Below are 144,179 nucleotides of genomic sequence, written 5' to 3' on the forward strand. Positions count from 1 at the left end.
GGTAAATCTTTGTGATGAAAGATTCATAAAGCTCAGCTCAGAGACACACAGGCGGACAGCAGGAATGCTCTGAGTTGTATGCTAAGTGAAAGCTGAGTCCAGGAGACTATAGAATGCAATTATTTTTGCATTATACAGTATAGGGTTCAAGTACTTGTTGACCGGAGTGGGCTAGATTTAATTGGTTTTGGCTACTGTCTTCTGTGTAACACTAGCTTTCGACATGTGAGTTTTTTCATGCTGGTTGAAAAGGAAATCTGGATATAACTTTACATTTACTACATGAAGATTGTCTTTACAGTAACAGGGGTATCATTCAGCCATATGCTTTGTATCATGGTTTAATTCACACAGAGCATTTTTCTTCCCCATCATATCCATGTAATGACTTGTGCTACCATGTACATTAGTTCCATTATTCATACACTTGACCAAATTTCAAGATTGCTCATTTTGCCATATACTGAATACTTAGATAGCAGTTAAACTAGAATATGTTTTATACATCACACAGAAATAATCAGTACCACATCATTGGGTTAAAGTCAGAGCTGTTCATTGTTACGTCAATTTGTAATTCCTTACTGATTGCCCTACTTTTATGGTGGTTATAAAGGCTGGATCATTCCCGCCAAGTCTCATCAATTTCTTATTTGTTCGATTCTCCTTGATCCCTCCTTGAGCAATTTCCTTCCCTAAGCAGAAAGAAGAATATAAAAAATAAGCTTAAATTACAGCGCTGTTGAATTCTCTATTCTGATTGGCCAGAAGGTGTTGGCTAATTTCCTATAACAGCAAATCTGACAGTAGTTCCAGCTAGTTCTATAATAACTTTCTATATTACACAGAGATGAGTATGCTGGATGCTCCATGTAAACTGATTAAAATGTGTGTAATTGCTGTAATAAAATGTCTTATGGTGAAGTGTCAGTATCTATCAGAGGTAAAATAACTGTAATAAATAAATGTTGTTTTTAAGTTTTCCTATATGAGAAAGGCTTCAGGACAGACGGTTTTGTGGTTTCTCAGCAACATGACAAGATGCTTTTTTTTTTTTTTTTGGTCTGATTAACTTAAAGAGAGAGAAAGTATAAAGTGAGGCTGGGGATAGAATGACTGATAATAGCTGCTCTAACATTAGTGATTACATGAATTAACTTGCATTGTGGATACTCCCAACATTAAATGTAACTATAAATGGATAAAGTGATTGATGTATGATCATTTAATTAATTAATGAAAGCATAAACATTGGCACATTGCTGTGGCATAAGAGGAATAAAACACAAATAAACTGCTGTGGACCCTAACCTGTTACTTTCTGAGTAACACTGTACATTTAACTCCTGTGCAACAGTCTGAGAAGGAGTTAAGTCCTTAGTTATGTCTGAGGTCTAAATATCGATATGTACAAGTTCAGTAATTCCTGACTACACTTGTGTAACGCAGCTTATTGAAAAGAAGGTGGGTGGTTTAAAAGTAATTTGTTCTCCATCTCATGCATTTACATAACACACTCTGATACTCCTGACAACTCAAAATGGATTCTGGAAAACTGCAGCAGTAGAGCCACTGAGGTAAACGCCGCAGGTTTCCAAGAGTGTAGCACGGACGTAAGGCAGATCCTGCCTCTGTTGTAATCTCTTTATTTACCCAACTCGCTTCTGTAACCATAAACACTGGACAGAAAGTACAGGGACACCTATTTGAGCAATCCATCAACCCATCTGACAGGTTCAAAGGAGAACACTCATATTCTATGTGACAAGATCAGATTATTCACCCTTTTAAAAAAAAAATAAAATAATAAAAGGGTAGCCTCATCTTCAGATTACACGTTAGCAAGGAAACTGTCCTAATCTCATCCTTTTAGTTCTTCAGACCCATATTTTCCTAGAAGGACTTAGGAAAGAAGTTTCCCTATGATAATTTTGGGAGTAATGGAAAAGCGGTCTCAGACTAACCTCTCCTTTAGCTTTTCATCAACCATTAAGGCTATACTTCACTAAAACTGTCTGAAAGTCTGTCTGAAGAAATGAAAGCCTGTGACCTGGATATTTTTTATGTGCAACAAAAAAAGATTACTGAGAGCTGAGCATCGCATTATAAGATTCAGGGAGGGATAACAGGCTGCTTACCAGCTGTATTCCTAGCCATAATACAGATATGAAATTGTATCATGTATGCTAGGATTTTGTTCAAATAGTCTAGATTTGTCAAATATAATTCTACATAGTCATATTTAACTATCAATATTTCTGAGAAATGTTAGTCTCCGAGGCCAGGAACAATTAAAGTATGTTTTGATGGACTACAATAAGACAACAGCATGATGGCAGAGGCTGTGTGTGTGGATGAAATCCAGCCTAAGCATGTCTGGCAGTGGAGACAACAGGAAAAACCACAATAGCCAAACCACTGAGCTTTTTCCATTACAACACTGTGCTAATATTGGTCAGCATTTTCTAGTCCTAGAGTACTCATGCACAACACATTTTAGCGTTTTCCCTGTTTCTACTCATAACACATCCATGAAGGGCTTGGTAATGAGCTGATGAGTCTCACACATGGAAATCATAATGAACAGTGAAGATCGGCTAAGAGTAAAATAAAGGATGGCTTGCTGTTTATAGCTTTTCTGGTTACACTTTACAATAACAGTATATGAATAAACATGAACTAATACCTGAATTAATACTTACTTAAATATGAATCAATGATGAGTTAAGGCATGTGCTAATCACGAACTAATGAAGAGCTAACCTTAACTATGGCGTGAATCTTATGAATTCATGCAAGAATAACAACCATCTTAACTACGTTTGTTTGCTAATTTATTAATTAATACTCAAGCATAAAGTAAATCAAATTTCACCCTTGTGGGCAAAGGAGCAGTTCCCCAGGCCCTAGCCACCCAGAGCATGAACTACTACTACAGTGGAATTTGAAGAGAAATGGATGGATAATGATGCAAAATGGGTTGAAATTAAATTATTGGTGTTTATTATTAGTGCGTCTTTATACGTTCGATAACGAGGCCCTGTGTATGAAAATTATGAAAGTAATCCAGCACCATCCAATGATGTTTGTGCACGCAGCTGCATATGGTAAATTATCTAAACAATTTAAAATGATGTACGTTTAATTCATATTCTTTCTTATAGAGCATGTTTGATTTAGTTTACGAATACGTGTTAATTAATACATTAACTAAAAAACATGCACTGACGTACTTAAGGTGGTCGTTATTCACGCATGAATTCATAAGACTCACGTCGTAGATAAGGTTAGCTCTTCATTAGTTCGTGATTAGTACATACCTTACCTCATCATTAGATCATATTTAAGTAAGTATTAATTCAGGTATTAGTGCATGATTAGTCATATACTGTTAGTGTAAAGTGTTACCGCTTTTCTCTTACAATTTCGTTCATGTGACGTCTAATAAAATTTCACTTATTTCACAACCTGACTTTTTCAGATTAGGTTGATTGAGATGAGGCAGGTGAGTTCAAGCAGGAAAACAGTTTATTGAATACAAATCTATAAGATTTTGTATTTCAGGCAAAAAAATTAAGTCAATGATTATATGAATAGTTTATATGAATTGACTTGGAAACACTTTATATTTAGGCTGGATGAACTATTTATTAGCAATAGTTCACTTCAAACAAATCAAATGAAGCAATGAACAAGACACAACAGCACATGCTGATATTTTTAAAGATAATTCAGAAGGGAGTGTTGTGATGCTGCCCTAAGGTGAAGTGGAGTCACTGTTACCACTGTGAAGCTCATTGTTTGCCAATAACAGCACTTCCTACAGTGTTTTATTCCTCTTGTACCACTGCAATATGCCAATAATTAATAATAATAAAAAAAATTAATGAACATCACAACACTCACAAGAAACTGGGAAGCATGAAGTCATTTATCCTGAAGACTCCTATTATGGAAAACTTAATGACTGTTACAAAGTACTGACACTGGAGACCCATTAAATAAATGTTAAATAAACATCTCCTTACAGAACAGAAAGCTTCACCATATCAAACTATGGGTTATATCTGTTTCTTTTCTTTTGAAAAAGTCTGTTTATTGTTTGCCTTAGATTGTGGATTGTCCACCATCTGGAAATGCTGGAAATGATCATGTTTTCATCTCTAGAAATGATAATGTTTTAAAACAAGTCTATTAATAGAAACATGTGATTTGTCTTGCAGATGTGCAGTTAGGGAAAATGAATCAACACCTTCTATGAATTCAACTGTGTAATGTATTGTAGTGTAATATTAAGTAATTGTATCAGCTCTTCTATTAACTGATTTGACAAAAAATAATCTAATAACACCTGTAATAATTAATGTTTAATCCATCCACAATAGTCAATATGAATGTATGCCTTAATTAATGTGTTTAGCTTAATTAATGACAAAATTAATACGTGTGAATAATTGATGGATTCCGACATTTACGAACGGTTGATTTCAGTTGATCTTTAGAAATATGCTGTTACTTAATTTATGCTCATTCATATTTAGTCATGAATAGAATAGTGAACTAGTGAACTAGTAATTCCATATATAAATAGTGAGCATTTTACATAAAAATTAATACATGACCTTTCTTCCTTACCTATTATTTATTAGTGAATAAAATTCCACATCAATAACATCCTTAAGTCGAGTCAGCATGGAAAAAAAAATCAACACTCTTCCTGGCCTTGGTTTTGAACTTGTGTCATGTTGAGTTGGTGTAATAGGACACAACCGCTGTGTTTTGACATGCATTTTCAGCACTTGTCTAACATTAGCCCTACTCCATCTTTTGATCTCGCAGCTGGATAACACACTGTAAGAACCAGTGAGCACAAAAGCCTGAGAAACTCCTAAACTTGAGTTCATTCCATGGGCCTTGGTGTAATAGCTCTAATGAAAGTTACAGCCTGGCATTGTTTTAGCATTTACTCATTGTACAGCATACAAATAGAGCCACACAGCTGAATCCTAAAGATCAAACACTGTAGTAATTTATCAATACGTGTAATTTTCTCTTGAATGGATGGGTTCAGCCTGAGATTGGCATAATTACATCTGGGATTATAGTGAAGTTTGTGATTAAAGCGTTTTTGTTATTAGTGAGTGATTAAGGAAAAGTTGACCTGGACTTCTTTTCCTGGACTAATCATTTATGGATTATTATACAAATAGTATTACATTTACTATCTAAGGACTAAAACATGGCAGAGTGTGCTGTTATAGCAAACTAATTAACAATGGGGTGGTGTGATGACATGAAGCAGAGGGCCATGTGAAGTTTTATTTTCTAAACTAGCATGTCCCAGAGTGTTTGAATCCTCTTACACCACAGCAGTTTGCCAATGCTAACAATTTTTATTTATTAAAAAATGACATGTAATGCTTTTCATTCATTTATAGTTATGTATAATGAGGTGCAACATCTGTGAAATGTAAACAGGTGTTCCTTCAGCAGCCACTCTTTTGTTCTCTCTCGATGATAATAAGACAAAAAACGCAGCTTGTCGTGTTACCGAGAAATCGCAAAACCCTCTGTCTCGAAGACATTCCTGTGTAAAGTAACAGCTTTAACAGCACTGACTTTTACAAAGCACTGACACTGGAGACTTCTTCCAAAAAAGAAACATCACCATTTCAAAAATGATACATTTTTAAGAACATGTGACTCTCTGCCATATAAGTCCCAATGAAAGTTACTGTTATAGAAAACATTAACATGTCATGTCAGCACCGGTTCTAGCTATGATTTGGTTGCCTTCAGTTTTGACTTCCCATCAGGCCCTTGAGATTTTAACCAGATCACACGACCCTGTCACATGCTATTCCCCTCCATTTGATTACAATCATCTGCTTTGTGTTTCCCCTTTTAATTAGCATTCCCCTTTGATTAAAGTCCAGATCTTCATTTGTCTATGTGCTAAGTTGCTGTTGTACGTTGTGTATTTTACACCTAGTTCACGGCTTGCTCAAATTAGGACTCTTGGTTTGACTTTGTATGTTTTGTTTGTCTGTTACTTAATAAAATGCTTACACTTGCACCCATGTCCTCCATTACATAACAAACATATAAGAACAGGTGCATTAATATAAACATTGCAGTTAGAACTACTGCCAGAGCTATCCTGTTACAGAAGAATAATCAACACCATCTGACTTGTCAGAATCGAGAACTGAACAGCGCTGTGGTATAAGAATATCTAACGTGGGTGCAGATGTTGAAATGTATAGTCCAAAGATACTCTGACTGCTTAGACCTGCTAAAAATATCATCCTGCCAGCCTTATTGTAAAGGGTCCAGAAATAATATAACAGAAAACAGCAACAGAAAAGCAATGCAGTGAGTTGGCTTATACAGAGTTCCCATGACCTCAAACCATGGATTTTTTTTTTTTTGGATGAAAGCTAATCACAGCACTTCTTCTTATTGTCGTTTCCTACTTATCTGAAAAAAGTATAATTCCAGGATAATATTCCATATGGTATTGTTTTAATCTACAAACAACAACCACCATTGTATGAATAAGTCTTAGGAATGATTGGACCCGAGTTCTTTAAAATCCTCTTTATGCTCCAAATGTTAAATGCTTAGATGCCGTAGATAACTATAAAAGAAGTGACTAGTGCGATAAGTCAGAGGATTTCAAGTCATCATCATATACTATGCATGTGTAATGTGCAGTCAAATGACTACTTTTTTACTGCATTATTTTTCCTGGAGAACTCTAAAAGAATGTTACATCATATTGTTATATTGGTTTGATTTATAGTAAGACATAGATTTCCACCCTGTCTTTTCAGACATCATGACTCATAGCAAGCCAATGTCAGAGTTAATCAGAACGCACAGTGAAATATTCATAAAGCCACAGGGCACAAGTTCAGACTATAATGTTTTAAATAGCTTGGAACAGTTGTAGAACATTTTCATTATTAATTATATTACACTGTTAGAATAAAAAATGCTGGGTTATAATCCAGTTGCTGGGATGAGGGGATGGGTCACTTTTCTGGGTTATTTCCTATTATGTTAATCCAACTTTTGTTAAAGTAGTTAACTTGGATTTGAGTGGTCAAAAGGAGCTGATTCATTTTCTATAACAGCAGCTCTGACAGTAGTTCTGCCTGCAAGACAAATTAATACTTGTTCTAAAATTTTATCGTTTCTAACTGCTCACGCAGGGACTTTGCAGTGATGTTATTTACCAGAGAACGGAGATATTTTATGTTTATGGACGGAGTCTCACTTTGTGTCAGCACTGTATCAAATTCTTCACCACAGGAGAGAATTCAGGGCATTCCAATTGTTGATGTTTTTTTGGTTTAAAATGGCTTATTTCAATTTATTTAACATTGGCCATTGTAATCTTTGCAATAGTGTCTTAGAAGAAATCCATGACAAATAACAAAATTTCCACTACTGTAATTATTTATTTTTATTTTAGTGTGCATATTACCTCCTTGACTTCACTTTAACATTACCCAGAACCCAGCATTCATGTTCAGAGATTGAACAAAACATCCTTATTTTGGTCTGCTATAATGGTCCTGAAGGGCAAGGTACCTAAAAAAAGAACTAAAAAAAAAAAACATGCATACAAACATAAAAAGAATAGAGGAGCAACTTTAAATAAAAGCTGGCAATAAAAAAGAAAAACATTTACCCAGAACTTCATTAATGCATTAATGTTCAGAGATCAAACATGTAGTACAGTATATACATCCCAACATTCCGTAGTAGACCTGCGTGAGAGAGAGAGAGAGAGAGAGAGAAAGAGAGAGAGAGAACGAGACAGACAGACAGACAGAAGATAGGAAGGGTAAAGGGCCTGAGATCTCTGTCCTCAGCCAGGTACTTTGCAATTTACAATCCATGTGGTGAACACATGTCTACCGTCCATAGACCAATTGATTCGTTCTCCCTCACACAATTTGACAGGCTCTTATCTCTTTTGACAGGGTTATTCATTTTCCAAAAGAAAACGTCTAAGAATGTATGAAGAAGCTGAAACTGGAAGATAGTCAATGTGACCTGGTGTGCCCCAGGGATATTGTGAAAATGTGCATAAGCTCAGATATAACCAACATAGAAGCTCGGGGCACAAGGCAGGGGACACCCTGGATGGGGTGCCAAACCATTACAGGGCACAATTGCACACACAATCACACACTATGGACAATTTGGAAATGCCAACCAGCCTATAGTGCTTGTCTTTGGACTGCAGGAGGAAACCAGAGTACACGGAGGAAACCCCCGAAGCACAGGGTGAAGGCAGGATTCGAACCCCCAACCCCGGCGGTGCGAAGCAAACATGCTAACCACTAAATTAAATTCACTTCGAGAGAGGTGCAAGAGAGGCTGGTGAGAGAACAACTGTGATAGCTGATACAAACAATTGATAACAGGAACTAACTTCCTTTGCACATGTTGCACAACACTAACTTTGTAACTATAAACTATTAAAAAGCACAATGACACATTTATTAATAAATTGCAGTTGTAATCATTACTGCTTTGCTGTGGTATATGAGGAATAAAACACTTCAGGATATGCTGTTATAGAAAATAATCCACTTTGGATCACACTTTGCTTCTGGTGGAGGAAATAAGACTTCATATCAGTGTCTTACACCGACCAGAGTCACCATTTTAATATATTTTAATACTTTAAATAGATGAAGAGCCTTCATCTCCACAAAAGACCTACAGAAAGTAGTTCCAAATGCAAGCATTTAGGTTGAGCTGATTGAACATGATGATGTTGCCCACAGGAGAGTCTGAGGTACGGGCCACACATCTGTTAGGCATATTGCCCTCCACAGTCATTATACAGGGATCATCAAAGGAAGTTGGAGTGGTGTGGTTTATTTCACACTTTCTTACTTTCTTGCTTTTGATACCAAACATTCTTGAACACTTTTATGCTCCAACCTCAGCATACTTGAAGAGCTTCACAAGAAAGCCTGTCAAACTGGACATTAAGAATGAAAACACATTCAGATGGTTTCAGTCAGTAACAACTCTCCATACAGATCATATAAAATAGGACTGTGGTCACTGATATCTTGCTATATCAACATTATTTTCACTACTGATAACTGTAATTGAGATGAGCTGGATATGCAGACATTCTTTCACCAAATCAATCAGAGTATCAGAGTGAAATAGTGTATTGTAGTATACTCTATGTAGTGTATCTATTCCTCCTACTTATGTGTCCACATGATGGTTACTATTGTTCCTGGAACCTCAAATGTGAGACATAAACGAGCAGGTGGTGCAGCTCTTGTCCAAGGTAAGTCCTCCAGCAATAATGGATCTCTGTAGGAGATTTATTTCCAAAAAGGAGTTTAGGCATCAGCAGCCACGGTATGTGTGTTTCCAAAATGTTCCACTCTTTCAGCTGGATTTGGCCGCAGAATATGTCAGGATCTCAGGCGAGTCTGTGCTGTTGCCTGACCTCATGACAAACACAAAGAATGAGTGAACACGGCTGGGTGTGAGTGCTGCTTTAAACCATATGAAACATCCCGGCTTAAGTCCAATAACATTCATGACCTTGAGCTTTGTCTTGAAAGTATTGTATATTAAAAGCATCTGACATGCTGTTATAATATTTCATTCATTTTAGTTCACAACTGACAATTGCAGGGTCAGGAGCTTGTTTTCTAAACCAAGACTGGACCATGGATATAAACCTGAAGTCGGCGTGGCCTAAACCGGAAGGTTTTTATTCTAGTCTCAAACCAATAGTCTGTGAACTCTTTCTGGTGTGTGTTCTAATAAATAAATACATAAATAAATAAATAAATAAATAAAATCAAGTTTCAGTCCCTCCAGTATTTTGCGATTTTGCGATCACAGAAATGAACGTGACATCAAGCAAACGCTGCAATACTCCAAGGAGCGTTTGCAATATCTCTAAATTACCGCAGATTTGTGTCAAGACACATCATCTGACATCATCACAACACGCATTCAGACAAAGCCCTTTTTGATTCATGTGTGTCGAACATGAGTACAGCTAAAAGGTCTCATTTACCAGCAAACATCACTATAAAAGACAGTGCAGAACAATTTTGTGCAACTGCAATTTCACCAATTCAAGTAGTTTTCTGAAGAAAAAAAAGCACAGAAATAAAGAAATAAATAAAAATGCAGCAAAATCAAGCATTTCTGGCTGCAACATTCACAGAAATAAAAAACTATGTGAAATCCTGTACGGAGTTAAGTACAAGTGCCGGAACAAATACTTGCAAAACAACAACTTGCAAAAGAAAAGCCCTTGCAAGCTCATAAGCTTCTGTGTTTCTAATTCTGTGAGTTTTATATGCAACAGAGGTGCTTTGTTTTGATACTTAATACCAAATGATGCAACCTTCTGCTGTAAGATTTTCTTCCAGACTTATGGGCTCATTGTGAAAGAGTATCCATGGGAGAGTGGGAAGCAAACCACATACTGCCAAAGCACAATTTTATTTTGTAATATTGTTATATTGTTTCATTCATTGATTAATATGCTCATTTACAGTAGTACATTTATGACTGTTGGGCACACTACCTCGGTTTTCAGAGGTCTATATCTTAAATTTCATATTGTGCAATATATTATCTTTTCCTGTCAGCACTTTGCCTTAAAAAGAAATTAATGTTTCATGTATGATGTAAATAATGGCTTGTTTCAAGCACGCATTTAGCTAAATATTAATACAGGCAGCATGGTGGCACAGCAAGAAGAGTTGCTCTCTCCCAGCTCCAGGGACCCCTCTTCAGTCTTGAGCTTGGGTTCCTGTATGAGCATGTTCTCCCTGTGTCCATGAGGGTTTCCTCTGGGTTCTCTGTTTTCCTTCTACTTCCCAAGAACGTACTTTTAGGTAGATTGTCTACCCTTTTAGGTAGATTGTAAAAGCAAATTATTTTGGATTTTTGTGGAAGCAAGTGCAACAGCACCACCATTGGTTATGAAAAAATAAACAGAAAGGAATGAAGACATGATACTGGGGCTGATTTCCAGGTAGGTGTATTAGACTGAAGCTCTAAATGTCTCTGGTTCAAGCCTGGGTTTTGGCAGCTGAGAATAATGCACTTCTTCAGAACTCTGTATTTTGGGCAGTGGTGGCTCAATGGTTAAGCCTTTGGGTTTCTGATCAGAAGGTCAGGTATTCAAACCCCAGCACTGCCAAGCTGCCACTGTTGGGCCCTTGAGCAAGGCCCTTAACCCTCTCTGCTAGATGGGTAGTGTATCTTGATTGACCCTGTGCTCAGACCCTAGTTTCCTAATGAGCTAGGATATGTGAAAAAAGAATTTCATTGTGCTGTAATGTATAAGTGACCAATAAAAGCTGATTTCTTTCTAGCTCAGACTATAAATTCATGTAGCCTATCAGTGTGTCAGGTGATTACCCACAATAAAATGCCCCATAGATGTGATCTCCAGTTGGGCTGATATTTTTCAGCCAGGTTGCTGACACACTAATAACTACTCCATCACTCATCAGCGGCAGTGATTGAGAAGATGCGTGGGAAATACAGTCAGGGGTGTAATGAATGCGAATGAAAATGAATATTTAGTCTATCATCCTTTTTTCCCCAAAAATGTTCTTTGGAGAAGAAACTAAAAGGACATAGACTAAGCACACATTAAGTTAAACAAGCACAAATTAAAACAAAGAAGAGACTATAGTGTATACTGTAGTTATTGTACTATAACCTATATACTGTAGTATAGCTCTCACATCATCACATGACCAGCCGTTACTACCTACAAATATAAACTGTGTCTCAGCTCTAGCACTACAGCACAATTCCTGAAAATTCGAATCATATTATAAATAATGTTTAAAACAAAGTAAAATAAAATGTAGTTTTGTACTATGTCACAATTGGATGCAATGAAACATAGAATAAAAGCAGATTTTATATTCTCCATTAAATCCAAGTTCAAGCTGCAGCTTAATCACAGGGGGTTTTTTTTAATCATAGTTTACAGCTCCTCTCTGTGCCCTTCTCTGACATTGTAGTAACAGCTGGATGCGATGACTAACACAACTCAGGAGACTAACTTTCATCGAGCAAAAGATGTGAAATCACAGGCAGTCTCACAGCAAGCCTACTGAAAGACACACAAAAGACACACAAAAAAAGATGAATAAGATTTAACAAAGGAATTCTTTTTACTTGCCTTGTTTGAAAAGATAGTTTTGTTTATAATGGCTTTGCTACAGATCTTATCTTAATGTATTTCATCTTTTTTCTGAAATGATGCTCTGTAAACTGCACCAAATTTACAAAAGAATATTAGATTCCAATTTCATCTAGCAATGAATGTTTGTGAAGAGCAATCTAATGTACAGCTTCTTTCAAGCATAACACACATGCTGACATTACGCTGATATTTAGTTCCTCAGACAACACTGGTAATTTTCTATAAATTGTCCGCCATGCTGGAAAGAATGAATAATTTCAGAGTGTGTATTAGGGTAAGGCATAATACTCTGGGCTGACATTCCCAAAAGCATCGCAAAGGAAAAATCATTTAACTGCGAGAGAGGGTGTTCAGTGTGATGCTCACTATGGGCAGTGGTGGCCCAGTGGTTAAGGCTCTGCGTTACTAATCAGAAGGTCGAGGGTTTCTGATGGGGACCTACAACTGATGGACCCTTTAGCAAGACCTGTAAACCTATCTGCCGTATCATGAGTGATTCTGTGCACTGACCCGATCTTCCTAACAAGCTCGGATATACGAAGAAAAGAATTTTACTGCACTGTAAATGTTTATGAGAAAAAATAAAGTCTTGTTTTCTTTGTCTAACATTTGACAATGATCTTGGTGCTGGGATGCTTTTGGGAAATATGACCCTGTCCTTCTCTGGTATTGAAAGCCTTAATAGTTTTATTATGCTCAGATATTGTACTCAGACATTCCAGAGAGCAGATTTTCATATGATGTAATACATAAGTAGATACTGGACCTTGGACATATGAGCCGCTATCTGACTATTTAGCAAAAAAGTTAATAAAAAATAATATAATAATAAAAAAAGTTAATATCTGCATTCCCACCCATACAGAAAAGTTTAGTGCATTTTTTCCATATGTGATTGTTTGACACGATTCATTTATTTTCAAGTTCATTTTTTTCATTGTAGGTATGTGGTTTTATTTATTTATTTATTTTCCAAGTAATAACATATTATTCACATGATGTCACATGGATTTACTTAAGTTCACATGTGTTTCGGGGCATACAATTATGGAATATATATATATATATATATATATATATATATATATATATATATATATATATATGTTAAATATAAATGTGCAACAATTACTGGCACCCTTTTAGTCAATACTTTGTGCTACCTCCCTTTGCCAAGATAACAGCTCTGAGTCTTCTCCTATAATGCCTGATGAGGTTGGAGAATACATGGCAAGGGATCTGAGACCATTCCTCCATACAGAATCTTTCCAGACCCTTCAAATTAAGAGGTCCACGCTGGTGGACTCTCCTCTTCAGTTCACCCTACAGGTTTTTTGTGGGTTTCAAGTCAGGGGACTGGGATGGTCATGACAGGACCTTGATTTTGTGGTCAGTAAACCATTTTTGTGTTGATTTTGATGTATGTTTTGGATCATTGTCCTGCTGGAAGATCCAACCAAGGCCCATTTTAAGCTTTCGGGCAGATGCAGTCAGGTTTTCATTTAATATCTGTTGATATTTGATAGAGTCCATGATGCCATGTATCCTAACAAAATGTCCAGGTCCTCTGGCAGAAAAACAGCCCCAAAACATTAAAGACCCACCACCATATTTAACCGTGGGCATGAGGTACTTTTCCATATGGCTATCTCTCTGTATGTGCCAAAACCACCTCTGGTGTTTATTGCCAAAAAGCTCGATTTTGGTTTAATCTGACCATAGAACCCAATCCCATTTGAACTTCCAGTAGTGTCTGGCAAACTGAAAACACTTGAGTTTGTTTTTGGATGAGAATAGAGTTTTTTTTTCTTGAAACCCTTTCAAACAACTTGTGGTGATATAGGTGACTTCGGATTGTAGTTTTGGAGACTTTCTGACCCCAAGACGCAACTAACTTCTGCAATTCTCCAGCTGTGATCCTTGGAGATTTTTTGGCCACTCAAATCCATCCTCCTCACAGTGCGTGAGACGATATAGATACGTCCAATTCCAGGTTGATTCATAACATTTCCAGTTGACTGGAACTTCTTAATTAATTCATTTTGCTTGTATTTTTCTCATTTGTAAGTCGCTGTGGATAAAAGCATCTGCTAAATGTATAAATATAAATGTAAATGTAATTATTGCCCTGATGGTGGAAATGGGCATTTTCAATGCTTATGCTATTTTCTTATAGACACTTCCCCTTTTGTGAAGCTCAACAACCTTTGGCCACACATAACCGCAATATTCCTTGGTCTTACCCATTGTTATGAATGACTAAATACATTTGGCATACGTGTTACCTCATATTTATACCTCTGTGAAACAGGAAGTCATGGTTGAACAATTTCCTGTTCATAGTCACCCAGGTGTACTAAAAAATGTGAAATATCAATTGGAATACTTCAAATATGTTTTTCTTACATGAATTCATAGGAGTGCCAATAATTTTTTTGGATAAACCTGTGTTGTATTTGCAACAAAATTACAAAACAAAATATGAATAAAAGTTCAAAGGTTAACCAATAAAGACAATTTTTCAAAGCCTTCTTTGTTCATATTTACCAAGAGTGCCAATATTATTGGAGGGCACTGTAGTTAATTCTTAATGACAGCATCACTGACGAAGGAACAACCAACACATTGTCCCAGATCAACTGATATGTAGAAAAGCCTTATTTGAATAGGTTTTGTCCTAGGCTCAGATATCATGCACAGTAGACCTGCTTGATAAACCTGATGTTGTTGCCATTAGCAAGTTTTTCTTTTCTTTTCTTTTCTTTTTTAAAGTAATGACTGCCACTTGTTTTCTAGACAGATTCCTAATGCTGCTCAACTTTTTTTGTTTTTTTTGTTATAATATCAGAACATAAGAGCCACACAGTTCTGGGACTGGGGAAAAATAATCACAACAGTCTCTTCTACAAACTTTATACGCTGTCTCTAATGCTGACCAGAAAGCTCAGTGAGTTACAGGCCATAAAATGACATTTACAGAGATCTTGCAGAGCCAAGAGTTAACAGATTCAGTTGTTTTAAATTCTCTTTAAAGCTCTTTTTTGGACAAGGGGGCCAAAAAGTAAATCAAGACTGACATGATTAGCAGAAAAGTGTTGGAGAAGTGAAAATTATATAGGAAAGGTGATGTCATGATGATCTGTAACTGATAGAGTTATTTAAATAGATTAATAGTCGCTATATACAATTTCCTGAAATGGTATTTTACATAGAGAAGTGCAACGTGTCAGGATTTTGCAGTCAAATGCCAAAAAAACAGTATAGGACACAAATAATTACATTTATTACATTACATTTATTCATTTAGCAGATGCTTTTATTCAAAGCGACTTACAAATGAGGAAATACAAGCAAAGCGATATATCAAGCGGAGAACAATACAAGTAGTGCAACCATACAAGATCTTTTAATGGAGTTCTAGAAAAGCAAAGTGTGCAGAGTAGAGGTGTAAGATCCAGAGTAAGTTTTTATTTATTTATTTATTTTACATTTTTTAAAGGATACTGGGGGGTTGGCGTTTTAGGGGTTAGAGGTGAACTAATTGCTAGGTTGTGCACTAGACTTATCATTTCCACCTGTAATATCATAGGGACTTCTCTCAGATTTAATGATGTGATGAAAGAAGCATGACTAAACTCATCTGACCCAACATTACAGAACCATGCCGCTCTTCCCAACCTTGAACAAGATCTCCTTGTTTGTTGGGTTCTTAATTACAAAGGGGCATTTTCCACTTCTCTATGCATGAGTGACAGCCTGGAACGCAGCAGCCCTGAACCCAACCAGGTCTTTTTGCTCAATCACAGAGTCTGCTCATCCACAAGTGCACAGGAATTAATCTGAGTGCCACCCAGCCTGCCAGCCATGCCCACTCAGTGCATATCTGGGTGGCCGAGTCTGAGTGATCGCAACATTGGGATGTCAGTGTTCATATACAGCCACTATATCAGAAGTAGGTGTTTGTGATGCACCAGCAAAACAGCAAGACACCATAATATATATAATATAAATATACAGTATACTGTATGTGGCCTCAAATGTGTGTGGCCTCATCGTTGAGTGGTTTAATGAGACTGTCTGGCTGTCTGTGCTAAATGTGAATTAGCGTCAGCCATTTTGGCGCCAATGTACATTTTGGCACAGATGTACACATAATTTCTGGATAGAAATCAGTGGACAGTGGAGAAAAAAAAGAGGCATAGTTCTTCAACAAAACTGTCTCTTCCCATCCTCTAAGGAGATATGGTTCTTAACTCACTGAGACTTCTGGAAGCTACTTAACTAAGTCCAATAGAACTAAATGCTTTTGATCTAAATTGAAGAACTGTTTGATATACCACTTCTTGGCCAAAAAAGGGCATAAAAGAACCACAAAATAAGCAAGCCAGTACTTAGTGCCTTCAGAAAAAAAGGCTGAGATGAACAAGCAGCGGAAAATACAATCCTGTAAGTGTAAATTGTCATTTCTTTCCCTCAATTAAATGAAGAAACAGTGTTCAGCATGAACAAATGACTATTAATATCTCTATCTGCTCATCATTTTTTGTCAGAACTTTCTTTTCAGACTTTTTACACTTTTACTGTGTGTGTAAGTGATGTGTATAAGAGTACTACGTTGGATTTGAATCTCTTCAACTACTCTTTTATTTAAAAAAGCATCAATCAAAGTTGGTGCTTAACCTTCAGGGGATGTTAATGATCCAATTCAGGTTTTCAAAGCATATGAAATGTTTTGTCAAACATGCAGTTACCCATTCATCCATGTTCCATACCACTTTTCCTACATACTGTAGGCTTACATGGGGAAGCCTGGAGCTTATCCCAGGGAACTTTTATTTAGCCTTTATTTAACCGGGATAGCGTCTCTGAGATTACAAATCTCTTTGACAGGAGTGTCCTGGCCAAGATGGACAGAGGTACACAATCAATTACAATCACAAGTTACAAAGAAGAATCAACAAATGAAAACACGTAAAAATAATTACACATCCTTGACCCATCTCCCAGTTGCTGAATAATAGATTTAAAATGTTCCATAGACAACAAGTTTTGTAATTTCAATTTCGATTGGAGAGAATTCCAGTCAGACAGAGCTGCATACATAAAAGCCTTTTCTCCCAGTTCAGTTCGGACAGAAAGAACAGAGAGAGTATGACAATGTAATACTTTGGTTTTTGTAAATTATTAAATACCAGTGCATTTTTCTTCTAGTGGACAAAGAAGGCCAAGCTACTCTGTTATACAAAGTACAATGATGTGTTGAAGGTTTACAATCTGATATGAATCTTAGAGCATCATGATACACAGCATAAAGAGAAGAAAGAAGATAAGATGGAGCAAACTGATAGACTACATCACCATAATCAAGTACAGGTAGAAAGGTAGCAGAAACTAATTTCTTTCTTATGTTAAATAAAAAACAAATCTTGTTTCTAAAATAAAACCCACACTTTATTGACATTTTTTTCTTTAGTTGAGTAATGTGAGAGCTAAAAGATAATGTGTCATCAACAAGGATGCCAAGGCATTTATAGTCTTTTACTGACTCCTTGTAAGGTCTGGAGAGAAGTGAGATTTTCTTTGAACTTGAAAATAACATATGCTTATGGAGGGCTTGGTGTTTTGAGGAAGCACTACAATACATGACAGTGTCATTAACATAAAAGTGAAAATTAGTATCTTGAATGTCATAATCAAGACTATTTATGTAAATAGTAAATAAACGGGGCCCTAACACAGATCCTTGGGGGACACCTTTGGCAATCTCCAATAGTTCAGATAGTTTACCTTCAGCCAATTTCCCTCAAGGAAGGAGGAAAAAGGGAGGGAATTTGGTGAGATCGATCAAAACTGGAACTGCTGGTCAAGGGGGCGCATGCACACACTCCGAGGAACACAGCGCGAAATCCACCACACACCCAAATAGACAACTGACTGGGCCCCGGCAGCTGAAGACAGCACCATCCACAGAAAACTCCCGTGTGATCCACCGAAGCACCACAACACCAACAGAACCCAGCACACACTCAGCCCTGGTCCAGAATCACAGCTGGGAAACAACAGTAAGACTTGGTTCACAAACAAATCCAGTTGTGAGTTCTGAACTCAGAGTCGAAGTATGATTCACAAACATGCCCAGGTTCAGAGTTGCTGATGTCACAAAGGGTGCAGTGTCTCCATCAGACCGCAAGCAAACTAGAGTTGGAAGGCCTGAGTTTAACACCGTGCTGGATATGGTGTTAAAATAAGTTCATATCATGAAATAAAATAAATATTAGTGTCTGCCAAACTTCTCTTTAAATTCACCACTGCAAAAGTGAAACAGAAAAGTGCACAAAATGCTAAAATCTGTTAAAAACCAGGAAAGATAAACACAGACTGATCCTTGAGAATGACAACTTGGGGCACAAGGTGGAGGACACCCTGGACAGGGTGCCAACCCATCGCAGGGCACAACTGCACACTCGTTCACAGACCCATTCACACACTAGGGACAATTTGGAAATGACAATCAGCCTACAATGCACATCTTGCAGAAAACCTTATAGGACTGGGGTAGAAAACCGGAGGAATCTCCTGAAGCACGGGGAGAACATGCCAGCACTGCGCACACAGGGCAAGAGGCGGGATCCGACTGCCAACCCCAGGGGTGCAAGGCAAACGTGCCCCTCCACATACAGTTACATATTTTTTTATTTTATTTTATTTTATTCGCCTCATACTCAATTTTCCCATGATATGCTCCAGATCCACAGAGAGTCTGACCAGGATAAAGTGATTAATGTAAATGAATGAATGCAATGTTAGTGAAATGTCCAAATAAGGGTTAAAAAGTGTTATAATTAAAATGATTTGACTAGAATTCCATTTAACCGTCATAAAAATAACAAATGTTTATTACATGTGACTTGACTACATTTAATAATTTGGTGTTTAACCATATTTCTTACATACTTACAGTACATATGAGGGGGAAAACACATGACCATTGTTGAGCAGTCATTTTAGTTTCAATGAACATTAAAGTAATAAAGTAATTGTAAACATTCTCTGAAATTTGGAGTTTGAATTGCTGTGCAGAATCGTTTATATTATGACAGACTAATGACTGAAAAATGTTTCCTAATCCAATATAGCTTTATTGGGGGGTATTATTTACAGCCTGCTGACCATCATCTGGCAGAGGTCAGATGCTTGGAGGGAATATTTTCCTTTGATAAATGTGTAGTGCTCTCAATGATCTGTGCAGAATAGGAAAGATCACACTGAAAACCTGATGGCTGAATTTGGACATATGAGACCATTTATTACGGACCACTATATCATTACAATTGCATTTCCGAGCAAACCCATTGAAAACAAGCTCAGCTGGATTCTTTCTTTCAGTTCCAAAGCAAAGCAAAAAAAATTTTGAGATGGTTTTCAGGTATTAATCACAATGAAAGGCAGTTGTGCGTTGTAATGAGCACATGGTAATGGCCATATCTGTGTCTTTACAGAACAAAGACCTGCAGCCGATGATTGATTTTGGTCATTTTCTATTGCCTGAGAAATCCAGGCTTATATACAACGTTCTGGATAGTTCCATGCTTTGAAAACTCATTGACTAGGTTAAAAGGTAGTAGTTCACATAATGTATTCATGTATGGTGACCTAGCTTGCTATTTAATTGCAGTGCCACAAACTAAGAGACAAAAACAACTCCTGATATTTTTTTTATTTGTGACGTAAACAAAAACTGACCAAGCCATTAGCAAACATTTTGGCAGTGAGCTGTGGTGTTCTCTCCATGCATTGCCAGTAGAAACTTGAAATTATTTGAGTCTGGCTTCTGTCTTTATTTTCCCTGGATATGTTTAACTGTGAGGTGCCTGTGTGTAGTAAACAGGAGAGTTTTTTTTATGAAGCAGTAAAGTGGTACAGTATGCAGTATAAAGGGTAGTAATGTAATGTAATGATAAAGAACTTCAATAGGATAGCCTCTGAGCCAAGAGCTCTATGATTGTCGGGTCCAAAACATTTGAGCAAATTGGCCTCTCTTCTCTGACCAGCAGTAATTATAAACAGAGTTCACTGGCCTTTCCGACGCCACTAGAGTTGCAGTATACCTAATAAAGAAATAAACAATTTGTGACACTTTTACTTTTCCTTTTCATGTGAAGCTAATTAAAATTGTGACATACTTGCAATTTTTATTTCGTCTTCTCTGTTTTGCACTTCTTATCTCTTTCCTTCTCTCATTCTGCCTGCTTAGTGACAGTTGGCTAAAATGGCAATGACAATCATCCAGCGATCACACAGTGCCATTTTACAAAGGTTTGTAAAATATCTGCTTTCTCTTATCACACAACCGAGTGATCCAGACTATATTCAAAACTAAAACACTGTATGATGTTGTGTAGTGACTGCACATCCAGATAATGTAAAGTAACTAAGTAAATTGCCCTTTAAATATACTGCATATAAATTTGAGATAAACCTGATAACATGTATGTTGAATTATATGAAGGGCAAGGTGGCTTAGTGGTTAGCATGTTTGCCTCACGCCTCCTGGGTTGGGGATTTGAATCCCACCTCTGACCTGATATTCTCTCCATGCTTCAGGGGTTTCTTCCTGGTACTCCAGTTTCCTCCCCCAGTCCAAAGACATGCATTGTAGACTGATTGTCATCTCTAAATTGTACATAGTGTGTGCAATTGTGTCCTTTTTGTGCAATTGTTACCCCATCTGTGGTGTCCCCTGCCTTGTGCCCCGACCCTGGGATAGGCTCCAGGCTCCTCTGTGACCATGTGTAGGATAAGCGGTATGCAGGATGGATGGATAGATGAATTATATGAAGATGGAAGAAAAGCACAATTTCATATTTCATATGAAATATGAAACACACACACAAACACTATGTATTTTTTCTTACTATCCTTGATAAATTGATAAATATTATTGCAGGTAATTAATGCCTAACCTTAACCTTACTAAACAAAAGGAAACTGTGTGAGTCATTTAGACTTTTTCCTTTTTAAATAAATACTGCAGTGTTTAAAAAAAAAGTTATTTTTTTCCACGTTCATGGGGGTTTGATCTGCATCAAGGCATAAAACTGTGAGTCTTCAACACATTTCTAGTTAAATATTGTATCCTAATATACATTGCTGCTTTTCACATGTAAATTTCTCACAGCTCATAACAGTAAAAGTGTGATCTAACACCCTGCTATATGTTATGTATCTGGCAGACATGAAGGCCCCTGGGTGGAGGGTGAGACAATGGAAAGAGTGAGGAAAAGGTACATGTGGTAAACATATCACTTTGTTTTATCACTTTGCTTAAGATCCCTTTAACTGCAATTAATCTGTCTAATTCAGTATAAATAACAGTGAAGCTACACAGTGTACTCTGGTATTGTGTTTGTGTGTACATGGATGACACATGTTGGATTCTGATCACTGATAAAATGTTAATCTTCCAATTATGAATATGTCTGGTGACTTAGGAATACATCTTCTACTATTCTACTATATAATTAAAAATATCTATTGTTTTTTCTAAATGGAAATAGTTTCTATTTTGAATGTATCTGAACCACATTTTAGGTGTTTGTATCTAAAAACATTTTAATGTCTGGTTACCTCTAACAGTGAAAAGGGAGGGAAAAATGCATTTAAAAATCCCTCTGAAAGACAACAAGACATTGATTAGCTGAAAGCAAGCACTATTTAAAAAAATAATTAATTAGCATTTCATTTAATAATAAACCAAACCCCACCCCCCTTCTACCTCACAACAAAAATCTAAGTACCATGTTTGCATATCATTAGATTTGCACACTTTCACACTAAATACTGTATATGATTGTATATGTATATGATTGATTTAATATATGTAAATTTCCGCAGTTAATATAGATTGGGTTTAATCATGTAATATTGTTTAAACTATTTCCGAAATTATATGGATTAAAGCAAAAATGACAAGTTTACAGTACACCTTCCTGATGTTTTTGAGAAAAAAATAATTCACATATTTAAAAAAAAAAAAAAAAAAGAAGAAGAAGAAGAAAAAAAGGCTGACATTTAGCTTGCGTAATAAATCCATATCAACACAGAGTACATATTTCAAAGTGAAATACGATTTTCCGCCTGGTTAATATTCATTTCCTCTGGTGGATCTTTTCCCACTTGTCACTTACTCAGTTGATGTAGAAAAATCGTATTAATTCTACAACACAACACACCTCAAAAGCACAGTAAATATACAAGACAGTTTCTCTACAGTTTCTAAAACTTTGTCAGTGTTTCTCATCAGATGGTTTGATGACTCTAACAGGAAATCCATGTATTGCATTATAGTATTTAATAGTATGATATAATATGTCTCCCCTGATGAAGTACAAACAGCATTAAGACATTACCTTCTAGCTCGAAATGCATAATTCATGGTTTAAATTGTTTAAACAGAACATGTGGCTCTTACTAGCTTCAAATGACAAATATCTGAATGGTGTTCAAAATAAATATTTACGTTTGCAAAATATCCATAAGTTCTCTGCAAACCCTATACTTTTGAACCGTGACTCTTCACCATTTCCTGAATCCATCAGCTGCTGATCTTTGCAGAATATTAAAGAGCTTTCAGCTTCTATTAGCCAGAATGATAAGTTGCTCATAAAATGAGAACTGAGAGCCATAAAACGTCAGTGACCCAGGTGGCTTTCCTACAGTTTAACAGGGATTACTATCCTGGAGACCAAAGTAATGAGCAGCTGAAAATACAATTGAAACAACACTTAGAGTCAATACTGATTTTAGAGGACACAGGACATATCTGAACCTGGCTTCCCATGAGGATTGTATATCAATCAATCACTTATGGCAGATCCTATAAAGAACACAGCATGACTGGTCTTTTACATTCATGTTCGGCCACAACTTGAAACAATTTTATGATCGAATGTGAATCCAACAGCTACATGTGTGATGTTGGGAAACTTAATGATCTTTTATAGAATATGATGCTAATAACTGCACTGCAAGGAACAATCTTACATCATCTTGTGGGCTTTGATATTTGAGGGATTTGAATGTATTTACTATGAGAGAAAGTCCACAGAACAGCTAAGATCATTCCAAGAAAAATTGTTTTACAAGCTTAGTCGTTACTAAAATGCAATAGCTAGTTCATGCAGTAGTAGTAATTGTTAATATTATTGACTATTATTACTGAGCATCTCACAGCTCCAGGGTCCCTAGTACAATCATCAACTCAGGTTACTACCTGTTTGGAGTTTGGGCACAAGCTCACAGAAACTGGACAGCTGAAAATCGGAAACAGACCTGGTGATGTTTTACCAATCTTTAACTGTCTAGTTTTGGTGAGTTTGCACCCACAGCAGCCTCAGATTCCTTTTCTTGGCTGACACAATGTGGTCTTGTTGTAGCCCATCCACTTCAAATTTCTGCATGTTGTGCATTCTGAGATGCTTTTCTGTTCACCAAGGTTGTAAAGAGTGGTTATGTTGATTTCCTGTCTTCCTATTGTCCTCTGACCTCTCTCATCAACAAGGTGTTTCCACCTACAGAACTGCTGCTTCCTTTGTTTTTCACACCATTTTGTGTCAAATTTAGATACTGTCATGTACATGCCACTGGATATATGAGAGGCATTTTACACCAAAATAAATAAATTTTATATATATATATATATATATATATATATATATATATATATATATATATATATATATATATATATATATATTTTTTTTTTTTTAAGTAACAGTTTTGACTCTACTGAGTCAGCAATCACAATGTTTTCAGTTAGAACCTTATAATTCCCTATTAAAATAAGAGTACAATGAAATTAACTTTAAAATAAATATTAATGCATTAAGATGAAAAATTCCTTAATACTAACTGCTCAGATACTGGCAGATACAGTTCTGGCCAAAGGTCTTTTCTTACAGTTCTGGCGTATATAAATGTTGTTTTGGATGTTTGTTTTATGTTTTCTCCACTATTATACTCGCAGAAATGGGCGGAAATAGATTTCCAAACTAAATTTTCAAAGACTGAATGTAAGTAATAAACCATATTTTGTGGAAAATACAAAAATAAAGGAAACATCACTGAGGCTGCATGAGATTTCCCCTGCCGAGACAGAAGCGAGTATTATGCATAGTATTTATTTATTTCTATCACAGTTTATCCGTTACATGCATGGAGTTTAGATAACATTAGCAACATGGTGAGACTGTCGATTTATCTGTCATTCCAGGGTGAAGAGGCTATGCTTTTCCAAAAATATCTATGTACATTTCACATTTATTAATTTCCAGCATTTTTGATAGCCGCATCTGTGCAGCACAATAAAACCTACTCTGTTTTGTTTTATTTTCTTATAACAGTTTTATCAGCTCATTTCTGAATGGCACTGACAGAGTGGAAGCTGAAAGTGTTGCAGGAGAGGATGTGGAAAAGAGCAGGATTTCACCTGTGCCTGGCTTTATATTGAGGAGCCGAAGCCCATAAACTGCTTTTATTCATTATAAAAAACCCTTTACAATATGTTTTAACCAGACCACTGAAATGATTGAAATAACACCTGTAATTCATATCTACACACAACACTTCTGCTGAAGCAATGGAAGCCAGAGCATTTTGCTTTCTCTTCTCTGTAGTGAGCAGATCTTTAATTCCTGCAGCGTTTTTAAGAGACCTATGAGAAAGCAAGCCAAATAAAAGACAAAAAGATAATGTTTTCACTTGCCTGGGTTACACAAGAGGCCGACTTAAAGGGTCTCTCGTGCAGATGTTGGTGCCTAAGTGGAACAATAGTATTGGAGCTTAAACAGTCACCTACATTAAGGCTTTAGGAAAATGAAAAATTTGCCGTATATTTTCCCAAGTAATGCTTCTCTGTAGGCCTAAGCAAAATACTAACGCTTTGTTGTACAAGAAACATACTTTAATGTATTGAATTTTTATTTTACAGCCTGTCAGTAAACATTGCTCCTGGTGTAAAGGGCCTGTGAAATATCTGGTGGCCTTATAACTGGTAGCTTGTGGCAAACCTGACAGTGCAATGAAAACCACATGTTCTGGAGAGAGACCAATAGTGAAAGTCGCTTACAAGTGTAATTATTATTTTCATGTTAAATTTGTACAAGAATATCTTATGTTCTTTCATGTAGGATAAAAACAGAATATATTTTAATGCCATTTAATGTAATGGTAATGATAAGTATATGATAATCTGAATTGGACCCGGCTGAGGGTTTTGTGCTTTTTCATTGCCAGCAGGGACAAATCTGCATTTTTATCATAGGAGGATCTGACAAGGCAATCTAAGTCAGAGTGTTTGGAAATCGGGCTGAAAATGAGGCGTGTAATTAGCATGCTCTGCATGTTTGGATAAAATCCGGTGAAAGCTTTCTTAACTATGGAACTTTTTTATGGACACTGGCAGAATAGCTATTTGAGCTTAAATCATGCATTCTAATAAGGAATTAATATATTCACAATTGCAAAGAGATCATTGTCTGACCAATTTCTCCAAATGAATTAAATCTTTTAATAAAAGAACTTTTATAAAGGTTTTTTTTTCTCCTGTCACCATGAATTTAGCTACAAAAATACTGAGCTGTTAAATAAAATGTGTGTTGCTAATCTCCCGAAAACCAGATTTAATACATAAAAAACATCATTTTCATATTTATGCTTACAAATGTGTTAAACTAGCAAGGTAAAACTGCATACATTCATAAAACTGCTGAACTGGAAACATTGTTTGCCCTGTAATACATTTTAAGCATGTAAACAAATGAATTAATTTCAGAACCAGGATACAGTGGTTATTTGTAGTATATGTGAAGATTATAGTCTTGTCAGTTACTACGCATTGTTTTATGAGAAAGGTCTGCCACCTAGTGGAACCATAGTGTTGATACAAGCTGGGCTTAATGTTTTTTCCCAGGTAAAATGAACCATTAAATTGACATGTGCTCAAAATATAACTCTGTAAAACTATCAGTGACAAGTAGAAGTGGAATGTTGGACTAGAATGCCAGAAAAAGGTTCCTCTAAGGGTTCTTTGTTAAAGAGGTTCTACTGGAAATCCTCAGCTAGAGACACACTGCTGTTGGAGGGATGTTCTACACATGCATGTGTATGGGAGGTGGGAGAAAACCAGAGAACCTAAAATGATACCTACACAGACGTGGGGAGAACATGGGAAACTCCACATAGACAGTAACCTTAGCGCAGAATCGAACCACAGACTCTGGGACTAGACAGTGTATCCACTACCAAGACAAATATACATGTACTTTGTCTGCTTCAAGTACCTAATTAGAGAGATCTACGAGGTCATAACCTGAACCCATTCCTTGATGATCAACAAAAAATGTTTATACATTGTGTTCAAAGTCTTTTCAGTTATATTTATATTTATATTTATTTCAGTGAATGAAGTATTTAGAAATATAATTGTGCTCCCTATTATGATCGCTATACAGTGAACAGGAAAACTGTAACTGAAATGTTAAAGAGAAGGGAATAATAGTATCATTAAAGAAAACTTAATCAATTCCACTGAAAAAAACAACAACCTGGAGTTAATTTTGCAGTACTAGTAACTCATATGTTGTTGCATATATTTTATAAAAATAAACATGAAATGTACAATATGTAAAAATGACAAAATAACCAACTACCTGTATGCTGTCACACGTGGTCTGTATGCATATATTGTTAATACCAGATAAAAAAAAAAGTGTTTTCATTGGCATTATTTTACACCTCAGATTTTTCACTTATTCAGATAGGCAGATGACATTTAATGGCAAGCCTCCAAGTGTTATTTCAGTCTTTCTTCACTTCTGTTCCTGTGAAGTCTGGCCCACTGATATGTTCTCACTCTTGCGCTATCTCTGCTTTTCCTCTTTACTTGCTGAAATGGCTCTCTTGAGCCCAGTTTAACAGTCTGCCCTTGCTGGGTGTTACAGCTGGAAGTCAGGGATATGATGCATACTGGTGAGGACTGAAGAGTTTATGCCCAAGCAAGCTGGATCATGGTTCTGACACAGACAGATAAAGTAGAAAATGCTGTCAAGCAATGCAATGGTATTTGTTAAAGAACTGCAGTACGGCTACTCAAATGATATAACTCTGTATTTACGTAACACCCTAAAAGAATGTATGGGTTAATGATTATACAAAAATTAACAAATGCGAACACATGAGATCACCATACCTAACTTTCTCTTCATTGACTTGATCTATGCATTAAGATGATATCCAATCAGATAACTAAAGCATAAGACACATCTATTGTTAAAACACTGCATGGGAACTTTTTAAGTGTCGGAATGTAAACATTTGTTTTTAAATGTAACATTTTTCTTGACTTTCTCAGTAGAGTTACCTGTAAGCTCAGATTGTGTCACAAAATATCTGTGGCTTTACATAACATAAAAGATTGCTGTAGTTACACCTCTTGGCTGCAGAACATAGAACTAAGCTAACTAGATAACTTGGCTAATATTGATGATGAACACAATAGTTTTGATTGTTAGGGTAGATTTTGACAGGACTGACTAATGCGAAATAAATCACTGAGAATATGATGATGTAAGTAGTATAATCAGATCTTGGCAACACAGGATGTATTTGAGCTGATCTACTAGCAGTTTGCTAGATGGTTTGTTAGTAAGTAATTAAATACACATGTACGCAGCTAAAAAAAACAAAAAACAAACAAACAAAAAAAGACCATTACAGATTTCTAGTTATTCGTAATGAGTTTTAATGTGTTTCCAGTGGTCTGTAATGGTAGTTCAATGGAATATGCTGTTTTACATGGTTCCTGCTGGTTTAAATAATTTTATACTGATGATAATTATTTGCCCACGAAAGGAGGGTGGGAGTATTTAATAGTAACCAGGTATTTTTCCAGCAGGGTATTTTAGGACCTGACATTTTAATGCCAGAGGTAAGTTTTAGAATTGCTTAATGCATATTAATCCATCCATCCATCCATCCATCCATCCATCCCTCTTCTATACCGCTTATCCTACAGGGTTGCGGGGAACCTGGAGCCTATCCCAGAGAGCATCGGGCACAAACGGGGTACACCCTGGATGGGGTGCCAATCCATCGCAGGGCACAATCACATACACACTCACACACCCATTCATACACTACGGACACTTTGGACATGCCAATCAGCCTACCATGCATGTCTTTGTACTGGGGGAGGACCTCAGTACCTGGAGGAAACCCCCGCAGCACAGGGAGAACACCCATACTTGTACTGATTTTAATAGAAACTGTGATGGTCCCTGTGGGTCTCTACTGGTAATTTATTGCCTTCTATTGGTGGCATGCTATGTCTAGTGGTTACCATTAAGTGGATAGCATTAATGGTAATGGTTTTAATGGTTAGGTGATGGTTTGTAATGATATTTGTTGTGGAAATTAGAATTTCTGTGATGATTTCTATTGTGTGTGTGTTTTTTTTCAGCAGAGGAATTCTTTAACAATATTCATTTTGCGCTCTATCAATATATCATAGCGGAATATAACGCTGGAAAACATACAATGGAGCATAAAAAACAAAACAAAATAAAAAAAACAATCACTGTATACAGTGTACTACTGTGTAATTCCCATCAATAGTACACATAGTGATATTGGGCAAAATTCCCTCACCTCCTCGCGCGTTTCACTACGTAGATGCCATAGCAACAGACAATGCACGCGCGATGTGAGCTCCTCCCTCCTCAGCCGGACAGCAGCTGGCAAAAGTCAAACAAAGCTTTTAGAGAGAGAAAAGTGAAACAAGGTCAAAGAAGGTGTAAATTAAACCAAACACCAAGAACAGCGAGTTGTGGGAGGTCATCCATCATTACTTTGACCTTAGAAAATTTTCCAGAAATTTCCCAGGCTTTAACTGGACAGGTGTTACCGGAGCGAAACTTTTTCCCAGGAAGATAAGTTAACGACGCTTAAACCCAGGAAGTAACACAAGGTAGGCGAATCATTTGTAATTATTTTAATGATTTAATTGGCTTTAAATAACTGATGTACATTTAGTCGCCATGTCCTTGGCTTGTTTTGGCTCAGCAGGAAGTGTGAACGTGTGCGTCCCTTGTAGATAAACTTGAACAGGGCTACGGCTGTATCCCAAATCACTCTATACGCCCTACATACGTGCACTACACACCGAGTAGGATATACAGGATTTTACACCCTATGTAGGGCACTGTGGGTCCGAGAAGGAGTAATTTGGTATTCAGCCTGTGTTTGTGATGGAATCCACCAAAGAGGAAAGAAGGAATGTGAGCTTTGCTTTATTTCTTCTGTTTTAACATGAATTGTAAGAACACGAGCTTTCCAAAAATTGTTTCTCTTTCCCTTTTCATTCTGACTTTAACGTTCTCAGTACACGTTTTCTTTCATCACCTGTGTTTGTGGGCGTTTGTTCAAAAGTGGTCAGGCACGTTTTGTCTGTTGGAAATTAAACGACATATGATACATAGAAAAAAAAAAAAACAGGACTCAGGTAGTAGGTACTTGTAGAAGATTGGAAGATAATAGTTTCTTCGTTTGCTGTTAAATTGGAGTATATTTTGTGTGTGTGTGTGTGTGTGTGTGTGTGTGTGTGTGTGTTGGTTGTGCAGTATTAGTCGCTTTCAAACACACACTGGTTTTGTAAGTACAAACCAACAACGCCAAGACATCTGGAATGAATGTACAGATAAGAGGTCATGAATGACTGAACAGATGAACTAACAAACTGCTCATGGTTTAACCCTCCATCCCTCCAGTAAACCAGGATGTAGACACAAAAACACAAACAGATGGACTTTGATATGGGTTCTTAACAAAAAGGTTGCGAAACTTCTGTTTTTTTTTCTTGGAGTAGTTTAAAATGTGTGTAAGACTGACGACTTCTTTGCAGTGAATCCACTTCTGCAGTAGAATTTACAAAAACAAAAACAACAAAAAAGAGTTGTTTATTCGCCAGTCAAGTTCAACCCCGCCCCCTCAAATTTTGGCCTAGTGATTATACGCGATGATATTACCACTGTTTCTGTTTGGCATTTGCCTCACTCCTCTGAGGTTGGGGGTTCGATTCCCGCCTCTGCCCTGTGTGCATGGAGTTTGCACGATCTCCATGTGTTTTAGGGCTTTCTTCCGGGCACTCCGGTTTCCTCCCTCAGTCCAAAGACATGATGATTGGCATCTCTAAATTGTCCATAGTGTGTGAATGTGTGTGCGATTGTGCCCTGTGATGGGTTGGCACAATGTCCAGGCTGTCCTCCGCCTAGTGCCCAGAGTCCACAGAAATTGCATGTAAACATTGACAAACTTGACAGTATATGATCCTGCAACTTGCAGTGCTGCTATTTCCATCCAGAGCCTTGATGTAATCTACATTTTTCTGAAGGTCAAACAGAGAGATAAAGGTTGCATGGAAAGCAGAACTTCTAGTTTCTTGGAATGACTATGGGCACTGAGACAACCACAGTTCTTACTAATAGCTTGTGTGACCAAGGAAGTTTTCTTATACATCAGGCTCAGTCGGGTGGTTTCAGCTTTAAGCTGTTCAAGGTGGTGCTGTTTAATTGTCTGCTACACACAACTGTGTTACTTCTGACCTTGTAGTGAATGAATGATCTAAGTAAAGCAAATACCATGGAAATAGGGTTGTGTTTGACAACATTAATGCCAAATATAAGTTTGTGTACATGCACGTAAGTCTGGGTGTGTGTATTGTACTGTGCTAAGTTCCTTTTGTTCTGTGGAGCATGCGAGAACAATATATAGCGTGAAAAGAATGACGGCTCACTGATAATGTTAGTCTCACAAATACAGCCTTGGTGTGGAAAAAGCAGAAACCATTAGTTTGCCAAGAGTTTATCACTTCCCAGTTTGATAAACTTTTCAGCTTGGAAAAATTGATGCCTTTGGGGCTTAGCCTAATAAAACTTCAAAATGTGTCCTCGACATTTGATACATTTTCATTTTGCATGTTAAAGATTTCTTTATGTGTTTGTTATTCGTAGTATACAAAATGCAACTTTCAGCACTTAGTGTTTAGCTTCTGTTAACCATTAACTGTGGGCCTCCACCTCTTAAATATATAAGTTTTTCACATTTAAAAGGGGGGAAAAAAAAGCTTTTGACACACGTGTATAAGGGGGAGTAAGGGTGTAAATCGTTAATTTATTCTTGATGTGTGAATTAAAAATTCCTCCTAATGCAATTGTATTGCAATTAAAATGAAAAAGGTCAAAAAGCCAATGAATTAAGATTTTATTAATCAAAGCAAAAATGTTTGAATGTGCCGTGTGATGGGTCATACTCTTCAGATTTTATTGTCTGTACAGCCAAGTGACTCAAGCAGCAGTCATAAGTTAACCATCAATAACCGAAATGTGCGCTTGAGAAATATTAATCTTTTGGAAATGCACTACATGGCCAAAAGTTTGGGGACACCTGATCATCACACCCATATGTGGTTCTTCCCAAAACTGTTACCGTAAAGTTGGACGCACAAAATTGTAGAAGATGTCTCTGTACGCTGTAGCTTCAATTTTCTGTAAATGGAACTACTGTAAGAAGCCCAAACCTGTTCCAGCATGACAGTACCCTTGTGCACATAGCAAGGTCCATATGGACATGGTTTGTCGAGGCTGGAGTGGAAGATCTCAAGTAGCCTGCACAGAGCCTTGACCTCAACCCCACTGAACACGGCCTCCCTGCCTGACATCAGTGCCTGACCCCCTCCAAAATCTAGTGGTATGCCTTCCCAGTAGAGTGGAGGTTATTATAACAGCAAAGCAGAGACTAGATCTGGAACAGGATGCTCAAAAAGCACATATGGGTTTGATGGTCAGGTTCCGCAAACGTTTGACCATGTAGTGTACCTTCAATGCTTTTAATACATTTTCTGCATTTAATTTAATTACGTTGTTCATTTACAGTAATCAGTTTTGAATCTAATTGAAAACTAATAAACCTTCAAACTAATGAGTTCATCATCAGGTCAGAGATTCAAACCCCTTGTAGCAGGTAAGTGCCATATATTGATATGGCATGTCACAGAAGTCCAAACAAGTTTCCGCTATATTTAACCAATCTAGAGGACACTCTGAAAGGATCCCACAATCACTACTTACTTAGAATTACTTAGATAAGCTACTACCTTTTATAATATTCTCTTCCAGTAGGGTTAGTATATATTTTAGCCTGGTATCTGGTCAGGGAAATAAAAGCAGAGATGTTATGTAATGTAACCTCCATTCTTTTGTACAACCAGTTATGCCGATTAGGCTTCAAGCCTGATAATGATTCCAGTCTACTCTCAAACCATTTTAACCATACTTATTCAAGATGTTTGTGTTTTTTTCAAACTCTAACAGCAGTGATACCTAACATGTTCTACTTGTACTACTTACTAGTTGTCTATGCTACTGTGTATCACATACCACTGTCATACCTGTTAACCTTGTGTTTATGCTTTAAAAGCACTCTCTCTCTTTTGCTCTGTCTCGCTACCTCCGCACATCTCTGCAGCTTCATTGACTAATTAAAGAGGCAGTTGCTAAGAGATGGCGGGCAGCAACCATTTCTGAAAGGCTATGCAATTCGGTCGAAACTTAAAGCTCTGTGTCCTTTTCATTTTCCCATCTAGAGCTGACCCATGTAAGGAAGGAGATTGGAGAGCTCTCTCTCTCTCACACACACACACCAATTACACACACAAGGACACTATAATGGCAGCTTTCAGTGACACCTGTGACTCTAAGGTGAGTCGGACCGCCAGGCTCCGTGGAATGTATATGAAAAGCAAGTCCAATGTGTGTGGAAGTCCTCAGGAGCAGAGTGACTGTAGCACTGTGCTGGAGAAGAGTCAGGAATTCTTTCAGATCTGTGACACTGAGGACAAGGGCTTCGTTACTCGACGGGACATGCAGGTAAGACTAAAGCATGCTCAGGAAAAAATGTCCTGCATTCTGAATAATTGCATTAGTAATAGTAAATATCGTATATTATATGCCACTACGCAATATTTAATTGGAATTGTTTAGCTGGACGATCAAAACACAAGTATAACTACAATTTGGATAGAAAGTTGTGAAATGTCAGTAAGTTGTGTAAGATTCAATTAGGGGTAGGCTATGTGACAAACATATCATGATACCTTTGTACAATATATGATCTATAGGTTTGCTAACAAGCTGCCCACAAACCAGTAGTGTTGCAAAATTTAACATTGAAAAGGCAAAATTTGTTTAAAAATATTTTACAATGGTAAAGATTCAGTGCAAATTTTTAACAAGGATTCAGTTGCTTCCGATTCAAGTTTATTAAACCAACATATTATTTAGTTTTATTAAAAAAAAGTTATAAGAAGATACCCACAATATTTCAGAAAATTATATTGTAACGTATTACAATAACAATATTCTATCTTTGTTTCCTTGCCTGAGTCCTAATAGTCTGGAATTCACTCATCACACTGGGGATATTAGTTGAGTCCTACAGTCGGTTGCACCAGCAGAATGTTCTCTCTATCATAGCCTAGATTAAATGTAATAGTGAGTAAGTTAACCAGGTTACCAAGTGAACTGGTTTCAGTGTGACCTTTAAATTATAACTTAAACTTACACCTACCCCCTAGTAGATGTAACATTTGACTTAAATGCAGCTCCTGGAAGTAAGAATTGCATGTTTACTGACTTTAAATGCACTTTTTTTAAATGTATTTTTTATTTTGTGAGAAGTGTTATGCTTTATTTATTTCTGTAGTCTGTGATCATCAGACATGGCTACCTCACTGAAATACACCATTTGTAACTTAAGAGATCTTAGGATAAACTACAAATAGGATATGCTTTTTTATAAACATACTGTAGCAAGCACTTTACTCTAGCACAAAATGTCACCAAAGGTCATTGCAAAATATTTAAAACATTTTACCATTAATGAAATGTTATTATGTTCTGCTTTAATGTTTTACAGGTCTTTATTTTTAGTTGCTATGGTTTCTTACTAAAATACCCAAGTATGACAAGCACATAAAATACAAATATAAGAGACTGGTAATTTTAGGTCACCACTTTATTGTAAGCAAAGTCTATTAGGATTTTATTAAAATCACTAACTCGAGTACAGACCTTGCTTGAAGTAAACATTGAGAAAGACAGGCCATGGATGTAGTATGTCCTGTTTGTCAGATTGTGTTACTGATTGTTTGGTGAAATACGTCCTTCTGTGCGATAAATTTTTGGATCTACAGTCACCTTACGCATTACTTGTTACGACGTAACTTAAATCTCTTTGATGTAACCAGGCTGGTTTTAAACTAACTATGTTCACCTTATGGTTTCAGACCAACTTTACACCTTGATTTTTTTCAAAAATCAAGCTTATCTTCAACAGCTGCAACTGGCAGCTGAAATTAGTTAGTGTGGACTCACTACAAGGGTGTTTTGAGAGTTGCATAATACATTCCAGCAGAAAAAAAGGAATGATTGTATCCCGCTATCTAAATAGCAGATTATCTAACACTAGAAGTGAATTTGAATGAGGACACAGCACATGCAGACCAGCCGAGATGTGTGGAGATGTAGTCTACACTTTGCCACTGCTAATTCAGTGGAGTCTGTGAAACAGCTTGGGCAGCCATGAGTAGAGAAAGGGTAGAGGACAGAGCTTTGAGATGCCACCTCTTCGGTTGTATTATTGTGCAGATTGGCCAGCCTCATCGATTCCAGTCTATTGTGAATGTTCTCTTTGATGACCCACTCATAGGCTCACACTCTGAAGCCATAACACCTTTGATCCTCTGTTTATGGAGATGCACTGATATCCATCAGCTCCACATCTTTATTCAGTTTCTGTATAAATAATCTCAACACATTTGAATGCACAAGTCCCTAAACGTTTCCGTTTCATTACTTTCTGTCTTACTTCATTATTTGTGTGAATGCAGTTTGAATGCTAACTAATATCGAAATATTTGCATATTCGCTGAACAACAAGGCTCAACATTTAGACATGAATACTGGATCTACTGATTTGGATTCTACTGTTTTGTTTATATCTCTTTATTTGCTCATATTTTATTATAAATGCATCAGTTTATTACCTTTCAGCTGAACAGGAAGCATAGCAGAAATGGCTAAGCTCATTGCATATTTATAATATAATTTTTTTAATCTGTATATTAGACTGCATGTATGGTTATTTAAAAAAAAAAAAAAGACAATGTGGCCAGGCTAGTTTTCCCCCCTGTATAACTCATACAGCGTTCCAGTCACACCGAGGAGTACTGGCTAGCATGTTGTGCTTACTACTTCACACCAGAACCCGAAGTGTTAACAACTTGCATTTTAAAGCCACACAGCAGAATAGTCTGCTGACAAACAAGTTACGCCTAAGCCTGATAACCACTGTTTGTTCAGAAGCTTTAGTCTAAAAGTTCTACCATCAAGCTCACAGAACTTTTTCAATTTTATGAGGCAGTTGATCAGTTGCCTGTCTTTGTAAATGTTTGCTTAATCATAGTACAGCGTGTGTTATTTGCTTTAAGGAATAGAGCTGTTTACACTGTATCTATGGGGTTGGGCACTGAGATGTAAGCACATGTAATTATCGGTCATTCAGGCTCTAATTTGAAATATAATAAGTCTGGAAGACATGATGAGCCTCTCAAAAAAGGCCATAATTAAATTATAATTAAGTGTAATTCCCTGTGTGACATGGGTTTCTTTGTATTCTAAGCACCACAAATCTATTCTAGTAACATAATTGCTTGTTTTCATTAAGATAAGTTTTTAGATTGATTCATAATATTAGCAACAAATTCACCAGTGCTTTAAAACATATTCACATTACCAAATATTATTTCACCCATTTGAAGATATCTCTATTTGCGTAATAGAACATAACTAAATCGTCCCACTTTTCTTCAGCTATAGGTCTTAAGTATCACCAGCATGCATGTATAATATGTAAGGAACGTAACAGATGTGAGACAGTTTGGTGTAATCTGAAGTTGATTATTTTCCTATAACAGAATGTGACAGTGTTTTATTTCTCTCATCACTGGTTTATCCATACTTTAATTTCATGGAGCAGCCACAAAACAAATCGTAAACAATCATTTCCCTACCACTGTCTCTTTTTTTCTCTCTCTTGAAGTTGATTAGATTAGATTAGATTAGATTAGATTAGATTTGGATTAGATTTAGATTTATTGCCATTTGCACAGGTATGAGGAGGTACAGGTGCATTGGAATTACCCTTTGAGTCAAGTTATATTAGAATGACACACTAAACACAATGTTACAAAACACACACACACATTTTTATATATATATATATATATATATATATATATATATATATATATATATATATATATATATATATATATATATATATGTATATATATGTATGTGTGTGTGTGTGTGTGTGTGTGTTTTGTAACATTGTGTTTAGTGTGTCATTCTAATATAACTTGACTCAAAGGGTAATTCCAATGCACCTGTAAAATTGAAAAAGTATATATATATATATATATATATATATATATATATATATATATATATATATATATATATATTACACACACACACAAATAATTTAAAAATAAATTATTATATAAAAATTCTATCTGGCATAGCCAGTAAGATGATTAAAACACAACCCATTCATAGACTGTTGAGTGTATGAATTAAGTGTCCTTGAATAAGTTGGGAGGGGTGAGACTACTAAGAATGTTCTGCGCTTTCCTCCTGCTACGTTGTGTGTATAATATTTCCATAGAGTGTAGCTCAGAGCCGTATTTCCAAAATGTACGGTAATGCCGCTGGTGGGAATACTTTCAACAACTCTGTAAGCCTGGGTGAGAGGCTGACGGCTGAGTCCGGACTTCATAAAATGCTTAAGATTTTAAATGCAGCTTGCCATGTTACTGAGAAATAGCAAAGCCCTCTATCCTCTGTTGTGGCAGAATCTGAAACTTTCTGAATCTGAAAACTTACTCCATAAATATTCAATAAATATTCCCTTATTAAAGCTTCACCACTTCAGTGTTTGTGAAATAGCAGCATGTTTAATCCATTTTTATTATTAGCCTCGGATTATGTGGAGTGTATGCCATGCAGGTCCTTGTGAATGAGCTGTTGCTATAAAAACAATAACACATCAATAAATTATGTTGTATTGTCAGAGCTGCTGTTATAGAAAATGAATACATCCAATCAAATTGAAGAATTCAACAGCACTGTGGTATAAATATATTTTTTTTTTTTTTTTTTTTATAAATGCATAGTACATTTATCCCCTATTGTGTTTCAGAGGCTTCTTGGAGAATTTCCTCTGAGTGCTGAGGAACTGGAGAATGTGTTTGATACGTTGGACACAGATGGAAACGGATACCTTACACCAGAGGAGTTCTCCTCTGGCTTTAGTGGGTCTTTATATTATCAATCGGACAAAGAAAAACTTTTCTGTTTTTAAATTTGAACAAGAAGTATAGCAAGTCTAGCTTTAGTGTATTTATGTCTTTTTGTGTTTACTGTTTTGTCTTGTTATTGTTATTACTATCCAGAGCAATCTGATTAATCTTCTTCTGTGCTTTTGCACATATGAGCCCAGTATACAACTTGTAAACGTGTTACCTTGTCCAGTGGGGTGGGCTGGATGATGTAGCGGGGGGGAGACCTAAAACCTTCTAATAATACTCTGCATGTTTCTGGTGCAGGTGAGTTCATATTTGGCCCTGCAGCTTCCGCAGCAACTCCACAGCCTGCTCCAAAGCACTTTGCAGAGCCGATTTCTCCTGATCTGCTCTACCAGAGTCAGTGGGAGGATAAACTCAATGTGAGCGAGGATGACGAGGAGAAACATTTCTGCATTCTGATGGAGAACCTGGGAGCCAGCAATGTCTTCGAGGAGTGGGTGTAACATGTTTACAAACTCACTCACTGAACAGTATGCTGACTGACAGCATTTCTCTTTGAGCTTTGTCAGATACTCTATGTATGTTATGGAGATGATTTCACACCAGAGGGAAAAGCAGTCATGGCTGTGGGAAGAGAAACCCAAAACAAAACAAAAAGCTTCAAAACAACACACAAACAGTATTGTATTTCATTTGTAACATGCGGAAACATTCCAGACTGAAAAGGAAAATCTTCACTGCATTGCATTTAAGTTTCTTCAGAGAAAAACAATCAGGGAATTTGCTTTTTTTTTCTTCCAAGGATTAAACTTCCAGAAATGAATATAATTCCCTGTCGCATTCTATTTTATTTGTTTATAAGTGCATGAATGTTGTCACACTGAAATGTACTCACTGTCCAATCTCAGCTCTAAGCCTTACTCAGCAACGTAGATGTAATTGGAGTATCGTTTTCCATGAGACATTACTGTACATATAAAGGAACGCCCTTTATTGTTTCTTACTGACTCATTTTTTCTTTATTCCTGCTGCACTGACTGTTGAACCCTTAGTCAACAAGCTTTACAGATTTACTACTAAAATATGATAAAAGTATTAATATGAATAAAAATACTTATAGCTCACAGCAGGACCTGTGAGTTGAGTTATATTGCATCATGCCATAATTAAAGAGATCAAGTTACTTAAGTGTAATGCACTGAAGGTTTTGTTTTGAGTGTTGCATGTTTCTGCATATCACAAATGAAAATCATTACAGTTTCTGTGTGGTATTTCATGTTTTTACTGCTGCGATTGCTTTTTAAACGTAATCTTCTCCTTATGCTATATTTGGATAACATACTGTAATTGGACTCCTGAATAGAATAGAAGTTGATCAGTGTTTGGTAACTTTCAGTTCCCCAAAAATGCAGAAAGGTCCTGAGTAACACAGGCTGAAATTTTCTATAGTGAGTCTACACTGTTCCCAAGGGAGCCCCGCCAGATTAAACAGAGATATTTTAATATTAGCCGTCATCTTCAGCCTTCATCTTTCATTTTGAGAAGCAAATATCAGTTGTGTTGCATGATTAGTTTTGCCGGTACCACATTGCAATTGTTCTATGACGCAGAACAGAATTGTAGTGGAAGACATCAAGTTGATGAAGTATATCCTATTGGCTCATGGTGACCATTTGGATTACATGGTTCTGTGGATGTATGTCGGTCTTTAACTGTCCCAGTATTTCATAGACAATATCATAAATGCTGAACGTCTGATGATATGAGTAAAAAATATTTTGCATTTCTGTTTATTTTACAAATTGACGGTTTGTATAGAAGATATGAATACGGATAATATTACAATTAAGAGTTGCTCTGATGTTTAGGAGGATAAGCTATAAAGAAGAATTAATATTAGAAAGGCATGAAACATATTTTCTCTGTCAGATTACAGTGTCTAGAAACCTGCATCGATGTTGTATTCTATTTTTTATTTAACAAATTTGAATTCAATAATTGTTTTTCAGTGTATAAAAAAACAATAGATGCTGTTTTGATAAGGATGCATGTTTCAAAGTATAATTAAAAACCCCAATCATCCAACGGTATTTTTTGAAGTGAGTTATTTGATCTTCTCTGATGTTTTAGTCCAGGAGCAGTTCGCAGTCTGTGGGCTCAGCTGCGCAGGGATGAGCCTCATCTCCTATCTAACTTTGAGGAGTTTCTTGCCAGGGTCACGTACCAAATTAAAGAAGCTACCCAGGAGAAGAGCGAGATGGAAACTGCTTTGAAAAGGTCAGTGGTTTACTATTTTATTTCTTATCTGATCAGTGCAGTATTTCTTAATTGCTTGATTATAAATATTATATTGAGATCGATAATAGTTTTGGGAGCTGAGAGTTGATAGTCAGGTGTCTGCGAACTTCATTTAATTAAATTTATATTGCCAATCTGGTTTATGGCTGAAGCTTTCATGAGCTCTACCCTTAAATGTCATGATCGTTGGTATCAGCTGTTCTTGCCAAAATTTCAAAAAAGCAAGAGGTGCTCACGAAGCTCATATTTTAAATCTACTCGATGTCCCAAATCTGGAAACCTCTAACAATTGTCCTATGTTCCACTTAACATCCTGTATAACATTAATGTACTTGTTATTCTCTAATTTCTCTGTTATTTTCCAATTTCTCTGCACCAGTGGATATTATTGAGACACGCATAATTACAGTACAATGCTGAAAATACATAAAAAGAGAAGTAGCTGTTAAAAACTAATTAATGGTTACGTAACCTACTTCAGGGACAATAACAGCTTTGATTTGAGCTTACAAAGCCAAATACCTTACCTCAGAAAAATTATTCTTTTAATGATTTGGATAATATTGTCTTTCTGATCCTCATGCTGCAATCAAATGAGCCAGCACATGTAGAAATAAGCTGTTTTTGTCCTGGCAAAAATGAGCGTGTTGTTTTGAAATCCGGTGTAATATCTCTTATGAAGGAAATGCATTCTGTGGTGGGAGTTCTCACTCTCTAAAATTCATCGAAAACCAAGTGCTAGTAATTCAGTGTCCTGTGGGTGCACAAAACACACTGAAAAATTATTGAACAAGTATCAGTTAATTTCAATAGAGCCGATATATCCTATACAGGAAAGCAGCATCCCATGATGATGAAATCCAGCGTCTCTATGAGGAAATGGAGCAACAGATCAAAAATGAGAAAGACAGGATTCTTTTACAGGTAAGATATGGTAATGCTTCATTTTAGTTTTCCTTAAGAATAAGAAATGCTCTTATCATGATAATTGTAATATTTTCCTATAACAGCACACTCCGCCATGTTTGGTTACTTGCATATTATATGCTTGGAGCCTTCTTTCTTTTTATAAGGTGTGATGTGTCCTGCAGGATTCTGAAAGGTTCTTATCTCGCAGTCAAAATCTCGAGTACCAGCTTTCTAGCAAAGAGAAGGAACTTGAACTGCTTTCAAACAAACAGAAACGGGTAAGTGAGTGTTTTGATTTCCCAGACATTTCTACGTACTTGCAGGTAATTGCACTCGCATATACAGTGCTGTGAAAAAGTATTTGCCCCCATAGTTTCTAATGCAGCTGCATTCATAATGGGGTTCAGGTGGACTACATGCAACCAGGCCTGATGTCTTCTCTTTTTGTGAATATCTCATACTAAATAGTTTTAGATCTTCAAACGAAATACACCATAAAACAAAGGCAACCTCTAAACACACAATATAGTTTTTTTTTTGTGTGTGTTTTTTTTTTTTTTCTTTTTCTTTTTACTACAGAAGCAGAAAAAAGTTACCCAACACCTATGCCCCTTTAAACTTAAAATCTGGTTGTGCCATCTTTAGCAGCAATAACTGCAACCGAATGCTTCTGATAGCTGGAGATCAGACTTTCACAGCTCTGTGGTGGAATTTTTGTCCACTTTGCTTTAGTTCAGCCACACTGGAGGGTTTTCGAGTGTGAACTGCCTGTTTTAAGGTCCTGCGACAGCATCTCAGTTGGTTCAAGTCACGACTTTGATTAGGCCACTCCAAAACTTTAATTTTGCTGTTTTGAGTTATTCTGAGGTGGACTTACTCCTATGCTTTGGATATGGTATATTTGTTCGTGGCCATAGTTGGCACATGAATGTATGAAGAGACGCATGTCTGTCGCATGTGTGTCTTATACGTGTGTGTGTGTGTGTGTGTGTGTGTATAATGTATGCAGTGTAGTTTGTCCAGTGGTACAGGTTAAGTATTCAGAAAGGATGAAAGAGGAAAAATTGTTTTAATCCCAAGAAACTTTTCAATCAGCATTGTATTCTTTTCAGAATGTTTTCACTTCGATATTTCTCCCTTTATTGAAGATATGCTTTAGTTAATTACATCTATTCGTTCAAAAACCTAATGCTGCTGACAACATAATGCCGCACATGAGGAAGAGACAAATAGCTCACTCTTCTTATCACCAATACATAAAAGGCAGCTGAATCTTTTTATGCTAATAAAAAAATTAGCACGTGTCTAAAACTAGCCCTTTCTCTTAAATGACCCATTTCTATTGTTCAAGTAATCAAAAACAACAATGGACCGCCATTGTTTTCTTTATCAGAGCATTAACACTGAATGCTGTCTAATCTGGGCGCAGTACATCTCTGCTTTTGAGATGGCTTGTGTAATGATCCAGTATTTCAAGGTCTATTTTCGGCATCATGCAGTGCTTGGCACCATTGTACCCACTTTCTTATCCAACAGGTCCTCTACTGCTGGACATCTCTCTTCTGACAGCACTCAAAATACTGTCTCTATAGTTAAGTGTTAAGTGCATTAAGTGTTTTGTTTACGATGGTTTGTTGGTTGTACTCCTGTTCTTTGTTTCACCTCATTACAGTTAAATTAAAAATGAAGTACATTATATAGATACAATGCCTTCTTTAACTATTAGCACCCTTAATAAATATGAGCATAAATGATTGTATAAAATAAACATTACACGCATAAATTCAAATTAAATGATTTAAAGATTTCCACTCAAACAATAAGCAATATGATTTATATTTGCTTTAACAAAAAATTATTCTCATTGGAACTACTTTAAAAAAAAATAAAATAGTATTTGTTCTCAAAAATATGTCCCACAATATGTTGGATAAATTTTTATTATTTTAAACAAACAGAATAAGGAAAAGAATAATAATTTTTCATTTGCTCTCTCTATACAGGAACTTGCCCAGTTCTCCTGCGGTATAAATATCATATTGCACATATGTTAAATCCCCTTGTTATTTACTACCATGGGAAAAACCGAAGAACTTTCAGCACAAAAGCTAAATACAAGGGAACACGCCTGATACCTGCCATGAAATATGGTGGTGAATCATAGATTCTGTGGGACTTTTTGGGGGGTTAGGGGGGTGCTTGTAGTTCACAGGCTCTGAAGAAAATTGATTACCTTGTGAATGCTGCCAAACTCAGCTAAAGAAAATTTACCAGTATACTTCAGTATACTTTCAAGAAGACAAATTTTCAAGAACATTTACCAGTATATTTCACTGTATTTTCAAGAAGTGAGCCAAACATTCTTCCAAATCCACACAGAAACCATTAAAGCCCAGAATCATTGTTTTGCAATAACCATCTCAATCTCTGGATTTGAAAACCCGTGGTCTGAATTGAAGAGGGAATTTCACATACATAAACCAAAGACTATAAACGAGCTTAAAATGTATTGCATTAAGGAGTGGACCAACCTTGTTAGAAATTACAGGTAGAGACTGCTGTGATTCTCTCCAGGACATGTGACACAAAATAGTAATTGTAATTGTATCCGTTTTTGCACGTTATTCTTTTTATAAATTCCTGAAAGATGCCAGTTTTTCTCAAGGCCACTGTATTTCTCTAATCTGCGTTGAGTTAATGCGTTCCTGTCGTGTGTGTGTGTGTGTGTGTGTGTGTGTGTGTGTGTGTGTCAGTTAGAGCAACAGTGTCGTGAGCTGCACAGCGAGCAAAGGGAGACTGCAGTAGAGAATGTGAAACTGAAGCAGTATAATGAGGAGTTGGCTCACGAGCTGGAGAACACCACTCAGGAACTGAGCTTAGCACAGGAGCAGCTCAGTCTGCTACAGGAACAAGCTTCTCGCCTACAAGAAGAGCGAGAGCTGTGAGAACCCACTCAGACTTTATACACACTGTACAGACTTTACTTTAACACATTTACAGGGTCATGTGCTGTACACTGGATTTGCTCATGGCAACAGGTTGCCCACCAGCATGAGAATGTAGTGTTGTCTTTTTGCTCCCAGTTACTTTATGCTGATTTCTGATTTTCAGGGAGATGTACAGAGTTACAGAAGGTTTGCAAAGAGAGAGAGCAAGTCTACTTAAGCAACTAGATTTACTAAGGCAAGAATACTACTACAAATCCAGTAAACAACAGTCTGTTTTGTTTATACCATGCTAAAGGTCAGAACAGATCAAATAGCTGTTTTTCAATGTTTCTATTTTAGGGAAATGAACAAACATTTACGAGATGAGCAGGATCTGTGCTATCAAGTGAGTTAATAGAATTTATAGTCATTATTTTGACTTGGCAGTTTTGTAAAGGGCTTAAAAGCAGGAAAGTTATATAATCATGTTGGTCCCATAGAAACCAAAGAACTCAGCTGTAAAAGCATCAAGGACACAGAGATCTGGATACACAGAAAGGAAACAATCATTTAAAAGGTATGTTTTTTTTTTTTTTTTAATATAAGTGCATTTCAGTTGAAGAACATATGTAATCAGATAATTGTGCAAAAACGTTTAATTAAAAAAAATGTTAAGTATTTTATAAGGGGTAAAACGGTGTTTTGTTGTTTCTTGCACTCTTCAGTGATGATGAAGAGGACATACTGCCACATACTAAGAGGAAGAGTGCAATAGGTATAAAGGGACACAGTTTGGCTCGAGGGCAGGAGGATCAAGCAGGGGGATGGTGTTCTCCTACACACCAGCTACAGAGGATCATCTCCATTGAGGAAGACCATCTCCCCCAGCTCCTGCAGAAAGAGTACCAGGCTGAGCTCAGGAACTGGAGTGAAGAAGAGGAAGACCTGGAACACGGCATTGACCTCCAGATGACCAGTATCTTCCCTTCTGCCAGTACACCAATCTCACAGTGTCCTCCACCAGAGAGCAGGCATACACACACCCCCACCTCACCCAGGGGGCAACCGGTGGGCAAGGAGACTGGCCAGTCGGTGAGAAGCCATTTCACCCGAGTGTCCAGTTATACTTGTAGTGTAGTAGTTATTAGTCACACCGACTTTCCAAAATCACAAAAACAGCTTGCATGCTGTTATAGGTCATGTATCACACCACCCCATCATTGATTACTTTCCCATAACAGCATGCCCTGTCATGTTTTATTATTTACGTATCTGATTTTGAAAAGACAGTGTGATCATTTTTGTTTTGTTTTTTACATCTGCAGAAATTGAGCTTGTTTCCATCTTCACAGGATGGAAACAGCATTAAGGACAGCATTATGTGCACTCAACTGTGTATTCATTCAACCAGCTGAAAAGAAATGAACGACATGATGAAATTAAAAACACTGTCTGTGTTGTGTACATCAAAACAATGCAGCAATGTAGCATTCATGTTACTCTGCTACTTTCATGATCAAATAGTTTTAACTATTTCCATGACACTCATTTTAAAAAGTAGCAATGCTTCCACCTCACTAGTACAGTATATCTCATAACTTATAGATGCATTTCATTGGTGACAGGTTGTTGTAGGCCTTAAACCAGCTCACTGTCAGATTACCTAAAAAATTTTCCTACAAACCTTGCTCTGTTTCGGACTAAACCGCCAGTGTGAAAGCCCCCTTAGATAAGACAGCCAACTGATCTACAGGTGTAGTGTTTCCCAGTGTTTCTCATGAACTCGGAATGAACATACTCACCAAGTCCTGCCATTCACTCATACTGTTTCCTCTATGCCTTTTGTAAAAAGCTGTTAGGGGATAAAAAGCTCTTCTAGGAAGCCTAGAATGTCCAAAATAAAAAAAATAAAAAAACTTCACCAGTTACACTTTTTCAAATTTGGTCATGTGGAGTGTCTATATACAAGTCCCTTTGTAAGTTGTTACTGTATAAATGCTAAACGCATATTAGAATGAGTGCATTTAAATATAAACTAAAGGTAATAAACACGTCCTGACCAATCAGATTTGAGAATTCCACAGTGCTGCGGTATAAACTATTTTAGCGGTAGCTGTTCTGCTCTCTCATTCAGGAGGAAGGAGCAAGTTCAGGACCAGACCGTCTGTTTAAGATCGTTCTTGTGGGAAACTCCAGTGTTGGCAAGACCTCTCTACTGCGCCGTTTCTGTGATGATTGTTTCCACCCAGGAACCTCAGCAACTGTCGGTCAGTTTCCCCATAGTGCATTTCTTCTCGACTGTATGTACGTGCATCAGTTTTTCAGCATGTGGCTGTTCTGTGGGTAAACTCTGAACAGGTTCTTTCTCACTTGTGTGTTTAGGAATTTCAAACCTGCTGACTGTGTTAACAGCATAGAGAGCTGAAGAAGCTTTTCTGTCCTAAACACCAATTGGGTTATGATACTTTGTTGTGTCTGTAAGTTCTGTAGTGCAAGATCTTTCCCAAGATAACATGTTTCTAACATATCGACGTGCAGAGAACTGGGTAGCACTATAGAACGTCATCATTTGACACTGAAATTGTTTCTGGTTTGAAAGTTGGATTTGAATGTCAGTGCGGAGGTGGATGCTTATTCCCTGTTACAGTACATCAATATCACTGTCTGTCCCAACTTCAGATCAATCATCTCTGCCCTTTACTCTCAAGCTACACTCTTCACGTGCTCATTGATTTGTTATGAAGCCACAGTGAGACAGAAAGCTTCAAAGAGTAGAGACGAAGCACATTAGAGCAGAGCTGTTGACAATTTGAAGCAACACATCACACGTTTGTATAGAAGTCATTTCTTTGCCATTCTCCATTTACATATAGGTATTGACTACAGTGTAAAGACGCTTATAGTGGACAACAGCCGGGTAGCACTGCAGATGTGGGATACAGCTGGGCAGGAAAGGTAAGAGCACTACTGATTTTAAGTAGCTGTTGTTTATTTTCCTTCAACAGCATTTTATTCTGCTTATACCGCAGCACACAGCCAACAATTAAAAAAATATATTAATGAATGACGCATCATACTTTTTACCATTTATAGTTACATTTTATGCAGCTCAACATCCACAAGACAAGTTTGTTCCTGTTGTCACTTGCGTTATGGTGGCTATACAGAGTCATTAATTCACCATTCTCTCTTTTTCTCTCTCCTGAAATTACTAAGACAAAAAATGCACTTTGTCACATTGCTGAGAAAGACTCCCATGTCGGAAAACATACCAAGACTCTGACCTTAAATGTTAAAAAATGCCTCCTTTCCAAAAGCTTTAACATATCAATGATTAGCCATTTTTTCTTTGTTGAATTACAAGGCCTTTTTTAATCCGTTCATTATTAGGCTTAGATGGTGTAATACTTTACATTTACATTAATTTCATTCTCAACGTTCTGGCAGGTACCGCAGCATCACTAAGCAGTTTTTCCGCAAGGCAGACGGCGTAGTGGTCATGTATGACATCACATGTGAGCAGACTTTTACAGCAGTGAGATCATGGCTAGCCAGTGTACAGGTAATCCATGATGGCCAAGGGGCACACCTTTCTTAAGCTCAAAGATATGTAAATATTTATGCATATTCATAGTCGGGCTGCGCAGATGCTTCATTTGACTTTCTGGGCAGCCCATACAAATGATTAAAATTACCTACAATGCAGTTCACATCTCTAAGGTTGCCTGATTTTTAATGAGTAATAGTGTCTTGACAGAAAGCTTGAAAGATGCTGTATCTGTTGTTGAATAATGCAGCAGGTCAGGACAGGAATATATTTAATTTTTAATATTTTGTACCAACAGTTAATTGTGCACTTACTTATAAAGAAAATGTACCTGTGGTTTGAAGGATAAGGTGACAAAAGTATTTTTCTGCTGTGCTTACAGTTCAATTTAAGTAAGTGTAGTTTCATGTTAATAATGTTATCTGTGTAAAATTCAGTCCTCGGCACGGTCTCTGATTAAGAGACATGTCTCCTCTCTGCAAAAACAAGCAAATAATACACAAGCAAATAATGTACAGGGATGATACTAATAATAAATCATTTTTTATGTATTTAATTTCAGCCCTGAATGACATTCCAAAGTTTTTATTTTTTTATTGTATTTATTGCCCAAAACAGAATTTCATTGTGACATATGTATTGTGGTTACATCAAACTGTCAGTCAGTGGACTTAATACTGCTCCGCTCTCAAGCTGTTTATCATGCACGGACTTGAGTCAGAATGACATGTAACCACCTCTGTTTTTATTTTTAATTTTTAAACTCCACACTGTATAGCATTTTCTTATTCACTTATTTTCTATCATTTATTTTCTTTTCCCTTTAGGAAGGAGCAGGAGATGACATTCCTGTTATGTTGCTGGGAAATAAGACAGATCTAGAGGGCCAGAGAGAGATCCAGTTCAGAGTGGGGGAGAAATTAGCTAAGGTGAGTGATTTCACATTTGGTTTTTCTCTTCTAAAATTTGACATGGCCATTGGGAAGCTGTAAGACCGTATGAATGCAGCCAATTATTTATTAAAACTTTTTTTTTTGATCAAGCCGTTTAATATAAAACTATGGACTTGGTTGTGAAAACAACCAAGATGGATAATAAAGTGCTAGTAGAAAAAGCTAAATGATGTGCAGAATCTGATATAACACTTCTCACCATAGTAAATCCAATATGTATTATTATTAATAATAAATCTAATCCAGATAGGAAGCTAAGCTGCCTACGATCATGTAAAATAAATAAATAAATAAATAAATAAATAAATAAATAAATAAAGTACATCCCATGGAAGTTGTTGGCTTTTTTGACATATTTGGACAAGCAAACATTTGATCCTCTTTGAAACAGTGCCTATTAATAAAGTTGATACACTATCAAATGACACCTAAAATAGACATTTTTAGATTAGAACTTGCATAGTAAGTGCAGGTGGAACTGGTCTTATTTATACCCCTCTCATATCTAGTGTCTGGTATTCCCTTTGTTATTAAGATGTGTGGTGTCCTCATGAAAAGATCTAAAGAGTTCTATAAGGCCTTCAGAAAAAAGATTGTGGAAGCCTATGAGTCTGGAAAGGGATTTAAAAAGATCTCCAAATTATTTGAAATAGATCATTCCACTGTAAGGAAAATCATCTACAAATGGTGCAGATTTAAAACGACCATCTGATGTCAGGCCTTTTGGAATAATGTCCCCTGAACAGACAAATCAGAGAGAGTTTTTTGGCCACAGTAACAGCAGACATGTTTAGCACAGACCAAAGACAGCTTTTCTGGAGAAGCACCTCATACCAACTGTGAAGCACGGTGGTGGAAATGTTATGGATTGGGGTTGCTTCGCTGCTTCAGGGACTGGACCTTCATTGACTGAGTTATGGAAGGGCCTAGTCAAAGCCCAGATTTGAATTGCACTGAAATGTTGTGGGGGGATTTGAACCGGCCACTACATGCAAGAAAACTCTCAAAAATCTGACAGCTGAAAGAATATTGCATGGAAGAGCGGTAAAAAATTCAAGCAAGCCTGGTGAACAATTATGCAAAACACCTACAAGAAGTTATTTCTGGGGCAATACTAGCTTCTGAGGCCAGGGGTGTACTTACTTTTTCCACAGAATAATATCACATCTATTGATATTTCTGTTGAATAAATGATTGAAAAAAGCTAATTTACCTTGTGGTTTTGTTCAAGTATATCAATTCTATTAATAGGCACTGTTTCAAAGATGATCAAATGCTTGCTTGTCCAAATATGTCAAAAAAGCCAACAATTTCCATGGCGTGTACTTATTTTTTCACATGATTTGTAATTAGCTCATACAGTCGCTTGTGCAGAAATACATAAATATTAACACATTTTCTATACAACAGCCACCTATTGTGAAAAGAACTTAAGTGCATAAGTGAACAGATGAAACAGGGTTTTCCAAGAAGTAGATCATAAATAATTGTATTTATTTAATTAGTGTTTCATCTGCTCTTATCCTTTCCCCTCTCCACTGTCCACACTGAGGTTCCTGTGATGTTTTGAGTGCTTTTGAGTCCATTTTAGCTAATAAAAGCACTTGAACATTATTTATTTTATTTCATGAGCCTAGCTGAAAGGAGGAGATAGATGGATTACATGCTATCGCTTGCATTAGTCATGTAATAATGCATGTACTTAAGCAGTTTGATTATCCTGCTGTGTTGCAGGAGTCTCAGCTGATTTTCTTTGAGTGCAGCGCTTTTTCTGGCCACAATGTGACCGAGTCCATGGTGCACTTGGCAAGGTATGTTAGCTTAAAGCTTCACTTAAATGCACGGAGGATTTTTATCCTCATAAAGCCTGTTGTGTACTTGAGTGATTGTCATCCATTCGACTCAAATATGCTGACATTGTTCTTCTTGTTTATGCGTTGCTGTGTTACAAAGCCTCTTTTCTTGTAGGATTCTGAAGGAACAAGAGGACAGAGAGAAAGAGAAAACTGTCTCCCTGGTTGATGCCTCTTCAAAGAAGAAGTCTTGCTGCTAGCAGAGAGATCCTCTCACACACACACACACGCACGCACGCACACACACGCACACACAGTGCTTAAAGGCAGCTTGTTCACCTCCATCTTTCTGGTTTCAAGGGTACAGTTTTACACACTTCTCACCCTCTACACCTGTGTTTTAACGTAATATAACACTTTTAGACATGTTTTGTAATTGTTTTTAACTTTGACAACAGAGTAAATGAGCAGTGTTGTTATGGGTGAAGATTTGCACTATAGGTTTTTGGTAGATCAACTGTACATATAAAATATAGGCTCATCATACCAAAAGCAAGCTTTATCATAGTATTTACACCAACATATATTAACTATTGAGAAAAGTAGATGAAGGAAATCTCATATTTAAACTTTTGTTGTTTACAGTACATACGTTTACATTTCTAAACTTAAAGCTCCAAATGTGTTTATTTGAAATTACTTGCCTTCTGTGTGTTTTATGAGGGGGAAACAAAATGTCAAGCTCATCTAGAAGAGGATTATTATAGTTTATTTTACTGTCTGAACAAACACATTTATTTTAGGAGTTTCTGAAGAGTTGTGAAGAACAATTGATAGGAAATCTGCCCATTGTGTGAATTCGAAATACTCATACTGGAAAGCAGGGTTTGTGCCTGTATGTTCATTTGTGTTAGTTGAAATGTTTCTTTGATACATGGCCTGAATCCACTAACTTTGCACAAGCAGTTTAGTGCAATCAGTGTTGACGACACTGCCAAATCTCAATGGATTTTTTTTTTATTAGTAGTATTTTTTACAGATTTAGTGTAAACAATGTTGGCTCTACAGCCAAATGAAAGCTTCGAGCTGTCCATGTTCTCCCTGTAGTGCAGCTATTATCCATTTTTCACTTCTTTTTTTTTTTTTTTGCCTCTGTATCAAGGATAAATATTGAAGACCCTAGCACTTTGAAAAGATCAAGAAGGGCTTGTTTTTTATAGCATTAAATAAGTCTGAGGCCATGAAACAATTTGTGATTGGGATCTCAAATTGTTCTGTCTGTAATGTGTGCTTGGTTTGACCATCTTCTGTCCTGTGTGACAAATATACATCATGCTAACAGATCATGCCACACACGTGTGCGTGTGTGTGCGTGCGTGCGTGTGTGTGTGCGTGTGTGTGCGTGCATGTGCGTGTGAGCTTTGCATATTCAAACACAGCACAGTTCCCACTTCAAGACCTGCACTTCCCCTATAATGTACTGTATATTTGAGTCTTTTCCCTGCTCTAAATACATGAAGGACTTGATTATTGTTTACTTGACAAGCTGTTGAGTGTGGGCAAAATGCTAAAACATTTGGAGATAGACACTTCCCATGAAGGGTAACACTTTTGTAATAGAACTTTATTGTATAATTGTTTTGAAGTAATTTACATGAATGTTTTCATTAATGGTTAAATGTTGAAACATTGGGTTCTGCACTTCCTGTAATTAAAGGTGAACAAAAATAGTATTAATCATGGTCAAATTAAACGTGTCTCCAAACATGCATCAGCTAGAATTTTGCTGGAAAAAAATAGTTGGAAAAACAAACAAAACATCTGATAACTGTGAATATTGATAGATTTCATTGACATGAATGTGTTGCCTTTTTTCATTTATCTTGCAGCATTATTAATGTGCATTACTCATTAAAATCATAAAGAAAATTCCCTTCAAAGTCAGCTGTCCTCTATAGAACATACGCAACTTTATTGTTAGGCCAGACACTGTGCTTTTCCTGCCCTCTAGTGGTCATTACGTGATTTACACAGTTTCTACAAGATTATTATTAGTAGCAGATGATTGGATGATTGTGGATGATTCAAGATGATTGGATTCCTTGAATGAAATATTCCTAAACTCCTGTGTTTCCTAATATATGCTTTCTTACTTCTGTAACTCTTTTTAAACATTATTCAAGAGGTACATATTTTGCTTTTTTGCTTGTTTCTTTTGCTTTAATCACAACAGAATGTTTTCTTCTTGAGACTCTATCACAGCAGGTTTTTTGGTGAAACTGAATATAATCAGTGTCTGTGAATTACCATGTCATTTAAACCAGAATAACTTTGGATTGAAGCAGGACAGAAGGTGAGGAGGTGATGATTTCAGTAAGAGCACAGGTGAATACACACACACACATCCTGCTGTACTGAAAGACTTCTGCATGATCCCAATCTGGTTTGTTCTCATTCACTGTCCATTTCTCATACCCTGATCTGTTGGTAGTTGTAGTTGGATATGTAACAATTTTTGCATTATAACAAATATTGACACTGCGGAACAAGACACCTTCACACTCACTACATATTGCACAGTAGAAAGAAAAGTTAATAAATGTGCTATCATTATTTCTAATTCACCTAAATACTGTATGTTTAATAGCTACTGTAATGAATTTTCTTGAACAAAACTTGTATATATAAATAACCCTTAAATTTGAGAGCTCTGCATTAGTGTGTTCCACTTGATTGCACATCTAATTCTGCTAAAATACTCTATTGTAGTGCAGTATATTAGTAGATTAGTGCTTAAAGTAAAATGGCCTAGCATCTTGATTTTACACCACAAATGAAAATACAGCTAAAATAAGCTAACATCTTTATCTTTAGACTCTCACTAGAACCACAATTTAATGTTCCACTGACTCTTTTCCAAAAGAAACTGTAAACTGACTCTTCACATTCATGAGGATAGTAACATTCTTGAGCTTGATTAGCAGTACATTCAAAGTTGCCTTATGAACAGTCAGAAATATTGGACTAGTGCACGCTGTTATTGGCCATGGCAAGGATGCTACTGCTCAGAGAGGCACTCAGCTCCAGAAATATTAGCACATCTCTCAAAGATGAGCGGAGTCGTGCCCCAGGTTATTAAGCACTCAGCCTCTGTGCTGGTCTCTGGCACTGCGGATGGGGAAGTGCCACTTCCTCGGTCCCCATGGTGGTACTCGGGCACTTTTTCGCCCCCTGCTGGACGCTTAACGCATCTTATAGTCATGAGAGATGTCTGCTTCACATAGCTGACCCTTAAAATCCAGCTCAAACGTGAAGTCCAAATCACGCTGTAGGAAGAGCGAAAGAGAGTATGAAGAAAGATTTTAGTATTAGGATTTTCGTTATTTCTTGGGATGGTGCTTTAAGTCTTAAGACTCTTAAGGCTGTTCTTCATACTCACTGCATTATTTTCATTGGGCCTCATGGTGACTGTGCCTACAATCTCTTCTCCCTTCTTCACAGTCAGATACTCTTCGAGGTAAAAAACTGTTTGCTTCCAATGCGTGTAGGGAGAATCCGGTGCTACAAAACAAAACCGTCAAAACCTGAATGACCAAAAATCCACCTAGATAAATATCAAATTTCTCTCATGATGTGCAACCATATCAAAGAGTCTGTGTGTGAATGTTTATTTGTTAGTAAGCGGTTATCTCTTGGTGCCCTTCGACAATTTTAAGCAACTCGACCCAGGCAATAGGACCAGAATACCGAAATTCTGATTGATAATGCTGCAAAGGTCAAGAGAAGTATAATATGCGCTCAGATCTAAGCTCTGGCCTGGACTTTCCCTTCTCTGCTTTAAAGCTCTTCACAGGGTCCAGTTTATCTCATACCAGGTCCTGAGAGAGGGTAAGTGCAACCTTTATAGTACATCAAGCTACTGAATGAGCTTTCAATCCGAAGATAAGAAATACTAGATGGAAACTGAAAACAAAGAATTTTATTCTAATGCAACAAACAGTATATGTGAATTGCTGTCAGCGGTCTGCTAAACATGCTGTAAATTTGTTGATTTGAGATACCCACTATTTGTTTTAGAGGTAAAGTCTTGATTTTGCTTCAAGTTAAAGATTGGTCAAGATTCCATTATATACTATGGGAAAATAGGTTTTATGTTTTTTTTTCCTTTAGTGTAAAGACATTACAGAAAATTGACTTTTCTATCTAAAGCAAGTACTGAGTTTAATTTACAATAAAAATTTAGGGATTTAAAGCTATTGAGTTCCTAGCACAGGTATAGCCTGCATACATGTTATAGTCATGTGACATACAGTTTGATTAAAATGAGCTGCATGGAATTTTTTGTGTGACAACCATGCATACATACTGAAGACACTCAAATATCTGTGATTTCTATCGTTCTTTTTTCTTTTTTCCACAAACGGAGATCGCTTATCCCATGTGAATCGATCATAAATACTACAGAAATCCTCCAGCAACATTATTTAACAGACACGTCCTGAAATCTTATCCCATTCAACTAGTACATAAGATACAGCCATTAGGTATTTCACTCTCCGCATCCTATGGTGGACCATTGCTGACCAGATCTCATTTGGTTAGCGGATCATTCTCAGTTTTGCAGTGACGCTCACATGGTGATGTTTGTGGCGATGGGACAAGTGTTTCCAGTGAAGCTTGGGTTTTAAAAAAAAATCTCAGTTCTATTTCACCCCTCCTAACCACCAGAGGTGCTGTTTTAACACCTGGATGTCATAACCTTTAACACAAAGTCACATAGTGACCATATGACACTATAAAATGCCATCATTAATGTCTGCCATTACCATTTGGAACCATTTTGTTGAATTTGGCTAATTTTCCAAGTGAGGGGGAACCCTGGTGGTTATCTGGTGTTCGTAAAACTAATATTTTATTGATTAGTTGAGAAACAGTCTACCATGCAAAACTACTGTGGCAACAGCAGTCCTATGGTCAGAAACTGACACTGATGAAAATGTAGAGGATGAGTAACATGCACTATATATGTTAGAAGATTCTCTAACTATATACTTAGATGGTGGGCCAACACGGTACAGTACTGTAAATGTGTCTAATAATGTGGCCAGCAAGAATAAATATTGTTAAACACCCAACAGCACCACTGTTCATGATCCATTCATAGCAGCACCTAGTGTTACTGCTGCAGTGTTATTATACCACAATGACTGTGTTACTGCTGTGCTGAGAATAGTTCACACCCAAGTAATATCTAGTCAATGGTGGTCCGACAGGGTCTCATTCCACTGATAGATACTGTTGTAGAAGAAGGCTGACAAATTGTTCATATCAGCATATGAGTTAGCATCTTTAATTGTGTATTTAAATGATAACTGTACCTGATAAAATGTCTAATTACTGTTTATATCACTACATGTGATTATAGTATACTGTATATTGCTATGTGTGTTGTTTAGAATAACAGTAATTCAATAACAGTGTTATTTAAGTGAAACAAACTCATGCTAGATATTAAGTAGATCAAAACTGTCAGAGGCCCTGAAACTTTAGGACATTTAATCAATACTGAAATGAGATCTCAAAAACGTGTAAAAGATGGTCATTGTTCTCTGACATGGTATAACCACAAGAGGGCAGTCACTATTCATTAAAAAAAAACAAAAAAACATTTAGTGTTAATATCAGTCATATTCGTATCAGTCCTCTTGTAAATGAATTAAAGGGAAGTTAAAGAGAAAGATTTTACTTTTAGATTTACTTCCTGGTGTAATCCTAAGTGCATGCATGTCTATAAATACACTGGTAATCCTATAGAATATTGAATGCGCACATTGTTCAGTGGGAACAAAGCCTTCTGCCATCTTACTAAAATAAAACATAACGTAGTCTATTCTCAACGTGCACTTACAGCTGAGCAATATCTTGAATATAACGTGCTATTTTTCATTAAAAAAAAAAAAGTGAAATCCATGTGAATGTGGATAATGTGGAATGTGCGAAGCAGTGCCTTCGGACAGGTTTACAGGGTACCCACCTGTGGAGAAGCTGATCTTCTTGTGACACTTGGTGAACTCGACGTTGAAGTAGGTGACGAGTGCGTGGACATAATCATTCCTCTGGATCTGCAGACAGATGGCTGAAGTGAAGGACAGGTCCTCTGGCTGCACCGTGTAGATGTCTACCTCCTGAAGAAGACAAAGCAGGTTTTGTTAAACACTCACTTTAATTACTAATTTAAACATGTTAACAATCAGCTATAGAAAAGTAATACATTATCAGTGTAAGAACATATCATATGGGCATTTGTAAAACCATTGATTAGGAAGTATCCTCATTTATACCACAATGTTATTGAATTTTTGATTCTGATTGGTCAGAAGGTGTTGATTAATCTTTTATAACTCCAGTTCGGACAACAGTGCCAGCTGCAAGACAAATCTCAAGTTTATATTAAGGCACTTATTCTAATACGTCATAGTTTCTATAGTAACTAACTCAAGTAGACGTGCATGTCAGTCACAATTTAACTGTACCAATAAACTGATGTATATATTTTTTTGCTATTTAACAAAGAGAAAGGTATAATCACCGCTATGGTGAAGCTGCAAGCAGAATGGGTGGTTATTGCTGCTCTAATGAAAGTAAGACCATGAACAAACTTGTTTCGTGGACAATTCAACAACAACGGGAGCAGCTACAGTATAATCAGACATTCGTCTTGCAGAAAGCTTGACCATACCAACGATATACGTTTTTCTGTGTTAAATAATGGCACTGTTTAAAAATCCTTTTATTAGATTTAAATGTGAGCATCTGCCACACATAATCCTGAATTGATGGTTATTATATACAAAAAAGAAAATGTATTAAAACAAGCATACTGTATAAACATAAACCTGTGATTTGCATTTCAGACGGTCAGAGCTGCTGACCAATCAGATTTGAGAATCAAAAAGCAATGTGGTATAAGTTAAATACACATTCAAAATGAATGAAAAACATGTGCCTTGCTAGAACATTGCAGATGCCTAGTGAGATAAAAGGGAGAATAAAAGCTTTAATTCCTCTCTTTTATTTTGTCCACTATAAAGCTACATAACATCACTAGCATTTAGTTTATTATGAAGCTGTATTAGTGGCAGATTGTAGGCATAGTAATCTTCTGGAAATCACATTAATGTGCTCTCATTGGGCTGTACACATTAGGCGCAATTGTTCGAGATAAATCAAATATCAAAACTCCCATCATGGGAGTGATGCACAACACTCATCTCTCTTCTGTATTCCTTTCAGATGAGCACAGCGTGTTTATCAGACAAACATCATCACTCATCATTTGAATTACCGCACCGCAGTACAAACATCTCTTACAGAAGAAGGAATTAATCCAGATCAGAAAGGAAGATGTAAGCAGGCATCCAGTCTACATTATTTACTTATCATACACTGAAAACGTATATTACTAAAGTCTACCACTGTGTAAACAAGAGTGTTTGTGTCTGTGTCTGAGGCAAAAAAAAGAAGAGAAAAGCAGGAAAAGGAGTGATATTGGGTTTGTTTCAGCTGTATATGAAACGGTTATAGCACAGCGCGGTTGAACGGTCAGATTTGATTGGTCAGAAGGTGTGTGTTATTTTCGTATAACAGCACATGTAGTTCTGGCTGTAACATGAACAATGGGTTAATATCAATTCACTCGTTCTTATACGTTATTGTTTCTATAATAATGGTATACATACACAGGGACTTGTATGGTGGATGCTCCACATAATATAAGAATAATAATAAGTATATTTAAAAATGGGTTGTTGCTTAAAGCAATTCCGATAATCGTTGATGAGGGGAAGGAAATATTTATTTAACATTTATGGAATGGGTCGGTCTCAATTGTAAGCCCACTCAGTCTCAGTTACTCTGTCCATTTTCTTAGTAAAATGACGGACTTCGGGGGTATAAATTAGTTGCTGTGCACACTCTCAAAACAAAACAGCACTCTCTGGCACAGTAGTGGCTCACTGCTTAAGGCTCTGGGTTAAGGGTCAGGAGTTTAAGCCCCAGCACCACCAAGCTCCCTCTGTTGGGGCTTTGAGCAGATCCTCTGATGCAATTTATCCAATCACATGCATTTATGTAAATCTTTCAGCTGCAGGCTGCTCATCAGGCCAGAAACTAGCGACAGAGCTGGAAACATTAGATACAAAGTTACAGTTACATTTATATAGCACTTTTCTAGACACTCAAAGCGCTTTACATAGTATGGGGGAGGGGAATCTCCTCAACCACCACTAGTGGGTAGCATTCACCTGCATGATGCGACGGCAGCCATAGTGCGCAAGAACGCCCACCACACACCAGCTACTAGTCGAGAGGAGAGTGTGATGTAGCCAATTCAGAGATGGGGATTATTAGGGGGCCATGATAGAGAAGGACCAATGGGGGATTTTAGCAGGACACCGGGGATTTGTCACAGATTTAATCGATTTTACTTATTTTATTTAACCTCTGAGTAGCGAACCGATGGCATGGGTTTTCAAAAAGTCAGTGATGGAAAAACAAAATGTGTAAAGAAGTATGTGATTATTCGCCTTGTGTCAGCAGTCTAATCTCTTCTGAGTCCATGGGGCTAGTCATAAGCGGTAACTTGAAGTGCCACTACAAAACAAAATCATCATAACATCACGAAAACACGTTGAATTGTCTTATTTACACCCATAAACGCATGATCAGTGGTTAGGCATTAAAAAGTAACTGTTGTTAATATTCAGTCATGTTAGTTGCTTATCTGAATATTTGTAAGTGAGGAATTTTATGTAATTGGACCTGAGTTGCATATCCCTGGTATAGGCTTATAAGCAAATATAAAAATATATATATATATATTTTGCAAAGTATTTTGTTGAATACCGTACATCTGGCAAAAATATCTGTGTTTGTACAGATTTGAGTTGCTGAAATATGTTACATGACTTTTCAAATCCTTGTGAGACTTCCTTGCATGCATCTAAATGAACCTGATCATCATCTCTCTCAGTCCATTATCCAGCACTTCACTGTGAAATGAGATTTCATTTCAATGAATCATTAAACAACAGCCATGCCTCATTAGTGAACTAACGATCAGGCAAAAGTCTATAAAGCAGATCTTTTTCACAGTCAGTTATCACAAACTAAATATTTTACTAACTCCAAACCTAAAACACACAATCACAAACAAACAGGAAGTGATGTCTTCATGAACTGACTAGAGAGGGGGCATCTGTACATGTATACCTGAATTCAAACACACACACACACACACACACACACACACACACATATATATATATATATATATATATATATATATATATATATATATATATATATATATATATATATATCATTATGTACTTTTGTACAACTTGTACAAAAGAGGAAGAGTGGAAACATTGCTTACTTTGATGAGGCACGCGTTGGTCACCACTTGCTTTTGGTCCACTATATCAACCAGTGGCTCTTTCATTGCTACATTTCTGATGCAGGTCATGTCAAAGCCATAGACATTCTCCCACCCTACACAAACAAAGATACAGATTTCATGGTCTTGGTCTTGGTTTAAGAGTTCAGTCAGTGACAGAGACAGAAAATTGTATAAAACTACTATGCTTCAATTCTGGTCTCATCACAAACACCATCAAGCCAAAACATCCATCCAAAGGATAGAATACTTAGAAGAGATAGAGCTGTATATAATCTTGGAGGTATTTCAGATTTAATGGGTTTTTTTAAGACCACCACAGAGTCTGAGGTACCTGCCCAGTCCACATTTAAAAATGTCCTACTGTAAACATGCACAATACAATGCAAATACAGTATTCACTCCATTCACTCCCCCTTATTTTCTTTCTTGCTCCTGTCTCATATGTGGGATGCTCTGACCTCTCATCAGCCAAAATTTCTTTTGAAGACCACAAAAAGAAATTTTTCTGTGTGGAATAAATAAATTGCTTGATGCGGTGACTACATAGAAAAATACAGCAGCCTTAGACATCATAAAAAAGTACAGACATGCCTACATTTTGGAGAAGATTGTAAATGATGGGCATTTTGTGGTACAGACATACCACAAATACAGTGCCCTTCACTAATACTGACACCCTAATGTTGATAAATATGAGCAAAGAAGGCTGTCAAAAATTGTCTAAATTGTTTAACCTTCTGATCGTTTGTTTTTGGATGAGAGTAGAGGCTTTTTTTTAAACCCTTCCAAACAACTTGTGGCGATGTCGGAGATTTCAGATTGTAGTTTTGAAGACTGTCTGACTACAAGATGCAACTAACTTCTGCAATTCTCCAGCTGTGATCCTTGAAGATTTTTTGGCCACTCGAACCATACTCTTGACAGTGCTTTGAGAATATAGACACACGTCCAATTCCAGGTTGAAATACCAGGGTTTCATAGCACTCCCAGTTGACTGGAACTTCTTAATTATTGCCCTGATGGTGGAAATGGACATTTTCAATGCTTTTGCTATTTTCTTATAGCCACTTCCCATTTTGTGAAGCTCAACAATCTATTGCCGCACATCACCGCTATATTCCTTGGTCTTACCCATTGTTATGAATGACTAAAGGAATTTGGCATACGTGTTACCTCATATTTATAGCCCTGTGAAACAGGGAGTCATGGTTCAACAATTTCCTGTTCCTAGTCACCCAGGTATTTAAAAAAAAAAATAATATCAATGGGAAAATATTTCAAATATATTTTTCTCAAATGAAGTCATAGGATTGCCAATAATTGTTGCACTTTTTATGCATTCATAAAATGCATATATGAATGCCAATGGTTCTTATTCCTAAATGAAGATGTCTCTGTATGGACTCAGACACACCAACATTCTCATCGACGGTTTTGGAACAGCAAGGCCAATTCATTTGTTTGTGCTATACATCAAAGACATTTGTGTTTGAGATCAAAAGATGGATATGAGACAAGAGTTTAGTATTTTAGCTTTTATTTTCTGGTATTTACAGCTAGATGTGTTAAACAACATAAAACATAGACCTTTTGTATCAAACCACCCAATTTCTAGTTGAGCAAAAGTATAGGAACACATAAGCCTTGAAGTAAATTAAAATAACACTTAATATTTGGTTGTATGCCCCTTGCTTGCAATAACTGCAATCAAATTGTTGGTTTCTTCTTTTCTGATGCTTTTCCAGGCTTTTACCACAGCCTCTTTCAGTTATTGTTCGCTTCACGGGGTTTCTCCCTTCAGTCTCCTCTTCAGGAGGTGAAATGCTGCTCAATTGGGTTAAGGTCTGGTGATTGACTTGGCCAGTCTAAAACCTTGTACTTTTCCCCCCTGATAAAGTCCTTTGTAGAGTTGGCAGTGTGTTTTGGATCACTGTCTTACTGCATGTTAAAGTTCCTCCCGATGTATTTGGATGCATTTCTGTGTAAATTGGCAGACAAAATGTTCCTGTAAACTTCTGAATTCATTCTGCTGCTGTCATCATGAGTTACATCATCAATAAAGATTAGTGAGCCTGTTCCAGGAGAAGCCATGTAAGCCCAAGCCATGACACTACCTCCACCATGTTTCACAGATGAGCTTGTATGTTTTGGATCCTGAGCAGATCCTTTCTTTCTCCACACTTCGGCCTTTCCATCACTTTGGTAGAGGTTAATCATGGTTCCAGAACTTTTGTGGCTCATCTCTATATTTCTTTGCGAATTCCAATCTGGAATTTTGATTCTTACTGCTCATGAGTGGTTTGCATCTTGTGGTGTGGCCTATACTTTTCTGCACTCAAAGTCTTCTTCAAACGGTGGATTGTGATACCTTCACCCCTGCCCTGTAGAGGTTGTTGGTGATGTCACTGACTGTCGTTTTTGGGTTTTTCTTCACAGCTCTCACAATGTTTGTCATTAGCTGTTGTTTTCCTTGGCCGACCCATTCAGTGTCTGTTGCTCAGTACACCGGTGGTTTCTTTCTTTTTCAGAGCATTCCAAATTTTTGTATTGGCTATGCCCAATGTTTGTGCAATGCCTCTGATTGATTTTCCCTCTTTTCTCAGCTTCAGAACGGCTTGCTTTTATCCCATAGACAGCTCTCTGATCTTCATGTTGGCTTATCCTTTTTTACACCAAATGTAGTGTTTACAGGTGAAACTGAAGGCTAAAACCAAGAGTAGATGTTCAGAGCTATTTATTGTTTAAACAATCAATCTAACAGGACACACCTGGGCAACAACACCTGTCAGTCACATGTTCCAATATTTTTTGCTTGCCTAAAATGATACAAAATGTGCTATGCTCTGTCATTTAACACATCTACATATAAATACCAGGGAATAAACGCTGAAATTCTACACTCTCTTCTCATATTCATCTTTCTCCTTTTATCAATAGTTTCAGAGGGGACTGTATATGGACTCAACGCTACGTCTATATTTCTATATACAATATGCACTCACAGACACCCCTGCTATTATCTTCAGTCTGCACACAAACCTTTTTTGATTATAAAAACATGATAGTCTCTTATATTTTATGAGAAAATACCACATGCCTGTCATATTCACTGCGAACTTGGTTTTTCCAGTGAGTTTTCAGACCCTAGTTTCTTAAAAGAAAGCAAAACAAACCATTGTGGTAATCATTTTCAAAGTCACACCAATCTGCTTATTAAAATAATATTCCTAAAAATGATTTACTCATTAAAAAACATGATTTATAAAGTTAAGCATAACTTTAAAATCCTGTGCAATTGATCACAGTATATGCCTGGTGTGTAATTCCCCAGTGATGAGGCAGCTCAAGCACAAGGCTCTGTTTTTTTTCCTCCTTGTCTCAAGGCTAATACAAATAGTATTAACTCAGATTCTGTTATGGGATGTGTATGAGTGTGAGTATGTGTGTTGAGGAGAAGTGAACAAGCTTGCCCAGGGTTTCAGCTTTATAGAGCAATGTCACTCAAATATAATGTGTGTTGACTTTACTGGACTACTTATCATCACATAGCCTGCAGCGGTGTGACTATGAAATAAAGTTGTGGCAAATGTATTGCACACACACACACAAGCCTGTACTCTCAGCCTTAGTGGATACAGTGCTGTCTCTATCTGTCTCTTCCTCAGTGTGTGGGTGTGTATGCACTCACAGTGAATCTTGAAGTCCTTGTACTGCCTGTCCTCGATGGCCACAACATAGAGAGAAGCTCGGTCTGGAAACATCAGGCCACCAGGTTTCTGTCAAGACAGCACAGAGACTCACTGTCAAAGCTCACACATACATCCAAGCACTCACACACATACTTACCAGCCACTTGTCTCTGGCATAGATGACAGTATTGAGCATGGACTCATAGAAAAGGCAGTAGCCCATCCATTCTGAAATAATTATGTCCACCTGGTCCACTGGCAGCTCTGTGTCCTCTACCTTTCCTTTAAAGATGGTGATAACTGCAATACAAAAACATGAGAAGTAGAAACCCACACAGAAACCCTGTACAAATATGAGTCTGCAGTCTGTGTCTCAACAAACAGATGATCTCATTTTTGCAGAACAGCTTGAGTGTGTGTGGGCATGCTTTTCTATCTTGGTCTGGTCCCCACTAGGAAAACTGGTTATCTATCTATCTATTTATTTATTTATTTAAAAAACCCAAAAAACAAAAACAACTAGAATTGCCAAAAGGTTTGTTTTTGTTTAATAAAGTTACGGTTCGGGTTAGATTTAGGTGGAGGTATAGCATTGATTCGCTGCATTAATAATTATGTCTGTGGAAGGTCCTGTTTGTTTGGCAGGTAAGCAGGGTCACTCTGTTCCAAAACTGGCGTTTTTACAGCCCAGATTTCAATCAGCTTCCTTGGGGAGCTATTGAATTTGTTTCGGTAAGAAAAGACTTTGTCAGCATGAAACCTGAAACATCCTATACCCTTCACCAGCTGCCCTGCCAGAATGCAGCTCTGCTCCATTCTGCTATTTGGTAAAAACCTAAACTCCTATAACCAGCATGCATTAGTGTCTCATTTTATGCATATTTGCAAAGATGAATGGTGAATGCCATGGTTGTTTAAAGTCTTACAGTAAGTTCAATGTAGCTTGAATTATGTTCTGGATTTCACATTTACATGAGAAAACACCTCTGAATGATAAATCTCTCATTCATATAATTGTCTATTTGTGTGCTGTCTGTTGTAATATTTTCATGCCTTCTGTGACATTCATTGTTAGCATCTGCATTTAACAGTTCACCACAATTTGTACAGCTTGCTTGTTAATGTTTTCTTTTCTTTTACTCACACCCAACCATTTATATGGATATATAATGTACATATACACAGTAAATATTCACAGAGCTCTTACCATTGTCCAGGTGATTGGCTTTGATGATTTTTTCAGAGTACTCTGATATACTGGAGCATTCAATCTAAAATGACAAGATCAGAACCAACAGAGCATCATTTGCATTTAGATTTATTTATCATGTGCTCTTATCATGTGCATCATGGGCATTTATCATGTGCTCTTATGCAGGTAAACGTACAGAAATACTTTGCAATCTATTTGTAAAACAACTACTGCTACTATAGATCAGCCTGGGTCTAAATATAACACCATGCTTCAGAAACTGTGCTGATACACTCTCAGAAATAAATCAAACTAAACTGTACTTTTCCTTGCTGCTGGGTGGCAGCATCAAGGGGACATATTTTGTACCTTTAGTGAGTATCTGTATACCATTAAAATAATTTAAGGTACATAACTGGGCCTGAAGGAGCACTGACATACCTTTTAAAGCTTTAATCTAAAAGGTGTATATAGCAATGCATTTCTGAATTGCATGATTAGTGCTTAGTGATTACTTATTAAATATATGGGTCTTCAGTCTGCTTCTGAAGATATTCAGGGACTTTGCTCTTCAGAAAGCCGATGGAAGTTGGTATCTAGGGACCAGCAGTACAGAAAAGAGTGCTGACAATTGCCTTGCTTGTGCCTTAAAGAGTGGTGGGTTGGATAGTTATGGCTTGATGAGCTTGAGGAAAGTTCCTGAATCTACCCATTACCATCAGGTGGAAGGGTGTTATCCATGTCTAGCTTTGTAGGAAACCATAAAGGTTTTTAATTGGTTTAATTAAGTCAATAATGTGAATGCAGTAGTTGAGAAACATAGGTGTATCAGAAAGATCAAAGACATTCTGTATCGGGTGTAAGGACCTATTAGCATGTAAAGGAAGACCAGCCAGGCGCAAGTTGCTCTGGTCAAGTCAAAGAGATGCCAAGGGACTAAACAAGTACCATGGGGAGAAATGCCTGACACCTGCACAACAGAGTAATGTTTGCAATATCTGCTAACAATGATAACTCATTCAACACTACAAATTTGTGCAGAATTACTTCTCAGAAGAGATGGCAATGCCAATATATTGTGGGATTCAATATTTCTGGGATTCAGCTTTAAATTATGATATACCATCTATAATAAAACGTCTGTCAGACCTGTCAAGATTCAAGTAGCAACCTGAGTATCTCATGATGGGAAAGAGCGGAGGATAAGCTGGTTGTGCACAGACTAGGGGAAACCATGTGAAGATGTCACATCACTAAGACAATGAGTAGAGAGGTGAAAAAAAGAAGACGACCAAGTACTGAGGCTCAAAGTATACCAGTGGAAAATCTGTATGGAGCGCCTGATACAAGCCTCTTCAGGACAAAAAGCTCTGCTATTCTGAACCAAAAATTCCAGGATTGTTGAAGCTCAAGAAATACATAATACTGTTGACTGTGTTGAAGTCTGCAGCAAGATTGAGTAGGATCAGGACCGGTGACATTTTTAAATTTTACTACATGGGGCTGCCTAAAGGGCAGATTCTGTATAGTTTGCCACTTTGCGGCCATTTGCTTAGGACCCGGGAGCTAGTTCTGGTGGGAACGATTGACAGCTGGGACAACTGGTTATAACTGTTTTTGAAGAAATGAGTGAATAGTAACCATGTCAGGGCTGTGGTGGATCCAGTGCCTCCCCTGGGGGCATGAGAGGGGACACCATCTATCTCAGGGCACCATGCACACACTGAGGGGCAAGTCAGAGTAGCCAGTCAATCTACTGGATTATTTTTGGGATGTTTCAGGAAATCAGCCAATCCAGAAGAAACCCACACAGACCCAGGAAAAACATACAAACCACACACAGATAGTAACCCAAACTCAGTTTCGAATCAGGGACTTAGCATTACTTGCTGCACCACCATACCACCCTCTTCCTTGTTTATTCCTTTATTTTTCACTCTCTTTCACAGTTAGGAAATGCCAGTGAGTCATAGACAACCAGCTAATGTAGATATACCAAGGTTGGTTTAAACACACAAGCACACAAGGTTTTGTGTCCTCTCCTTACCCTCTATTCACTATACTATCCACGCTCCCCTGTGCTCATTAGAGTAGGCCACGAGAACCCTCCTCAGGATTTAACAGCGACTGACTCTACACTCAAAGGACTGAGGTACATTGTGGGGGAAAGGGCATTAATGAGAACACTGCATCTTGGCTATTATCAGCACACTGTTCTCGGGGGAAAGAAGGCTGGATGGAGAGTAGGGAGAAATTTAGATTTAGGCTGTCAGAATTGTACCCTTCATTAGAGTCTGCAGCAGCCGTCCCCATCCACTTTGCATTTCCCATGCGTAGACAGATCACATGGGTGACTGTCTTACTTGCTCTCAGAGAGAAAAATACATAACACAGAAAAGAGCAAGCTCAACTATAGATGACAGCTGAACTGCAATCAGCAGTGCTTCGATCTCACCCAGCACATTGCCCACCACTATAAGTAGAGGGGAGGGGTGCGGTTTGACATATTATCAGAGCAGCAAGCATAGCCACTCTGGAACATAATCATGACAATGTGCCACTCCCTCTGATTTCTGTGTGATTGTGGGTGAAAACTTGTTGAAAGTTCTCCCCATCTCTCAACTCTTTCTCTCTGCACTGCCCCTTTTACAACCTAGATATAGACGTGTACACCCCAATTACAATGTCAGTTTCTGCATTTCACAACATGCTGATGCAGCTGTTTCTGAAGTAATGGGGGGGAGCTCCAGCAGTATGCTGTGTCCTCAGAATGTTTGATGCAGAATGGAAATGACAGATGCAGATTACTGCAGTGTACAGTACAAACTCATTTCTTCACTGTCTTGGACATTAATATCACAAGTCTGAGTGAGCCCACAGGTTCACCCTTCAATTTTTGCATTGTAGGCATTTGAATCAATGAACGCCTACACATGATCACCCTACACACTTAACTCTTTGGCATTTAGCTCTTATGACGCCCTTCAGAGATATTCTGCAACTTCAGAGCAGCAAGGTGCAAAACACATGTCATAGAGGAAAGCTGCCTCTGCTGACACTCGCATAAAAAGAGATGGAAGTGTCAGGTACATCCGAGCCTGCCAATGATGTGTGAGAGTGCTGGTACAGTAGCAGAGGTAATAATCTGCTCATTCTCCAGAGAAGAGCAGCCATCTATAATGCTATTTTAGTAATCAAACTCCAACATAGCAGCGCCCTGCAGATTTGTAGAGATCCAGGCTTCTTACCCCGTACACGTGCTTGGCACCGGCCTTGGCAGCAAACATGGACAGGATGCCAGTACCACTCCCTACATCGAGCACAATCTTGTCCTTGAATACATGTTTGTTGTGGTACATGGCGTTTCTGTAGGTCAGAGTCCTGACCTCGTCCTTCAGCATTTCCTACAATACAAGACAATGAAGACACTAATCAATCACATGCAAGTCTTAATTGATTGAATAAGAAATATCTAGTAATTATATAGCATTATAGCATGAAGTCTGTCAGTAACAATTTACTATAAGGTCCACAAATAAGTAATATATTATTATTGAATTAATGCTAATGATAAATTAATACTTAAATAATGAAGCATATACTGTACACTAACTGTATGCCTTTCTGCTCACCACAGTTGTACAAAGTGGCTATTTGAGTTACTGTAGCTTGTAGACTGTACAGTCAGCTTGAAGCAGTCTAGCCATTCTCTTTTGGACGCTCTCATCAACAAGACTTACTTCCCACAGAACTGCCATTCAAATGCATCTGCAGGTAAATCCATTCAAGCATGTGAAAAGAACTATTTCATAGGCTAATAAGAGTAATTCCTATTTATTCCTATTTCCTATTTATATTCCTATTTATAACATCCTATTCCTATAACTTAAAGTTGTGTGTAAAGGTGATTTTAGAAGACTTATATTATATTATGTGATCTTTCACACCATAGCATTTCATTTGCATTTATAATACCATCTGTTTGGATTTAATTTAGATTTGGGGGGTTGCACATTGCCTGAACTTATATTATAGCCTATAATTTGGGTTAACCTATATTGTCTGCAAACACAGAAATCGTAATATAAATATCCTTTTTTATTACTTCTGCAATGCATTATTATAAGGTAATTAGTTAACTGGATATTAATACCTAACTATTATTATTATTATTATTATCATTATTATTATTATTATTATTATTATTGGCTACTCATACTGCATGACTCAGAGGCTTCTAATGTATACACTTCATTATTTCCTAATTTGCTAAGGATTAGTGCATCTATTAATTCATCATTATGTAAGCATTAGTTAAGTATTAATATATCTTTGGACCTTATGATAAAGTGTCAGCGGTGTGTCGTGACTAGATTTTTACTAAGGGGACTGGGTGAAAGAACAAAAAATACAGGATGGTATTTTTTCTTAGAATGATTTCAGACCTCTATGAAACAACTATTTCTTTTATGACATTTGAGAACAATGTTTGTTGCATTTGTTTCACATTTAGAAAATCAAATACCGTACATTAGGGATATAAAAGAAATGGGGGAAAAACACCTGACCTATATACTAAAAATGACATATAATGCATCTCTAGGTCTCACTAGATTCTCCTTGGTCTACTCCCCCTTATTTTGGCCTAGTCTCCTCCCTCTGATCTCTCTGCATCTCCCAGTGCTATGTTTTACAAATTTCCAGTCTAAATCATTATACCTAAACAGGGATGATATCTTAATCTGAAAGCATCTACAGTACATCCTAGTGGAACACTCAGACTTGTTTGAAACTCTTCCTACCTCATGGATGCCGAAGTGAGCGTAGGAGTCAAAGTAGTAGTCTCTGGAAGTCATCTCTTCTGGATTAAGAAACTTGGCCATCTTTCCTCGGCCGGGGCAGGTGAGCAGAGATGCTGCGTGGGGAGTGTGTGCGTTGTGTGAGGGGTGTGTGGGCCGTGGGGCATGGTTGACCGAGGGCACTGGTTTAGGCAAAGGAGAAGGTTGTGCTGAATGAGATGGTGCTGAGCTGAGGGGCTGCTGCTGTTAGAGCCAACAGGAAAAAGAAAGGCACAGAAAAAGAGAAGAAAGATTACTGTGGTACTCATGAGATATATTTAGACAAGGCACTGTAGAATTATCTTTCATGACCCATTTGTAATGTCCTAGGGCACTATTTTTTTAACCTATCAACACAATCTATACCACCACTGCAATATCAAGCCTTCACTGCTTTTCAGACAGTTTCTACATTGAGTGCAGAGATACTCAAATAATATAATCCTCGTCCACATGCAGGTCGTCTAGCATCTCTGTGCAGGCTGTGTGAGACAGTGGGGGAGTGTTTCAATATACTAACAGACGTGTCAGGGCCAGAAAGAAAGCAGCCGGTGAAAGGAGTGGCACATACGGTGGGCCTCTCTCGCTCTGATTAACATATTCACTACCTACAGAGAGAAAGAGAGAGAGCACAAGGGATGACGGTGCTCTCGTTGACATAATGCAGCTGATTAAACAACACCCTGCATTCAAGTAGACAGAATGAAACCAAAGACTTGTGCTAGACCCATTAACAGTGATGTGGTGTATACTAATTAAAAATAAATTCAGTATATTGCACACATCTGCCAAAGCACTGTGTTCTGAAAGCACTACATTCATTAAAAGCTGTGTCATGTATTACTGTGATATACTGTTCGCAAGCGAGTTGGATCTTTAAGCAAACGTTTTTAGGTGAACACTGGGATTTGACTAGAATATCTCAAAAGCCTTTTTTTGGGAAATGAAGACAATACTATTCTATTTTATTTGTAAAGTACTTTTTTTTAAACAATAGACCTTGTGACAAAGCAGCTTTACAGAAATCCAGATGTAGATTTAGAGCCCTAATGAGGAAGCCAGATGAGAGTGACAAGGAAATAATGCTCTGAAATGACATGGGGAAGAAACACTTAGAGGATCCTGACTCGAATGGGAACCCATCCTCTTCTAGGTGATACCAAATAGTGTGATTATAAATCATTACAGTATACAACTGTACATATAAAGGCAAACAGTACTAAGTGTGTTGAAAATATGTTCAGTATAAGCAAATTGTGACTAAAGGTCCTGGGAGGAGCACCGGACAGTCTTTACGATTACAGACGGAGCCTTAGGTGCAATTCTACACTATACAGGTGAGACTATCTTCAGAAGAAAGAGTGAGACTTAGGCATAAACTGTTTTTTGGAAGTGCAACCTATAGATCATATCATATGATGTTCTTGCTGAACAAGATATAGGTCTCTCAGATGTGTGTAACCAAGGCACAAAAGACTCATATCAATTCTGCTCATTATGATGATCTATGTGGTGTACATGCTTGGGGAAAAAAACGGTTCTTCAGATATTTAGGGTTTCTTAGCTTCCTAAAGGTGTTCTACCGTGGAGCATCTCTTGGGGAAAACATGATAAAAATGTATAGAGGGACAAATCAAACTTCTGCGTTGTTCTTGAACAGGTATTGGCTTACTGGTTAGCACGTGTGCCTTGCACCTCTGGGGTTGTGGGTTCGATTCCCACCTCCACTCTGTGTTTGCTTGTTCTCCCCATGCTTTGGGGTGTTCCTCCCGGTACTCCAGTTTCCTAGCCCAGTCCAAAGAGATGCATGTCTAAATTGTCTGTAGTGTGTGAATGGGTGTGTGCAACTGTGCCCTGCGATGGGTTGGCACCCAATCCAGGGTGCCCCCCGCCTTGCGCCAAGAGTCCCCTGGGATAGGCTCCAGGCTCCCCACGACCCTGTGTAGGATAAGCGGTACAGAAAATGGATGGATGGGTGGATGAACAGGTATCAGGATGTTGGTTCAGTATGCAAAGACAGACAACTTTTTTCAAATTCTTCTTTAAAAAACATTCTTTCTGAACAGAAAAGTTAAGGCATGGCAGAGACAGCTGGCATGGTATTATTGCTGAATTAGTGAAATGAAAGCCAACTGTTATTAGTTACCTGAGTCAGTTAATCTGATTTACTGACAGGAGATGAAATTCCCATACAAATTTCTTAAGAGGTATGTTTACAATGGTATTTATTTTATTATTGTTAGTATTATTATATTTAGTATTTTCCTGATCGGTGCAGTATCCACTCTTTCACTGAGAGCGAGTCTGTCTCATTTCCCAGATGTGTCTTGAACATATGGCATGAGTGTACATTAGAAAAAACATTAGCTTGCGTGTTAGCTTGTGCTATCCTGCACAGCTTGAATAGTTTGCTTTATGCTGTCAGGTATTAGAAAAAGTTTGACAACCATCACTCAGACATCCTCTATTAGCAGTGGGGGCTTTCACTGTGTGTCTGTGTATGTTTGTGAGTATACAGTAGATGTGTGTGTGTGACCATGTTGTGTGAGTATGTATATGTCCATCCGTGTGTGGCCACCCAAACCCTTTGGGCTAAAATTCACATGTTTCTGGTGCTGCCCTTTTGGTAGGGGCGACTTGCTTGATTGTTCCCATTAAGTTGAAGTGAGGGAAAATGCCAGCACAACGGGCAGCATTGAATAGCTGACATTTCAAAGCAAGAGAACAAGGAATTACTTTAAACAGGAGAAAGCTTCGAGAAGCTTTGTTTTTATGCTTTTTGCAGGAGTTGAGGCAGACTAGTGAGGTGATTTTCCAGCAGTTAGACTCAATCAAATTATCATCATTCCCTGTAGAATACTCTTTATAGCACATGATATATGGAGAAAGCTATGGCGCCTGTAACAAAGCAAATTTTGTTCCAGCCAAGGGTAGAGCTGCATGTCTCTATAGACTTGCACTAGTTTACCAATGATTCTCACCTCTGCTAATGTGCCTGGGGCACTGATGTAGGAAAGTGGTTTAGCACCAGCGGCTAATGCGGCATCTAGATTTCCTATATCTCTGACCCACACTGTGAGAGGATTTAAACGTAAGCAGCAGGGAAAGTGGCTACTTCAAAAGGCATCCATCTGCCAAGATAGTATCTAACAACAGCAAGAGAGAGGCGCGAATGTCCTTCCTTCTGCAGCCAACTAAACAAATCTCATTACACAGTCTATTTTTAGTCCAAATAAATAAAAAAAAGCCAGAGGCTGAAACTGCACTTAAAAATTTAGTTTTGTTTGTGAGAGTGATACAAAAAATTAGAAAACAAACCCACACATCAAGTGTTTAGGTGCAACGGCAAGACACATGGTGAATTTTTTTTCAAAAGGCAAAGGCTTCTTGATTATTTAAAAAAAAAAAAGTGCAAGAATTGTGGCTCTCTAAATTATAGAGCTGTCACGAAAAAAGAGGTTTATTTCAAGTTTAAGTCAAATGCCAGCATTATTTTTCTATTATCCAAATGATATTTTTCTATTATCTATATTGATGACTTTAAGAACATCTTTAAGACCAGCTTAATGCTCTCACGTGGTGTGTTTAGCTGTGAAAAAGGCCAAGATATGGCAAATCGGATAAGTGTTGAACTTACTCTTGTTTGTATATATTACAGTTCTGTTTAGGAATACCTCTACAGTTGGGGGTTCGAATCCCACCCCTGCCCTGGGTGTGGGGAGTTTGCATGTTCTCCCCATACTTCGGGGTTTCCTCCAGGTGCTCCAGTTTCATCCCCCAGTCCAAAAGACATGCATTGTAGGCTGACTGGCATTTCCAAATTGTCCATAGTGTGTGAATGGGTGTGTGTGATTGTGCCATGCAATGAGTTGGCACCCTGCCTAGAGTGTCTCCCACCTTGTATTAATTGCCTATGCAACTAACAACCTCTGGCACTAGGTCATTTCTGAACCATATGGAACCACCATTCAATTAAGTCTTTTATACCATTGTATATTTAAGGTGTTGTGAAAGTCATGAGGGAAACAAGCAATGACTCCATGATACACATTGCTTAGGCAATTCACTTCTGAAAGCCCATATACTGATACTGATATTTATGACACTGACATTTCAAAAAAAAATCACTCTGTGGTGTTACCTCACCGAAATTGAGTCTTCACCACCACTTCATTAGCTATAACTGGGTACTAGTTAAAAATTTGTATTGGTTTGTTATACTGGTTTACAGTCCTCATCTTGGTCAATGGGTGGACAAGGAAAGGTCTAGATTCCTCATTTTAATGCTCTGAATCACTTGAGGACTGTATGAAGTAAGGAATAAAACACACGGGTGTGTTCCATTAAAGTAAAATAATATTGGGTGGTGTGTCTGATGTGTTCTAGTGCAAAGTGGACTTACTGTTACCACCATGAAATTTCAACAACAGCATGCCCTGAAGCATCTTATTCCATTCATACAACAGCAATTAGCTAATGCTTACATTATTTCAAATGTATTAATGAATAGCGCATTGTACTTTTTAATGATTTATTGTTACATTTAATATTGTGGAATGTGCATGCAACAAGTTACTTCCTTTCATCAATTACATTATTAAAACTAGTTGTTCCCTCACCAGGTTCTATTTTATTTTTTTCTTTCTTGAATTTTTTTTTTTTTTAAACACAGCTTGTTGTGTGACGGAGAAACCATAGCACACAAAGTCCTCTGTCTTGAAGACTTTCTTGTGGTGGAAAACATATTGAAAATGTGTTACAAAGCAAGACTTTTGTAAAGTCATAAATGTCAAATTAACATCTCCATGAAGAAAGCTTCACCATATCAACGAGCGCACGTTTTTCTTAACAACAATTTACAAGTCATCCGTTATTAGGCTTGCTTTTATAGCTGGGCGGGGACCAAATGTCCCCACAGGGATAAGACTGTCTGAAAAGTTTGACCTTGTGGTGACATTTGGCTGGACCCCATGAGTAAAACTGCTTAAAAATAAATCAATCAATAAAAACAATGCAGCAAATGTTTCCTTTTGCTTACTGAGGTTAGGTCAGGGTATTTAGTTGTAGCCTAGCGTTAATTAGCTACAAAAAATAATCATGTAAATTATGTCAGTTGTCCTCACTGACATAATTTAGCACGACAAACGCGCGCGTGCGTGCGTGCGTGCGTGCGCGTGTGTGTAGGACCAAGGACAGCGCTCGCGCTCTTGAAATCCATGAGGTAAATATGTTAAGCGCGGCTAAAGCACAACACTTGAAAACAACGAAACTTAGCTGGTGACAAACCAATTTTCCGAATAAATATTTAAAAAATAAATAAATAGATAAATAAACATAGGAATATGTCCCCTTGAACAGCACTATATCGATGTTGTGAGCTGCTATTCACACCTGCAGAACATTCCTGCAGTTTGTAATCAGTGTGTGGTAGTAAACTGACTTCTCATTGACAGCAAACCAACAGAAAAATAAATACACACAGTCGAAATATCTTTACCTTCGCCTGTGTTACAGATACGAATGAAACCCCGGTTAGAAATATCCGGATTTAAGGTCTTTCACAAGTGTAGTATTTGTGTTGTTTCAGTCTTTTCACCACTTACCTCAGGGCTGTCCGGTTCCGCCATTTTCCTCCGTAGGAGCAAACAGCGGGAGGAGTGTTTCATTCCCATAAGAGCCACCGGGATGTGTTCAACTAGACTGAACTGAATAAAGACGCTCTGATATCCTAAATGAATCTCAGCAGCTTAAAAAAAAACTCGTCTGAAATCGAATAAGAGTGCAATGTGGAGCTAAAAATGAGGTTAATTTTAAAACCTGGAGCAAGGTGAAGTCCCAGAGAACACGCACACCTGAAAACTCGAAGGCTTTCCTGAATCCATGGGGTAAAAAGTTATCAGGTGTCCACACTGTTGCTGGATGCTTTACGATGTGGATATGTCTCTGTTGTTAAAATGTAAGAAAGCAGCATTAAAATGACAGAAAGCACCACTAAGACTGTCATGTGTCTCCTCCTGTGTACCGGTTAGTTAGTGTGAAGGAAACTACACGGTGTTTAAGGTGACATTCATTCATACAGCCTATTAACCAGGACCTCCTGTGGAACTGAGCGTGAGGCTTCATTTCACACGAGGAAAGCAACCAGATTTAGATGAAAGCACAAGTTCGAGTCGGCGACACGGAATGCCCTTCATGTCTCCTCTTCTAACGGATGGCATTCCTGATCTCAGGTGCTCAGGATGTGAAATAATTGCTCTTCTTTTCCGAGTCGCATTATTTTGTTTTATTTTATTTTTCCCCCTCCCGCGTGGAACAACGGAAAGTTTCGCTCACGGAAAAAATCTAACACAAAATGTCCACACCGCGGTGTTACAGCCAGGCTTTCAGAGAGAAAAGGTCGTTTTAGCCCTGCATATCGGTGTGTGATCTACCTTCTTGTCTAATCCTGAAGGACAAATTAGTTGGATTCCTTTAGATGAAGAGCTCGGGGAGCCAGTGAGAGCCACTGAGAGCCGCTTTCATCTCGCCATATGAACAGCTGAGTGTGGAGCGCGCGCACGCGCACGCACACACACACACACACACCTCTCTCTCTCTCTCTCTCTCTCTCTATCTTTCTCTCTCTCTCTCTATCTTTCTCTCTCTCTCTCTCTCTCTATCTTTCTCTCTCTCTCTCTCTCTATCTATCTTTCTCTCTCTCTCTCTCTCTCTCTCTCTAGCTTTCTCTCTCTCTCTCTCTCTCTCTCTCTCTCTATCTTTCTCTCTCCCTCTAGCTTTCTCTCTCTCTCTCTAGCTTTCTCTCCCCCTCTCTCTCTAGCTTTCTCTCTCTCTCTCTCTCTCTCTCTCTCTCTCTCTCTCTCTAGCTTTCTCTCCCTCTCTCCCTCTCTCTCTCTAGCTTTCTCTCCCTCTCTCTAGCTTTCTCTCCCTCTCTCCCTCTCTCTCTCTTGCTCTCTCTCTCTCTCTCTCTCTAGCTTTCTCTCTCTCTCTCTAGCTTTCTCTCTCTCTAGCTTTCTCTCCCTCTCTCTCTCTAGCTTTCTCTCTCTCTCTCTCTCTCTCTCTCTCTAGCTTTCTCTCTCTCTCTCTCTCTCTCTCTAGCTTTCTCTCCCTCTCTCCCCCTCTCTCTCTAGCTTTCTCTCCCTCTCTCCCCCTCTCTCTCTAGCTTTCTCTCTCTCTCTCTAGCTTTCTCTCTCTCTAGCTTTCTCTCCCTCTCTCTCTCTAGCTTTCTCTCTCTCTCTCTCTCTCTCTCTCTCTAGCTTTCTCTCCCTCTCTCCCCCTCTCTCTCTAGCTTTCTCTCTCTCTCTCTCTCTCTCTCTCTCTCTCTCTCTCTCTCTCTCTCTCTCTCTCTCTAGCTCTCTCTCTTTTCACTGTTGCTCATACACAGACGGTATTGCGCTGTTACACTTCATTCATATTCATTCAGACCAGACACTGATTATCTCCTTACAGTGACACCTGTCAAATTGTGAGATATATTAGCCAGAAAGTGAAAAGTCAGTTCTCGAAGTTGATGTGTTGGAAGCAGGAAAAATAGGCAAGCGTAAGAATCTGAGTGACTTTGATAAGGGACAAATTGTGATTGCTAGACGACCAGGTCAGAGCATTTCCAAAACACCAGGTCTTGTGGGGTGTTCCCGGTATGCAGTGGTTAGTACCTACTAAAAGTGGTCCGAGGAAGGACAACCAGTGAACAGGCGACAGGGTCATGGACGCCCAAGGCTCATTGATGCGCATGGGGTGTGAAGGCTAGCTCATCTAGATCGATCTTACAGAAGAGCTACTGTAGCACAAATTGCTGAAAAAGTTCATGCTGGATATGATGTCAGAACACACAGTGCATCGCAGCTTGCTACGTATGGGGATGTGTAACAAGAGACTGGTCAGAGTGCCCATACTGACCCCTGTCCACCACTGAAAGTGAATAAAAAGGGCACATGGGCATCAGAACTGGAGCATGGAGCAATGGAAGAAGATGGCCTGGTCTGATGAATCACTTTTTCTTTTGTGGACAGCCGGGTGCGTGTGCGTCGCTTTCCTGGGTAAGAGATGGCACCAGGATGCAGTATGGGAAGAAGGCAAGCCGGCAGAGGCAGTGTGATGCTCTGGGCCATATTCTGCTGGGAAACCTCCAGAGGTGGGTAAAGTAGCCAAAGATTTTACTCAAGAACAAGTAAAACTACACATAAAAATAATTACTCAAGTAACAGTAAAAGTAATAATGTTAATAATTACTTGAGTAAGAATAATAAAGTGTCCAATGAGCGGTAGCAAGTTACTGGTTATTTCGGATCTGATTAAAATGAAGGGAAAATCCTGAGTCTCAGACTACATGGAGAACTGTAAGTCACACCTCTCCTTGAAAGTCTGTCTGTTCTGTTTATGTGATATAAAACCTGCGTTCAAGATCAAGCAGCATATCCCAGTCCTGTGACGGGTACAATAACACACAACCTGTTATTTTCAACACAAAATCTCACACAGACACACCCCAAAATACAAACATTTTCCCAACAGTTGACTGTCTTTATTTTCACAACATGTTAACATGTTAACAATAACCCTAACTCGTCAGCATCTGCATTTAAACAAGACAACTGTTAACAAAAGGACAGACTATAGACTAGAACAGAAGAGAAAGTGTGTGTAGAGTGAGAGAGTAAGTGTTTGTGTGTGTTAGAATGTTTGTGTGTGTGTCCTGCCTCCTTTGACTTGCTTCTTCCCACTCTTCGGCCATTATCTTACAGGAATGAGTGAGCGGCTGTTGCGTCTGCATTCAGGCCAATGCAGCATATCGCAAGACTTGCGACCTCATTATACATGCTATAAACTAATTATTAGAACCACATATATTCATTAACATTTAACAGTAACAGAGGAATGCCACAGAATGTAACAAAGTAAAAGTACATTTCTTTAATTAAAAATTAACTTGAGTAAGAGTAAAAGTATGGCTAGTTAAATCTATTCTTAAAAGTATTTTTTTCCCCAAAAAATGTTACTCGAGTAAATGCAATGAAGTAAATCTAGCATGTTACTACCCACCTCTGCAAACCTTGGCTCCTGGCATTCATGTGGATGTGGATGTTACTTTGACATGTACCATCTACCTAAACATTATTGCAGACCACACCATTTCATGGCAACGGTATTCCCTAATGGCAGTGGCCTCTTTCAGCAGAATAATGCACTCTGCCACACTGCAAAAACTGCATGACAAAGAGTTCAACGTGCTGACTTGGCCTCCAAATTCCCCAGATCTCAATTCTATTGAGCATCCAATCCATGGAAGCGCCAAAGAACTGCTGCTAATGTCTTGGTGCCAAATACCACACCAAACCTTCAGCGGTCTTGTGGAGTCCATGCCTCAACGGGTCAAAGCTATTTTGCTGGCCCATGAAGGACTTACATAATATTATGCAGGTTGTTTTAATCTTACAGTTGATTGGTGTACCTCATGTATATGACAACATTGTGTCAGGCTTCTCAAGATTACTCCATAGACATTTTACAAATGGAGGCTATCGCAGGGCTGTAACTGGGATGAGAATTTTTGTGAGTATACTCTATATCACAATGCCAAATGTATACTACACCAACTGCTTATTTCTCTGTTATGTTATACTTCCATTCTTCTTGCAATCCATGTATCATTGTAGTACATCTATGCATTATCTGCACAGGACACATACAGCAACTGAAACTACCTCGTCTATGGATAACTATCGCATCTGGGGATAATACTGTATACATAACTATTACACTGTATAGAACTACAACACAATATACTGTACTTCCTGCACCTTATCATAATTATAATATGTATATTATACATAATATATAGGCTTACTATTTATATTATATCTAGCTATGCATACAGTTTTATATTTTTTACTTTTATATATATATATATGTATTTTCAATAATTATTATACTTCATCTTATTTTAATCTTTATTTTATTTTTACTTCATTTCTTAGGCTATGTGAATTTGTGTCTTATCTTTTATCTACGCTGCTGGAACACTCTAATTTCCCCTTTGGATCAATAAAGTGTTCTCTACTAATATTTTATCTTATGTTATCTTATATTCTAGAAACTGCGCTGACTGAAGTTAGACTGTTTAATTTATTGAGATAAACATGGTGGTGCAGCAGGTACCCTTGCTGACTCACTGGTCAAGGGTCCCCGATTCAGTCCGGAGCTCAGTTTACTGTCTATGTGGTGTATCTCATGTTTTGCTTTGTCCTCTGGGTTCTCCAGTTTCTTCGCAGCTCCTAAAAACCACAACATTAACCAAGATAAAATGATTATTGTAGATGCATGAATGAATGATTGAAGGAATTATGCATTATTTCTCTCTTTCTCTGTGCATGTGCTCATCCTCCTTTTCTCTCTTGCATCTTTTTACTTATAAATGGCATGTAACCTGCAGCTAAAGTGGGGTACATCAGCAGACTTTATTGCAACTAGCTAGCTGATTTGGCTAGCAATGTTGCAAATATTTAGCATTTTACAAAGCACTGATTGCCCTTATAAACACTTATATTTATAAATATTCTCATAAACTCATATATAATGGCTATGTCAGATGTTAGCCTATAATAGCTCTCATACCTCGCAACAAGAAGTACATCTCTGGTAGTATAGCATTTGGTTTGAGCTAATCATAATGATTAGGACCATGGACAAACCTAAAGTCCTCCTCAGCTGCTCTGATGTCAGTTGAGAACCAGTCATCACTGCTTGTCTTGGAAAGGTTTTCCACATAATAGACTACATTCTACTACCACATTATCAGTATGCCACTGTTTCCATATTGAATTTGTCAACTGTAGATAGGCTCCATGGGAGAAAATACCTTCTGAAATTATAGAGGTCTGGAACTCATCATAGCTAATTACAGCCATTGGCTATCTGTCAACATTTGTACAATGGGGTGCAATTAATTTTTCTAGATTTTATATCAAGAAAGTAATGGATACATGGTTGTCTTAACATATCAGTTATTGCAGAATTGTTCTGTAATGACTCACATTCTTGTTATTTGTGTATTTGTTGTGGATTTTTACAGTTATTTGTGGATTTGGTAATATAGGGGGAAAGAAAAGAAGGGATGAAAATAGGCATGGAATAATAATGATAAGTAAATCAGAAGTACATTTATCTGAATTCCATCTAAAAATAAAGAAATAATAAATAAAAATAAACGGCTAAGTTGAAGCAAGTCAAACATTAATTTATCAAGTCCTAAATCCCAAATCCCTAATCTACTCCATTATCCAAAGGCACAATTTGTTAATCTAGAGGAGAAAGACTGAGACTGTGCTGTCTTATGCTATTTATAGCAGATCATTTCTGCCGTCTGTGATATTTAGTGAATGGCAAGACTGATTTCTCACTGTCTTTACCCTCACATGTGACATGCCTTTAAATAAGTACAAGACGATCATTAAACATGTTTTATGCATAGCATATCCTGTTAATACTGAAGTCAAAATACTAAAGCATGAAGGTTATTTTCAGACTAGCCTATAGCGGTCCTCTCCTCCACCCACCCGTCATATTCCTTTATAATTCAGCAGGTTAGTGACAAGTGATGCATAGTGTTCTGTGCAGAATACATAGCGTATGACTAAAACCCACGCTGCTCTGCTCTACTCAGTCCCTGCAGAGCAATTACCACATAACCAAAGAGTACTGCATAACCAACATAACCAAACATGCCAACATCAATTTTAACTCTGTATTTAGCTGCTGTTTGTGTGATTTTTTTAATTTATTTTATTTTTAGAAATCAAGCCTTTATTGTTTGTAAATAAAAAAATCAAGCTTATATAATGGCAAGTGACAGTAAAAGAGTTCCTTTTTTGAGTAACTGTACAAGAAAGCAAAATAGTTGAATAAAAAGTTGTTGGGGTTTATTTTTCAAAAAAGCAATGAGAAAGAATGATGGGCATTTTCTTGCTTTATTTGTTAAAGTAGTAGGCTATGTATTCCTGTGAAAATCCTTACAATAATATTTTAGTATATTGCATACTTGAACTGCAATATGCCTTTTATTACTGCTGCTGAGCCAATTGCTCCTGAGCAATTTAAAACGCTGCAGAAGTATCTTAGAAGTGGAACAGGAAATTATTTATTATGTCTAGCTCAGTTGCAAAGACACAACTGGACAATGCCTTGTAAACAAACAGCCTGGAGCATACAGGTTGTTACAAAAATATCTTGATCAAGGGCACCATGACAGTAGGAAGTGCAGTATGGGTCAATATAGCTTGACTTGTTTACACTGTCTTCATGCCTGACACAAGACTGGATTGCTTGAACCTGTCAACATCTGATGCCTTTTTCCCCTTCAGGATATGTGGAGCTGGTCATTCACACACTTGTTTGCATTCAGGGACAACTTAGAGTCCCCGGTCCACCTACTGGCGTTCTTTTATTCTGTGGAAGGAACCTGGAGAACCCAGAGGAAACCAAAAGGGATTTGGGGTTACTTGTACTAGAAAACTTACAACAGTGATCCTGGATCTATGAGGCGGCAAGTCTACCTGATGCTCCATCATGCAGTCCCAAGCACAGTAAATGTACAATAAAGTACACATTTTACAGTAAACTCTATTCAAATAGACTTTAGTCTGTTTATATTGCAGAAAAGTCAATTGTGGAATAAAACGTTTTAGTTATGCCCAGGATTAGATATTATGTTATTGCAGTGCCTATTTAGCATAGCTCAAATATTGAATGCATAATCTCAGCAGTCTTTTAATTAACATATTCTCACCATTTAACACGTCATGTAACGTGATGACTAATCTCACAGAGCTAAAATTATTACAATGATCATATTCGTCCTATTTTACATATTTCAAAGCAGCGCTTATAATCTTTTTCCCAGCTTTGAAAAACACAAGAAAAGGACAGGCTGTTTATAGCAAAGCTGACAGGTGGATAAAGAACCATTACTATACTTTATACTTTATATAACCACTGAAGGGGGGAACCAGTGCTGAATAGCATTTGTTATGTGTAGTATAAGAGTGTGTATGCAGCCATTACTGACTGAAGCCTTCAAATGACATTTAAAAATGGATTTGTTAATATCATGTCTAAATCGAGTATTGCAGTAGTTCTTTATGATAGGCTTCTTGAACAGAATACAGTGACAGCCATTACAGTTATTTTGCTGCAAATTAATCAATCAGATCACACCAGCCTATATTTACCAGTCATGTTAATTGAAAGGTAATTAAGCGTAGAGAGCTGTGGAGCATGAAGAATACAATTGAGCTGTCAGTGATGGTATCCTGATTAGATGATTGACAGGTAAATATGGTGTGATTAAACTGCTAAGCCTAACATGTACTCAATCTATGGAAGTTAGTTGGAAGTTCAGGGACAGGGATGGCTCAACAGTTTAGGCTCTAGGTTACTGATCAGAAATTTGTGGGTTCAAGCCCCAGTTCAAGCATCGTCAGCAAGGCCTGTAATCTTATCAGCTCCAGGGGTGCTGTATCATGGCTGAGCCTGTCCTCTGACCCCAACTTAACTGAATCCCTAACAAGTTGGAATATGCAGTGGGAAAAAAGAATTTCACTGTGATGTAATGTATACTTGACAAGTATAGGGTTCTTCTTCATAAATCTAAGCTTTTGTGCTAATCTAAGGTACACTGTAAAACCGGATAAGTTCATTTAACTGAAAAAATTTGAGGAAACTTATTACCTCAAAATTTTTAAGTTGATAAATCAATTTATTTAAGCCAAATACACTTAAATATAGCAAGTTTAAATTTTTAGTTCAATTTTTGTTATATTTAAGTGTATTTGGCTTAAAGAAATTGATTCATCAACTTGTAATTAGTTTCCTCAAATTTTTTGAGTTAAATGAACTATCCGGTTTTACAGTGTGTGTAAGCTTGATATGTACTCCCTCTAGAGTTGTATGCTCCAGGGTCCAGGGTTTAATTCTGAGCTTGGCTTACTGTCTGTGAGCTTTGCGTGTTCTTCCTGTGTTTGCATGGGTTTCCTCTCGCTGTGTTTTCCAGTTTTCCCCCACTGTCTCAAACCATGTGTGTAGGTGGATTATTTACACTAAATTGGACTGGGTATGAATGAGTATATGAATGTGTATGTAAATGTTGCCCTGTGATGGCTTGGTGTCCCATCGGAGGTAAATTCTTTCGCCTTGTGTCCAGTGTTGCAGGAACGTAGAACATTAAAATGAGTAATTATGTAGTTTATGTAGTGTGCTGAGAAGAGTCCTCAATGCAGCCATATTGGTGGATTATACAATAGCTGTTTAAAGTACATGATTGGTTCCTTGAGACAAGTAATTGAACCAGTAAGAAGTGATTTATAAACGTTTTGCTATTGTATATTAGACCTCAGTTGTGGGTCAGTGGATGCTTTTCCACATTTATTATTTAAACTATATTCCTGGTGGTTTACCTAGTTAATTGTTTCCCACAAATCCTAAGAATTATTTTTAATATATATTTGTGTTGCATTTTCTCATGGGCTCATTAGAGAAATAGTCAGCTATGGAACTTTTGTTCCTTGTACATTTGTGCCTTGACTATTTAATGAGCGTACAATGCGACAGTTTCAAAAGGAACACAAAATCTCCTTCTAGGCTCATTAGCAGTGTGTTCCTTACACTTTTAATAATATGACATTTAATGCACTTTGAGGAACTTCTTTGCCCAATGGGAGAAGTAACCTGCTCTTGTGTAATTGAGTCGAGTTAAATTGTGCCGTTCCCTGTTGAATACAGCTGGTACACTAGTGAAAGACTTTGAGCAGACATTATGCACATTATGCTTTCATCTCCTGTTTATGTTTGCAGAAATGGCTGTTGTGTATGCTGTGTGAAATGCAGTAAAAAGAAAGTTGTTTAAAGAATTATGCGTTAATTGACACATCCCTTGTTTAAAGCACAGCGAAGACAAATGCATTAAAGAGATCTGGTGCAATGAAAGACAAATGCCTTACAGAAAAGTCACACTAATGTTATATGTGAATAATCAGATGGCTCACATGAGAATTTGCACATTTAGATGCTTCATGTTGTCTTTTTAAAAAAAAAAAAAAAAAAAAAAAACATTTAGCTTCTTCTTAATGTTTCTGGTTAATGTTTTCACATTTAGAACACGTTTTTATATTTTTCATGTGTTTTTTTCACGCTTAATTTTTTTTCACATATTAAGTTTTCACATGTAAGACGTGCTCTAATTTTTCAGCATGTGATTGTTTCCCCCACATGATTCATTTATTTTCACATATCATGTTTTCAAGCGTAAGATGTGTTTGTATTTTTCCACATTATTCAATAATTGTCCTACAGGTACGGCATGTGGTGTTATTTTCACTTGTGATGACATATTATTAACATGATGCCATGTATTCATTTGATGAATTCAAATGTGCAATTTCAGGACACAGTAAGGTCAAATACACCGCCATGTGTTTCTCCATATGTGACCATAAAGTGTATTACTCACATAATCACATGCAAAAAAATATACAATAACATGAAATGTATGTGATTTTGTACATAAGGGCTGTCAGTTATCTTGAATTTTTACACTGGAAGAATTGTCTGTCCCTGTCTCCTAGTCAGTGAAGATGGAAAGCTATGGAGCACAATGGAGAGGTAGAGCAGTGCTCTTTGACAGAGGAGTCATTGACCTCTATTATGTGTCCAGCTGTGTGTGAGTGAAACAGCTTCTTCCCATTTACCCGGGACATGTTCAGTCTGGCTGCATTGAGCATCAGGGGTCCACTGTGTGTGACTAATCTGCATCTCTGCGGGAACAGAAGGATGAACCGGACCATCATATAAGGCATAAGAGCAGAGTAGTCATTAGGTCTCTTCTTCATATCCATCAGTCCTGCTGTGCAGAAATATATGGAGAGCAGGTGTTTCAAGGTGAGTTATGCTCTGTGCATGTGTGTATGTGTGCATGAGTGGGTCTGAGAGACTCCAGTTGGTAAATTATTTTAATTGCTTTGCTGTGTAGAGCTGATATGCTTGATGTTTCTTATGAGTGTGCATGCACATTATTTTAGGCTAAGCTGGATAAATTTTATGCTTTTGTGGTTACAGGAATCCAACGGTATGTATTTATGCACAGTTCACTGCAGCTATTTGAGCCTCACGGCAATCTCTGCAGACTTCAGGCTGGTCCATAACTTATACAAATACAGCGACGATGCTGCAAGATTGATGTTTAAAGCCTGCACTGAAATCAGGAAGGGCTTAGCCACTCCCTGACAATGAGATTTACCTATGCATGAGGACATATGTGTGGTAAGTTAAATGACATTTGTTCACACCATGAGAATCCAGAAGTGTATTTATACATTCAAACATGGGACAGCATTATAGCAACTCACTCTTTCTGCCACTTTTATTCTCTCACATCAGAAATATGAAGGATTGACATTTAATGCCTCAGCTATATGGAAATGAGGAATAAACTAGCATGCGAAGTCTGACTGTCAAACCCCAGACAGTATGAAGAGCCTTTTTTCAGATTGTTTAGTGTTTCTGTAAGACAGGAAATAGACTTTACATTTCCCAAATTCCAGAGACATATATGCTGTAACCAGGCTTGGGGAGTAATGGAATACATGTAATGGCGATACATAATCAGAATACAAAAAAACTGGTAAGTGTAATCTGTAAAAAAAAAAAAAAAAAAAAAAAAAAAACTACAGTAATCAGATTCAGGTACATTTAGTAAAAAAAAAATGGGAATACTATCAGGATTTTAAAAAATTCACTTAAAACTGGAGAAATTAAACTTTTGACATAACACAATATAGACAGGTGTTTGATTATAGCTCTAGTTCTCTCTTGCTAGTTGTGGCTCACATGAGCAACCTCCTGGTGCAAGTTAATTTGGTAGAAATCAACACAAATTGTTCTCTGAAATGCTTTTGTTATGGTGACCATATGTCCTCTTTTTCCCAGGCATGTCCTGTTTTTGGGACCTTAAAAAAGCATCTAAATTTGAGAAAATGTCCGGGATTCAGCTTTAGTTTCATTATGATGTGCTTATGGTCTAATACTGCATCATGTATGCGCATGTTTGCATTGTTTTAACCCTTCTCTGTAATTCCCGCCTTCTCGCACACCAACTGGTCGATTATAAAAGGCTTGCAGTAACTATTGGCCGAATTCCTGCCTCTCAACCATTAGCCTACTCTCAGCAAACGTGTGAAAGTGAAGCGCTGTTGTGTACGGCATCAAACAGTGACTTCACAATATATATATATATATATATATATATATATATATATATATATATATATATATATATATATATATATATATATATATATATATATATATATACATATATATATATATATGTATGTATGTTTTGAACACCTGAAAAAAAAAGAAAAAAAGGGGTCCACTTTCTGGAAAACCATATGGTACCCTAGCTCCACTTTTAAGCTCTTGAATAAGCTCTAAATATAAGTATTTTAGATCATATTGCTTTTCTCTTGACTTTATTTACATATGTGGCCTTGAACTAATCCAAAAGTAATCAGATTACATTACTTTCATATTGTGAAACTTGGATTACATTACTGATTACATTTATTATGAAGTAATTTGTAACTGTAATGGAATACATTTTTAAAGTAACCTTCCCAACTTTGGCTTCAACAGAACAGAAATTCAGTTTTTCATGATTGATAACACTCCTGTTGCACCTTGGCACATGCTTCCCAATATCCAAAACTCATCTGTTGTTTCTCACAGTGATTGGGACAAAACTGTCATTGTAGTTCACTCTCATTACCAACTGCGTGTGTGTGTGTGTGTGTGTGTGTGTGTGTGTGTGTGTGTGTGTGTGTGTGTGTGTGTGTGTGTGTGTGTGTGGAGGGGAGAATTAATACAATATAGATGTGGAAATGTCTAATTCTGTTTCTATACTAATTCTATATTCTGCCTTTGGTGTAACTGTGTAATTATGTGTAATTATAAATGCATTATTTAATCAAAATGTGACAGGTCTATACTGTTAGGATTAATCCTACAGAAAAAAATCAGCATTTCATTTTGCAGTGGAACTGCACAGTTGCTCACATTTAAAAGTGTGTGTTTGATGGCTTTTTTGAAAGCTTTGACATTAGTTTGGAGAAATATGCCATGTCAAGTGAGAAAAACTGTAATTTATTACAGTTCTGTGGATTTTTTCCCCAACACACACGCTGACGGCCGTGTTCACGTTATTCAGTGCAGTGTGGAAACCGTGGTTTGTCATACGAATTCATGTGAAAATTGGTGTGTGAGATTTTGTTAAGAATATTACAGTTTGAGGAGAGAGTTCATGGTTTGGAGCAGTTGTTTCATTTTTCTCAGGATATATGAGGATCTGCATGATGTGTGTATAATTAGATTTTTTTTAAAAAACTGTAATTGTGCAGTGGTTCAGCTTTGGCTTGTTTCTAGGTTGTTTGACCATATGATTTCAGATACCAGTTCACATTTATTATTTATCCAGGGTGATTTACACCTGAGGCAAAACCCAAACTAAGTAAATATCAGTTGCACAGTTGAGGTACAAGACATCTTGCCTGAGGGTCCACCTGAGGATGTTCTAGGATTTAAACTTTCTGGTCACTAGCACAGAAGCTTATCCACTGAGCTCCCACTGCCCAACAAATTCAACTTTAAGACATGACCATGCAATTTTACTTGCTCGCTGTGAAATTATCTTTTCAGAAGGATTTGAGGATTATTATTCTGAAGGAAAGGCAGCACTTTGGCACACTATTAGTCTCACATCTGTAGTGTCCCTGCTACGATTCTGAATTACTGTCTGTGTAGAGTTTCACATGTTCTCTTTGTTCCCTTTGTGTCCCACTTCCTAAAAAATCATGTAAGAAGGATTGGCTACTCTAAATTGTCCCTTGGTGTAAATGAGTGTGTGCATGGTGGAAGAGGCTGCTCAGTGATTTAGACATTGATCTATTGATCAGAAGGTTGTGAGTTCAAATCCCAGCACTTCCAAGCTTCCACTGTTGGGTTCCTGAGAAGGACCTTAATCTTTAATTGATCAGTTGTATCCTGCAACCATTGTAAGTTGCTTTGTTGCTTTGTTTTTTGTATAAAAAATATGAATGAATGAATAATTGAAGAGATAAAAATTTATGTAAGATTTTATAGCATATGCAGTATATACAATATGCATCGATCAGCCATAACATTAAAACCAGCTTCCTAATATTGTGTAGGTCCCCCTTGTGACTCAAAACAGCTCTGACCCATCAAGACATTAGCTCCACAAGAATGTGTGCTGTGGTATCTGGCACCAAGAAGTTAGCAGGAGATCCTTTAAGTCCTGTAAATTGTGATGTGGGGCCTCCATCAATCGGACTTGTTTGTCCAGCACATCCCACAGATGCTCGATCGGATTGAGATCTGGGGAATTTGGAGGCCACGTGAACACCTTAAACTCTTTGTCATTGTTCTTCAGACCATTCCTGAACAATTTTTGCAGTGTGGCAGGGTGCATTATCCTGCTGAAAGAGGCGACTGCCTTCAGGGAATATCACTGCCATGAAAGGGTGTACTTGATGTTTAGGTAGGTGGTACTAGCCATCACAATTTGGCCCTTGTCAAAGTCGCTCAGATTCCTACGCTTGCCCATTTTTCCTACTTCCAACACATCAACTTTGAGAACTGACTGTTCAGTTGCTACCTAATATATCCCACCCCTGGACAGGTGCCATGTTATTTATGTCACCTGTCAGTGGTTTTAATGTTATGGCTGATCGGTGTATACTGTGTATCTAACAACAGTCATTTTATTTCAGATATTCTGCATAGTTCCATATTTTTCAACTAATCTGGAATACCAAATCCACATGTGGGCTTTGATATTGTATGAATTGTGTGTGTATGAGAAGCTCTATCTCTGGTACAGAGTTCTCCTGTTATACTTAGGCCTGTGCAATAGTTATTGTCAATTTCCTCTGTCAAATAAAGTACTATTTTGAGTACAGTTGTCATACTGCTTTTTTTGTGGTTGTGTGTGTGTGTGTGGGTGTGTGTGGGTGTGTGTGGGTGTGTGTGTGTGTGTGTGTGTGTGTGTGTGTGTCTGTGTCTGTGTGTGTATGTAAACGTAATTAACAGGAAGGAAGCAGCATTTTTATTGCATTTTTGCAAACAGTATGCATATTAAACTGGGATTTGGATTGATTTTTCTTGCAAATGTTATTCCATCAGAATTAGTTTCACCACACATCTCTGAGCTATTCAAACCTGCAGGCTTCTCCTTTTCTAATTATGATTCCTTTTGGTTATCAGCTAAGGCTTCATTTCATGCATGGGATATATGCAAATTGATGTGACTGTATTGCAGATATGCTGCCAGCTGTTTGTGTAGTGAACCCTATCATTTTGGATCTTCATCTCATTAGGGAGAGAATAAGGCGTAGATAGATAAGTCCTGTACTCTTCATCTGCTGTCATTATTCTGACACAGAGCCACAGCCACAAAACACTCACCTTGTTCACTTAAGCCAATGCAGGTAGGATGCACTTCAGAAACAACAACAACTTTGATTTTATGCAATGTTAGGCTCTTCCATTAGTGAAGTGGGTTTGGTGTATTGCTCTCTAGAAATGAGACAATGTTTGAAATACTCAAGCTGTTAGAAGATAGTGATCCAAAATCAAAATTCTTGCGGGGAAAAAAATATAATTTTTCATACATTATGAAACATTATGGACTGTGCACATTTACACTCACTGGCCACTTTATATGGCACACTTGTATACCTGTTCATTTAACATAGGAATAAGGAAAACTGATCTCTGTGAACATGCTGGTTTGAGTATTTCAGAAACTGTTGATCTCCTGGGATTTTCATGAACAACAGTGTCTATTGTTTACACAAAATGGTGTGAAAAACAAAATTTCATTCAGTGAGTGGCAGCTCTGAAGGAAGAAATTCCTTGTTGATGAGAAAGGTCAGAAGAGAATGGCCAGACTGGTACAGGCTGACAGGAATGGTGAGAGGAACTCAAATAAAATCTCTTTAAAACCATGATAAGCATAAAAGCATCTCAGAGCATATAACACTTAAAACGTTGAGGCAGGTGGGATACAACAGCAGAAGAGGCAACTTTGGGCATAGGCCCACTATAAAACTGGACAGTTGAAGATTGGGAAAACATTGTTTGATCTTATACAACAGGTTATTGAAGATGAATTAATGAATTAAAAAATTCTCCTAGGTGTGAATGAGTGAGCTCTGGCTCTGGCCCACTACAACTCTGATCTTGAGTATAGGCTTGATTCATATTTTTGTAATACCTATTACCCAGACATTGTGTTCCACTTATTTAATACGTTACAAAGGCACTAATCCAAGAAAAAAAATGTTTCAGATTTATTCACTTATGCAGTCACGTAAAACTGGACAAATCTTGCCCTTGGGCTTGTAATATGCTTTCCAAACCCAATCATAATAGTCTGGCAGACAAAAACCATTAGTGTCAGTATGTTTCACTGTGATGGTCCCATTTACCCCAGCAATCCTGCTTGTATAACAAATAATACTTTTGTGCTGTGCCACCAAAGACATTAAGACATTGTTCAGGATAACAAATGTTGAAAAGTCACTGAAGGGCTATTTTCTTCTGTTGGCTTTGTTGTTCAGAAGCATTCTGTGGGTGGAAACATCTTGTTGAGGAAAATGGCCAGATTGGTTCAAGCTGCCAGGAACGATATGGTAACTCATATAACCACCCTTTACAGATGTGGTGAGCAGAAAAGCATCTCAATACGCATAAAACATCGAACCTTGCAATGGATGGGCTACAACAGCAGAAAACAAGATTCATCAAGTTCCATCCCTGTCAGCCAAGAACAAGAATCTGAGGCATGGACACAGACTCACCCAAACTGGTCAATTGAAGATTAGAAGAAGAAAAAAATCACCAGGTCTTTTTCCAGTCTTCAACTGTCCAGTTTTGGTAAGTCTGTGCCCATGATAGCCTCAACTTCTTGTTCTTGGTTGACAGGAGTGGAACTGATATGGTCTTCTGCAGTTGTTGCTCATTTACTGCAAGGTTTGATGTGTTGTGCATTCTGAGATGCTTTTCTGTTTGCCACAGTTGTAAAGAGTGCTTACTTGAGTCACTGTAGACTTCCTGTCAGCTCAGACTAGTCTGGTCATTTTTCTCTGATCTCTATCATCAGCAAGCTGTTCTTGTTTTTTTTTTTGTTTTTGTTTTTTTTTGCACCATTTTGTGTAAACTCTAGAGACTGTTGTGTGTAAAGAAAAAAAAAAAAAAAAAACAATCCCAGGAGATCATCAGCTTCTGAAATACTCAAACCAGTCCATCTGGCACCAACAACTATACCATGGTTAAAGTCACAGTGATCACATTTTTCTCACTCTGATGTTTGATGTGAATATAATCCAAAGTTCTTGACGTGTTTCTGCATGATTATGTGCACTGCGCTGCTGCCACATGATAGTCATTCTGATATAGATATTGCCATTGTGTTAAAGCCCTTGCATGGAGGTAGACAGTGCAGATCTTTCTGAAGAGGTGACTTGAAAGACAACCTGGATTTTCTTGAAGAACTATGGAATTTGATTATTGCCTGTGCTCAGTGGGAGGATACTTATTTTGATGGATGAGCAGGATGGAGGGGAAAAAAGATCCATAGAAGTGTCAGAAGCCTCATATGAGGCCAATATTTTCAATCTGAATTCTATATTTTATTATCTCTGACATCCAGATCATTTTCCTGGGGTGGGTGTAGTTTAAAATGTTGCGAGTATGTGGCAAGGTGCAGAAAGAGTGAGATCTGGAGAGGAAAGATAACAGAGAAGTTCCGTGCTCAACAAGCATGACAGCCTTTCGGGTAATGATCCGTTTGATTTAGAGTCTAGAGATGCAGACCTGATAACGCAGACAGCTTAAGTAGAGTTGCTTTAAAGCAGGGCTGTTTTTCATATAAAGTTTGTCATTATTTTATATAGTGTCTGGCTTGCCCAATATTTTTAAAGCTACTACTGTTGATGTTTCCTTTCTAAATCATTTTTCTACCTGCTAATTATTTTTAGTCATACTGTAGTTTTCTTGGTTTCTGTTGATTGTGTTGTTTCATGAGAACATCTTTTGGATTCAGCTTTGTCTGCTGTTGTTACAGGAAGCAGGTGGTGTTGGATTTGGGCCTGCGCCTGTGCACAAACACAACACATATTCCTGCACATCTTTGTTTATTCCAGCACTGGCAGGGAAAATTGTGTTAGTCAGTGCCCTGGGCAGAGTATGTTCAGAATTCATTTACTGATCTCGTCCACCTATGTTCCAGTGTGGTTTCAATCTCCATACAATACATATCTCATTTTCTTACCTTACAATCCAAGCCAGCACTACTGGTCAGAACCGCATCTGTACCTCACTTCATTATTAAATGGAGTATTTAAAATATTATACGTGTTCCAGTTATCATTAACACCAAGAAATAATGGGCCAATTATGTACAGTATGTTCGAGATAAAGTATAAGACCTCAACATTATCCTCTCAGCGATGTAATTTTAAAAAGCACGAAGTTAGAAAGAAAACATTATCAAGAGATATAGCAAGCTACAATCAGATTTCACATCTAGGTTTCAATAATATTTTCATGGTACAAAAATAAAATGGCTGACTCACACAACTTACAGTTGCAATCAAAATTATTCAACCCCCATTGCAAATCAGGTTTATTGTCAAAATGTACAAACTTTCTGCTGTTTGCAATGAACAAATCAAACAAAAGCAATTGAAATAGTTCAACACAACGAATGCTTCAAGTGGCTTCCCCAAATTCAACTGAACAACTTAGTTGAAAAACTGCAACTTATGTTGATTTCTCCAGTTTCAAAATGATTCAACCCCTTCATGGCAAGCATCTTTAGTACTTAGTAGAGCACCCTTTTGCTGTAAAGTCTGTAAATTTTGACAATAAACCTGATTTGCAATTGGGGTTGAATAATTTTGATTACAACTGTATATCAAATATGATATATAAGCCTCCAGCACATGGTATTTACATATAGGTCCTTATCTCTGTGATATCAATATATTTATCAATTGTGGCATTTATGTAGCTTAATTAGATGTTTTATTTAATTTAAAACCTGCATGTTATTCCATGCCTAATGATGCCTCAACTCTGATTCAAGTCTGTAGCCACAACTGAGTGTTTTTTTATTACTTGTTACAAATAAAAATCAAGTCAGTTATGTTTAGTTAGTAAGTGAAAATCAGGTTATAGGAATTGAGACGACTTTTAAGGCTTTAATTCGTTTCAGGAAAACAGTACTTTTTTCTTACATCTGCAATAAGAATGGATTTGGCAGGTAAAATCACAAAATCAATTTTGGACTGAAGTTGGATTGAATATATTCCAACATTTCACCCACGTCAGCACAGATGCTTTGATTTCTGACCACAAAAATATCAACTTAACTAGCTCAAACAGGAACAAATGCTTACAGGTAACCAAATTATCAACACGCTTGGCAGCACAGTGGCAAATTGCACTTTTATCTGCATAAATAGAGTCCTGTATGGTCAGGCTGGGAAAACCCTTCACATGGTTAAATTTAGATTTTATTTTATTTTTCAGTGTATGAAGTACAGAAAATGTACAACCCTTCCTGAATTGAAATATGTACCTCTTTAGCATGTATCTCAACCAACAATTAAGTTAAATCAAATACTTTCCCCCAGAAGAGAAAGAGAATTCCACTGAATATTTATATGGTGAATTAGTAGTAATTTTCCAGTATTATTAGGTTATTAAAACATTACAAAATTTCACTCCAGCTAGAAGCCATCCAACAACTTGATCAAAGCATGGCATTCACAGTGTGAGGATATTACTGGCTCCTTACCCATCTTTGCAGTAAAGATATACAACATTAGAAAGAAAATAAAAACATTCTCCTTTGTTTAATTGTTATGCTGTTACAATTTATTTATGGTTTTGTAATATTGAAGTGTCGAATAATGTTATAGGGTCAAAACCCAATTTTTTTCGTCATCTTTGGATGTTTGCCAGAATTCAGTCGCAACAACATCTGACATGTTTTCATAGGCCATCACATATGATTGTAATTCTGAGCATTATCCCTTGTCTTTGTTAGTAATAAGACAAATAAGTCAAAGGCTACTGGCCTTGTGATGTAATTTTGAAGCGTTTCCTGTTCACAATAAAGATGAAATTCATTAATTCAGTTTCCTGAATAAGTGAAAAGCATAGAAATCATATTCCTAAGTGATTTATTTCAGGTTAACTGGTTATATTGCCTTATTTGTGACTGCATTCAGAATACATATTGACCATTTGCATTTGCAAAATGCATTTGCATCCCCAAGTCCTCACATATTACACCACTTTTGGAAACTTACCATTCCAATAGCTTTCTGAGATAATGTAGGTTCAGATGGACGTAATGGCTGCCTATGACTTGCCATTAGCCTTAGAGAGGTTTATGGATTTCTTTCTCTGGGTTCTAAAGGTGCTTTATACATTAATGGAGGTCAGGAGGCAAACAGTCTGGCTCAGAGTGACAAAAACACTTATCATAGTAGATTCTGCAGCACTATAGAGACACAGCTGGAGGAACTACACCTGCATCTAGTGAAGAACACTGCAACAGATAGCAGAACTGCTAAAAAAAAAAAAAAAAAAACAAGTGCAGGTGGTGATTATAATATTTCTTTTCTTGCGACATTTTGAGGACTTAAAAGTTCCAGCTAAAGAACTGAGTTATCTTCTCTTCCTGGTGTGTGTAAACTGAGGAGAACACTGGCCACTGTGTTGTGTTATGTTATGGTGACTTCTCAGGGTAATCTTATCAGTGAAGTCAATTTGTTGTTGAGAAATACTTTATGTTTATTATGCCCAAGTAATTATTGATCTACACTTCTAGCATTGAATAATTTAGTGTTGATAGGAGATTTGGTTTGATTCAGAGCCTTGTATGTGAAGAACATTGGATGTACAGGTTGCATTGTCATTCCAATAGTAGTGACTCATTCATTTAGACTTTTAACACAGATGCTCTACAGTCTTATAATCCAATCTAAGTAATAAGTGGATTTTTAGAATTTTTTTATTTTATTTTATTTTAAGCAATGAAAAAGGTATAATCATTATGGTGAAATTTTATGTTAGAAGATGTTTATTTAACATATATGGACTTAGTCTCCATTGTCTTTCTGAGGTTTTCCACCACAGGATACACAGGACAGAGAATTCTCAGTAACATGACAAGCTGCATTTGTGTTTTATTAACTTTAAGAGAGACAGAAAACAGAGGCTTTTGAGGGAGCGACTGTTTATAGCTTCTATAATGAAAGAGATAACAGGAACTAACTTGTCTCATGGACACTCCACAGCATAAAATATAACAATAAATAGTTAATTGTATGAGGTGTCATTGATTGAGAAATTAAATATTGTAATAGTTGGCAAATTGCTGTTGTATAAGAGGAATAAAAAAGCTTGGGAAATAATGTAAACTGCATTTCAGACTACATCACACCACCTCATTTTGTTATATCAGCAAACAGGCAAGAACACAGTCATCTTAAAGACAATGGCCTGTTTACTGTCTGTGTGTGACAGAAAGAGAGAAAATTGAGAGTGTGAATATCTTTCAGGTCTCGAAATGTAAGTGGATTTGCATTAAATACATTTCCAGGCTGTGGAATGTCTATGAGAATAGTGTGATCTTTACAGCACTACACCCTGGTAAAAGATCAGGCTCATTTAAGGTGTGCGGGTAAATAGCTGAAATGTTCTTTCAAATATCTGGCAACATAATTGTTTAATTTTACACCTGCTCAAAGAAGGTTTTTCTTCAACTGTGCTGTTTTCTACTATTTAGGATATTAACACAGGCATTAATAGTATGAAATAAAAACTTGTGTTAAAGAACTTAAAAAAAAAACAACTTTCTTATTATAAATTCTTAACAGGGTTACACACAATCATGCACTAATACCTGAAATAATACTTACTTAAATATGAACTAATGATGGGTTAAGGCGTGACTAATGATAGGCTAACCTTAAATACGACATGAATCTTATGAATTCATGTGTGAATAACGACCACCTTTAAAGTACATGTTAGTGCATGTTTGTCAGTTAATGTATTAATTAACACACAGGGGTAAACTAAATCAAACCTGCTCTATAATATAGAATATTAATTAAACATGCATAATTTCAAATTGTTTATATAATTTGCTATATGCAGCTGTGTTCACAAACATCATTGTATGGCACTGGATTACTTTCATAATTCACATTGATCATCCTTATCAAATGTTGAAAGACACACTAATAATAAACTCCAATAATTTAATCTCTAATAATCTAATGATGTCTGTTTAAGCAGCTGCATTTGAAAAATTATATAAAAAATTTAAATTATGCACATTTCATTTATATGCTTTCTTAATGAGCATGCTTGACATGTAATTTACCCCTATGTGTTAATTAATATATTAACTAACAAACATAAACTTAAAGTGGTTGTTATTCAAGCATGAATTCATAAGACTCACGTTGTAGTTAAGGTTAGCTCGTGATTTGTTCATGATTATTACATGTCTTAACCATCATTAGTTCATATTTAACTAAGTATTTATTCAGGTATTAGTACATAATTATTCATGTACTGTTATTGTTAAGTGTTACCCTGAACTGTATTCCTAATTAATCTTTGCACACTCCTGGCATCTTCTTAACCGGCTTCATGAGGGAGTTCATGTCAAGTTGTTTTGCTGTATTTTTCTGTCGCAGCTAGAGAAAGGGTTTGTATGCTGTCTCGCATATGTAAAAAAGAAAGGTGTCGAATGCAAACTTTGTAGTCTAATCAAAATATATTTGTGCAATCCCCATTTTGGAACCATAGAATATCTGGTCACCTTAATTACAGTTTAATCTGTGAGCTCTGACCTGGAGACATGGTGAGTTAATTTCCTTCTCAGTAAATTGCAGCCTCATAAGATTTGGCAGGCTTTATAATGGGTCTACTGGTAGAAGGAGCTTCGAATCAGGTTGGCTTCATTAACGTCTTGTCACGCAGGAGGAACTGGAGGCTTCAGTCGTGCTCTTTGTCTTCTAGACATCTGCTACCGAGAGGCTCCAGGGCAGGACAGGTGGCATCCCAGAACCCAGTGCCATTTTTTTTTAGACTATTGTGTCATTTTGATGATGACACATCATTTCACTGGATCCTGCAGACCCTCTACTGAGAATATTTTCCCCACTATTCACTTTCCTCACTCTGTTTTTTCCACTCCACAAAGCACAATACCCATCACAACAATGACAGGAATGTCTGTGTGTGTGTGTGTGTGTGTGTGTGTGTGTGTGTGTGTGTGTGTGTGTGTGTGTGTGTGTGTGTGTGTGTGTGTGGGCTGAGTCTCCTGCATATCTCAAAAAGCAGCTTAATGTGCACCGAGTAGAGGACTAGAGCAAGAGAGTAGGGTCATATGCATTTTCTAAACATTAATGATTTAGTTATCTTTCACCAAATTGGCAAATGTAATTGCAAGAGTTGTTCACCTTCTTAAAGTCATTTACTCCACAGATATTTAATGCAATTTTGTTGTATTGAAATCACCTGGAGAGGGCACAATACAAGCTAGTGTGATAAGTCATGTGAGATTATATCAAATACATTCATTTTGAACAGGAATTATAGCTTTAAACTGATCTCAAAATGTCTTGAGATTTCCAAATCTGTTAAAATTTTGAATATACTAATTAATTGGAATTTATACCAGATAACAATAAAGCTATGAATGTACTGATGTTAGGAAATATTATTAGGACTCTGTAACCATAGTTTCAGACATTACATTAGACATTACAACTGCCCCTTTTAGTTATTTAGTTTTAACATAAACATCTCTTTATGCTAGTTTCAGAAATAGAGCTGATACCTGCCTCAGAAGGTTTAATCTTAGGTCTTATATTCCTTAATGCATGAAGATGTTTTCAAAGTTTTTAAATACTGGTTTGATTTTCCAGACCTTTGTCTGTACTTCATGGGTTATACTGATTGAATAATATTGAGTGCTTGATTAAAATGTGAGTAAAAATTAATATTTTGTTAGTTCTTTTCGCTAATTTACTACAAAAGCCACCATCAGTGCCTGTTCTTTACAGCATATACAGCACCCCCTGGAGGCCAGGCATATGCAGGACTTTCGCCAACCCTGATGTTGAGATCCTGAAAAATCGTCCTAGATAATCAGCATCACGCTGCCTCTTCCCTGACAAATGAGCTGACAACCCTGTTCTCGTCCTCATTTTCTTCTCCAGGGACTCAAAAGAAACAGAAACACCAAAAGATGTGATACAGGAGGACAAAAAACACAGCAACAAGAACGGCCACTGCAGGTGAACTATATTTAGTAAGACCTTAATGTGATACATCATGCCCGGACGCTGGAAGGAGATGAAGTTGGGGCGAGGGCCAGCTGCTGCTTCTGCAAAATGTAGAATCTGGAGTTTAGATGGAGAGAAAGAAAGAAAATTAAGACCATGATTCCCATGAGCATAGAACATGATGTAAACACTACATTAGACATGTTTGCTTATCACTCTGAGGCAGTCTTCACCTTCTGTCACAGTTTTTATCAAGCTTAAGGACAGTAAGTCTGAGCTGACTATAATTCCGAGCTGACTATAAACCAAACTGGTATAAATGGGCAAACCTGGCTACACCTCTCCCTGGCTTTTAAAGATAAAAGACATCAATATAAGGTTTATTTTTTTGTGTTCATCCACATCAGTTTATTTACTGTTAACAAATGTCTTAAAGTGGATTATTTAAGACTTTTCTGGAACCAAGTACAACAGCACTACAAATGTTTGTAAAAAATATATATATATATATATATATATATATATATATATATATATATATATATATATATATATATATATATATATATATATATATATATATATATATATATATAGAATGGTACATGATTTTTGGGGGGCTGACATTTTTCAGACACATTCACAACACATCATCAGCAGTCAGCATGGGAAATACAGAAACGTGAACAAGGCAGATTAGCAAAAATGGCTTTGGAGGCAAATCTCAGACAAATCTCTGTAGACTAAGCATACATTGTCAATTGAAAGTACAAAATGCACAAAAGTACTGGTGACAGAACCGGAAATTTTCTGTTTACAATATTTGGTATTCAGAGGAAACATGGCATGAACCCATTCGATCATTACAGACTATCCATTCATCCATTTTCCATACCGCTTATCTTCCAAAGGGTCATTGGACCCCTTTTGCCTATCCAAGGGAATTCAGGGCACAAGGCGTGGGACACCCTGGATGGGATGCCAACCCATCGCAGGGCACAATCGCATACCCCCTCACAATCTACGGTCAATTTGGTAATGCCAATTGGCCTACAATGCATGTCTTTGGACTGGGGGAGAAAACCAGAGTACAGGGAGATAACACCCAAAGCACATGCACAGTACAGTGGTGGCTTAGCGGTTAAGGCTCTGGGTTACTGATCAGAAGGTCGGGGATTCCCAGAAATGCCAAGCTGCCACTGTTGGGCCCTTGAACAAGGCCCCTAACCCTCTCTGCTCCCCCCCATCCCCTGAATTTACAGATATAATGAATCGTTCAACTGTAATAGTTTCATTGTTGAGCTATTAATAGATATTGGATTTTAACAGTCACATCTAATATCATGATTGGCTGTTACTGTTGACTATAGAAATTACTTAATTTTACAGTTAGTCCACTGCTTACATTTGTCAGGTGTAACACTTCCATCCTAGCTGTATTCCTCAGTGAACATTGCATTCTGGGTATTGTGGCTGTTAGAGTACATAATTTTACCCTACCTATTATGATGCATTGTGGAATTACAAGTGTGTATTAGATTCCAAAAAATAATGCACTATACTGTGCATGAAGCAAAATGACTTTGTTCCTAAGATTATAAGGACACATTCGGCACTTAGTGGTGTGAGGGCTTTCTTTCATATTGTTCCAGACCAGAATATGACTCCTAATGCATGCTTCCCTGAAAGCACCTCTAAAGATAGCAGTGGAAAACCCAAATATCTAGAAGAAGAGAGTAGGATGGGATAAAAAGTGCAGTAGACCATGATGATTACAGGGTCAGCCTTCACAAAAGAGGTCCATTATTCTTTCTGGTTTTCATGTACCTGCTTCAGTCCCATCCAAACCTGTGTGGTCTGTGTTCAGGGCAAGGTTTCCCATGTCTATGCTACTTTTTCCCTGCCAAACTATTAGGTTCTGCTGTCTCAAACGCTGGTGAATAATGCAGTGTTCTCTTCTTCCTGGCATTTAAATGGGCGCTCTCATGGCGAGCTCATTCACTGCTTGACAACTCACTGATGCTACTCTTTAAAAGCCTTGTTTTAGAGCTACAAGACACCCTCTGGCACACAAAGCCAGATCAAGCTCTTGAGGTATTGACAATGATATTATGTGCTGTCAAGCATCACCTCATCTATCACAGGGTTTTAATAGCTCTGACAATGCTTTGTTTCCTGTGCATGTCTACAAGGAAGCATACTCCCTCTGCCCTGAATTGGTTCTTTGGCGGTGTCTTCTAAGCTTCTCTTTCAGCATCCATAATTGTCAATTGACATGCTATATCTCTAACTGTCTATTCTAGAAGAACACATTTTTCCACACACAAACAATGAAGAAAAGAAAAAGTATGTAAGAGTAGAGAAGAAACACCTTCTGCTTCAATTAAGCAGAGGATTGGTATTTAACCACATCTCAGGTGTCTGTCAGCAGGTAATCAGTTAGTTAGGGATGGTAGTATCTAAATCATTATTTAGTGCAATTTATTGTGTCAAAAATGTGGTTGTCAACTTTTAATTCAAATTCACTTACTTTCTTTAAAACTCTCAGTACTGGTGGAAAAATATATACAGTGAGGTCCAAAAATCTGAGACCACATTGACCACATCTGTTTGCTTGTTTTTTGTTTGTTTGTTTGTTTGTTTGTTTGTTTGTTTTTTCATTTAAAATTGGAAATAAACTGAAAGTTTTCAAATTTTGAAATATTTAAAACAAAGAAAGTAAATGTTTAATATCTTGAATATTTAATACACTATTTCTAGATCCCTATTTAAATGTAAGCAAAATCAGTGTGACATTGACCATGTTAAGTCCTTTTTACAAACGGTCAGATTTTCCTCATGCCTAATCTCTTCTATTGAAGTATGTGCTCAGACAAAACCCAATGGATTTGATCTAAAATGGATCATAAGGTTTTGCACAAACTTGTGGAAAAGCAAACAGGAGATATACCAAATACTAAGAAACTCTGAAATTCATGTAAATATTTATATTGAAATTATTGAAAATATTTATAATGAAAATTGTTGTATTAAATTAGAAAAGAGTGCAAAATAGAAGCATTTTCACTAGTGCCCTCAGACCTTTGGACCCCACTGTATGCAAATGTATTTTGAGAACATGGTCATCACCAGGGATTTTGAATTCTTAACTCTGATTGGTCAGAAATTTGTGATTAAATTCCTATAACCTATTCCTGTCATTCAAACTTCTTTCGAGGATGTTCCACAACATTAAATGTAACAGCAAAAACAGTTACAAAGTAAAGTGTGTCATTCTTTAATTAATACAAAAAATGTCCTCAAACTGTCTTGATTATTTTCACAAAACAGCATGCATTGTTGTGCTTTATTGCTTATATTATCTTCATTTTATATTTGCTATTAAAATATCAGAGTATCTGGTATTAACTGATAATTGGTCAAATGAAATAACAAAAAAATGAATAAATTTGTTTTAATAATCAAATTTATTTATGCAGCAGATAATTGTATTGTCTAGATTACTACATTTTAGAGTTTTGAAATGAATATGTTTCTCCATAAAGAAGTGTAAAGCAATGGATTACATCTCCGTTATTATTACTATCACCATTATTCCATGCCATGACTTACATTTCAAATTTTAGTCCAGCTTTGCTTGCAAAAGCCTCTTACCACTATTACATGAAACCCAGTTAAAACTCACTTATAAACTCCTACAGCTGGACTACTCTTTCCCTCTCATTATCTCTCTCTTTAGCAAGGTATTGATTGACAGGTGATAAAGGTCTTCTTGTTGGATTCAAGGTGAGAGTTCAATGAGGTGTACTTTATAAACGGTTCTTTTGGTTTAAACATTTTCTCCAGGATACATCTGGAATATTGATTAAGAAACATTTTAAACACAATATAGATTGCCACAATCTGCTTTCTACACAAGTTCTTCTTTAAAAAAAAAAAAAAAAAAAAAAAGACAAAAACATTTATTTGAAGCACTGTTTAGCCAGACCATCATCCGATATTGCTTTCAGTTCTTCTCAATGGACCATTCTCCATTCATGCTGTCTTCAAGAGTTTACATTATCCAATGTTTCTAAGAACAATATCTGGACTGCTAGTTGAAAACTAACAAGTGAGTCCACAATAGGCTAAAAGAGTTAATTAGCCATAGAAACTGTGGATCTGCTTTGAGTTATCCTGTGGTAAACATCCCTAGAAGTTCAGGATGACTAGAAACAGGCACTCTGTAATAGTAAAACCAGACCTATAGCCTACCGATGACTTGTATGTTGATTTATTCTACAGTCAAATGAGATTAAGTTTGATTTTCTAATGATTAAGCAACGTGTAAGAACTTGTGTCTGGATAATTTATGTCTGGTCGAGCATATCTTGTTTTTGACACTGAAATGATGATAGTTCCAGTGCCTGATTAAAAAAATTAAGCAATACCATCTACCCAATTGGCAGTGAAAAAAAAAGATCTGTCAGTTGTCATTCTCAACTTTTATTAGCTCTATGAAGAACACTGGCTGCGTTTACATTGTGTGCCTTGAAGCAGATTTCCAATATTAAGTCACACATCAAATTTTTGTCCTTTCACTTTACACACACATACATAAGACCCAACAATTCAGGCCTTATGTATCAGACTGACCTGACAATTCAACTGCTAAAATTCACTAGGCTGAAAACAGCAACTGTTTACCAGTAACATCATTATGGCTAAACATGACCCCCACCATATGAGGTCATTTTCGTAGAGTTTCTCTGAGCATAACCAGTCTGTGTAATAGGCTGGCAATGTAAATGCAGCCACTGTAAAGTTCCACAGAAATAGTCACGGGCATGTGACATATAGGAGTAAGCATTGCATCAACCTACAACCCCAGAGAGAAAGAACACATATGGAGCTACTCAATGAAACCTAGTTAAGTCTGCTTTAAAAGCCTGACTCTTCGTGTTTCCCTATCCTCCAAAATCCCTTTTCATCAACCCCCTTCTAACCCCAGTGCCACCCAATAGTGAAGTAAAAACACATTGCAATTAAATCCACCCTCTCCTCCTTATATTTCTCCTTCTACTCCTTCAATCATCCTCCCTCCCTTTGGCTTTTTCCCCCCACAAAACTCCAAGTTGCCTCTGGAGAATTGCCCAACTTTCTGCATTTCTTATTATTTGTTGTTATTTCAAGTTTCTGGATTGTGAAATTAGTTTAGACTGACAATCCATGACCATCTCAGCTTGCCTTTCTCAGTGATTTCTGTTTATAATATTTCTACATGTCACACCCCTGTTCACAGCTCATGTCTAGAATGCGCTGGAACCAGCACTGGGGTCTGTAAATGCTTCCTGTACACTGAGAATTGGAAGTTTTATAATAGAAGTGTTCCCACTACAAAACTTATGCACTGTCTCTAGTGGGATATTAACTGTATGCTCACACAATCACAACATATTGACTGTCTAAAATCATTAACGGCTATGCATTAATAACACTTTAATCAACTTAAAATGTGATATTTTTGCATGAAAGAAAGCTAGTACTCCCCTTGACAAGGATGGAAGAGGTCCTTATGACCTGCAAAAATATGGTTAAGGCACTACCACCTACTTTTTGGTATCTCTTACCATATTTGTTTTAGGGTAGCACAGTGGTAGCGCTGCTGCCTCCTCATAGCTCCTGTGTCTTCAGTTCAATCCTGAGCTCAGGTTACTGTCTGTGTGGAATTTTGCATGATCTCCCTCTATTCTTATGCTTTTTCTCTGTCTTCACTGTTTTCCTTCCACTGTCCAAACACATACAGGTAAGCAGATTAGCAAAGTGTGCAAAGTGGTCCTTATTTTTGGTCCAGATCCTCCGGATAAAGCAGTTACTGAAAAAGAATTAAAGAATTATTAAAAAGTAATCAAATATTATATAAAAAAAAAATAATACCTGTATAAAGTGTATCCTGTATGCATTTCTGTAGCCTCCTTTTTTGAACTGTTTCCTGTCTAAACTTTGCTGAAAGATTAAATAGCAAATATTATTTTCCACATTGTTTTGGTGAAATCTATTTACATTTCCTATGTATGTCATAGACAGAAAATCCATACTTTTTTTTGGCTAGAATTTTGCCAGTTATTGGCAGAATTCAGCCACAATGACATCTGAAATGTTGCCACACAAATCAGTTGCACTCCCTTGCTCAAATCAGCTTAAGCATACTGTAAAGCAACTGCTTATACAGTTCCCCCTGGAGCAACTCTGAACTAAGAGCCTTGCTTAAGTGCACCACTTATCTACTTCTGTAGATACTGAAATAATGTTCAGAAATGAAACTCAGATCATATCCTCTTATATTTATTTAGATGACACACATTAAAGTACTGCAGATACAGTTGTAATGTAATGGAATATTTGTTATTCAATAGCCTGCAGCCAGGGACACCTCAGACTCAGATTAATCCAGAGGACAATAACCAGTGTGTCATAAGCCCAAAGTCTCGATGTCTGTCTGCGCAAGAATCTATTCATGGTTTAAAATAATGAAGTTATTTCCACTCATCACTCTGCTGCTGTACAATTAGAGTGACATACCACGAAGCATTTACTGGATCTCCATAGCGCCTGCACGGCTCCAGACCTACACACACCCTCATGACTGCATTGCCTAATATCCTTCACTCCCAAGTGCAAAAATGAGACTCCATGTATCACTAAACTACATAACGTTTTGTTTGTTTTTTTGAGAAGCAGTCTTGTTAATTGTTTTTTAAATTTCAAAATTCTCTATCTAAATGTATAAACCTGATTCCTTCAAGTCATAGAAATTGTATATACGTATACTGTATAGTCCTGTTAAAGAAAAGAAAATCTACTAGATTTTCTAATAGATCAAATGGAAAGAAAGCTTTAGTCTCCCGTGTCTCAGGTGTTCTCCTGAGCCTATGGAGTAACACACATCTTGGTTTCACTAGAGATCAAAACAAAACGTTACTCTCCCAAGATAATAATTATGTGTCAAGTTCATTCTAGTATACCCCAGAGGATAATTTCTTTGGTTAAAGGTTCCTCTTTGATATCTCAGGGAAGTTAAAGCGCACCTATTATGCTTTTTAAACATGCCTCATCTTGTTTTAAAGGTCTCATACAGGTTCACATGCATCCAGGGTCAAAAAAACACCTTACAGCATCACCTCTTTTTTCCCAGTATCACAAACGACTCATTCAAGGATCCGTTAACTCGAAACTCCTCCATTCAGGGAGCCTACTCTGCTCTGATTGGTCAGATGTCCCAGTCTGTTGTGATTGGTCTACCTCTTTACAGCGCGTGTCAGAAGGGAAACATTCACTACCATATCTGAATTTCAGCTCAGTAATAATGTCATCGGTTTTACCTTATCAATTTGAGCCCGAGTCTGATAATAATGACCTGTTGCCAATTAACCTCCAGCTGTTTTTGTTTAGTAACACTTACTTTTCCAGCCTGTTGTTGCCCCGTCCCAACTTTTTTCAGACGTGTTGCAGCCATCAAATTCAAAATGACCTTATTTTTACCCCTTAAATTGGTACATTAACTCAGTTAAAAACATATATGTTTTTTTATTATTATCGTTATGTTCTATTGTGAATAACATATGGGTTTATGAGATTTGCAAATCATTGCATTCTGATTTTATTTACATTTTACACAGTGTCCCAACTTTTTTTTTGGAATTTTAGCGTTGATATACTTGTAAGTATAGAGTATTTAAAGAAAAGCACACTAGTGTGCGTTAGATATACTAGCATTTGCATACTTAAGGACAAGTACACTAGGTGCTAAATAAACTATTAGTTTGCTTTTAGATGTAATAATACAGATGTGACATATTTGAGTATGCTGAATACTCAGGGCAATGTTAAATTATTTATTAGGTTTTTGTGTGAGCATATTTTAATCTAGGATACCAGTATTATAAAGATTTTAATCCCTGTTGACTCAAATATTGGTTGAACTTGATTTACTATGCAACACTTCAGCCAACACTCAAAAAGTGCAGTTTTCTTTTTATAAAGGCATTCAAGTCTAAATCACACACATATAAGACATATGTAAGGTGAGCTGCAGAAGGCAAAGTGTCTATCATGTTGCTTTTTCATTTAAACAGTACAAACACTCATTAGAAGGTTCTCATATTTATTTTTCATTAATATTCTGTTTTCCAAATGTATGCCCTGAAGGATGCTTTATGTATATTTATTCTAAGAGAAAGAGTTCAGATAGACCTGTGTTATATAAAACACCATAGAGAAAATAAGACTATGTGAAGACCCTGTCGTAATTTATTTACTCGATGCCTCATCTGCAAATAATGAGAACTGACTTGAGAGTAAGTCACATACGAAGGAAAGTTCATAAACAAATAATGTGTTTGCAGTTAAAATGTTGTTACAAAGAGGTTGCGGCATGGATCTCATTAAAGTAGGGAATAAGAAGACTCAGTCTTCAAACTGAGAATAAAGCAGGGCTCAGGGGACAGAAGCAGCCTAAAGCAAAGACACCGGAGGTGCCAGTCATTCAGAGATGCCCCATGGTTCCTTGATAGAGATGAAGATGAAATTCTAACATAGCAGTGAGAACAGCAATGTGTAAAGAATTCTGGGAAAAGGCTGACAGTGCAGTGGTAAAGTGCCGACGGCCAATTACTGCAAAATCAGATGTGATCCTGGGATATTGAAAGTCTAATTAAAATTTTTTTACTCATATTGACAAAAACTGGCCGATGACTTTAGAGCTTGTTTAAAGGAAAACTGCTTTAATATGAAAATGCTAGACAAAAATATTGGTAGGAATGAGTTTGTAGTTCTGTATTTTGCTTCATTACTAGCAATATTATATAATTTTTTGGATGCAATGTTTCTTTAAGGATAGAATAGGAATAAAGAGAGGATGGCATGGTGGCACAGCAGGACGCATTTCCATCTCACAGCTCCAGAGATCAATCCTGAGCTTAGAATAATGTCTGTATGGAGCTTCACATGTTCTTCCCATGTCTATGTGGGGTTCCTCTAGGTTCTACGGTTTCCTCCCACCTCACACAAACATGACAGTGGGTGGATTGTCTATGCTGAATTACCCCTTGGTGTAAATGAATGAGTGCGTGGTAGTCTGGGATGTGTGCGCCTAGTCTTCCACCATGACCCAGATTAGGAAAAGTGCTTGCTGAATGCTTGGTGAATGAATGGATGAAAGACATCATTAGATATTTACAAGGAAAACCAGAGGACAGTAAAATAACTATAGGTTCATCTCCATCAGCTCCTTAGGTCTTGAATCAGTATATCATGTACACAGGTTTGGGCACTGGTAAGGACCCTGTCTCAGTACACATTGGGACACTGATAACTAAATTCTGGCGACATGACTACACGCTCACGTTGTAAAACATCACCATTTATCAACAACTGGCAGGAGCAATATCCTTCTGACATTATATCATAATTTTTTTAGCTTAATCACATGTGTTTCTGTCATGGTATGTCAAGCTGGATATATAGAACGTATATAAAATGTCAAATAAATCTAAAAATTGCTAATGTAAGTAATCATTTGAGAGCTGAAGCAATGATAAGAAGCTACTTCCGCCATTTATTTATTTTTCCGAGCTGAGAGACTTCAGAAAATATGGCGCAATTTCTAATAGGGGAGTATAGTGAGCATCGATGCGCTCTGGTTTTTGAAGTGCATTATGGGATTTTTTAAAGGAGAGAACGTTCCAGTGCACTAGAAGGATTTTGCTACTGACAGAGCCCATAAAATGACTGATTTCCTGATCAGTGCCCTGACTACCGAACTAGGGAGCCGATTGAGATGACCCTATGTCTTGTATTTAGCTAACAAATTGTGATCTTCCAGCAAATACTACCATTTCCTTGTTGTAACTGCTTCAAATTAAAATGATTGAGAACTCTGTCAAAAAGAAAGTGCTCTCTTGGGATGAATATCTTCATTTTCATTTTGATGGATGGCCAAACATAATTTCAGGTTTCTGTTGCACAGAATTATTGGTATACGAGGTCAATATCAATTTTCTAAGACACACAAGTTTTCAGTTTTTATGTAAGTGTAGAAAATTGTTTCCTTCCATTACACCGCCCCCCGGGGACATTGTCTTCACTGCAAATTGTGAAACTGTTATGCTCACAGAGTGATATTTCTGTTTGGAATCTATGCTTACTGGGTTAGTAGTGGCTAAAAGAATAATAAGATGAAGTTTATCCTTATATTGCTGCAAGGTCAAAGATATCACTGTGGTTATTTGCAGTACCTCACACTGGAACTAATGGGAATGGTGTATTAATATATCTTTTACGGTTTCCTATTACGGCATGCTTTCCGGCTATTCTGGGAGGCCCTTAATAGCTCTCGACTTTTCAGCAACTGCAAAACAAAGTAGCAATCACAAATTGCTTGTCAGGATATTAAGGTCTGGTTCACGGGAGGAAAATTAATTTCACGTGATTGGAAGGTTTTCGGGAAGAGTGGCTGTTATTTGGGGGCACTATGGGGAAGGAGTAATGATGAATAGGCCACAACATGGTCAAATACAGAATAAATGGCTGTCCCAGTAGCATTCCAAATTTCCCTTCAGATCGATTTCCTGGCTTCTGTGTTCAGCTCAGTTTTTATCAGTTCAGTGTAAAAGCAGATATTTTTCATTGTTTTTGACTGCCAGACAGGGTTAAAGATGTCTCCATGTAAGGGATGTGGACATATTCTCCAGTGGCATCGTCTTAGCCATTATGGATCACCAGTGATTGTATTCTGGTTTTATTGTCCAGGAGTTTGCTCTCCATCCAGCACCAGTCCCCAGTCCCCATGCTCCCACTGGGAATATAGGTTTACACCATAAAACACTGATCCCCTGTTTAAATGTCTTCAGTTAAACATTTATATAGACTGGGTTGTCTCCTTTGATCCCTGCAGTCGTTAATGTGTAATAGCCATCTCCATGAGCTCATCCGTCATCCTTGCCTCTACTGCTGAACTGTTTAGCCATTTACTAATGATAGGAATAATTAGCATTATGAACTTTTAAGACTTTCACTATATCATTCTAAGATTCCCCATACACCTCATTAGAAAACATTCCTAAAACAGCCTCTTGTGGAGATCGAAGCACAAAATTAGCAGAAAACTGAATTTATATACCAAATGGGACGAATAGTCCGATTCCGGGTGTACTCCAGCCTCACATCCAGTGTTCCTAGGAAAGGAACCACTAAATAATCCACTATGGCCTTAACCAGGATAAAATGAGTATGAAGTAATATTTTTGTTTTCTGTAGTGTCGTCCTCAAGGTGAGAGGCTGGTGGAGGGATTGAAAGTGTCTTCAGGTGTGACCGTATACTGAGCTCAAAATGGGGGTACACACACACACACACACACACACACACACATACACACACACCATCCAACAGAAATACACACACGCCTGTCAAACAAACACGCACACACACACAAATGAAAATGTTATTCCCAAGCACACCTTTCAAGCAGAAACTCTGTAGGCAAATGAATGCCAACAACACATACACATGCGCGCGCACACACACACACACACACACACACACACACAGACATGATAGAAAATCATATAAACACAAAAATAAACAGACTATTCCTATGCACTCATCTCAGCATGAACTCTGTAGGTTAATGAGGTCTACAGTGCCACCCCCACTCTGTCTGTCTGTCTGTATCTCTCTCTTTCTCTCTCTCTCTCTCTTTCTCTCTCTCTTTCTCTTGGCTTAAATTTCATGGGGCACAGAGAGTGTTCCAGTCAGCCCACACACCGCACGCAAACAAGCAACCACACACAAACTCACAGGCACAAGTAATGACACTTGGGTATCGTTCCAAAAATGTGTGCGAAAAAAATTCAGACTTAGTAAAAAGGTTGTTATACACTGCTGCTACAGCTCAAAAAGTGCAATCACACCAAAGCACTGAATCATCATTAGCCGCACTGCTTACTGCCTACACAAATATTTCAACTCAATAGGACCTCTGTTCCGATATTAGAACGTTATAATTCTGGTTATTTATCATTGAAAACTAAAGTAACTAACATTTTTTTATTCCCCAAATGAAACTAGCTAGCAACATTGTATACAGGACTGAAATATTATTTAATTATATATTTCATTTTAGCCTGAGGACAAACCGGTTACTGAAGATGAATGAATATGGTTCTATTGTATTTCGAATGGTTTTAGTCTTTCAGTTCCATCCCATTTGCTATAGATCCAGGAACACACTCATGAACTTTGTCTTTATTTTCTATCTAAAGCTTCTGTAATTCAGTGATTGCCTTTTAATGTCCCTGAATACTGGTGAGAAGTTAAATCAAGCATATACTGGCTTTTAGAGCACTGTTTGTTCTAGTCACTGAAGCCTTGCCTCTTCTCATATGTTTCCAATAAGATCCAATTTATCTCCACTCAGATCAATTGAGGTCTGTGGATGAATAAGTTGAATATGAGCTTAAGGGTTGGCCCCTCGGAGAGCGGGCTATCTTCCCATCGACTGCTTATTCAACTGAGACACTCATCTGTTTTCTGCAAATAAACCGCTCTTTAATTGGATTTTCATGGTTATGGATTTTTACCTGAGGCTAAATCTTCACTAGTGTTGATTTTTATGACCTTCAACCAAACCCTTATCAGCTCATTTTGTCTCTTCCATTTTGGCATCTAAAATGTATTTATAAATGACATGTATTTGTTCCTGAGATATTGTACATTACAACCTGGCATTCAAACATTCAGGAATAAACATGCATTTTACTATCATGATTTATAATTCTATCTTTCTACATTGTGCCCTAAAATCAGTGTTAAGGAAGCTACTTTGCAACTGTCAAGCAACAAGCAAAGAACAAGTAGCTAACTACACTGAAGCTACTTTGTCAAGCTGAGGAAAATCAACTGTGATATTTTCATCTTATTGTCCAACAGTAACTTCAATGCCCAGACTTAAAAATGTACATGTTTTTTTTAACAAGATATTCCATAACAAATAAGTTTAGCTTTTCTATTTGTAATCCATTCTTGATAAAATGCCTTAGTGACATTAATTAACTATAAAACAACATCATGAAAAAGCATCAAATCCCAAGAAAGCTCACTCCAATTCCTGGTTCAGTTTGTTTCTAGAAACATCTAGCTATCCTGTTAATATTAGTGAGCATACAGTAATCAGTGTTGAATTAAATAGCTGCAATATGAATAATAATGCTTGTTATCATTGCTTTGTGTTTTATATTGGATGATGCTATTAAATAAATAACTGAGATCAGTTGTCATGCGCCGTCAAAACAGTTTTGATAATTCACTGGATCATCGTATTCGGTTCAACAGAAAATACTCAATGCCTACTGCAATCAGGTATGATCACCTGATCACCACAATACTGTTGAGCCAGCATTGGCAGAGCTGTTATGAAATCTGCTCCTTTGCCAATGCCGGCCCGACTGTATTGTGTATAGTGAACTAACATAACAACCCAAAATAGACATCGGGCTAATGTCAGTTTCCTACCTCGGTTAAGTTATGAAGGTGATCATGCCTGATTGCAGTAGGCATACATTTTATAACAGCTATACGAAGGCTGGCTCAATCAAAGCAAAGAAGTGCTCTTTGTAACAACTCTACTAATTCTGGATCAATGCTCTCCCAATGTTGGAAAAGGAGCACTCTTCGTAACACCCTTGCCAATTGTGGGCCAACATTTGTAAGATGGATTTAAAGATGGTTGAACATTTGTTAACCCTGGTGTCACAATGTTGGCCCAGTAAACAATATGACATTGGCACAACATTGGCGTCCAGCGCTGACCCAACAGAATGGCTCAGTTTGCCCAATTGGGTGGGTAATAAACAATGAGCTATCCAGCTTTATGTCCAACCTTAAATAGGCTCTTAAAGTTTTCAATGTCAGCAGGATTTTTTCACATTTTTTTTTGCATGGGATATAAACAAATGTGTACATGTTTTAATTTTTAACGCTCACATACATTGATAAACATGACCACTGATGTTCAGTGATGACTGACTAAGTCTTGGTTTCATCACTAGAAGAATGTGTCCTATAGCTGTAGCGCAATGCTGTTATTCTCTAGACTAGCTACTCCAAAACACTGCCTAACAACACTGTCTTTAATCTTTTATTTTGTATGTGTGTAAAAGATTAAAGGCAGTGTTGTTAGGCAGTGTTTTGGAGTAACTAGTCTGGAGAATAACAGCATTGCACTACAGCTATAGGATACATTCTTCTAGTGATGAAACTTCAATGAAGACTTAATCGGTCATCATTGAACATCAGTGGTCATGTTTATCAATGTATGTGAACGTTTTATATATACACATATATATATATATATATATATTTATATACACACACACACACACATATATATATATATATATATATATATATATATATATATATATATATATATATATATATATATATATATATATATGAAAAGCTTATTAATCTATAGCAATATAATTCAATAAAAGATTCAAGAGTTAAAGGTAATTGCAGCAGAAAGATCCATGTGTCATCAAATAATGATTTATTGACATTACTGATTGCTATAAGAACCTCTCCTCCAGAGATTATAGCCAGCACTTTCAGCTGATTGCATAATTTATCTCCAGAGCTGCAATGTCAGCAGCTGATGCCCATCTTCCCAGCGTAATGGAGATTAGATGTGCATCACTGTTTCCTTTTTATATACTACTTACAAAAGGGCATAAGGTTGCATTTTGTAGCAAATCATTGCCATATGAAACGATGCTCTGGACATGTTGGGGAACATGTGAGAATGGAGTGTAGAAACCTGTAGTGTTCACATGTGTCAGAGATTATGCCAGTAAGAAAAAGGAAAAATATTTTTATTAAGTTTTATAAGCTGTAAGTTTTATTGAGCATCTTGCAGAACCAGCCACGGTTCTTCTGGAGACTTTGACTGTCGCACTTGCTTCTTAATTTTGAAGCAAAACCCAGCAGCTTTCATTGTGTTTTTTGTCTGTAAAGTGGTCTCTTACGTAATAGGCTGCTTTCTTTGACATACAAACATGTTTCTGTAACATTTAATTTTGTGCTGGGAAACTAATGATAGGGAGTCTAAAATGTTTTTGTTCTGACTCAATAATGTAGAAGTAAAAAGAAAATAAAAATCTACAAGTTTGTACCAAAAAAGGGTGCCTAATATTTTTGCACAGTACTGTACATTTGCATACTAAGAAGCTGTGCATAATGCATAAATGCATAATGTTATAGGATTTGGATTTGTACATATACACAAAGAGAGAAAGAACAAGCAGTGAAGCTCTAGTTCCTCAGAGAGTTCATGGATCAAGTACAATCGGTGATCCCTATATTTGCTGATAGCTTCCATATGTCACTAACCACACGGGCAGAGTTCATCAGGGCGTGTATGTGTGTGTGTGTCTGAGGCGTGTGTGTGGCGTGTGGTGTCTGTGTGTGCAAAAAAAAGAGACCTCTATGACTACGTTATTGTGTCTCTCTGTCAAAAACAGATGGGTGTTGAGTGCCTTCATCAATGTTGCTCTTCTGGGTTTAGAAAATTAAGCTGCTATCATAGATTCTTAAAGACTTTAACGGCTGCGAATTTCAATTTTATCTGCAGCAGCAGAGCCGTTCATGTTCTCAGTTCTAAATAAATGCTCAGGTCTAAATAAATGCCTCTGTCAAGAGGCACTGGTGCTTGAATGACAACTTAAGTAAGACCCGTTTTTAAATATTTGGAGGTGTGTATGACAAATCTTTGCTTCAATACTTTTAGACAAACATGTTTTGTAAAAACGATTGCTCTGGAACAAGTTTAGTTCTGATTATCAGCCATGCAGTCATTCATAGTCACAAATCTCATTAATATGCAATGCTATGAAAAGATCAAATGAATGATGAATACACAGTCAGATATAACGTATTAGCATTAACCAAAACTGCCATAAACAGAAGCCAAACATTGTTAGTTAGGTATTTAGTTTGAGGTTATTTGTGTAGTCTCTGTAATTGCAGGGTGGCCACAGAGCTAATGGGATTCTGACAGGTCTACAAACACACATCTGTTAGTGGCATTGGCATTTAGCTCACTTTTATGTCATCACTTTATCACCAACTCTGCCATGCAAAGACAATAGAGAAAAGAAAGGACTAGAGATAAAAAGCTAAGGTCAGGCGAGAATGAGTAGAGGGAGGGAATGGGCTACAATGGGGCATAAAAAGCCATTAGGGCTATCACACACCCATGTTTGTCTTACTATACTTGCCAGGACTTTCCATCAAAATAATTATTAATGCAGCTAATGAATGCTATACGTACACCTAAATCTAACCATATCATTAACCTCAGTAACAACTAGCTGCAGTTTTTGTTTAATAAAACAACAACCAAAAAAAAACAACAACAAAAAAAGGGCTCCAGTGTCATGGGGATTAGCCAAATGTTCTTGCAAGGTCAGAGTTCTCAGATATTTCTTTCATTGTGGGGGCATTGGTCCTTGGTCCAAACCAAGATATAAAAACATGTCCACCAGGAAAAGGTTCAAATAATTAAACAAAACATATATATATATATATATATATATATATATATATATATATATATATATATATATATATATATATATATTATAGGATAAAAATATTATAGAAATAAAATTGTTTAAAACATACATATAAAACATTATGAAAAAATATCTATGAAAACTATGAAAATTTTACGCTCCAGTATCACAGTATTTGTATTTCACCATGCCAACAAAGTCTGTTTAGATAATATTAAGGCAGGAGTGTGTGTTCAATTATTTAACTACTTATTCAATTCAGACTTATTAAGAAGATATTTCTTAGCCTGTAGTAGTTTACCAAAACAATGCACAGTTTCCTCTGAGTTTAACTTGTAGATTATTACACAGCTATTTATAATAAAGCATGTTACTCAGTAACTAGTGTGAATTAGTTACAGTGAAAGTAATGGGGAAGGTGTGTATTTATGTGAGTTAGAAATCTACTGTAAGTCAGGATCCACTGATGAATCCTGGGAGTTTATGAGGTTAAAATTATGACAAGCTAGTTATGTGTATTCATACAGCCTATGGAAAATAAGTTAGAACTTGAGTCCTTGGGAGGAGCTACTTTATGTAGCCAGAGTCTTTATCCTCTGCTGATAAGGTTAGTGGTTAAAAAAAGGCAGAAACTCTTTGGCTATGAGCGGTGGTGTTCTCTAACATGTAAAGACGTTATTTGACTCTAGGTAGTGTCTTAATTTTGGTAATTTTCAGTCACGGTGGCTTAGTGGTTGCCTTGCACCTCCACGGTTAGGGGTTTGAATCCCGCCTCTGTCCTGCATGTGCAGAGTTTGCAAGTTCTCCCCGTGCTTCAGGGGTTTCCTTCAGGTACTCCGGTTTCCTCCCCCATTCCAAAGACATGAATTATACTCCGATTGGCTTTTCCAAATTGTACGTAGTGTGTGAATGGGTGTGTGTGTGTGTGTGTGTGTGTGTGTGTGTGTGTGTGTGTGTGTGTGTGTGTGTGTGTGCGATGTGTGTTCCCTGCCTTGTGCCCCGAGTTCCCTGGGATAGGCTCCAGGATCCCCCATGACCCTGTGAAGGATAAGTGGTATGAAAAATGTATGGATGAACGGATAATGAAAGTTCCATTTGAACAAAGTTAACGTTTAATTGCTGAGAAACTGTCAATGAATAACCGATAACTGGATAAGTAACGTCTTTGTCCTGGGCACCCAGGCTAGCAATTTGTCCACCCCTTTACTTCTTGGTTGTGTCCAATTTTAGAATATTTTATATATACAGTATGTGATTAAAGTAGCAGTCAAATTAGAAATTAAATGTAACTCTCCAAGTATACTTAATGTCTATGCAATAGATTGAACATTTCAACGCTAGTTATGCCATTGCTTCACACAATAGCACTTTTATTCATGCATGTCTTATAGTGGCATATTGAAGTTTTCCTCGAATAATAAGCCGGATATTAAAATTCAGTACACTTTCATCCTTCATGAATATTGCTGCCAGCACCATTATCACTTGTTCTGTCTGGTTTAATTCAAGCATTTCTGTTTCATTCCATCAGAAAAGGAGAAGAAGTAATCGGAGTACTGTGCTTATCAGAAGGAGAGGGTCAGAAACAGAGCCAGACTGACATTGTTCATTTGAAACACTGGAGGAAAATAAATGAGTTTCTTTGTTTAGAATAGAGAGGCTTATCTTTCACCTCCTTTTGGATGGCAACTCGCAGTAAATTCATTCATAATGCAATTATATCCCTTCTTTCAGAATAGTTTCTTGAAACAAGAAAGCTTTTTAAAGGGTATAATGGATTTTGTTTGTCTACAAATACAGTACATTGGTTCAAATCATGTTCAGTCAGGAATGACTAAATGTGAATATTTCACAAAAAAATAAATAAAACCTATATCAAACATGCAAGATTGTTCCACATCCTATAGCATATATACTTAATGAATAGTGCTTCATTCAAAATTTGTCATTGCAAAAATCAAGGTAGAATGTTCACTTTTGCTCAATTTCTTAGACTGTACATTTGCCTCGTAATTCCAGGGTTGGGGGTTTGAATCCTGCCTCTGCCCTGTGTGCACAGGGTTTGCATGTTTGCCCTGTACTTCAGGGGTTTTCTCCAGATACTCCAGTTTCCTCCCCCAGTCCAAAGACATGCATTGTAGGCTGATTAGCATTTCCAAATTGTCCATAGAGTGTGAATGTGTGTGTGATTGTGCCATCCAGGGTGTCCCCCACCTTATGCCCCAAGTACCCTGGGATAGGCTCCAGACTCCCCATAAACCTGTGTAGGATAAGTGGTATGGAGGATGGATGGATGGATGGATGGATGGATGGATGGACGGATGGAGTTTATTTGATAAAAGGAAGAAAAGGGCTCAGGACATGTTCCAGGAGTCTGTCTGCTTCACACTCCAGTGCAAACCATCGCTTTTCCTAATACTCCCTACTTCTACAACCTTTACATTCAGTCCCCTCCTCACACTGGCTTGTAGAGACTGGTAATGTATTAGGGTCATGTGGAGACACTGTACAGGTGGAGATACTGTACCTGGTCATTTGAATGAGGAGCAAGACACAGATGACAGTTCACCCTTCTGACAGTTCAAACATTCTGGCAAAAAATACTCAGGTGGTGTTTCCTGGAAGACTTCAAACAGCTACAGTATCCTTAAGAATGTGTGTGTGTGTGTGTGTGTGTGTGTGTGTGTGTGTGTGTGTGTGTGTGTGTGTGTGTGTGTGTGTGTGTGTGTGTGTGTGCGTGTGTTTATGTGAAGAAGAGGCAGTTTTGCTCCAAACCTGTGCGTGGATTGTAGGAAGTTCCTTTTCAAATCTTATACAGTACAGGTAGGCTACCTGTAGGACCTACAGTATATACTTTAATAGGCCACTTTAATAGAAACAGCTATACCGCCAATCATGCGGCAACAGTGCAAAATGTAACATCATGCAGTTAGAAGTCAAGAGTATCAATTAATGTTCACATCAAACATGAAAATGAGGGGGAAATGTAATGGTTGTTGGTGTCAGACTTGCTTATAGAAGCACCTTGTAGATGAGAGAGGTCAGAAGAGAATGGCCAGACAGGTTTGAGCTGACAGGAAGTATATTGTAACTTAATTCAATAACCAATCTTCAGAACAATGTTGAACAGAAAAGCATCTCAGGACACACAACATGCCAAACCTTGAGGCAGATGGGCAACAACAGCAGAAGACCACATTGGGTTCCACTCCAATCAGCCACGAACCAGAATTTGAGGCTACAGTGACCACAGACTCACACATACTGGATATTTGAAGACTGAAAAAAGACCAGGTGATGTTTTCCTATTCTTTAACTCTCTAGGAGAGCCAGCTGGTGCTCGCAGATATTTATAAACCAATCTCAAATAGAGGCTTAGTGTTTTTTTTGTTTGTTTTTTTTTACTGGTAAGAGCATCACAGAATTCCCTGTAGATGTTGTATTCCATGTTTAGTCTGAAGATTTAAGCTTTCTATTTATATACTCTTAATTATTCATTATATTGACTCAGATATATCAAGATTGCACAGACTTAATAATATTTAAGCCGCTATATACATATACATGCAATATTTTTTCAGATTATGTATTTCTACGTCTCACTAAATGTTACGACAAAATATAACATAATGTGTCATGATATCCTTTAAAACCTCCTGTAAGCTTCTCCAAGTTGTATATTTTCCAGATATATGTGCTGCAGTAGATATGGCGTCTTTAGTCATTTGACCAGGGACAGCTACGTCGGAGTTCCTTTTGAAAAGCAATGAGCAACATGGGAAGATGGATGTAACGGCGGAGTCCATCAATCAACGGTGACATTCTCCCAGTGAAACCAGCCCTCAGGGCTAGCCACTTTCAGATGTTGAAACCCCTGAGGCTCAACTAAAAAAAAAACTCTCCGTCTTTCAGTCCCACTGCCTCTCTTCCTGTCCTAACCTCTCATACATCATCGTCTCTGTGCTGACCTCAATTACAACCTGAACGTAGGCATTATTTGCTTGCTGTTCCCATGGTGACTATGACATTCAAGCGTTCGTGTTGTTAACAGACCTGTTACTAAACCACCCAACTCATTTTACAAGGATCCTCAAGCTTTCATAGGTCTGTAGTGCAGATCAGGTTTAACAGAGTGTGTGTCCTTCAGATCAGGGGGACTGGCTTTTACTGGGCATTGGATTGCTCTACAAGACTCCCGAGTCTCACCTCGCCATAGGAAAAACACAGCTGACAAAACCAGGACATTCTTCAGTTTTTTGGACATGAATGAACTTGTAAGCATCTTGAAGAATGAGGTCTGAAGTAACAGTTTGGAAGGGTGCACCATGGTGTGTTGTTTGTAACCTTATTGAAAAAGGTTTAGTATAAGAATATGTGTATATACTTTTATACTTGGGGAGAAGAACAGTATAATGGCCATATTCAGAGATTAATTAAGTAGTTAGTTGGGACATAACCAAATATGAATGCATTATTTGGAAAGAACATATTGTATAATATGTTCTACACAGATACAAATACAGATGCAAACAAGAGATGCACAGTTTGCTTGATTCTGTGTTTGTTTGTTTGTTTTTTATTAAGCTTGCCAGAAGGGTTCACAGGGGGAGAGAGAGAGAGAGAGAGAGAGAGAGAGAGAGAGAGAGAGAGAGAGAGAGAGAGAGAGAGAGAGAGAGAGAGAGAGAGAGAGAGAGAGAGAGAGAGAGAGAGAGAGAGAGAGAGAGAGAGAGAGAGAGAGAGAGAGAGAGAGAGAGAGAGAGAGAGAGAGAGAGAGAGAGAGAGAGAGAGAGAGAGAGAGAGAGAGAGAGAGAAACACAAATTATTAGGTGTGCTCATTTTCATGTAATGGTTAAAGAAGATACATTGCGTGCAGAGTGCATGTATGGACTCCGGCAAGACTAGCTATGACAGCATGACTACACATTTTCCCACCTCACGCCCCTAACCCTGTACAGGAAAAAGCGGTTACTAAGGACGAATGATAAATAAGAGTACATTCACGGTAATCTATACTGTCATGATCAAGCCCTCTAGAGTTATCTTGGTGTGTATAAAAGTTGCATGCCGTGCTTCTTTGTTGTGGGCTTATATGGCCTCCCACTGTGGTGACTGTTAAATGTGTTTATTTGTTTTTAATCACCACATTTGTTTAATGTTCCTTTATGTTATATCCAAGTTAATTGATAGAATCTGGGCTCCCTTACTGTTTATTACAATTTGCCTTTGATAGACTTAGCAGGAGATGCTTCCTATCCAACTACCGATTTAAGCGTTTGTTTTATGTGAATGGTAAGAACCTTCAAAAGCTTGTTTTTAATAAGTGCCATAAAGTTATTTTATTTAAACTATTAACAGTTTCATGCATGTGTGAATAAAAACCCAAGGATGAAATAAAAGTTAGAACATGGGAAGAACTGTATTCAGAGTCTGTAAATTAAGTTATATAAATATTTATGTGGGAAAGTTTCTCATATTCAGAGTCTGGTTATGCAGGTATTTCATTAGATTTTCTAGGTGGCCTAATCAGATGATTAAAAGTGCCTGCATGCAATCCACACCTTCTTTGCTGAGAGAAGTGGTGTCCACAATTGGGTTTTTCTCAAGATCATAATATCTCAGAGCTAGTATACTATATGGCCAAAAGTTTGTGAACACCTGACCATCACACCCATATGTTGGTCTTCCCCAAAAGCACACAATTGTATAGAATGTCTTTGTATGCTGTAGCATTAAGGATTCCCTTCATTGGTACTAAGCAGTCCAAACATGTTCCAGCATGACAATGCCCTTGTACACAAAGTGAGCTCCATGAAGACATGGTTTCCCAAGGTTGGTGTGGAAGAACTCGAGTGTCCTGCACAGAGCCCTGAGTTCAACCCCACTGAACACCTTTAGGATGAGTTAGAATGCCAACTGTGTCCCAGGCCTCCACACCTGACATCACTACCTGATCTCACTAATGCTCTTGTAGCTGAATGAACACAAATTCCCATAGCCATGCTTCAAAATATAATGATATGTCTTACCAGAAGAGGGCAGGTTATTATATCAGCAAAAGGAGACTAAATCTGGAATGGGATGTTAAAAAACACATATAAGTGAAATGGTCGGGTGTCCACAAACTTTTGGCTTTTGCCGTATAGTCCTAGTTATAATTATCAAATTAATCACTGCAGATTTGGCTTAAATTACAATATGGCTTCCACCCTCATTATTTGTTAGGTTACAAAATAACAATTGATCTAGCATGTCCTATTTTTTTCACATTTTATTTTTTTATTTTGTATGACAGTGATTATTGTGCGCACAACCTAATGCAGCCATAAGACACTAAATCTAGGTCATGAAATCATTTCAATCACTTTGATTCACAGCATTGTTGATTTAATACAATAATGCCACTGTTTTTGTTCATGTGATACACTTTTTTAATACTCATCTGATAAGGACAGGGTGACCAAGCTTACTTTAATTGCAATTTTATCCATGAAATATTTTGTCATCAAAATAAGCCATGTCTCAGATGAAGATGTACTCCAATGTTGTCCATTTGAAAAAAAAAAAAAAGAAAGAAACCCTTTTCGTTTACTTTAAAGCACTGATAATCTTAATTAATCAATTAACTTGATTTTTATTTAATATTGGTCTTGACTATGACATTCCATAGTTGTTTTTGCCTACGGCATTCCATAGTCAAGGTCAGAATCCCGCACAAGGGACTTCAGTTTGTTTTGTTGTTGCACTGAATAAAGCTCGATCAAGTGTTTTATCAGGCTGCTGTTGAAAATGAAGGTTGTTGAGAATCAGATGCTTCACAATCACTGCTTAGGTAGAAAAAAAATTAAAGGAAATGCCAGCATGTGGCTTTTGAAATACTTGCTGAAGGCCAGATGCTGTAGTGTGTTTTGTTTTGAGCCAAGGGAGCTTTACTTTTAAAGACAGCTTTATGCCACTCCTGCCTTGGAGATATTAATAAATTCAGCATATAAATTCTTCCTCTTTGCCTTAGCAGTATGACTTTCTGATTCAGGTGTTGGGGCTGATCTCCTAGAAGTACAATATTTCCTCTTACCAAGCCCCTCATTCACATTCATGCACATTTCAGTCGCCTCGTACTCCTTTAATCTGTTCTGCATTTTGAGCTTTAATGATGCACACTCACACTCCAGCCTCTTATCCCTGACAGCTTTGCTAAGTGGCTCCTCATAGCAACCCTGGCTCTTCTAAATGAGTTATTTATTGACATCAGTGTCATGTCTGTCATAATTTTTTTCTCATCATAGAGCACAACTCTTATGTCTATATTGCTCCACAGATTCAGCCAACCAATCATCATGTGGTCATGTGTATTAACTTAATGGTTTTACCAGTGACACTTATCAAGAACAGGCTGCCGTTGTTCACAAACTGCAAAATGTTAAAAACAGGGAAATAGAGCATGCTAACCGTGTAATTTAATATGTCTGAATTGATTTCAGAAGCCGTTTTACCATCTGAAAGTATATCCCTGTGGGCTTTGGAGTTGTAAAACTGAGGTAGCTTTAACACTGTTGCTGCTGCCAGTTTTAACACTTCTTAAGGGCAGGGTTTCAATTCTGATTAGTCCACAACTGCAGCACTTGTCCAGTCCGAACAGATAGGGATAATGACCCAAAGCCCTAAAATGGGACAGGATGCTAGATCCATTAAAATAATAATAATAATAATAATTTATACCAAATTATACAACTGCATTGTTGAGTTCTCTAATCTGATTGGTCAACCTTTGATTGAAAGGTTTATATTAATGTGCTCATTCCTATACAGCATCATTATCATCTTGTAGATGCGTCATAACTATAAATGGTTAAAAACCATGATGTGTCTTTAATTTATTAATTAAAATGTATATTTGTTAGCAAATAGTGGGCACGTACTGGGTAGCACCTACAACGTGTGTTGTAGGCTGATTTCTAGATTGCCCACAGTGTGTGAATTGGTGTGTTGGTGTGTGCGATTGTGCCCTGCGATGGGTTGGCATCCTATCCAATGTGACCCCCGCCTTGTGTCCCAAGTTCCTTGGGATAGGCTCCAGGCTCCTCCGCTTCCCTGTGTAGGATTAGCGGTAAAGAAATTGATGGATGGAATTGTTAGCACATCTCTGTGGTGTAAGAGGAATTAAACAATGGGGGGTTGGCGTGCGGTGGTCGGGAGTGGTTAACAGTAACAGTGACTCTGCTTCGCTTCACATCACACCACCAAGTCATATAGGAATATTTTCCTATAACAGCACTCCCTGTCATGTATTATTCCTTACATAACTTCCAATTTGGGTGTTGAATAGAAATACTAAAAATGTAACTGTTATGGTACAACACAGTAGTGTACAGTCTAGTATGTGTTTAACAATTTTATTTGACATAATAGACAATAACACTTGTATTCTCTAAGTTGGATGTAGTGCTTTAGTGGCCCCACAGTGGCTTGGCTTGCTGTTTTTCACATTAACAGAAGGGAGCCTAACACATCATGTTGTGTAATAACCAAGTCAATCTGTAGCCTCATTTCAGAATTAAAGCTATAAATCCATAATACACTCACACTCTAGCTACTGTCCCTTACCCCTATACCAGTTTAATATGAAGTACGAGGTAAGGCTAAGGGAATAAATGTGAATGTTGCTGTAATACTACAAACATGAATACTGAAATTTGTCAATGTTCTTCAATACATTAGACATTCTAAGGGCCTTACTGGGGCCTACTGGCACCTGTTCAATTTCCCTAAACTAGATATGCAATGAAATAAGTGCAGAAAAGCACAGTTTGTGTATTATGTCTCCAGCTACATCTTTAGGCAGGTAGCATGATAATGCACAATTCACACCTGCGTGTCTTTTTGCATTAGAGGAACGTTCAAGCAACAAAGAACAATAAACAAACTGTGGTTTTAGGGTTTCTGGCTTCAGATTAATGCCCTTGGCATGATTAGAGCTGATTAAGCCAATTATATGACATTTGATGCTAATGTCTTTGTGCCCAAAGACCTATTGAAGTGGGAGGAGGCTCATCACAAGTCATGCTAGTAAAAAGACCAATTGAGCTTTAAGTGTGCTTACTGCTCAAATGTTTGAAATTTGATTGCGCCACACAATGTGTACTATTTTGCCCGTAATGATGGTGAGCACTCATCACAGAGAGGGGTGCTGCCATTGTTTCGCTCAAATAATTGTCACAGAAGGCCAACGGACAAATTGGAATATTTTGAAATAAAAATACACAGACTAAATTTATCTCTGTCTGAACTGGCCCACTTGTGCTTTCACACTCCTACATGCACATATAAATTCATCCTCAGTGAGCCAAATCCACTGCCCCACACACACACACACACACACACACCAACCACACACACAGAAAGCTATTTCCAGACCTCCCGCAAACTCTGTCACCCAACATTTGGCTAATATAATGATCATTCTTATTAGGGATGTAACTAGATGTGAATACATTATTCAGAATAAACAATGTGTTCTACACAGATATAAATATGAAAATAGGAGGGGGTTTTGGTGGGCGAGGGGGTTTATGGGGGGATGGGGCTGTGTTAGAAAGCTTTACAGGACATCTGGTCGAGACCAGAGGTGTGCATCATGACTGGAAGTACCACAGGAAGCACCAAAAAAGTTGCATCTGCAGGAGGTTTTGATATTTATGAGGGTGTGAACAAGTGTGAGACTAAGACAAAAGGTGTGTGACGTGAGGCACTGCATAGAACATTTACAGCGTTCATTCATTCATCTTTAGTAACTTCCTGGTCAGAGTTGCAGTGGTTTAAATTAGGCTACTAGTTTGTTTATGTTTGGGAAACAGAAGCAATTAAATTCATTAGGAAATATCACAGGCAGGTACAAAGAAAATAACAACTGTGTAAGCGTAATAAAAATATATGTAATCTTTTTTTTAAATTTTTTTTTAAACAGTCTCGTGTTCATCTCCAGTTGAGACCAATTAGTGATGTAGCTGAGGGTGAGAAACTGTCAGAGCCAGAATTCAGACACTGTGTTGTTTTTTTCAGTGTTTCCCAGGCATAGTGATAACAAACAAACAAACAAACAAACAAACCTACTAGTTTAGGTCACATTCACTTTGGGATCAAATCTAAATACAGATTCAGATGCAGATATTTGGAGCACTAAAAAGATACAGATACAGATAGTGGCACTGTGTTGCACCCTTAATTCTCATTGTATTGTACACCACCTTTCCCTCTGAGATCAGTGAAATCAGTGTTCAGAACATGGCTTGAAAGAGACAGCTCTGATAACGCTTATCTTTTTAATTCATGTTGTCATTATCAGTGTAGTGAATCACTCACAGAAGCTGACCTAGGTGTGTTTACAGTAATAGATCTGAGGCAGGACAAGTAATTGAACCTGTTTCCTGTCTCTACTGCAGGTGTAATCCCCTCAGACTCACAACAATTAAGTACTTAATCCCATGTGTTTGACCTGAACCCCACTCTGCAGGATGACTCATTAGCACTGTCAGGAAGACTGTACTACGTCTGCATACTAATGACGCTGCTGCTAAAATACAGAAAGTCTGGATATTAACAGCTGCCATATGAAAGCAATACTCTCAAACTACTGATGAAAAAAAATGGTATATAATAGTGTATCAGCGCTGTGTTTACAAATCATCCATTAAAAATTGAATAGGGCTTTCTTCATATTGCCAGTACTCTGAAGAACTATGTGTAGTTAAAATTATGTGACATGGTTTTGCATGAATTATTTGCAGCATTCAAATCTTTTAAGCATTCAATCAGACATGAAGCAAGACGGCCAATTATTATGATTTTATCTCAAATAAATTACAATATCCAGTATCACCCAGAAAAGGATAAGTTCCCTATTGAGTCTGGTTCATCTGTGGTTTCTTCCTCGTGTTGTCTCAGAGAGTTTTTCATTGCCAATGTTGCCTCTGGATTGCTCATTAAAGATCTAATTCCACGTCTGGATTTCTGTAGAGCTGCCCTGTGACCATATCTATTGTTAAAATGATATACAAATTAAACTGAATTGAATAGATGCGATTTGTATTCCACTGTTAACATCACATTATAATTATATTAGACCTATAATTACTTCATCGCCAATGTAATAGAAGTTGGTACAGATTTCTGTCAAATGAATTGTGATGAATTATATTGTGGAATTCCCAGTGGAAATTTGTGCAATTCTAACATAAATTAGCTGAATCTCTGAATATGAGATCTCTGAAAATTAGCTGAATCACTGAATATGGGATTTCAGTGGAAGGTCATAGGTATGTTATTGTTCACAATCCAACTGGATTTTTATGGGTTATTCATTGAAATATTGCCGGATTTCCCAGCATCAGGGTTTTGTTCAGGTTACTGTTGGATTTTTATGGGTTAGTCATTAATGTACATACATCAAATTCTCATATCTCGTTATGAGTCTCATTTATATTATATAGGTCTCATTAGCTAAGTTTACAGCCGGTGCAGCCTAGTAATCAGTTCATAATTTAACTCAGCTCAGTTAGGGTAAAAACCTTCATATCTACACCTCAATCGTAACAGAGTAAACCAGTCTGAGGCCTATCTCAATTAGATTTGCATTTCAGCAAATGAGATGGGTAATGCTTTTTGAAATCTGTTTAATAGAATGATAGATAATAGAAGAATTATCATCAATGAAAAGCTTTGAGTACAGCTTATACCTTATATTTATAAAGGTTAAGTTTACTTGACCTATTCTTTATTAAACTAACTTAAATCCAGTAGGTTACGTTTAAAGAACTGCTAAAGTAAAATTTGAAATGCTTTATGTTAAAAATTAAACAACTCTGGACCCTGGGACCTGAGAACCTAGCACTGCACTACAGTACTGGCAAAATAAGACAGTAGCCATGAACAAACCATTAATGGTCATGCATTAAAGGTAACTGTTGTCGCCATTCAGTCATGATAGTCAGTTATCTGGACTTTTATTTAGAAGGGATTTTTATGAAACTTGGTCTTTACACATTTGAATTGAATACCTTTGGCCCATTTTGTTTCACGACTTGTTAACTAAATTGAAGTTAAGTGAAATAACACTTTTTTTGAGTCACAAACACTTTTTTTGAGCTGACCAATGTAGCTGGAGTAAGAGGCTGTAGTGGTGGCATGTGGCCAAAAATGTACAAGTGAACACACAATATAATTGCTTTAAAAAATAAAAATGATGGTGCATCTTCCTAAAAATGTAAATTTGATGCTCTTATCACCGCCCGTTCAACCTTACAATTATTTTTGTGCAACATGAACTGTGCTTCTGTTATGAGATCATTGTGAATTTTGCCATTCAGCAACAAATACTAAACCAAACAAAAAAAAAGAACAAAGCTGTGTTCACACCATGTCCTAATTACCCTAATTACGAGATTCTGACTTGTGAAAAGCATTCCTGTCCTTGTAGAACTGGTAATTACTTGTAATCTAGAAATTTTCGGAGAGCTCCGATTAGTACCACCTGACTGCTGCAATGTCATGTGGAAACACACAAAATGGCAGAGGCTTCAGCAGTAAAATGTAGTTAAGTAGAAAATATTTCTGTGTATTTCATATTTCTGCATAATTCGTATAATTATTATATTATTTTATTATTGTTGTTGTTTGTTTAAACAACATGTTATTTTTATTGTTACCTATTGTGCTTTCAGTGTTCTTCAATATTTAACAATAGCATAAAAATGTAATTTAATGTTGTAATGATGTATTTTGCAGTTGTCAACAGCATCATCTTACCGGGATTCATTTTGGCATATAGAAACACATACGTCCAAGTCCGGGGACGTGAACAGCTCCAGGTAGAGCATCCAAATTGTTATCTAGTAATTATGGTAATTCCAACATGGTGTAAACACAGCATAATATCAGATGTGGAGCTATATTTACTGTCATTCAACAAGGAATTCTACTTTCTGTCTATTGAGTAAAGACATATGGAGGACAGTATCCTGAAATGGACAACCATGTACGAAACAGATTCAGTATGATTAAACACTCAGCTAAACAATCTAAAGCAATGCCAAACTATTGCTCTAACAACTTTGAATAGGGTTGCATGTAAAGTACATGTAAATAGATACTTTCAACAAAATGCATGTACAGAGTTCTTTCAAAACATGAAACGAGAATCAATTTGTTCAGATAATGTATATAACCACAATAAGTATTATTGTGGTCCAAATGACACTCTGGTATATATATATATATATATATATATATATATATATATATATATATATATATATATATATATATATATATATATATATATATATATATATATATATATATATATATATATATATATATATATATATATAATATATATTTATTTAACCCATAGGATCAATTATCCATTAGGGACTTTAGGGACTTTACATTTCTCCACTTCCCTCCACATGTGCTGGGTTTTCTTTTGAATTTACAAAGTATGCCTAGAGTATATACGTCCAATTTTACTGACATCATATAAATGAATAGTTTGCCCTCCTAGGGCCTGTTAAATACTGCTTGATTACTTTTTAAGTGCAGTTCATAAATGCCTTCTTTAAGGAGTGGGCACCAGCACTCAAATCAAATCTCTTTACCGGGTGTTTAATGTGGATCCTGCTTTATAAACTCAAACACCCACGATGTCTCACAGCTGAGTCCTCCATTGCATCAGATTGATCAGGGTTGCACAGTATATTTGCTTGCTCTGATTCACAATGTCATTTAGAAAGAAAACTAACAAAGGATGATTTCAGATGGGCTCCGCCTAATTAGACAGTGTGAGAGCCAAAATCATCATGTAAACAAAAGTAAACTATCCAGGTCCTCATAGTGGTTCTAACTCTGAAAATAAGTGGAGTGTTTTTATTTCTGGTAGCAGAATGTACACTCATGAGGCTCATAGGAAGTCACTGATAATAAACTCCTCATCTAAGTAATTATACTCTTAGGGAAGTGGTTCCTCAAGGGTTCTTGTATAGCTAACATTTCTCACTTTCAAATAAAGGCTCTGTTTAATGGGTTCCTGAAGAAGATCAAGCCAAAGAGAGTACAACGTTGTGACTGACCAAGTAATTCAGGAAAATAATTCCACTGCACTTTCTTTTTTCCATGTTTCAGGAATTAACACAGATGAGCAAATCCATGTAGAAGGCAAATAAAATGTAACCTTAACTAAATTATGTCTGTCAGTGATAACTTTCTGGAGAGCATACCAAAAGTGATGCATAACTCATTATTACATAAGACGAACTTCTCCATAACATGAAGTAAGGTGATCCTAGTTTATATAAATTGTGTTTTGTATTTTTTTTTTCTTTTTATTCAGTATTCATGTGTTGTATTTGAAATCACAATAACCAACATTATTGTACATTTTCTTCCATTAAAGAAATCCATCCATCCTGCCATTTTCCATACCGCTTATCCTACACAGGGTTGTGGGGAGCTTGACCCTAACCCTAACCCTAGCCTATCCCAGAGAACTCGGGCACAGCTCATCGCAGGGCACGATTGCACACGCACTATGGACAATTTGGAAATGCTAATCAGCCTACAAGAGAGGTGCATTATTGGTGTAGCTACAGTCTTGCTCAGTGTGTATGCCTTTTCGAGAAATGTATACCACAATAGCATCTAATTGCTCTTCTTCTTCTGCTATGTAAAGCAAACTGTGAAAGGCAAGTTCAGAACTTGATTGTTCTTTCCTAAACTTGATTATAGTCTATATTCTGGGTTTTAATATTAGACTCCATCTATTCAAACTTCCCAATGTGAACACACTAAATATGCTAATTAAATTTGGGACATAGCTATAAAGCCATTTTAACAGGAAGACTTTCTCTCGCTTACACTCACAGAGAAGACTATGCACTAATGAATTCACCTTAACTATCTCTCTTGGCTACACTTCAGTAGTGATAAAAACTAATTAGCACCACAAGCCAGATGCACACCTTTTGCTGTTTTTACAGCTATTAGCAACACTTCTGTGCCAAGTGAAGCCACTGATGACATGTTGCTGACACTGGATAAAGAAACCCACATGAATCTTGATTTAACTGTCTCATTACAGTCATGTGGCTACATACACATGGGCGACAAACTATCACATCTGTATGTGGATAAAACAACGTCTTTTTAAGAGCTTCGATGAACACCACAGACTGTGGAACTGTACTGAAGGATGAACCCTGGTCTTCCTAAAGATTTTCCTTCCATTGGTGATGATGATGGCATCATCGTTTGCCATGCTAGCAAAATGCCTTGACAGCATAACAGAGCCAACAACTTTTCCTTTAACTGGTCACATGTTTGCATCTTATGTATCCAAACCAAGACCACACGAGAGCATCTTAATTTTAATTAAAAGGCATTGCATTTTTGGATTTAAAAACAAAATAGGCAAAAATAAAATTGTGCCAGTTTGCATGGCACTGAAATGCCAATACAGACTTCGATAGGCACATGATAATATATCCAATGATTATACAAACACCCCCCCCCCAAAGCTGTAGCCATGTGAGACTGGAGTCTGATACTGCCAATAGATAACCTGATGCTCACATAGGCTCAAATTGTATACCAATTAGAGTCTTTGTAACATTAGATTCATTAGATTCTTTTTGGATTTGAATAGGAATCCATGTGTAATGTCTAATAACTGGTCTCTGACATGGCATTTTTTTTTTTTTTTATTCACTGAATACAGCATGCACTTAGATGTTAGTGTCTGTTCCCATGACTCATTGGCCACAATTCATACATAAGAATAAACAGACTGTCATGTCTCCCAGTCACTGATCCATAAAAAACAGCCACAGATTTGGAAGATTATGTATTAAATCTGGGTCATTAAGCATCCGGCATTAACCCATGAACATAGGAGAACAAAAGGACTCATCTGGATTTATTGTTCGTGTGGAGCAGGAAGTGTAACAATAGTTATGAATAGGCTTGGGAACAACATTAATATAAGGAAACAAGACCAAATGGAAACACTGATGACTGAATTCCAGATATAGGCCCTTTTTTTTTATTTTTATTTTATTTTTTTTAGGAGAACTACCTCCTTGTTTACCTCCTTGTGTGATCTCTTAATAAAATTTTGTGAGATTAAATACATCCCTGCTGAAAAACTAAACAAAACAAATCAAACAAACAAACAAACAAATAAAGAACAATAGAAACCCTCATAGACAACAGTAACTGTTTTAATTGTTATAATGAGAATTGTATTGGTTTTAATGGAAACTGCAATGGTCCACGTGGGTCTCTACTGGTAATTTGTAGCCTTCTATTGCTGGCATGTTATGTCTAGTGGGATACCACTAAAAAACAATAATAGTAATGGTTTTAATAGTTAGCTGATTTAGTTGGTTTGTAATGGTGTTTGTAGTGGAAACCATTAGAATTTATGTGATGGTTTCTATTGATTTTTTTTTCCCGCAGGGATATGCGAATTAAAATGGACTTTAATCCCAAATTCATAATTTGAAAATGTTAAACCTTACATTTATTTCAATTTCAAGTGGCTTTATTGTCATTTCAACCATATATAGTTGGTACAGTACACAGTGAAACGAAACAACGTTCCTCTAGGACCATGGTGCTACATAAAACAACACACTAACCACATGAGACACAGAACTAAATAAGATCTACAAACATTCTACATAAAGTACACGTGCAGACGTGTGCTAAAAACACAGGACATTACAGTACCTACTAAAACAGGACAATAGGTACAGTTAGTGACAGTGTAGCGCTGACCAGTACACAGTTTTAGTGTGGAAGTGTCTGATATAACAGGTAGTGCAGAAGATAAGCGCCAAGGAGTAACAATATAATTTAAACATGGTATCAATGTAAACATAACATGCTATGACTGAGTATTCAGCAAATTAGCTTCATACCAAATATGGACATATCAGTTATTGTTGTAGCAGCCAGGTAAAGTGTAGATAGTGACAATAAATTAAATTATCACTATATACACTTTATACACTATTTACACTTATATACAATTTAGTAACACTATATACACTATATACATTTAGTAACAGATAAATGAGTTTAGGGTTGTTATTTACCCTTTATTGTTATTAGATAAAGCCACAACACAAAGTTCTCGTGCATGTTGTAGTCCAAACAACCCTGTATTCGAGAGTTAGTGCCCTACATAGGGCAGAGAAGCTGTTATCCAGTTCTCCAAGAAGTGCACGTAGATAGGAAGTTGGGCGTCATTTTGGATACAGCCTCGACGTTCTCCCGTTGCGCGTTTCATTTCCGCTTCCAAAACATTCCCAGGACAGCAGTTTGACTCGGAGAGGATTCAGGACACAGCAGTGTGTAAGGATCAGATGTTACTGTGTTAAATATCCTGCAGTTCCTCTCACTACTGATTGGCTTTACGGGGAAATGCGGACAAACTGAAAGCGGATTCTCAGCTAAAGAACAGTTCATTCGACTAGTTTGTCGAACTTTATGAAAGCCAAATAGACGTTTTCTTTCTTTATTTCTTTTTTTTGTTGTTTGTATTAATTTGGCGTCATTTTTTTTGTCTGACAGCACCTCTACAAGTCTTCTCTTGTAACCAGGTAGGACAGCATTTCTGTTTTAAACTTTGTTGTTGATATGCTTTCTGAAACTAACGTTTTGTTTTGCCTCACGATATTGTGGTTCTGACAAAAACACAATATGAAGAATATAATAATAAGTCTAGAAATAAAGACAGACTTCAAACACAAAGGCTTTAAAAAATTATTTATTTATTTATTTATTTATTATTTATTAAACAATACCTGTGAGTTAAAACACTTTCTCCTAAATGCTTCTTCTTAAGTTCCTTATTGACTGGTGAATGTTTATGGTTAAATTAACAGAAAGAAGACCAGTTTGCTGGAGAATAACATTATTTACTTGTCTATATTTACAAAGTAAATATGGTGAGAATACCAGTAATTACAAGCACCAGTATAATCAGTATAAACTTCTTTTTGACTACAGTTTTCAAAATAAATATTATTAGAATATCAGTACTTACACGTACCAGTTACTGGTATAAAATAAAGACATTTCCCAATTTAATATTTGTGGTATTTAAAGTACCAGTACCTATAACAGTATACCAGGATAAACATTTTCTTTTTTTTTGTTTTGTTTGCATGTTTCAAAGTAAATATTATTAGAATATCAATACTTACAAGTGCCAGTATACCAATATAACATAAAGACTTTTTACAAAGTAATATTAGTGGTATTAGAATACCACCCTGCTGAAAAAAGCAATAGAAACTATCACAGAAACACAGAAATACCAATTGTTTCCACAAGAAATACCATTACAAATCATCAGCTATCTATTAAAACCATTACCATTATTGGTAATTAATGGTATCCCACTAGACATAACATGCCACCAATAGAAGGCAACAAATTACCAGTAGAGACCCACAAGGACCATTATAGTTTCCATTAAAACCAATACAATTCCCATTATAACCATTAAAGCCGTTACAAATTCTATGAGGGTTTCTGCAGTTTTTTTCAGCAGGGCAGTATTTACAAGTACCAGTATACCAGGATAAGCTTTTTTTGTCTACATTTTTCAAAGTAAATATGATTAGAATATCAGTACTAAAAAGTACCTTTATGCCAGCATAAAATATATGAGTTTTTAAAAAAATAATATTACTGGTACTAGAATTTCAAAAAAACATATATTTTAACTTTGTTATAATACTAGTATGTACAAGTTAATACATTCCCAGACTGTTTAATTATAGAATGGGGTTTTAAGTTTGGGGTTTTTAATTATAAAAACCCCAAACTTATATTGCTGGATGTATGAACCCACAGACACACGTACATGTACATGGTAGGAATAAAAATTTTAAATTTTTAAGCAAGTAATGCAATGAATGGTATAGACCAGATAATTGATTAATTAATTAGTTAATTAATTTGTTTGCTTGCTATAGCAGACCTCAGTTTTCATGCCAATTTCAGTCCACTCTTCACAAATATCTTCATTTGGAACACTCCACTATTTAATATCTTCGCTTTCAGATCCTTTGCATTGCTGGCATTGCTGATTATTTTGGATGTCAGGGGTGTCACATGAGAGACCGGTTAGAAAACTGAAGCAGTTAACTATATTGGTCCTCCACTGGAATGCTGATCTCAGTGTGAATTTTCGAAGTAAGCCTGTTATTGTGTTATGAGTGACAGGTTTTTTTGGGGGTTTTTTTTTTTAGCTTATTTTTATAAAATCAGGACAATGCAATACATGTAGGTGTCTTTCACTCTTTTTAAGACATTTCAGAATTAATAATTTTCAGGGAAATTTAGAATTGGATGTCAGTTGTGGGGCTTAACTCCACGTCTTAGTAAATCTTAGTAACCATATTGGATCCATGTTATATTTGATGTGACATTTTCCAATCCAAGACACTTAAGTATTTTATGGTACGATGTGGCAACAGAAGCTTCCAGATTGTTGGCTCTTCCAATTTTTCAATAACATTTTTCAATAACATACTTTGGTAGCTGAAAAATGCTGTCAATCAGGCATTTGCAAGTTGCCTCATGTGTGCACATCATTTTTGAAAATTAACTGAAGTTCAATTGCATAATGTGTACAGTATGCATGATGTTTTTTCATATTCTATACACTGACTGCCTAGTTTAAAATGGAAAAGCAAAGTCAACCTAACAATTCATTTCAGTAGGTAGGTATGTAGTAAGTAGAATGCTCATACTGAACATCCTTTCAGCAAATTATTACTGTTTGACTTTACTATACAATTGTATAAGAGATATAATTTATACTCCTGCTATCATGTGTCCCATGTGAGAGTTCACTTTTGAGACTAGTTCCTCTCAAGGTTTCTTCCTCATGTTGTCTCAGGGAGTTTTCCCTTGCCAGTGACAAATAGCTTCTGTTAGATCTTAAGTATGGCCTTTAAACTTCAGCTTCCTCCTCAGCAAGTGAGTAAACGTAATTTAATGCCATTGGAAAACCGTTGTCTTCATCCATCAATGACATGTCTATAATCACCCTTTTTTTACTTCTGGTATAACAGTTTTTCATGTTTGAGCACACTTTTCATTATATCCTATTGGATTCACTACTACTCACACAGTAGGGCACTAGGAGCTAGATACCCGCTCTTCATGACCCTACATTCCTGTTCGACATCCTGCCAGGAGCATATAGCCTACAGGTTACTGCCCTCTCTGGCCTTCCACTGGGGGAATTCAGCGTCCATTTCCTGCCTCTGCCCTAAGCTGCTCATGTGGCATGTGTCTACAGTGTTTAGCTGGATGAGCCATAGAGTTTATATCTGCTCCATCATGCCCCTGCTTTAAACCAGCGCAGCCTGTCATTAAACCCACCACACCCGGCACTGAGCTCAATCAAATCAAGCCCCTTGGTTGCCTGTTTTGCAGCTCTTGCTTTTGGCTGCTTCAGGGGGAGATTGATGCCAGCGTGAGTCATCAAATCACAATGTAGCAAGCATTTTATTTAACACAGATCAGGATATTGGATTTTTCATATCCTTTAATAATACACAAGTGGAGATCTCAAATCTGAAGGATTTTTTTGTGTCTAGTTCAAATTAGAACATACATACTGTATATAGCATTTTTCTGGGTCTCACTCATCAAGATGACATTTTCACACCCTGATGATCAGGAATATACTCATTCTTTGCAGTTAGCCCAAAGGAATCAATACATACATGCACTGATCCAGTGCTAGAGGACCACAATGACAGAGCTGTGTGTTAGAGCAACAGTTTTTTTCTCCCTTTGACCTGTTTGGCGCAGGCCTGCAGTGCCAGGCTGTTCAGTGCCGTGAGCTCTGGCCATGGAAAGAAACAACAGTTTCTGTGTCTCTGGAACAAACTGTGGCCTGCCAACATGACTGTACAAAAAGCTAGAAAATGGCATGACATAAGCAGCCACACTTGAATTACAAATTGTCATCGTAGAGTGTAATCCCATTGCAGAGGGTTAAGTGTGCTCATTATAACTGATGTCACTCTGTGGAGAATTGGAGTGGTCAGCAAATGCCAACTCCCTGCTTAGGCATTTTGTAATGACACTACTCGCTATAGTGGTGGGTGAGAACTGTGGTTCTCAAATAATGTGGCGTGTACTACATCTCAGACATGTAAACCAGTTATGATGTCTTATCTATAATGCAGACACCTACTGTGACATTTCAACTTAAAGATATGCAATTCTTATTCTATTTTAGGGGAGTGTTTACAGGCTGCGGGCTTCATTTTACATATACTAGGGTTGCATGATAATGGCTAAAATGCCTAATTTCTATTATACATATCATATTCTCTATAGACATAGGAATACCTTTACATGCATTAAGTTGTATATTAATATTAGACTGCTGCTTGGACACAATACAATACTTAAGTGTTAAATTAAATGCAACATATAAAAGCAGTTAGACTAAAAAAAGGCATACATTAATGAATAAACTGCTAGAGTCGGCGGTTGTAGCTATTGTCAATTAAACCTACTTTGTTTAGTGATCTTCTCATTTGTCCATGTAGCTAAGTTAATTTTGCATTCATCTGCAGTCTCAACATATTTGGGAAACAGACTGGACATTATTATATCATACTGTGATCGGCTTGATAGTACTATTGCAATTATTGCATACAGTACAGTAATAATCAGAATTATGTAAACTAATTTGTATTATTCAAGGTTTTCTAGATTAATTGTTAGATTCCACAATCCTGAATTTCCATATAATGTTAAAAAAATATATGTTTGTATTATATGGTTGCATTTTTGAACTGCTGCTCATGCAGTGTCACAGGGCAGTGTAATATACCCAGGAAAGCACTATCTGCCCTCTTCCACATACATGAGCTCACAAAGGGTTACGATTGGCATGTGATTGCTGTGATTGAAAGGATAGAGAGAGAGATAAAGAGAGAGAGAGCGAGAGAGAGAAACGCCACCCCTTCCACCACTTGCACTTTTAACTTGTCATGTTTTAGTTGTTATTCTCCATCAACAGCTTTAAAGCTCTATTTGTTAGCAATAATATTTGTTAATAGTAACAAATAGTAACAGCCATATTTATTGGAGTTGATCACTCTCAGTGAATGTGTTGAAAAGATTTAGCACTGCATCACACATTTTTAATTTATTACATTCTTTGCACATTCCAGTTTCCTATTTATGTATTTCAGTCATTCAAATTGATTTTTTTGCAACTACAAAAAAACTGGCAAACAGAAATTTTATTTACTTATATAATAAAATTTGGATGCAATTTGTCTTTGGCTTTGGATGCGAATTCCTCGTATTACTAAAATTACACTACTATGTTTACATTATAAAAGGGACACAAAGTCAACAAAAAGACAGGTAAATCATTAATCATAATTATATCTACGAAATTTAATCATCAGCACAAATTGCATAATGGTGAAAGGCCTACAGATAATTAATAAATATGAATGGGGAGTTTATGATTTAATACAACATAGTCAGCAAAAAGTGACATAACATCCATCACTGAGCTGAATTTAGCTATAAAACATGGCTCATTGTGTAACTTATGAAGTCAGTTATGAATAAGAATGGCTTCAGTGGAAAACAACTTGAAGAATATGGTTTAATCAACAAAATCTATTTATACATACAAACATAGCATGCTGTTCCTGGATTAGAAGCTTCCTGTTGTTTTAATTCATGCAGAGTGAACGCGTGTGCGTGTGCGTGTTTGTGTGTATGTGTGATAGCAAGCGGAGGGTCTTAACATTAATCCCTCATGGTTGATGGCATCTGGTTTACTGATTCCTGCAGGCTGTTTGAAGTATTTTATTTGACTGACTGTTTTTGCCAGACGTACCCGTGCACAGAAACCGCTCACATGTTTTGCCATGAACTTTTTTTTCCAAACGCATGTTCATCGTGTCGGAAAGCCTGCAATGCTGTAAAGTCTTATAGATTGCAGAATATTATCCTCAGATAACACTTGCAGATATTGTATTATACTGTACAAGACAGAGCTGCACAAATTGGACGTAGTTTTATATTGCAATTATGTTCCAACCATTGTTAAGTGTCATGCAGTACATTAAAAACACATGGTACACTCGTACAAGCACATAGTTTAAGACTGCATTGCTTCGACTAAATGATTTCTGTTTGGATTATGTGAATGACGCGATTCAACAAAACATCTACAGAAAATTGGATTAGACAGGATTCTCACGGCACACTATAAAATATTTATTAGACGGCTCATTTGCACATTGCAACCTTCTGCGGTAACGATTAACAAATGATATAGTATGCAGCTATAGTACAGGATGAAATAGTTTTATAGTCAGTCTTGCTTATTCTAATGATGGTGGGTGTCATGTTTTGGCAGACTCAAGGTGTAAAAGAGATTTTCAGTGTTGAATGGTTTAGTGTTTGCTTGGATCTGCTGCATGTGGCCAGAACCACTGTGGCCATTGTGTTACTGTAATATTATCATCAGTATAATACTGACAAATGAGTACTTAAGAACTTAGCTTTAACATCTTTAAACTCACAGCGTATTATTCAGCTATTCATCTTAAAGCATAGTATTCAGTAATTACTATAAATTATTCAGTAATTAGAGTAGAATGAATGTGCATCGTTACAAGAACCAAGAATATAAATAAGGGTCTTGTGAATTTAAAGGTGCATTAGGTAAGATTAGGTCTCTAACAGTTAAGTAGGTGGGTCCGCCCCTATGATCTACGGTGGCCTGTAGAGTTGACTGTCTATAAAATGACTGACAAGAGGCGCGTCCAAACACAAAAAAGCAGATGTTGTGTTTGACTATACTGAATAATTTTTTACCCTGATTTGCAAAATATGATTAAATAAATCCCAGTCTTATTTGCCACTGCGACCTCTGTGGGGAATTTGTGTTGAGTAACTTGCTAGTCATTTTGAAACCTTATCTCTACTGCCAGGAAGCACCCTGTCATGGCCGGTAGTTTGCATTGCGCATGTTGTTTGCTATCAGCAGTCTGAAATCAAGGCTTGGAAATGACTAGGCAATCAAAACAAACATTCGTAGACATATATTTCTGCTGTGCACGTAATTAGACTAGGGATGAACCCAGAACAGGAAAGTGAAGTTGTGCAGGCTGTGTAATATTATGTTGAAACATTGTTATTTTTATCACTTCTAATTTCATTTAAAGGCTGAGGTTTTGATGCCTTGATGCAGACCCAAGCAGTAAGATGTATAAAGATATTGCATGAGCCACCTGGTCGATTTGACACCCATAAGTGTACGAATGTGTAATTCAGAACACATGCCTGTACTGATTAGAGAGAAGTGAGACTTTTATAGTTCATAACAGGTTTCCATCATATTATGGAATGCAAGCGTACACTGTGAAGGGTGCTGGTTTATGGTGTGGGAATGAGGTCATTATAGAGGGGAGTTTGAACAATGAAAACTGAGATACACACTCATAGGGTCAAAGGTCTCATGGTCATGTCCTTCTCTGTTTCTTCTCCAACGGTGCAGGTGAAATCTGTGTGACAGATTATATAGGAGATGTGTGCTAGGGTGCAAAGTAGGCTGTCACAGGCAGCAGAATAATTTTTGCAACTCAAGCCAGACCTAGCAGACCTTAGCCTTGGAAATGTAGTGTAGCTGCTTTGATATCGGGGGAAATCGCTCACACTGGTTAAGCAGTTTAATGCATAATTTTGTGCAAGTAATCATCACCTTTAATATAATCTTTACCACAACACTGTTGTAACAATTTGTGGGCTTGTGTTGACTTCATAATTCATAATGCAAAGAATCTACAACAATAAATTTGAAGCACGACGCTCAGCACTATGTTGACATCTCCCAGGAGAGAGAAATTATGCCATCCCTCCCATCCTGCGTTCTTGGACTAATGGCTGTGGCATCTTCAGAATTCAATATTCTGATCTTCTGATAATAGGGCGAGCACTTTTCTTAAATTGTTTTGACAAACACTTCTAGTGCTATTATATTTTAGTGTATGCTGATCACACTCCAAAAATATACTGCACAATACCATTTCTTGTGACTGGGGTCATTCCGTAAGTACTTTTATAAGAAAATATACCTTTGTATGGTATATATTGGATCTAATTAAGTATAGTTACATGGGTTTTATAGATACACTCCATTCAATCTCCAAACATATAGTTAATACACCATTCAGATTTTCACCTGTGCAATATATTTTGGCTTTGGATTCCAGAAAATTAAAACGTTGCGCTCTTAATGGTGTATAATTGTCTACATCCGGATTTCTGTAAAGCTGTGTATGATAAACTCTATTCTTAAAAACACTACATAAATAAGATTGAAATAAATGAAACAGATAAGATTTGTGTTCTGCTGGTGGGGTACAGCAGGTAGCGTTGTCACCTCACAACTCCAGGGACCCTGGGTTCAATCATGAGCTCGGGTTACTGTCTTGTGTGGAGTTTTTACCTGTCCTCTCTGAATCCAGCTGAATTTCCTCCATGTTCTCCAGTTTCCTCCCACTTCCCAAACACATTACAGTAGGTGGACTGTCTACTAGAACTTGCACCTAGATTTGTGTGTGTGTGTGTGTGTGTGTGTGTGTGTGTGTGTGTGTGGTGCCGTGCTATGGACTGGCATCCCATCCAGGGTGTATTCTCACATCCCTGGGCAGGCTCCAGATCCACCGTTACGTGAAAAATCAGTTACTGAAGATGAATGAATGAACGTACTGTATGGATTCTACAGTTAACATCACATTATAATTCTAATGTAGTTGCTACATTGAAGCTTTCTGTTTCAATGTACATGAAGCTAAAAGAGAGTTCAGGGTATTGTAGCAGTGTAGAGCACCCTGGAGAGCCATCCAGGTGAGGCAGATAAGGGGGACACATTGGCAAGCCACAGTCATCACTCAGCTCCATCTGTAAAAAGCACGTTGTGTGTGTGAACAAAGCCGTGGCGTTTTTATTACAATAACCACCTCACTACAGTAATTAAACAACTCACTAAACATTACCTTTTGTGTTTTTCTGTCGTCCTGAGCTTTGATTCTGAGTTTGGCTGCTTTACTTTAATGTTAATGCCTGATGATAGGTTGGCAGGGAGGAGCTTTGAGAATATGCTTCAACATGCTGGGGAAGACATGCATGAGCCTGTGAGGGACTATTTTTAAAAACCAAAAGTGAGTTACCCAACAATATTCAGTGCCCTTCAGCGCAACAATCGTATTTCACCTATCGTGAGAGCAAAATTGTCTCTCACGATAGCAAGCCCTGGCATCCCTACAGACTGTTGTGAAAGCCAATACGCTGCTGAGAGCTGATCCTGTCTGTCCCGCTGATATAAACCATATTTGACAGAGCTTTAATAATCCATTAGAGTATGTGAAGGCAGCAGAGTGCCTTTTATTGCCGGGTAGTTGTGGGTCATTTAAGCCATAATTTTGGGGTTATAATGTGTTGTGTTACAGGAGGCTTTGCTAAATATTAGATTCTTTCCAAGAATGCATTTGTGTCTTGATATTTCGAGCAGCTGGTTACCTGTAAACCGAATTGACTAGGCAGAAACGTGATAGCTGACATATAATAAACATATGGCGAGCGAGTTTACTAATTTAGAAGTTTGGTGTATTAATATAGACCAAGCGAAATTATCTGATCATTATCTTCATTATCTTGTTGATGAAATACAGCGGAAACGCCAGTGTGGACAAGGATCGTTTTCATTTTAAAACGCTGTTTTAAAACGAGAACACACTAGTGTAAACAGGGCCACAGTGCCCTCCACTAATATTGGCACCCTTGGTAAGTATGTTTAAAAGCAAGTTGACAATTATTTGATTTATTTAATTATTTAAAATAGGTGAGTTATATGACTGCTTTGTTTGACTGTCTGTGATGCATATTAATAAATGTGCATTGGGAAAACAACGTTCGACCATCAGACACCTTGGCTGATGTAAGTAATGTGGCAGGTGGTGGGATTTGTAATGAGTAGCTCGCACTATAGTTACAGCATAAAAGATCGTCGCACCACTATGAAGTGCATACTTTTTAAACATAGCAACGTACCAAATGGAAACTTTTGTTTTGCAAAAATAGTTTGTTTTTTTCTTTTTCTGGTTGTTAAATTTACTTGGCTGTCGGGCAACTACATATAAAAAACAAAAACAAAAAAACCCTCATTACCCCAGACAAGCAGGAGCACCAGGTGCCCAAGCTACTGATTTGTCCCGTCTGTAAATTTATCTTTATAAATGGCATGCTCTATTAAGGAAATTGACGCCTAATTTTAGAAAAGAGGTTTTGCCTAAGATGACCTGCGTCAGGTTGTGAATTATTTGCTGATGTAGATTAATGGGCCTGCTTGAAGTCTGTACAGGTGTGAAATGTCTATGCCAAACTTCGCAAACTCTATAACACGCTTCATTTAGCATCCTCTGGAACACTTAAACCGCTAATTTTCCTTTCCTTTATGTGAGTGTTTTCTTTCAAGCTGGGCCTCTGTGTAGGTCTTAGAATAACAGTGTGAGGTGGCCAATTGTCAGCGCTGTTGAAGAAAAAAATCTTTGAGCTAGCATTTCTGTTAGATTGATGTCAGCTGCAGGGGGTTCTCATTATGTCAATGCTTAATTATCTACATTGTGATTAACAGGCTTTCTAGTGTCAGTCGGAGAGATTTATCATTAATCAGGAAAGATGATATTTTATATCACCTGCTCTGATATATAAAACCCCAGTTCTGCATGGTTATGTATAGTACAAATAAAAAAGAGATGGACGTGGAAGAAAAATGAAGTTTCTTTTTTCAATGTCTATTATCTTTTATAGAAAATTGTATGTCTTGTGTAAAAGGAAATGTATATTAATGGGTTGGTAAGGCAGGCCGAATGCATAAACAGGAAAATCAGTAGAGCCCTTGAACCCATGTCATTGTGGCAGGTAATAGTGACACTTGGGAATTTTCAGTCAGTTCAGCAGAAGGGTTTTGTATTTCACAGTGGCGCTCTGAAATGAGTTTCTTTCAGCAGTATACCCTGCCGAGCAAATGAAACTTGGGTCAACAATACAAATCTCCAGCACCTCACACAATATCATGCTTTCTCGTACAGATATTGCCACCATGCACTTTAAGACGCATTTCTATCTAAGACTTCTGAAGCATTTATCCTCTGCGAAGTCTGTATTTATATAAAAAGAAAGCTTTTGGGCTTAGAGTTAGAGGCCAAAAATAATGTTTTCAATAGCAAACCCACATTCAGGGCCATATTCTAGATTTAACCATCATATTGGAGTTAAATGATAATGTACATCTGCTCTGCTTTTAAAAGTACATCAGAGCAACTCATTTTGCTTTATTTGAAAAAAAAAAGAACATATTGTTCAGAAGGAAAATGGGTTGTTTTTGGGACTGCTTTCTGGCACGTTGTTGTTCAGTTATACAAGGCTTCACTGCATTGATTGATATTTATGATAATTATATCAAATCCTTTGGAAATAAAAAGTTTTAGTCAAAGTTATATATTATTTACATGCGACTAAATTTACACCAAACAATGAAAAGCATCAGATTGTGGCAAACCAAAATTTCTTGCATGAAACATTATGCATTTTAATAATATATTTTAGGTTCTATTTACTGTATTATAGCCCAATTATATGTAATGAAATTATTTTTGGATTTGGTTAATTGTT

General features: G+C 37.2%; 3 protein-coding genes, 1 long non-coding RNA gene and 1 other non-coding gene across 18 annotated transcripts in view; 3 read left to right on the forward strand and 2 right to left on the reverse strand.

Moving 5' to 3' along the window:
* Nucleotides 1-26,279: 26,279 nt before the first annotated feature.
* On the reverse strand, nucleotides 26,280-29,463 carry LOC124627944 (uncharacterized). Its single transcript, XR_006982372.2, has 3 exons — nucleotides 29,324-29,463; nucleotides 28,946-29,031; nucleotides 26,280-27,312 (listed from the first exon to the last, which is right to left on the reverse strand). It is a non-coding gene; the product is annotated as an uncharacterized LOC124627944 (long non-coding RNA).
* On the forward strand, nucleotides 29,001-52,321 carry cracr2aa (calcium release activated channel regulator 2Aa). 5 transcript variants are annotated; one of them, XM_053677903.1, is made up of 18 exons: nucleotides 29,003-29,264; nucleotides 32,937-33,219; nucleotides 37,613-37,724; nucleotides 38,019-38,211; nucleotides 39,849-39,995; nucleotides 40,850-40,940; nucleotides 41,108-41,203; nucleotides 43,679-43,866; nucleotides 44,037-44,108; nucleotides 44,213-44,258; nucleotides 44,353-44,429; nucleotides 44,578-44,944; nucleotides 45,987-46,119; nucleotides 46,726-46,807; nucleotides 47,300-47,414; nucleotides 48,227-48,328; nucleotides 50,087-50,163; nucleotides 50,306-52,321. In XM_053677903.1, the coding sequence occupies exons 2-18, from the start codon at nucleotides 33,019-33,021 to the stop codon at nucleotides 50,403-50,405; spliced, it is 2,199 nt and encodes a 732-aa protein (XP_053533878.1). In that variant the 5' UTR covers nucleotides 29,003-29,264; nucleotides 32,937-33,018; the 3' UTR covers nucleotides 50,406-52,321. The 5 variants fall into 5 exon arrangements, 4 of the variants coding, with proteins under 4 accessions (XP_053533878.1, XP_047010783.2, XP_053533880.1 ...); XM_047154827.2 differs by having other exon boundaries at nucleotides 50,321-52,321; XM_053677905.1 differs by lacking the exon at nucleotides 29,003-29,264 and adding an exon at nucleotides 29,470-29,612.
* A 148-nt stretch (nucleotides 52,322-52,469) lies between these two features.
* LOC124627943 (protein arginine N-methyltransferase 8-B) lies at nucleotides 52,470-75,009 on the reverse strand. Its single transcript, XM_047154826.2, has 10 exons — nucleotides 74,928-75,009; nucleotides 69,289-69,528; nucleotides 67,735-67,890; nucleotides 64,502-64,565; nucleotides 63,452-63,594; nucleotides 63,294-63,381; nucleotides 59,582-59,697; nucleotides 56,180-56,330; nucleotides 53,585-53,706; nucleotides 52,470-53,471 (listed from the first exon to the last, which is right to left on the reverse strand). The coding sequence occupies exons 1-10, from the start codon at nucleotides 74,994-74,996 to the stop codon at nucleotides 53,388-53,390; spliced, it is 1,233 nt and encodes a 410-aa protein (XP_047010782.1). The 5' UTR covers nucleotides 74,997-75,009; the 3' UTR covers nucleotides 52,470-53,387.
* Nucleotides 75,010-104,271: 29,262 nt separating this feature from the next.
* Nucleotides 104,272-104,391, forward strand: LOC124628139 (U6atac minor spliceosomal RNA). Its single transcript, XR_006982459.1, has one exon. It is a non-coding gene; the product is annotated as a U6atac minor spliceosomal RNA (small nuclear RNA).
* Nucleotides 104,392-132,727: 28,336 nt separating this feature from the next.
* The window catches only part of tspan9a (tetraspanin 9a), a 216,869-nt gene continuing 205,417 nt past the window's right edge, over nucleotides 132,728-144,179 (forward strand). For 6 of the 10 annotated variants that reach the window (XM_017466141.3, XM_053677909.1, XM_053677910.1 and 3 more), the window contains exon 1: nucleotides 132,734-133,033. The gene's annotated coding sequence lies outside the window, so the exon portion shown is untranslated. Of the gene's footprint in view, nucleotides 133,034-144,179 lie in introns of all 10 variants that reach the window. The other 4 variants (XM_017466138.3, XM_053677907.1, XM_017466139.3 and 1 more) reach the window with 1 other exon arrangement.

Source organism: Ictalurus punctatus, chromosome 4 (assembly GCF_001660625.3).
Source record: "Ictalurus punctatus breed USDA103 chromosome 4, Coco_2.0, whole genome shotgun sequence".
NCBI lineage: Eukaryota > Metazoa > Chordata > Actinopteri > Siluriformes > Ictaluridae > Ictalurus > Ictalurus punctatus.

Coding starts and splice junctions, on each gene's coding strand:
- LOC124627943 (XM_047154826.2), bottom strand. CDS start 74,996: ATGGGAATGAAACACTCCTCCCGCTGTTTGCTCCTACGGAGGAAAATG. Junction 63,595..64,501: donor AGCCAATCACCTGGACAATG/GTAAGAGCTCTG, acceptor TTTGTATTGCAG/TTATCACCATCTTTAAAGGA. Junction 56,331..59,581: donor CCAACGCGTGCCTCATCAAA/GTAAGCAATGTT, acceptor TGTCTTCTTCAG/GAGGTAGACATCTACACGGT.
- cracr2aa (XM_053677903.1), top strand. CDS start 33,019: ATGGCAGCTTTCAGTGACACCTGTGACTCTAAGGTGAGTCGGACCGCC. Junction 43,867..44,036: donor CTACAAGAAGAGCGAGAGCT/GTGAGAACCCAC, acceptor TCTGATTTTCAG/GGAGATGTACAGAGTTACAG. Junction 46,120..46,725: donor AGGAACCTCAGCAACTGTCG/GTCAGTTTCCCC, acceptor ATTTACATATAG/GTATTGACTACAGTGTAAAG.